This window comes from Pipistrellus hanaki (genome assembly GCF_964339955.1).
Source record: "Pipistrellus hanaki genome assembly, chromosome: 9".
NCBI classification, from domain to species: domain Eukaryota; kingdom Metazoa; phylum Chordata; class Mammalia; order Chiroptera; family Vespertilionidae; genus Pipistrellus; species Pipistrellus hanaki.
The window spans coordinates 9,179,929-9,293,757 of NC_140511.1; the positions used below are offsets into that span (position 1 = coordinate 9,179,929).

The 113,829-nt window shown below is 52.7% G+C and overlaps 5 protein-coding genes across 12 annotated transcripts; 2 read left to right on the forward strand and 3 right to left on the reverse strand.

Annotated features, from left to right (window-relative positions):
• Nucleotides 1-656: 656 nt before the first annotated feature.
• On the forward strand, nucleotides 657-26,681 carry BACE1 (beta-secretase 1). The gene is made up of 9 exons (XM_084895598.1): nucleotides 657-1,376; nucleotides 18,531-18,619; nucleotides 20,240-20,456; nucleotides 20,876-21,013; nucleotides 22,034-22,168; nucleotides 23,005-23,106; nucleotides 23,424-23,573; nucleotides 23,824-23,995; nucleotides 24,636-26,681. Exons 1-9 carry the CDS (start codon nucleotides 1,119-1,121, stop codon nucleotides 24,875-24,877), a joined length of 1,503 nt encoding a protein of 500 aa, XP_084751724.1. The 5' UTR covers nucleotides 657-1,118; the 3' UTR covers nucleotides 24,878-26,681.
• A 1,726-nt stretch (nucleotides 26,682-28,407) lies between these two features.
• On the reverse strand, nucleotides 28,408-63,768 carry RNF214 (ring finger protein 214). 4 transcript variants are annotated; one of them, XM_084895584.1, is made up of 15 exons: nucleotides 63,364-63,768; nucleotides 61,806-61,918; nucleotides 58,835-58,880; nucleotides 57,826-57,885; nucleotides 52,904-53,044; nucleotides 48,654-48,793; nucleotides 33,220-33,316; nucleotides 32,951-33,039; nucleotides 32,269-32,359; nucleotides 31,982-32,080; nucleotides 31,199-31,575; nucleotides 30,960-31,092; nucleotides 30,654-30,758; nucleotides 30,259-30,354; nucleotides 28,408-28,991 (listed from the first exon to the last, which is right to left on the reverse strand). In XM_084895584.1, exons 2-15 carry the CDS (start codon nucleotides 61,913-61,915, stop codon nucleotides 28,926-28,928), a joined length of 1,650 nt encoding a protein of 549 aa, XP_084751710.1. In that variant the 5' UTR covers nucleotides 61,916-61,918; nucleotides 63,364-63,768; the 3' UTR covers nucleotides 28,408-28,925. The 4 variants fall into 4 exon arrangements, with proteins under 4 accessions (XP_084751710.1, XP_084751708.1, XP_084751711.1 ...); XM_084895582.1 differs by having other exon boundaries at nucleotides 58,370-58,880; XM_084895585.1 differs by having other exon boundaries at nucleotides 61,806-62,140; nucleotides 63,269-63,768.
• A 122-nt stretch (nucleotides 63,769-63,890) lies between these two features.
• Nucleotides 63,891-92,513, forward strand: PCSK7 (proprotein convertase subtilisin/kexin type 7). 2 transcript variants are annotated; one of them, XM_084895572.1, is made up of 17 exons: nucleotides 63,891-64,015; nucleotides 65,548-65,674; nucleotides 66,135-66,614; nucleotides 68,613-68,747; nucleotides 69,524-69,689; nucleotides 70,832-70,922; nucleotides 71,744-71,798; nucleotides 72,201-72,339; nucleotides 73,895-73,995; nucleotides 76,432-76,599; nucleotides 77,008-77,115; nucleotides 77,972-78,074; nucleotides 89,895-90,051; nucleotides 90,476-90,570; nucleotides 90,755-90,848; nucleotides 90,991-91,108; nucleotides 91,349-92,513. In XM_084895572.1, exons 3-17 carry the CDS (start codon nucleotides 66,147-66,149, stop codon nucleotides 91,625-91,627), a joined length of 2,277 nt encoding a protein of 758 aa, XP_084751698.1. In that variant the 5' UTR covers nucleotides 63,891-64,015; nucleotides 65,548-65,674; nucleotides 66,135-66,146; the 3' UTR covers nucleotides 91,628-92,513. The 2 variants fall into 2 exon arrangements, with proteins under 2 accessions (XP_084751698.1, XP_084751699.1); XM_084895573.1 differs by having other exon boundaries at nucleotides 63,950-64,015; nucleotides 65,477-65,674.
• Nucleotides 75,827-111,732, reverse strand: SIDT2 (SID1 transmembrane family member 2). Of its 3 annotated transcripts, XR_014796011.1 has the most exons (28): nucleotides 111,111-111,732; nucleotides 109,633-109,754; nucleotides 109,207-109,371; nucleotides 109,081-109,126; nucleotides 108,663-108,764; nucleotides 108,485-108,568; nucleotides 107,713-107,812; nucleotides 107,480-107,545; nucleotides 106,607-106,700; nucleotides 106,259-106,311; nucleotides 105,558-105,629; nucleotides 105,348-105,419; nucleotides 105,152-105,214; nucleotides 104,356-104,474; nucleotides 103,962-104,035; nucleotides 103,814-103,880; nucleotides 103,347-103,420; nucleotides 103,140-103,263; nucleotides 102,867-102,984; nucleotides 102,399-102,535; nucleotides 101,973-102,081; nucleotides 101,761-101,837; nucleotides 101,588-101,634; nucleotides 101,278-101,383; nucleotides 100,776-100,886; nucleotides 99,367-99,480; nucleotides 98,309-99,292; nucleotides 75,827-75,857 (listed from the first exon to the last, which is right to left on the reverse strand). XR_014796011.1 is itself a non-coding variant. In XM_084895570.1 (27 exons), exons 1-27 carry the CDS (start codon nucleotides 111,291-111,293, stop codon nucleotides 99,230-99,232), a joined length of 2,562 nt encoding a protein of 853 aa, XP_084751696.1. In that variant the 5' UTR covers nucleotides 111,294-111,732; the 3' UTR covers nucleotides 98,084-99,229. The 3 variants fall into 3 exon arrangements, 2 of the variants coding, with proteins under 2 accessions (XP_084751696.1, XP_084751697.1); XM_084895570.1 differs by lacking the exon at nucleotides 75,827-75,857 and having other exon boundaries at nucleotides 98,084-99,292; XM_084895571.1 differs by lacking the exons at nucleotides 75,827-75,857; nucleotides 105,152-105,214 and having other exon boundaries at nucleotides 98,084-99,292; nucleotides 111,111-111,730.
• Nucleotides 92,796-96,534, reverse strand: TAGLN (transgelin). 2 transcript variants are annotated; one of them, XM_084895629.1, is made up of 5 exons: nucleotides 96,427-96,534; nucleotides 94,260-94,451; nucleotides 93,986-94,163; nucleotides 93,644-93,746; nucleotides 92,796-93,328 (listed from the first exon to the last, which is right to left on the reverse strand). In XM_084895629.1, the coding sequence occupies exons 2-5, from the start codon at nucleotides 94,437-94,439 to the stop codon at nucleotides 93,184-93,186; spliced, it is 606 nt and encodes a 201-aa protein (XP_084751755.1). In that variant the 5' UTR covers nucleotides 94,440-94,451; nucleotides 96,427-96,534; the 3' UTR covers nucleotides 92,796-93,183. The 2 variants fall into 2 exon arrangements, with proteins under 2 accessions (XP_084751755.1, XP_084751754.1); XM_084895628.1 differs by lacking the exon at nucleotides 96,427-96,534.
• Nucleotides 111,733-113,829: the final 2,097 nt, after the last annotated feature.

The window sequence follows — 113,829 nt, forward strand, 5'->3', positions numbered from 1 at the left end:
ACGGAATAATTTTTTAAAAGAAAAGAATAGAATAATTTACAGCCCAACCAACTACTTCACACCAGTTATTACCAATATGAGAAGCAAAATAATGAATAATGATGCTATCTACATGTTGATTTAATTACATTATTTCACTATGAATGAAGTTAAGCTTTTTTTCATGTTTATTGACCTTTTGAATTTCTTCTATTAATTACCTGTTTGCATCATTTATTCATATTTCTACCAGGTTGTTTGGGGGGGAGGTTATTGACCCCTTGTATTATAGCAATTCACTTTTTTGTCTCTCTATTGTGTGCCAAATGTTATCTTCTAGTCGGTGACTTCTGACTTTTCCCCGAGTGCTTTCTCTCCGAAGTTGTAGTACTGATAGCATCAGCCGCCACCTCATTCTGTGCGTGCCTCTGCCTTCATTCCGCAGGGCTGGGCAGAATGCCTGGCGCACAGTGGGTGCTTAATAAATGCAGGATGCAGGACTGACAGTGGGAGGTTGGTACCACTCTGTGGCAGTGGCTCCTCCCGCCCCGCCAAGGCCAAGGCCACCTTGCCCGCCAGGTGCTGCAGGGTGGACTCCAGCTCAGCAGAGGGCATCCCAGACCCCTCACCAGCCCCGGAAGCTGGCTGCTGCCCGGGAAGACTACACTTCCCAGCGATCCCACGGAACGGGAGACCTCGGCTTGACAGCCACCCCACAAGCCTCTCCGCCGCCCAGCCTGCCTGGGAGTGGGAGCCGGAGGATGGTGGCCTGAGCGGCGGCGCAGCTGCAGGAGCCCATGCCTCTCCCCGCCGCCGGCCTGCCGGGAGCCCCAGGACCCCAGCGCCGCCGACCGGCCATGCTCGCCCCCTCCAGCGCCCGCGGGGGGCCCAGGCCGGCCGCTCCCCGACCTGTGCGGAGGCTGCACGCCTCTGGCCAGATGTAGCCGGGATCCGTCTCCCCGTCGCGCTCTCTGCGATCGCTCCTGCTGGCCCACCGCGGGGCCGCCGGTCCCAGGCCCGCGGGAGCCCTATGCTGCACGGCTCCCTCCCCTGAGAGGCCGCCGGCACCCAGCGTGGGGGTCAGGCCTCCCGGACGGACGCGGGCCCGCGGGAGCCCCGAGGGCCCGGGCTGGGCCGCGATGGCCCCGGCGCTGCCCTGGCTCCTGCTGTGGGTGGGCTCCGCGGTGCTGCCCGCCCGCTGCGCCCAGCCCGGCATCCGGCTGCCTCTGCGGAGCGGGCTGGGGGGCGCCCCGCTGGGCCTGCGCCTGCCCCGGGACACCGAGGAGCCCGAGGAGCCCGGCCGGAGGGGCAGCTTCGTGGAGATGGTGGACAACCTGCGGGGCAAGTCCGGCCAGGGCTACTACGTGGAGATGACCGTGGGCAGCCCCCCGCAGACGGTAAGGTCGCCAGGCGCTCGCCCCTCCTCCAGCATGGGCAGCGGGGGCCGCTGGGGCAGCCTGCCGGACCCCGCGAATGTGGGCTGGGTGGTGTGGGCAGCAGTGACCCTCCCCAAAGACGTTCCTCTGCGACCACGGCGGCAGCTACGGTCACCTGTCCTTCCCAAAGCTCCCCTTTCCCTCTCAGGCCTCCCGGTGCCCTGGCCCCCCGCCCTCTCCTCACTCCCATCTCACACACCCCTCTTTGTAAAGATTTGGGGCAGAAATATTCTGTGCAGGCAGCCCGCCCCAGAGAAGGGTCCACACCACGGGGTCGCTGGGAACAGGTGTCAGCCTGGCCAAGCCGGAGTCCCGCGCCCACCACTCCAGACCTCGGTCACCGGACCCCATCGCCTCCTCTGGTGTTTGGGGTATCAGGCTCCGCACCATCGCTCCTGGCACCTGGAGGCCGGGGAATCCTGGTCCGAGTTGGATGAGGCCTTCCCCACGGTCTGGGCTGCCACGGGGGCGGCACAGCGTGAGGCCTGAGCTCCTCTGACCTCCAGCCAGCCCAGAAGCCCTAGACAGACAGACTCCGGCGTCCAGCCCTCCCTCCGCCGGTCCCTTCCCCCGCCGGCATCCACCCAGCCCCTCCCCCGCCCACACCTCCAAGCCTCCAGGGCTCAGGCCAGAGGGCACTAGGCTGAGCAGCAAAGGAACCAGAGCCCCTTATGAGGATGAGACTCCTTCCCGAGCTGGTAGCCGCTGGGGTTGCAGGGGGGGGTGCCTGGCAGCGATGGCGAAAATACCACCCACTCCCCCCGGCCGTCCCTCCTGACAATCTGTGGTCCCTCCAAAGTGGCTGGTGCAGGCTGCGCCCTCTGCACCCCCCGTGGGTGGGTGGGAGTGTGGGTGTGAGCAGCCTCGGGGGGGCTGTGGGGTCACATGTGCTGCCCTGTGGGTGGGTCTGGACACAAGTGGCAGGCTGGCTCTGTGTGTGCGGGTGTGTCACCTTGAACCTGAGCCGCCCCGCTCCCCTCCCCTCGATCTGCCATCTGCGGTTTCGTCCAGGAGGCCTGTCCTTGGGAGGGTCTGTGAAGGGGAGAGTCTGTGCGGAGGGAGCATCCCTCTGCAAGGCTCCACCTCCAGTGACCTGGTGGAGGCAGCCTCCTGGGCCCGCCCCCCCCCCCCCCCCCCCCCCCCCGCCGCCTGGCTGATCCAAGGCTCTGGTCTCCCAGCAAATTCCTCTTCTCTTCTGCCCACCCTTAGCACCCGGGAGCAGTCTTGAGTCAGTCCTCAGGGTAAGAACAGGGCCCAAGGCCAGGCCCCAGCTGCCTGGCCCACAGGACACTGGCTGTGGGCAGGGACCAGGGGATGTGGGGACCTGGCCACAGGACAGGGCTGGGACACCATTCGGGCTTCAGGGTCAGACAGCTTTTCCTCTCCTCCGTCCTCCGCTGCGTGGCTTGGGCAAACAGTCTGACCTCTCTGAGCCAGTCACCTCGCCTCTCACAGGGGTGCAGTGAGCTCTCCGCTGCCAGGTCACTGTGGGCATTAAATGGGTCCATGTAGGTGACAGCATCTAGAACAGTGCAGCTGGACACATAATTGACCTCTGGTCAGATAAAGTCATTTCCTCCCCATGTGTCTGGCCACTGCTGCCTCTTCTGTGCTGTGCAATGGAGCAGAAAACATGGTGTCCTGGCCGCAGTGCTCTGCATGCGGGGGACCACTTACCGTACTCCCTGGCCCCTGAGATGTCTCTACACCCCTCCAGCCCAGAAGCTGGCAGAGAGTAATTGTTCAATAAATGTCAATTCCTTCCTCCACATTTCTTTTTTTAAATAATTTTTTTTATTGATTTCAGAGAGGAAGGGAGAGAAAGAGAGAGAGAGAGAAACATCAATGATGAGAAAGAGTCATTGATTAGCTGCCTCCTGCACCCTCATACTGGGGATGGAGCTCACAGCCTGGGCATGTGCCCTGACCGGGAATGGAACCGGGACCTCCTGGTTCACGCCGGCGGGGCCCTCCCCCTGCCTAAGAGAAGGGGCAATGGGCTTCAAGTTCCACACCCGCCCAGGGGGCCAGTGCAGGGAGACCGCCGGGTGGATTGCCCCGTGGCTGCAAACCTGAGCCTGTGCCAGCGGCTCGGCTCTGCGGTGACTCTGATGCTTTCCCGGCAGCCTGCCTTCCTCCTCCTGGCGGGCTGCTGCAAGCACCACGTAAGAACACGCCTGGAGAGACTCTGAGCCAGTCAAAGCCAGCACTTCCTGCGTGCCGGCAATCAGCTGTGGGGCTCGGGGGCTGTTCCGCAGAGATGGCATGTATGTTTTCTTAGGGAGGTTAGTGTGCCGGGGAAGGAAAATGCTAGGGCGGTAATCCATAGCAGCGGTACCCACAGAGGCCCCTGCTGCCGGAACCTGTTGGAAATAAATGTACTCTCTCTGGCTCCACCGCAGACTTACTGAGTCAGATCTACTTCGCACAGAGCTGAAGCGGTGAAAGCAGGGAAGGCCTCCCAGAGGAGGTGGTGGTCAGCATGGTCTGAAGAATGAACAGGAGGGGGGTCGTTCTCAGCAGGGAGATGGCACCTGTCCCACCAATCAGGGACTGCACTCTCTTTGTATGTCCCCTCCTCCTCTCCCTGAGACTCGCTGAGACCAGAAGAGGCCACAGTAAATGACAGTGAGTTACGTGTGTCTGCTCTTCGGCATGTTTGCCAAGGAGACAGTGGAGGAACCAGCCCAGTTGCTGTTACAGGTTCAGGTAAATAAAATAGAGCCAAATTGCCAAAAGCCTTACAGGTCAAGCTTAAGCTTTGGACGTTGCTCTGCAGATATTTGTGTGGGGGAGTGATATAAAGAAAGCAACCTAGCAGGGAGAGACATCTCCATGTTAGATGGAATGGAACTGAGACGTGCAGGTCTGTCAAGAATGATTTCAAGATTCTGATTGGGCCCTGGCCAGTGTGGCTCAGTGGATAGAGTGCCAGCCTGAGGACCAAAGAGTCCTGGGTTTGATTCTGGTCAAGGACATGTACCTCAGTTGCAGGCTCCTCACTGGCCCGGGCCCTGGTCAGGGCGCATGAAAGAGGCAACCAATCAATGTGTTTCTGTCACATCGACTTTCTCTCTGTCTTTCCCTCTCTCTTCCACCCTCCCTAAAAATCAATGGAAAAATATTGATAAAAAAAAAGTAAAAGGTCTGATTGGGAGTGAGCTGGAGCAGAACAGACCTTTTGGGGGAGCAGTTAAGTTGGCAGAAGGGGATGGCTTAGCAGAGCTTGTACACAAAAAGCTGCTTGTACTTAGGGTTGCAGTTTATGTAAAGTGTTTCAAACATATTCTACTAGGTTATTTCGTTTTCCATATTCACAGCTTCGAGCAGAAGCAAGAACTCAAAGGGTAAACAGTTGGCAAGGTGGCAGGCCAGAAAGCGAAGACTGTCTCACCTGTTCTTCCTGCTACTCCCTGCCACCTATGTGTGTGTCTTCATGCTACTCCCTGCCACCTATGTGTGTGTCTTCCTGCTATTCCATGCCACCTATGTGTGTGTCTTCATGCTACTCCCTGCCACCTATGTGTGTGTCTTCATACTACTCCCTGCCACCTATGTGTGTGTCTTCCTGCTACTCCATGCCACCTATGTGTGTGTCTTCCTGCTACTCCATGCCACTTACGTGTGTGTTCCTGCTACTCCCTGCCACCTATGTGTGTGTGTTCTTCCTGCTACTCCATGCCATCTATTGGGTCGGCAACTAAGTAAGTGCGGATTTTTTAAAGAAAATCAAAGACAATTTTTTCATGGAACTAAATAACTTTATTCTGTAATGTATTGCCCATTTTGATCAATGACCTTTTGCCATCTTTCAGGCAGCATCATAATCCCACGTTCAAAAAACTTCTGGTTTTTATTAGCAAAAAACTGAATCAGGTACGATTTGACATCATCATCATTATTGAAATTTTTACCATTCAAGGAGTTTTGTAAAGATCGAAACAAAAAGTAATCAGATGGTGCAAGGTCAGGACTATATGGTGGATGTGGCAAAACATCCCAACCAAGCTCCATTAACTTTTGCCGAGTGACCAAAGATGTGTGTGGCCTTGCATTGTCATGATGGAATACAACACCTTTTCGATTTGTCAATTCGGGCCGCTTTTCTTCAACTGCATTGTTTAATTTCGTTAGTTGTTCAATGTAGACATCAGAATTGATCGTTCGGTTGGGTGGTAAGAGTTCAAAGTAGACAATTCCTTTGTAATCCCACCAAACTGATAACAAAACCTTCTTTTGATGAATATCAGCTTTTGATGTTGTTTGAGTTGGTTCACCTGGCCTGCTCCACGATCTTTTCCGCTTGATATTGTTGTAAACAACCCATTTTTCATCGCCAGTTATCAGTCGTTTTAAAAATGGATCATTTTCATTACGTTTCTTTAGCAAATCGCAGCTGCTAACGCGTTGCGTTAACTGTGATTCTTTAATTTCGTGAGGAACCCATGTATCGAGTTTTTGAACATAGCTAAGTTGTTTTAAGTGATTTTCAATGCATGTATGTGATACATGAAGCTTCTCTGCAATCTCACGTGTTGTACTGTGACAGTCCGAATTGATTATTGCTTTGATTAGGGCGTCATCAACTTCAACTGGACGACCAGAGCGTTTTTCATCTTTGAGTGAAAAATCACCAGAACGAAATTTGGCAAACCAATTTTGACACTGCCGTTCTTTTAAGACTTCGTCACCATAAACAGCACATAACTTTTTATGAGCTTGCAATGCGTTTTCCCTTTGCGGAAATAAAAAAGCAAAATATGACGAAAATGTTCCTTTTGATTTTCCATTTTTCAACGAACGCCAAACGAAAACTATAAAACAGATCAAAAAACTTTTTTTACTAATTAACAGCTGAATAGCCAACTATCAAATAACAAAATGTGTTTTACATTTGTACTACGTCTGCAAACTAAAAATTCAACTGAAGCCATATATGTGTGAAACCCGCAATTACTTAGCTGCCGACCCAATATATGTGTGTCTTCCTGCTACTCCATGCCACCTATGTGTGTGTCTTCATGCTACTCCCTGCCACCTATGTGTGTGTCTTCCTGCTACTCCCTGCCACCTATGTGTGTGTCTTCATGCTACTCCATGCCATCTATATGTGTGTCTTCCTGCTACTCCATACCACCTATGTGTGTGTCTTCATGCTACTCCATGCCATCTATATGTGTGTCTTCCTGCTACTCCATGCCACCTATGTGTGTGTCTTCATGCTACTCCATGCCATCTATATGTGTGTCTTCCTGCTGCTCCCTGCCACCTATGTGTGTCTTCCTGCTACTCCATGCCACCTATGTGTGTGTGTTCTTCCTGCTACTCCATGCCATCTATATGTGTGTCTTCCTGCTACTCCATGCCACCTATGTGTATGTCTTCCTGCTACTCCATGCCACCTATGTGTGTGTCTTCATGCTACTCCATACCACCTATGTGTGTGTCTTCATGCTACTCCATGCCACCTATGTGTGTGTCTTCCTTCTACTCCATACCACCTATGTGTGTGTTCCTGCTACTCCCTGCCACCTATATGTGTTTCTCCAGGAGAAGAACAGGTTTATCATGAACATCCCTCTGCCATTCCATATGATACCTGCTCTCACTTCCTCACTACACTTTCCCAAATGTGAAACTGTGTTTCCCTCATAAAACATCAGCCTCTTGAAAACAGTGTCATTTTGTGTGTGTGTGTGTGTTAATCCTCACCTGCGGATATTTTCCATTGATTTTAGGGAGAGTGGGAGAGAGGGGGAAAGACAGAGAGAAACCTCGATCTGGTTGCCTCCTGTATGAGCCCTGACCAGGGCCTGGGCCGGGGAGGAGCCTGCAACCAAGATACATGCCCTGACTGCAATGGAACCCAGGACCCTTAGGTCCACAGGCCAGTGCTCTATCCATTGAGCCAAACTGGCTAAGGCAAGAATAGTGTATTTTTAAATTTTTATCTGTTTTAGTGTCTTATTTTTCTTTACTATCTCCAACAGCACCAGGCTCAGAACATGCACCCAGAAACGTTGAGTGTGGGAATAAATAAGCTATAAGCATCTAAATAGAGCTGTTGATGGGCAACTGTAAGTGCAGAACTGGAGTTCTGGTGAAAATATTTTTAGTCTTTTTCCCAAATGAGAGTGCCATCTCATTATACGGTATAAGCGGCACTGTCCAAATGCAGGATAAGATTAGTTGATGGTTGAAATCTGGGGAGAGTCGATTCCTTTGAACAAATGTGTTGCGGGGCACCTGTGTGTGCAGAAGAGAAAAATAATGCCACAGCCACAGCACTCAGAGCCGCAGCCACAGCACCCAGAGCCGCACGGTGTGTGAGGCCCAGCATGTGCAACCTCAGCAGCACTGAGACCGGCTGCGTTTGGTGCGCACAGGGCAGTGAGTGTCACACAGGGCAGTGAGTGTCACACAGGGCATGAGTCTGGGGAGGGAAGCATCAGGGTGCCGGGAAGGCCCGCTGAAAGGGGGGGCTTTGACTTGGGGGAAGAGGAAGAAGCGGGGGAGCACCCTGAAGAGAGGCCCAGCTACACTAAGGAACAGGGAGCTCGATGCTGAGCGGCTCGGTGGAGCGTGGGTTCTAGTCCAGAGGCAGAGAGGCCTTGTGGATACACGGGAGAAGGGTGGTCGGGAGAGCTGGGGTTCCAGGAAAACACTTCAGTGTGGAGCAGTGGTTTCCAGCCTCTTCCTCTCATGGCACCCATAAGCCAATCGCTAAGCTTCTGTGGCAACCAAAAATATATTAATGGCTTTTGCTGATCTAACAAATAAAATAGGTATAATTTTGATTCATTCACAATGACGGCTTTGGCTGTGTTGGCTGCTGCCTTTTTTTTTTTTTTTTTGACAATTTAAGGGAAAGGAAGATAGCGCCTCTGACTAGATCATCGGATATTGCATGTTTGAAAATTTTTTGTGGTCCCGGTTGAAAATCGCTGGTGTAGAGGGTAGCTTGGACACCAGGGGTGGGGAACGTCTGGCCCACGGGTGGTATAAGGCCTGAGAAATCCTTTGGTCTGGCCCTGCCAAGGCATCAGGGGTGAACTGATTAAATGTCTGACCAAACACTGCCGGCTGATTTTTAAAATATATTTTTATTGATTTCAAAGAGGAAGGTTGAGGGAGAGAGAGAAACATAAGGATGAGAGAGAATCGTTGACCAGCTGACTCCTGCACACCCCCTGGGGATTGAGCCTGGAACCCAGGCATGTGCCCTTGACCAGAATTGAACCTGGGACCTTTCAGTCCACAGGCAGACGACCTATCCATTGAGCCAAACCAGCCAGAGCAAATTTTTAAGTTGATAACTCTGGATGGCCTTGAGTGATGTTGTAAATATCCAAATGGCCCTCGGCAGAGAAAAGGTTCCCCACCCTGGCAGAGCCTGGGAGGAGGATCAGCGTTAGAACAGAAGGGCCTGGAAGAGGTGGGGGGTGAGCACAGCCAGGAGGAGGGTCCTCAGAGCCGCATTCCCAGGTCGGTTCAGCCCAGGGTCTCTGCCGCTGGTGCTGAGGGGGAGAGAGACCGTCCCCTCCTTTCCGCCTCTGACTGCTGGTGTCGGGAGCACAGCAAAGGAGCAGCGCTTAACGCACAACATACTCTTCCACAGTGCGATGGCTAAACTCTGCGTTAGCTACGTACATGCCGGCTGGGGGACGAGGAGATGGAGGCTCAGAGAGGAGGGGCATGTGGACTGTACAAGGGCCACAGTGCGAGGAGGAGGTTGGGAGAAAGGCTGTATCTGCCCCCTCCATGGCCTGCTCCCACCTGCTCCCAACCCCCCGCTCCCAGCGCGTTCTGTTTTCATTGTGTTTACACAGTGGAATTCCAGGTCGTATATGTCTGTTTTAAGTTCTGATATTAAACAGATGGAAAGCCATTGAGTTCAACAAACCACCTTCCACTAGACAGTGCCGGCGGGACCCCAGAGCTATGGCTGCCCACAGCTGCGAGGCGGTGCCTGGGGTTGGCTCCCCGCTGGGCCCCTCTGGCTGCCATGCTTGTCCTCGGCCGCCCCAGGTCAGGAAAGAAGGAGTTTGGGGGAATAGGGGCCATTGTGAGAGACCATGCCCTCTCACTGAGGTTGGAGGTCAGGAGCCTCCAACAGAGCTGAGCAGAGTCCGGGTTGAAATCCAGGGAGAAGAACGGGGAAGCCGCTACCTGACAGCTCTGCGTTGGGAGCCTCCTCTCGGGGACCAGGCAGTGGGAGTTCTGGGCGGAGCCGGACCCTCCCCAGGCCTGAGCAGCCCGTGCTCGCCTGCACCCCGCGGGGCTGTGCAGTGGCTCCTGAGAGGGAGGTGCATGCTCAGAGGAGGAGGGGAGTCAGCAGTCCCAGGGCCTGACCTGGCAGCCAGGATGCCTAGGTTTTGTTTTTTGATTTTTTAAATATAGTTTCATTGATTTCAGAGAGGAGGGGAGAGGGGGAGAAAGACAGAAACATCAATGATGAGACAGAATCATGAACCGGCTGCCTCCTGCACACTTCCCACTGGGGATGGAGCCAGCAATCCGGGCACATGCCCTGACTGGGAATTGAACCCTTACTTCCTGTTCATAGGTCAACACTCAACCACTGAGCCACACTGACCAGGCAGGACTCCTAGGCCTTCTTAGATTCTGACAAAGCCACAGAGCAAATGGCTGAGCTCTGCCTCTCCACCCCAGCTGCTCCTTTCACCGGGCCTTCTAAGTGGCATGGCCTGAGGTTGACCCTGTCTGCTGTCCATGGAACCCCCTGCGTGCAGGCTGGTGCCTGGACCTTTTGCCAGGAGTCCGGGGAGTGACCCTGGCACATCCTGATGGCCCCAGCTGAGAAGGCAGGTGCTGGGCTTCGTTTTCCACTGAATACAGACCCAGAGAACAGGAAAGCCACTGCCACTGTGGGCGGGGCATGGAGAGACAACAGGAAGGACCTACTGTGTGACAGAGAGAAGCAGACAACCTAGCAGCCGTGATGCCTCACAGGCTGGGGTTTCCAGGTGGGTTTTATGGATGTTGAGGAACTAAAAAGACACCTCAAGAGCCACTGGGAATGGGATGGACACAGAGGAAGGTTTTTTAACCTCTCTTTGGTACACTGGGGTCCTGCATAAGCTTAGAAAGGCATTCTACTGCTTTAAAAAAGGTTACAAACCATTGTCTTAGGTCTGGTCCGTAAGACAGATTTGTATCCTTTTTAAATATTCATAGCCACCATCTGATGTGAATTGGGCTGGATTTGAGGCTGGGGAAATGGAGCATCCTGTCTAAAGGGGGAAGGTCCACGAGTAAGGTTTGGGGTGATGTAGCCAGCTTGAGATTCCTTAACACAACAACAAACACCTGGCTGGCATAGCTCAGTGGTTGAGCATCGATCTATGAACCAGGAGGTCACATTTCAATTCCTGGTCGGGACACATGCACAGGTTGGGGGCTCATTCCCTAGTGTAGGGCATGTAGCAGGCAGCAAATCAATGATTCTCTCTCATAATTGATGCTTCTGTCTCTTTCTCTCTCCCTTTCTGAAATCCTATATAGTAAAGAGGTAATATGCAAATTAACCATCACTCCAACACAATATGGCCACCCCCATGTGGACACAAGATGGCCACCACAAGATGGCCTGCAGGGGAGGGCAGTTAGGGGCAATTGGGCCAGCAGGGGAGTGCAGTTGGGAGAAACCAGGCCTGCAGAAGAGGACAGTTAGGGGGGCTAGGCCAGCAGGGGAGGGTAGTTAGGGGTGACCAGGCCAGCAGGGGAGGGCAGTTGGGGCAATCAGGCAGGCATGCGAGCGGTTGGGAGCCAGCAGTCCTGGATTATGAGAGGGATGCCTGACGGCCAAAATGGGCAGTTGGACATCCCTTGAGGGGTCCCAGATTGGACAGGGTGCAGGTTGGGCTGAGGGACACACATACCCCTGCATGAATTTTGTGCACCAGGCTTCTAGTCAATAATAAAAATATACATATATTTTTAAAATAGGCCCAGGTGGGGAGCCGGTAGCCTGCTTGCTCCCTGGTGTCAATCGCTAGCTTCAACCTGTGGAGCAAAGTGGAAACAGGGGTGGGTGTGGTGGGTGTCGTTGTCACAGTCACCCTACAGTCCCAGACTAAAATTGCAGCCTTGCCAAAACCGGTTTGGCTCAGTGGATAGAGCATCGGCCTGCGGACTGAAGGGTCCCAGGTTCGATTCCCGTCAAGGGCATGTACCTTGGTTGCAGGCACATCCCTGGTGGGGGTGTGTGCAAGAGGCAGCTGATTGATGATTCTCTCTCATCAATGTTTCCAACTCTCTATCCCTCCCTCTTCCTCTCTGTAAAAAAAAAAAAAAAATCAATAAAAAAATACATATTTTTTTTAATTGCAGCCCTGCAAAGACCCTGGGGCTGAGTTAACAGCAAGAATCTGTGGTGGCTCAGAGAACTGCAGGAAATGAGGCAATTACTACCAGTTAAAAAAAAAATTATGCCCTATCTGTGTTTGGCTCAGTGAATAAAGCATCAGCCTGTGGACTGAAAGGTTCCAGGTTCAATTCTGGTCAAGGCCATGTACCAGTTGCAGACTTTATCCCCAGCCCTGGTTGGGGCACATTCAGGAGGCAACCAGTCAATGTGTCTCTCTCACATCAATGTTTCTCTCTGTCTCTTCCCCTCCCTTTCACTGTCTCTAAAAATCAATGAAAAAATATCCTCAAGTGAGGATTAACAACAACATTGTGAGGGAGCACCTACTGAGGGCTAGGTAAGAATCCTATATAATAAAGAGCTAATATGCTAATTAGACTGAACAGCAGAATGAGCGGCCGGCCATCCTTCTGGACAACCATCCAGATGACCTTCCAGACAAAGCCAGGGCTGCGAGGGCCAGCCGTGGCTGTGAGGGGCTGCAGGGCCGAACCCTTGCACGAATTCGTGCACCAGGCTTCTAGTAGACAATAAGGATACAAATGCGCCCCACCCTTGAGCAGCTCACAGTGTTGGACATACAGGCTTTAGCTAAATGATTGGCATGTGATGAGTGACATTCAAAGAAGCAGCTTTTACTGAGGCCTGTAAGAGACAGAAGCTCATTTTGGCTAGGGGCATCAGGGCAAGACCCTTGGAGAAAGAATGTTTAAACTGTGACTTGAACTTTGAACTAAAGTTAGGCCAAACTGGAGCACATTTTTTTTTTAAATCAATCTTTATTGTTCATATTATTACAAAGGTTCCTCATTTCTTCCCCCCTCCACCAGGTTCCCACCCCACCCTCCGCCCCCTCCCCATCCCCTATTGTCCTCATCCATAGGTGTACAGTTTATGTTCAGTCTCTTCCTCCCTCCCTTTCCCTGTTAGTAAATCCCTTTTCAGATAGTAAATCAGTTACTTAGCATTTTCTCGTATCAATAATACCTCCACATGCCCAATGATACACTTCACACAAAAGACATTTCCAAATAGGTCAATCAGCCTCATCCAGGCCCCACCCAAGGCACTCACAGATCAACACCCCAGCGCTATACTAACTCAACACATCCAGATCTAAGCCTTCATCACTTGATTCAGTAGACCCTCAAGTTCCCGCAAAAGTTTCCAGCCATGTCTGAGAGGCAGCCATGGGGCAGGGGCAGGGGAGGAGCGAGCTGTTCCGGGCCTGGCTGCTCTGGGCTTGGCCTCTGTTGCTCTGGTTCGTTCCACAACCAGCTGCTCCGGGTCTGGTCACTGCCGCTCCCGACCTAGTTGCTCTGGACTTGGCTGCTGTTGCTCCCGGCCTGGCCACACCCGACCCAGTTGCTCTGGGCCCAGCTGCTCCGGGCCCTGCCGCTCCGGGGCTGGCCGCTCCCAGCCGGGAGCCGCTGCTCCAGGCCTGGCCTCACCAGACCCGGCTGCTCCGGGCCTGGCCGCTGGCAGCCGCTGCTCCGGGCCTAGCCACACCCAGCCTGGCAGCTGCTGCTCCAGGCCTGGCCGCACCAGACCCGTCTGCTCCGGGCCTGGCCGTGGAGCACATTTTAAGCAAAAGAAACAGCATATGTGAAGGTACAGAGGTAAGAGGTCCTTGAGCTTTTGAGAAACTTCACAAGAAGCATGGAGAGGAAGCGGGAAAGGGTCAAGATGTCCATTCGAGTTGATCTATGGTTGGCCTAGAGGCCCCCAAGGTCAAGGACCCCAGAACTTAATTCAGATAGTTTTGTATCAGTTACCTGGTGCTGTATAACAAACGACTCCAAAACTTGGCGGCTGATGCCAAAACCGGTTTGGCTCAGTGGATAGAGCGTCGGCCTGAGGACTAAAGGGTCCTAGGTTTGATTCCAGTCAAGGGCATGAGCATTGGTTGCGGGCACATCCCAGTAGGGGGTGTCAGGAGGCAGCTGGTCAATGTTCCTCCTCATCTATGTTTTTAGCTCTCTATCCCTCTCTTCCTCTCTGTAAAAAATCAATATAATATATATTTTTTTAAAAATTTGGCAGCTGGAGACCAAGGCCATTTTGTTTCTTGGGATCCTGTGGCTGAATTCAGCTGGCGGGTCAGCTGGGCTGGACTAAGCGGGCCTGCTGGACCTCTTTCTCCAGGAAGTCTTTCATCCTCAAGGAGGCCAGATCGAGCTCCTCTCTCCACTCACAGGGCAGCATTCCACAAGGGCGAACCCCCAGGCACGTATCCTACCCCTGCTCCCTCCTTCACCATGGCTTACTGGGCAAAACAAGCCATGTGGCCCAGCCCAGCGTCTGTGTCAGAGGGGATCCCACCAGGCGGGCAGCCCGGGGGTGAATCCTTACTGTAACAACCTACCGGACATTCCTTCTCCAAAGGAGAGGCTCGGGAGGGGGGGGGGGGGGGGGGGCGTGGTCAGACCAGTGCATCCTGGTCCTGGCTTTGGGGCTCTCGGTGTAACTGGTCAGGTCTCGGGTCAGGTCTCCGTTTCCTCCTCAGTCAGATGGAAGAAGGGCTTCCACTCTCAGTTTAGTGAAAAGGCTTGTTATCGGAGAGGATAAGAGCTCTTCTCTCATCCCCTCTCAAGCCCAGTCAGGAGGAAATAGACCAGGAGAATGTGGGTAAAGGCCCCTCCCCAGAGGCTTGCGAAGTGGTAAGACCTTGGGGTGGGCTGCCAAGGAAGGCTGTGGATCCTAGTAACAGATCTCCAGTTGGAAAGAGCGGCCCTCCAGCTAACGGACAGACGGCTCCTGGAGTCTCTTTTCACCCAGAAGTCTCTGAGCTCACGGTCTGCTAGCGTTGGGCCAAGGCAGCTGGGACTTGGAGAACAGACTTACCTGAACTCACCAGCTCGGGACCTCGCTCATCAGGCCAGGCTATTGCTGGGGTCCCCCGGGCCGCACCTGCAGAGGCGCCTTTCCCTGTGGGCTTGTTAGCACCTCCATGGAGCTGCCTTCCATACGCCCCAGGGGCACCCGTGTTTGTGAAGTAATTGGCACTGACCTGGCCCTGACCCCCAGGCCGCGGTCCCAGTGCATCCACAGGGAGGAGGGCCCCTGGCGGGCGCCTGGAGACTGACATCCTGTGTCAAACCCGGGCACCTGGTGAGTTAGAGCCACACCTACCACCTAAAAACTCCTCTCGTTTGGGAGTCCCCTGAGGGATGCCCTCCACACCCAAACAGAGGGCAGGGGAGCTCTGCCCATTCGTTTTCCTTTAGCCGCTTGTTAACTCCAGCAATCAGCATGGCCAGGCCCTGTGATGCCCACCTGGGACATACTGGGGACCCAGGATGGAGAGGGTCCATGTGAAACCCCTGCGCGAGTTCTAGGGAAGCATTCTAGCCAGACAGTATGGCCTGGTCTTTCTCCCTCAGGAAGTCTCTTTGGAGCTCAAGCTGAAGGGTCTTAGGAGGGGAGTCGACAGAGCTGGAGGGGGAGGGGAGAAAGGTCTGAGGCCCTGAAATGAGGTCAGAGTAGCAAGGAGCAGGGGGCTTGGCGAGTCCAGGACAAGCTACATGGATCCGTAGGCAGGACTGGCTCATGAAGGGCTTCCGAAGCGTTAGTGCTTTAAACTTTGCTTTTTTTGAGAAAAAAAATATACATGTCCTATTGATTTCAGAAAGGAAGGGAGAGGGAGAGAGAAAGAAACAGCAATGATGAGAGAGAGTTATCAATCAGCTGCCTCCTGCACGCCTCCTACTGGGGATTGAGCCCACAACCCTGGCATGTGCCCTGACCAGGAATCGAACCATGACCTCCTGGTTCATAGGTCGACGCTCACCCACTGAACCATGCCGGCCTGGCTGAACTTTTCCTTTAACAGCAAGGGAACCACGGACACGGAGGGCTAGCCGGGCAGAAGTGCGCTTGAAGAGATGCCTCTCCGGTGCACACGCAGACGGAGGTGCAGGAAGGCTGTGCTCTGAGCAGGCGTGTTCCGGGGTGAACCGAGGAGAGCGTGGCCTCGGTGGCAGGGGAGGTGGCAGCAGTGATAAGTGCGGAGACTGAGACAGCTGACTGCGCAGGACCGGCTGGGATGGCGAGGGGGAGCACGGCGTCAGGTGGCTCTGAAGCCGCTGGCTGAGGGAAGAGGTGGTTGGGGTGCCATTTGCTAATACGGGGAACACCAGGAGAACACCGATGTGCAGGCCCGCCAAGGTCAGCGGGGACACCCCACATTCCGGTGCCTCCGAGGCAGCTGATGTGTGCTTCTGGAGCTCTGAGGAGGGGGTGGGGAACCTAGGGTTATAAGCTGAGGGGAGAGAGAGAGAGAGAGAGAGAGAGAGAGAGAGAGAGAGAGAGAGAGAGAGAGAGAGAGAGAGAACTGCAGGGAGGAAGGGCCACAGGAAGCCTTGAGAAGCGAGCCCGCACAGCAGACAGCTCGGCGGGGTGGTGGAGGGGGAAGAGTGGGGGGCAGGCACGGGGTGCGTGTGGGGCGGGGTGACAAGCAGGAGAGGTCAGTGGTGCTGACTGTTCCCCAGAAGCTGGTTGGGACGCGTGTCCTGCATTCGGTGGCCTGAAGTCGTGGTGACTCCAGGCTGTTCGTGGTGGAGGAGGGGTGGCGGCCAGATCCCGTTTTAGAATGAGCGAGGAGGGGGTGGAGGTGGAAAACCAAGACAGCTTGGCTGGTGACTGTGGTTGTGAGGGGAGAGCGGAGAGGAGGGAGCTGGGGGCGGATGTGAGATTTAAATGATTTAATAAAACATACAGACTAAAGCATTTGTAAGTGCCAATAGGAAGACTCCGGATTCAGGGTGGGCCCTGAGACTGGGATAGTAATGGGGGTGGGGTTCTGAGGAGCAAGGAGGGAGCTGGCCCCACGCTACAGGAGGAGGGACAGCTGAGAGGACAGGAAGCTCGCAGGCACGGAGGCTGCTGGGGCAGGGGTGGAGGCCGGTTGCTGGGGCAGGGGTGGAGGCCCGGCTAGGGGCACAGAGGCTGGTTGCCCCTCCCCGCGCTGGCCTGGCCCCTGCCTTCCTGCTTCCTAGCAAGTGTGGGCTCAGTGCGAAGCTTCGCTGGCGATGCCTGAGGACCGGAGACCTTCTCCCGGGCAGGACCGCACTGTGAGGGCAGCCAGACGGCCCGCCGCGCATGGAGAGAAATTCGCCTGCTTGATACGGCCCCATGTTCTCATGCGGGTGGAGAGCGAGGCCACAGAGCAGGGGGGCCGGGCCTGGGGAGGGCGGGACCCCTTTGAGGTGAGGGGGAGACCCTCCTCAGACCAGGAGAGAGGCTGGGGGTGGCCTGCGGTGGGAGGGGCGCTCTGGGACGGCGGGGATGGAGCCCCGATAGAGCTCTGTGGTGTAGCATGTGGGCCCGTTTTCCTGGGTCAGCCAGGCGCACATCCCAGGCCACTGACCCCGCAGAGCCACGGGATCCTGGGCTGTGGAGCGCCTCTTTCTTGGGGCCCCGTGCAAGCAGGGTCCCTGCCACCTGCGGCCGCACTCACAGCGCTGGGAGCAGGGCCGGCAGGAGGGGCAGTGGGGGGAGGAGTGGCTTAGTCGCCATCTGGCTGACATCGCAGCTCTGAGCCCCAAGCTGTGTGGATCCTCTGGGAGCCCGGCGTCTGGAGCTGGTGCTGGGAGACCAGGGAGGGGGCAGGAGAAGCCGGGGGCGGGGGGGGGGGCAGAGGAAATGGGAGCCAGGCCGGGAGGGGGCCAGCAGGACCCCCAGCAGGGTCAGAGGCCCGGCGGCCAGTGCAGGGGCTCCCCCCAGGAGGCTGAGCAGGCTCGGCGGGGACCGGGTCAGAGGGCCACAGAGGCCCACGGAGAGCGGGAAGGAGCGGACAGAGGAGGCAGCCGGAGCCCAGGGAAGCGCAGGGACCTCCCGAGGGGGCAAGGTCAGAACCTGCACCAAACCCAAGGCAGCTGACTTCACGGGCTGAGGAGGGAGGTACAGAGAAAAGGGCCAGCGGTCAGGGCGGAGCCGAGGGGTGCACGTGGCATGTTGGCAAGAGGACTGGCTCCTCAGAGGACGTATTTCCGAGGCCAGGCCTGCCCTCTCTGCCCGCGAGGATACGGTGGACGTGCACCAGCTCTGGCGGCCGCCGCCGGCTGCAGCCAGGGAGTGACGGGGAGGCTGCCGAAGAAGGTAGGGGTCAGCAGGCCATCAAGGATGAGGGAGGGAGGGACAGGCAGAAGAGATGCCAGCAGGCCGCACAGCAAGGGACACCAGACACTGTCCGTGTTCACCAGCCCCACCAGGGCCCGCGGAGGTGGCTGAGCCTGGCTCCCGACTCCCACCGTTTCTGAGAGTGGTCAGGTCTGTGTCGCCTCTGTCAGGGGGGCCTCTGTGGAGCCGTGTCTAACACGCGCAGCCATCACGTGCACGGGAGGCCCCTCGCTCCCTTCGTTGGTGCCAGCTCGTAGGACAGCTGGCGGGGCCCAGCCAGGTGGCCCACAGGGACGCACTTCTTCGGAGAACCAGAGGGGAAGGAGGGGCAAGCTCTGAAGACAGAGCGGTCAGGGCAGCGTCGGGGAGGCAGGCCGAGGGGAGACAGGGACAGACAACACCCCCACATACACACACACACACACACACTGTGGCTCTAACGACACAGAAAATGCCATGATGCTCCGGGGAAGGCAGAGACACCCTGTCCCGTGGGGCTGCCGCCTGCCCGGCCTGCCTGGCGGACACTCCACTGAGGATGGCCATCCCGCAGGGGGCCGAGCGGGGAGTCAGCCCGTCAGTAACCGCCTCTCCCTCTCCCGCAGCTCAACATCCTGGTGGACACGGGCAGCAGCAACTTCGCCGTGGGGGCCGCACCCCACCCGTTCCTGCACCGCTACTACCAGAGGCAGCTGTGAGTCCGGGAGCCGGAGGGAGAGCTGCCCCCGGTGCAGGGCCGGGGGGTCCAAGAAAAAAGGATGCTGCGGGGAGAGAGGATCCTGGGATCCTTCCTGCCAGGGAAGGGGAGAGAAGGCGGCGTGAGCAGGACAGCGGAGTGGGTGTGGGTTTGAGGGGTGTGCGGTGGGAAAGGGTAGTGGAGAAGCAGCCAGGAAGCTCTTCGGGGTGGAGAGCAGGCAGCCTCCTGTGCGGGGGAATAAGCTCTGAGCAAGCCCAGGGTCCCCCTCTCTCCTGAGTGGGAGGCGGGGCCTCGCTCCACAGCCCCCATCTCGGTTTCAGGGCAACCCATCGAGTCGGGTGAGCAGGCTGCAGTGAGCTCGCTGCGGTGTTCTCGCAGGGGTCACTCTCGATGGCTTTGCACAGTTCACGGGAGTGGAGAGCGGCCTTCCAGAAACCCCACTGCCTGGACCAGTGTCAGGACTGGGCTGGACTGCCTCCTCCCCATCAGCCCGAGGGCCGGCGCTGGTGGGAGGGAGGGTCGCAGTGGGCTTTAAGAGAGGCCGAGAGGGATCGCAGAAGCAGGACATGGATGTCTGATGCATCTGTGAGCGAGCAGAGGCTTCAATCCCATTCGCCGACTCCCAGGAAGATGCCAAAGCCACCTCCCCACTGCGGCCTCCCCTCCACTCCCCTCTGGAGAAAGCCGTCAGGGCGCACGGCCTGAGGGTCAATGGAAGGGAACTCGTGTAGGTTCTCGTCCCAGGCCTGTCCTGTCCTCCATCACATTCACACACGCCCTGATCAGCGGTGCGGTTACATCCAGGTAGCGGTGTTGATGGGCATGTTCCGCATGTGTAGGGTGTGTGTAACCTCCATGCTGGGCTGAGATGCTGTGCCAACCCCTCCTCTGGACGAACTTGTTGCAGAGGCTCCAATCCACCCAGTGGCACTTGGTCTGCCACTCGGATGGCACTGCTGGGTCCCAAGGCAGCGGGGGAATCAATGGCTCCCTTTCTCTGGGAGCTGACGGAGCCGGGGAAGGTGGGGAGGAGATGCCACTAGCTGTCCCTGCAGCAGCAGCAAGTACAATACACAAAGCCGGACTGTTCTGCCCCGGGCTGAGCTCCACATCCAGCAGCGTGAGCCACGGGGACAGGAGGGCCCAGCAGTGAGAGCCACGGGGACGGGAGGGCCCAGCAGTGTGAGCCACAGAGACAGGAGAGCGGGCCCAGGAGTAGCTCTCTCATCTGTTCGCCAGGTCGCTTTACACCGTTCTGGGTGGTGGGTTCCCCTAGAGCACATGTGTCAAACACAAGGCCCGCGGGCCAAATCCAGCCCGCCAGGCCTTGCAATGTGGCCTGCACCGCGCTGTCATCACTGCACTCCGCTGTCAGTTTATGACATTGTCAGTTTATGACTGTTCAGTAAACCATTCGGCCCGCGATTTAGGCTGGATTTTAGATTTTGGCCCCTTCTCTGATTGAGTTCGACACCCCTACCCTAGAGTCTGGTGAGCAGCTGGAAGCATTTACCTAGAATGCCCCTGAGGTAAGCCAGGCGGCTGGGAGTTGCTCTGCTGCCGGAACCCTGTACAGCTGTGGTCACAACCCACAGAGCTTCGCCTCCGTTTTCACAGGTCCAGCACATACCGGGACCTCCGCAAGGGCGTGTATGTGCCCTACACCCAGGGCAAGTGGGAGGGGGAGCTGGGCACCGACCTGGTGAGCATCCCCCACGGCCCCAATGTCACTGTACGTGCCAACATTGCCGCCATCACGGAGTCAGACAAGTTCTTCATCAATGGCTCCAACTGGGAAGGCATCCTGGGGCTGGCCTATGCCGAGATCGCCAGGGTGAGTGGAACAGGCTGAGCTCTGGACAGCGTGCCGGCACACTGCTTATTCCCCAGGGCGGACTTGGGACGGGGAAGGGAGGGAACTAGCTGAGGAGGGGAGCATCTGTCTGAAGGGAGTGTGAATCGTATCCAGGTAGAAGGCAGAACTAGAGCATGAGACGTCGCCACTGGCACAGAGCAGACTACGATCTTTTCGAATAAGAGGCCCCTGAACCCTGCCTGATGGGCTCCTGGGGACCCCATAGATCTGTGGGCCCTCGGAACTTCCTGTTTGCATGGCGTGCCTGCTGCTAGCCCTCTCCACCCAACCCCAGTATCTCAAGACGTCTTTCCCGAGGAACATCCCATCTGGCCATCGCCGCCGGTGTCGGCCAGAAGCTGGCCCGTGAGAACCCCTCTCGTCTCTTTCCACCACAGCCCGACGACTCCCTGGAGCCCTTCTTTGACTCGCTGGTGAAGCAGACCCACGTGCCCAACCTCTTCTCCCTGCAGCTGTGCGGCGCCGGCTTCTCCCCCAACCAGTCGGAAGTGCTGGCCTCAGTTGGAGGGAGCATGGTGAGTAGGTCCTGGGGGAGAGAGGTCCTGGCACTGGCTAGAGATGGGTACCACCTGCCTCCCTTCCAGTCTTGGGCTCTGCTGCTTCGTATCTACATTCCCCACCCCACTCTCTGTCCATCCTGTCTTCCCGGCATTACTCAAGTTGCCTATGGTAAACCTGGAAAGAATCAGAGATGATTAGGTTTCGAAGGAAAGGGAAATAAAACCTATTGGAGTAAGATTATTCAGTCTGATAAGGCAGAGACATAAAAAAGTCTAAAAGGCAGAGATGTAAAAAAGTTTAAAAGTCTATTTATTAATTAGGACAACTGGTGAATGGTTTTTGAAGCAGAAAAAAATAAAATTTATAGAAGCAAATAATCATTCATTCAACACATACTGTGCCGGTTTAGGTTTAAATAACTTCATCTCAAGGGCTGATTCTGAAACAAATTATTAAAACTCCTAGAAAGCCTCTTCCCCTGAACACATTCTGTTTTGATGTTGCTTTTTCAATGTTTTTATTGATTTCAGAGAAAGGGAGAGGGAGATAGTAACATCAATGACGATGACAGAATCATCTGTTGGCTGCCTCTTGCACGCCCCCTACTGAGGATCTAGTTTAAAACCCCAGGCATGTGCCCTGGTTCTTAGATTGATGCTCTACCACTGAGCCACACTGCCGGGCATGAACACATTCTTTTTTCTTTTTTTATTCCAGAGAGGGAGAGATAGAAACATCAATGAGAATCACTGATTGGCTGGGATCGAGCTCGCAACCCGAGCATGTGGGCTGACTGGGATCGAACCTGGGACCTTCCAGTCCACAGTCAATGCTCTATCCACTGAGCCAAACCAGCCAGGGCCATGAACACATTCTTAATACATCTTAAACTATGTCACTCTGAGGCATGATTCCATTAGAAGTGGTCTGTGGAGGACCTTGCCACTCCCAGAAATTCCTGGTCCTTCGCTTGCTTTTAGGGTGACTTGCTGCCCTTCGTACTGGGACTCGGGTACCTGCCTTTTTCTCCCTAGATCATTGGGGGTATTGACCCCTCACTATACACGGGCAGCCTCTGGTACACACCCATCCGACGGGAGTGGTATTACGAGGTGATCATCGTGCGGGTGGAGATCAATGGACAGGACCTGAAAATGGACTGCAAGGAGGTAAGACAAGCAAGGGGGCCCCAGGGTGAGAACAGGGTGTGGTGGCACAGGGTGAGGTCAGACCCTGGGTTATGGGGCTGGAAGGACCTGCGGGAAGGCTGGGGGCTGAACCTCGAGTCAGGAGCACTGGGGCCACAGCAGGACCAGGACTCCGGGGCGGGGACTGGCAGGGCATTCAGACCGCCTGGCATGGACCGAGTGAGGGTAAAGGCGCCCAGCCCGTCAGGCCTGGTTTGTAAGGCAGTGCAATGTGATGTGAACTAGAGTCCAGCTCTGGGTTCTGGCCCTGCCCTTAGGAAGTTACTGCTGGGCTTTTCCTCTGCAGAAGAGGCAAGAACAGCGCCTGTGGATTGTGGCAAAGACAAAGTGAACAGGGTCCATCCCAGGAGAGGCCAGGAGACGGCAGCAAGGCATGGTCTTCCTCCTTTAGGCTCTCAGTGCGTGCTCGATTCAGATAGATATAAAAGGATTATGAAAAATTGAAACCACCATATGAGATACTTTTATTTTCAAGATTTGAAGACCATCTTTCCACCCAAGATAGTAAGAGTTAACATTTACTGGATGCTCCCTGTGGGCCAGGACCATTGTAAGCTCTTTGAATGTATTTATTTATTTAATCCATATAACTGTGAGGTAGGTACTGTTATTATCCTTCAAGATGGGGAAACTGAGCCACTGAAGTTAAGTAACTTGCCCAAAGATATACTCCTAAGAAGTGGCAAAGCCAGGATGCCAACCCAGGCAGCACCGCAGTCAGACTAACCCTCTGAGGCTGGCCAGGGCCTGGCATCGCAAGCAGCTCCTGAGCGCTCTAACCTCTCTTCTCCCCTCAGTACAACTATGATAAGAGTATCGTGGACAGCGGCACCACCAACCTCCGTTTGCCCAAGAAAGTGTTTGAAGCTGCGGTCAAATCCATCAAGGCCGCCTCCTCGGTCAGTGGGATGAGTCAGGGGTACAGAGGTGACTGGAGTCCGAGGGAGTCTGCTGAGTCACCTTCTCCAGGAGCCAAGTGTCCCCCTCAGAACCTTCTACTTAGACTCTTTTGTGGGTGTTTGCCGGTCACACAATCCCCCTTGTACCACGTGTTGGCCTCATTCTGCCCTCCTCTTCCTCCATTCTTGGGTTCTGATGGACCTTCCCATTTGGATAGTCCAAGAAAGGCAGACGAAGGCCAGTGGGTGTGAGCTGAGGATGGGAGGCGAAAGGGTGGCAGGGGCTGTCCTCACGGCCTCCCTCTCTGCCCTGGCAGACGGAGAAGTTCCCGGACGGCTTTTGGCTGGGGGAGCAGCTGGTGTGCTGGCAGGCGGGCACCACCCCCTGGAACATCTTCCCGGTCATATCACTCTACCTGATGAGCGAGGTCACCAACCAGTCCTTCCGCATCACCATTCTGCCACAGGTGCGTCCCTCCCAAGGCGCGGGCCTGGAGACAGCACGTCAGGGAGATGCTCAGGCCAGGCTTCCCAGAACTTGGAAGGCGTAGATGCGGGTCCAGGGGTGAAGGGCTCTTGGAAAAGCAAGCCCTCGGAGCTCAGGGCTGCCCATGGGAAGAGCGGCCTAAGGACACAGCCGCCTAGAAGGTGGGGCGGGGGGAAGGGTGTGAGGATGGAGCGAGAAGACACACTGACGCTTTGACTCCTTGTCCGCAGCAATACCTGCGGCCGGTGGAGGATGTGGCCACGTCCCAAGACGACTGCTACAAGTTCGCCGTCTCCCAGTCGTCCACGGGCACGGTGCTGGGAGCTGTGGTCATGGAGGGCTTCTACGTGGTCTTTGACCGGGCGAGAAAGCGGATCGGCTTTGCCGTCAGCGCTTGCCATGGTGAGTGCCAGGGTGCGGGCCAGGCTATCCACGTGCTCCCTGGTCCAAGCCCCGCCAGTCTGGGAGGAACAGCTGCCTCGAGCCAGAGTTAGCACTAAGCTTCCCCCTGCCTGGCGTGGTGACCCTGCCTGCTTGGGAGCCTCTGCTGGACGCCAGGGATAGCAAGAGCTGTCAGGCACCTGGAGGAGCTCAAGATCCAAGGGCAGCAGGCTGAGCCTACAGTGTCCTGCCGCCTGCCAGAGGGGAGCTTAAATGCCATTTCAGAATGTAGCAGGTGCCTGGCTGGTGTGCGCTCAATGGTTAGAGCACTGGCCCATACACCAAAGGGTCATAGGTTCAATTCCCAGTCCCAGTCAAGGCATGTGTGGGAGGCAGCCAATTGAGGTGTCTCTCACATTGATGTTTCTCCCTCCCTCCCCTTTCTCCTCTCTAAAAAAAAAAAAATGGAAAAAATATTGAGTGAGGATTAACAAAAAGGCCGCTGGGGCCTGGAGGAGCCTGGAGGAGCCGTGCCTCCACCTGGCACTGCTTTCTCCAGCCTCCTCGGGCCCATTCAAGGCCGGTCGGGAAGTCCTTTTTCTTGCCTAATCCAAACTGCGGTGTGACACTGACCTGCCTGCCCACCTTTCCCTCTCTCCAGTGCACGACGAGTTCCGGACGGCGGCGGTGGAAGGGCCGTTTGTCACCCTGGACATGATGGACTGTGGCTACAACATCCCACAGACAGACGAGTCAACCCTCATGACCATAGCCTACGTCATGGCCGCCATCTGCGCCCTCTTCATGCTGCCACTCTGCCTCATGGTGTGCCAGTGGCGCTGCCTCCGCTGCCTGCGCCACCAGCATGATGACTTTGCTGACGACATCTCCCTGCTGAAGTGAGGAGGCCCATGAGCAGAGGACAGAGCGTCTCCTGGACCATCTGGGTGGTTGGTTCAACTTGGTCACCAAGAGCGATGGCACCTGTGGCCAGAGCGCCTCAGGACCCTTACCCACCCACCGATGCCTCTGCTTGGCAGAGGAGGAGGAGCTGGCAAGGTGGGCTGCAGGGACTGCACTGCAGGAAACAGGACAGGGAAGACACGCTCTGGTGGCAGGAAGATGTCACCTCAAACTTGACTGAGAAATTCTGCTGCTTGAAACTTCAGCCCTGATCTTTGCCTACCATCCCTTCCAACCCTCCACCCAAAGCATTCCTCTTCCCTTAGTTCCAGAGTGGGGGCATTCCACCAGTCACCCCTGGGTGTCCGCAGGGCCCAGCCTTGCTTGCCTGCTGGCCCAAGGCAGTAGGAGCAAATGCAGTTAGCTTTGCTTTAGAGATAAGAATTGTATCAATGAGCTTAACATTGGTGCAAAGACTGCCTCTTGAATTAAACAAAAAATAACCTATTTGTACAAATGGTTGGGAGAGGAAGAGAGTGAAGACAGGGGACACTGGGATCGAAGCCAGGAGGTAGAAAGGCCACCGCCAGCTCCCATTTTAGACTCCACCTCCAAGCAGCACCCTTTCGTACACAGGTGTTGCTTCCCAGAGTTTTCTCCGCTGTGGGTGCAGCCTATCCAAAGGGAGGTGGGAAGAAGGGCTTATTTGCCAAAAAGCTCTTTTAGCTCTTAAATTCATGTCCACTATGACGTTCCATCTAACAATGAAAGTCTACCTTATTGACTCCACTGTCTCTCCCTGGACGCTGTGCTCTATAAACGCTCAATAGCCGAGTAACATCCCAGCCCTCCCACCCCCGGCTCCTCGGGGAAAGCAATGGGAACAGTAACCGCGCGGGGCTGGCCTCGTCTTCCGGGCACCTCTTCACTCCCCCCCCAAGCCCAAGACCTCGGAGCTCTGCAGCTGAGGTGCTAAGAATGGACAGAACTCTCCTCCCTAACAATCCTGGAAAGCAGAATCCTACGATTCCTCTCACAGGCTCAGGGGCGATGCCCTTCGCCCGCCTGGAGTGCTTCCTGTTCAGCTGTCAGATCTTTACATACGCAGAGCCGTTCCATTGCCTCCCCACCCGAGGTCTCAGCCGCCACCTACCTGGCTAAGGCACCCCCAGTGGCACAAGTACTGGAGCCAGAGTGTTAGAACACAGGGCCCGCTGCCTACAGCACGTCACCTTCAGGGTCCAGCTGCCTGGAGACAGGACGGGGCCTCGGCTTCCTGCCTTCCTTTTCCACAAGAGCCCCACGATGCACCCATCCTTCTCTCCTGTCCTGCTCTCCACTCCCCACTCCTAACAGTTCTGGGTACCAGGTTAGTTCTCGCGCTAAGTACTGGGGACGAACCTCATTTCCTATCCGTTCTAATACCGTCAACTGTGGCACCAGTGTTGGTGGAAAGAGCAGATTTTCCCGGTGTACCACAGGACCTCAATCCTCTGCGGTCTGCACTCTGCTTCCAGGCGAGGGGGGCTGAGTGTGAATTACCTGAGGGAGAGGGACCACAGGAGGGCTCTGGAACCCTGGCTTCAGCCAGCTGCCACAAGCCATACAATAAATCAAGAACACCGAGTCGTAGTTTTTACCCGGACTCTCATTCCCCTGCACCTGGTGCTGCTTGGCTGACGGGAACACCCAGAACCACAGACTGACAGGAAGACTGGAGACTGTCCGCTTCCAGCTCGGAACTTACTGTGTAAATAAACTTCCAGAATTGTTATCGTGAAATAAAAGGCTGCCTTCTGCTTTATGCTTTCTACCCATGCTGGGGGGAAAAGGCTTTCCCCCAGCTCTGCCCAGGGCATACAAGTTAGCCCTTCATCAGTAAGCCCACTGTCCTCCTTTCCTTTCAGAGAAAACATGGGCTCTCTTTTAAGAGTAACTTCCTTCCTATTCTGGAACTACAAACTAAGTATAAAAAGAACTTTTTTGACAACAGCTTCTTGCTTGTAAAAATATGTATTCTATATCTCTATTTTTAAATCTACTCCAGAACAATGACTGTTCCATCTCTCCTCACTGCGCTGGGCCTTTCCCGTTGGTGTGCATGGCTTTAGCACTGCGGGCCAACGGACGAGGGAGAACGAGGCTGGCCCAGACTCAGGCTGCTTTCTGGCTGGCCCTAAGAAGAGAGCGTGATGCGGCCCCAGGCCATGCACACCTCTCCCCACACTGTCCTCCAGCTACAGATGGCTTTCCAGGGTTTCTACCAGGAAGCAGTTAAGCCCCTAACTCCCTCCTCTGGCTTCAAAGATTTGTGGGAAAGAAACAGGATATTCTTTATACCCCCTGAAAAACACTGCAGGTGTTGAGGGGAGATAACAAGATGAAAATGACAACCCCCCCCCCCCCCCCCACACACACACACACACAAAGGGAAAAAACAAAGGAGCTAGTCTTCCATTGGCACCTTCCCTTACCAACAGCTACAGCACCGGAGACATGCAAGTCCCATCAGCCAAGGAAAGCAGGTTATCTGACCTCTGCAGAGGGGCGTATCAGGCCCTCTCAGTGACCTACAAGATGCCCAGGAGCTCTTGGGAACTCTAGCTCCTCACACTAATGCAGGTTAACAAACCGGGGCAGTCAGAGAAGAGAGAGTATGCCATGAGCAGGAATGGGGAGGAGAGAACTTAGATGGATGTGCAAGGAGAGGGCTCTGCCCGCCTAGTGCACTGCTGCGAGCATTTCCAGGACCCAGAGTGAAAAACATTCAATTGTTGGTGATCTAATAATCTCCTTCCCCTTGGGCTATTTTTAAACAATTAACACTTAGTTTTTAGTTGTTTAATTCCAAAGAGAAGAGTGATGAAGCCACTTCTGATAAGAGTAAAGATAAGAGAATATGAAAGCTCTAACAGAGATCCAGGGTTTCGGGGTGCAAGCCAGAAAAGCTCAGTGGCAAAGGGGAACACTGATCAGGTTCCGGGTGGCTACCCAGAGAACACATGACTATTCAACCTCAAACCCACCTCCCTTCCCAGCCCTGGGGTCTCCATCTTCCCCGGGGCAGGACACGTGTCCCCCATAGCTTTCTTGCTTCAAAAATTAAAGCCCAGCATCCCAAGATCACTCTGAAAATACTTTTGCACAGACATCCCTCCTCAACCGTGCCTGCCTGGAGCTCATCCGAGGTTATCAAACAACTTGGCCGTGAACGACTGCCTTAACCTTCAGAGGGAGGGTCAGCCAGACGGGAAGACCAGAAGGAAGGGAAGAGGGAGGCCTTTGTAAGGCTGGAGGGGTGGCTTCCAGAGAAGACCTTAGATTGTGCTAGTTTCTGAAGAGACAACTGTTGAGGAAATGGGGTGAACAGAAGCTTGTGAGGGTGTGGGTACTGGGACCTGGTTGTGTGGTTACTCTTGGGCTGTGAATTTTGCTGTTGTAGAACAGAATATTCGGTAAAGCTAAAGCCTATGTACAAAACATAAGCATTAACACAGTAAAATGCTCAATGAAAACACAAACTATTAGGGTTACATTTTTTTCCTCAATCAGTCTCATTTCATCCATTTGGAGAGAGTTGCTAGGACACCAAGGCTTCCAAAGGCTTTCAGTAATCAAGGCATCCAGCCAGACAGAGGGCGAGCACCAGGTTCAAATCTGCACACAGAACCTTAGGAAAATGGACTAGTGGTTGAGCCAAGTCAAAGCAGGATAGCCTTGGAGCCACAGCAGCTTCCCACTGGTTTTTATATTTGAAGACAGCCTTAGGCAGGAATATCATAATTTCAAGACCAAACTAAATATCATTTTAGCTACCATCTGCATCCCCCTCAAGGAATTGCAAGCTGAGGGGGACAGACCATTTTTGCATAATATACACACTTTCATTTACGAACATTGAATACAGACTTTCTATACACACATTACCTATATAATAAAAATGTACATGGCATGAGTATACGTCACTGTATAAATATAGAGTTTTAGAAATCTTGAACCCGCGCTTCCTGTTCACATCAGCTTCTCTTCTTCCTCCCAATCAGGTCCATCATTTAGGAGTTGGGCAAAAGGGACAAGTGTCATTTGTGTTGGTCTGGGCCCAGAATTTGATACACTGGAAATAAAGAAAGACATACCTCAAGTTTATCTGGAAAGATGGAGGGAGGAAGGAAGGAAGGGAGGAAAGGAGCGCTATTATAGTTCAATGGGTGTAAGGAATATCTACTAAATCACCCCCAAAGAATCTTCAGAGGTGGACCTGTTCTTTCATAGGAAACATTAACAACCTGCTAATAACAGTGTGCAGCTGCTTTTTGTTGAATATCCAGGCTTGCTCCTTCTAATGATCCATTCAGGCTTAGATGAATTTCCATCTGCTAAAATCTTATTCAGGATTTTCCCTTACCAAGAACTTAGATGTAAATTCAGTTCCACCTACTGTTAAAACTCAATGAACAAAATATAGTAAAAAAAGAAATCATCCCTGCTGCTGAGGGACTTAACTCTGCTTGGTAACAAAGTGATGGGAATGACTGTCAGTGTGGAAAGATAATCTTTAATAGACTTCAATTCTGTTAGTGGAGTTACTGATCTCATACCCAGGCTCTCTATTCCATTTCTCTCATCTAAGCAGTCTCCTTTCAATGCTATATTTGAAACAACAGTTAGATACGTATATCTTACTGTCAGTTTCTCAAATAAGTGACCTATCAGTGCTCTGGTGTGAACTGCTTATCAAGTCTCCAAAGGCAGTGTTTCCCAAACTTCTCTCATGATGAGAATCACCTGGTGGAGTTGTTAAAATACAGATTCCTGAATCCCAACTAAGAAGTGCTAAACTAGAATTTTTGGGAACGTATAGGTAAAATTGTATACTTAACTAGAGCTCACTAAGTTAAGTATAGGTAAAATTGTATACTTAACTAGTACTCACTAAGTTAAATATACAATTTTACCTATATGTTCCCAAAAATTCTAGTTTAGCACTTCTTAGTTGGGATTCAGGAATCTGTAGTTTAACAACTCCACCAGGTGATTCTCATCATGAGAGAAGTTTGGGAAACACTGTCCTAAAGGAGCTGGAAGATCCCAGCTGCAGTATTCTGAATTCTGCTGATATTTAAGACACAAGTTACTAAAAATCTTATGTTTAGATGTTTTGGTTTGATTTTGTTAACCCCCACCTGAGGATATTTCTACACACCCAGACCCCAGGGGGAATGGGGGTTGAAGCCATGAACTGAGGCTCTAACCAATTAGCACACTGGCCAGGGCAATATGTTTAGATATTAATGCTGAGCATCAACACTAAAATATGCAAGAGAAATTCTCAGTTGTCAGTAAATAAAGAGTTGGAAATGGGAAAGGAGTGTATCACCCACCTCCTTATGCAACACGTGGGAACATGCCATTGGATGCAGCTCGCTGGGCTGGACCAGCTTCTGGCACATGAGACACAGCTTACAGGTGGCTGGAGCCTGCAGAACAGAGGAGAGATGGCCAAAGGTAAGACAATAAGAAAGCTCTGGGTCTCCTTGCCTTTCATGCCCATGACTCCACCTGGTGTTTCCATTCAGTGAAAAAATTTTACACCAGAAGAAGTAAAAGTTCAAATACAGATTCTTGCCAAAAGTACTTACATTTTCCCAGTTGGGGCTGCCAACAACCCGGCTGTTGAGATAATGGTTTCCTCCTACACTCCATCTGTAAACCTGCCCCTCCTGCTGACATCGCTCCCCACCTTCCCATCCTAGTTTTCGAAGAAAATGAGTCTTACATGTGAAGACCTTCCAGGATATGACACTTGTGCAGAAGGCAAGAACATTGGGGTATTGATTTGGGCCAATGGAGCAGGGAACAAGGCCCGGATCCGACCGAGTGGCTGCGGGCAGAAACATTGTGAGAGTCTGAGTCACAGGGCATGGGACTAAAGGAAATCACTTAGCTCCCAGTCCAGCAGAGGAAGAAAGCAGACTAGGCACTGCTGGCTGCAGCAATGCTTCCCTCCCCAAGTTTTTCTGAAAACTGCCTCTTCCTCAGCCTCTCAGCAGGTCTGCGTTCTCCCCCCAGGACCTTGTCTTACCTGAGTGCTTGCTGCCACTCGCTCACGTTCTGCCAATCGTGCAGCTACCAACTGGATCAGTTCCTCCATGGTCAGGCCTGCCATGGTGGTACGGGCCGTCTTGATTTGCTGAAGAATGTTGGTCATCTGGGCCCTAAAAAAGAGGGAAATATTTATGTATACTCATGAGGAAAATCCATAAAACCTCTCCTGTAGCCCCTCTGACAATTTTTTAAAAATTAGTCCTTAAAGACACTTACTTATTGCATTGTGGGAACCGAGCCAGCAGTTTTTCCAGGATCTTCTCTAGTTTGTCTACTGGTTGGGGCCGGGGAGTTTCAGTAGAAGCCTTAACACCGCCCAAGCCTGGGGGAGGCGGGATGGAGGCGGCAGGGGGCATGTGTGGACCATGGGAGCCAACAAGGGAACCCAAGCCAGGGCTATTTCTCCCATGGGAGCCAGGAAGGGGTGGGGAAGGCTGGCTGGGCTGGGAAAGGGCAGGGTTCAGGATTGGGAAAGACAAGGAACGGGGATCTGCACTGGGCATAACCATGGGCATTGTGACCTGCCCAATGGAGAAGGGCATCCGAGGAACCAAAGAGGGATTGGGCTGAAACACCTGAAGCATGAAGTCTGTCTGCAGAGGGGAAGAGGTGGAGGACGCAAGAGAAAGGAAGAAATCAATGAGCAACTCTTACACCAAATAAAACCAACAATAACCAGTAATAATATTAAAACAAGCCAAAACTGGTTTGGCTCAGTGGTAGAGTGTCGGTCTGCGGACTGAAGGGTCCCAGGTTTGATTCTGGTCAGAGGCATGTACATTGGTTGTGGGCGCATCCCTGGTAGGGGGTATGCAGGAGGCAGCTAATCAATGATTCTCTCTCATCGATGTTTCCAGCTCTTTATCCCTGTCCCTTCCTCTCTGTAAAAAAATCAATAAAATATATATATAAAAAGAAAACAGTATCTTCTTAAAAAAAACAAGTGAAGGACTCTGGTTTTGTCACAGAAAGCCTGACTACCAAAACCTGCATTCTTACCTCGGACGGGGGCGGAGGCAGAGTGGGAGTAGGGATCTGAGGAAGGCTGCTCAGCTTGGCCCCGTTCCGCACCAGCTGGATGTGACTGTTAAACTGGTCCTAGAAAGGAGAAAAGGAAGGCATGATCCGAGCTGAGTGAGCCTCCCTAGAAACACACCCACATCCCGTCTGAAGGACACAGAGGGAATGGTAGATAAGCTCTCAGTGGGGAAGCCAAGTTCCCTGCCCATCATCAGTGTTTAAGCAAAGTCTAACTCAAACTCAGTGATCCCCATCACTGCACTTACCCGGACATTCTTTTTCATCATCCGGACTCCATTTAGTCTTGTCTCCCACTCCTGTTTGGAACGAACTGTGTCTAGTGTTGGGGGAGTTGACCTTTCAAGAAACCAACAGGAATTTACAGAATTAAAGAAAACCTAACCCTCAGCACTCTGAGATAGCCTTAAAAAAATGGCCAATGGACCTGGAGAGGAGAGGTCGAACCAGATGTAAGAGAAGGCCAAGGATCTAGGTCGTGTGCCTCACTTTATCTCCAGCATCTTTTAAGCCAAGTATTGGAGAAAGAGAACCAACCACTGAGCCAGGGGTCTTATCTGCCTGAAAAGGCCACAGGGTTCTCCAGATTCCATGGCAAGAAGAGAAATGACGACATAAGAAACGAGTCTCCAAGGATATTTGATTTGCTTCCATAGCATAAAAGAAAATGTGAAATAACACAATAGAAAACACAAAATGGTAAGACTGCAGAGAGGAAGAATTAGAGAATGCAGAAGTTAGAATACAGGAAGAGAAATCACAGAACAATTACTACTGCACAGACAGAGATGACCTTGAAATTCCTGTGATGATACAGTAAGTGCCAGACTAGCTGGCCTAGGGTTTCAACCCTAAAGAAAAGAAAAGAAAACAAAACAAAACCCACAACACTGCAGGACCATTAACATTCTAGAATGGGACAATACCTACTTGAGGTAAGTAAGGTGCAGCTCTGCCTCTTTTTCAGCTTCTTCTAGCTTCAACACCAGCAGTTCTTTCCGACTCTCTAGTGATAAGACCTAGGAAAACACACACACATACTTGATTAATTTTACATATACAGAGCTTAGTTAACAAAATAAATACTTAGTGGCTATATGGTGTAATATTTATATGGTTTAGTGGTTAATACTATTATCAAAAGGATAAATCACCTAGAAGCCAAAAATCAAAGCCTTCAATATAGCAACTCTTCTCACCTCTGCCTTCCAGGCCCGTTCTGTCTCTTCCATAATGTTCTGATTTATTTCACCATCCTGATTCTTGAGTCTATCCAGTTCCATTTCCCACACCTCTCTGGAAGATAAGAAATGAAGAACAAGACTAAGGGGAGAAAGACAGCAAGGCAAAGTAAAATCCAAAATTAGTCTGCCAAGTATGTTACAGGAAGTTTTATTCTAAGTAATAACTATAGATATAGACAAATAATGTTTAAAGTGGTTGCATAAAGGCAAGTAAAATCTGAACCTTAAAATGTTCATATCTCCACTTGCTAAAATAGGGTTACCCAGACCAGGAAAAAGAGTGTCCTTGGAACTAAAACCCACTGCAGGTAAAATGTCCTTCTATGATCAAGAAGGGCTCAAAATCATTATGGCCTCCGACTTATTTCCAACTTATCTGAAGAATGCAGGACAAAAAACAGGCATTCATTTAATACTAATCTCTAAGTCACTACTAAGCACACTTACTGGGTTACTGATGTTACTAGTCTCTTAGCTGTAGTGAACATTCTTCAAAAGGAAGAAACCTTCTCTGTAGACTTCAGGCCTTCACATTCCCATCGGTTTCCTCTCTGACACTCCCACCTCTAGGTGTAATATCGACACTGATTAGGATGACCGCTGCCTGTCTAGTACTGAGGGATTTCCCAGGATGGGGGGCAGACTATAAATGCCAACGATAGGACAGAGCCAGCAAAAGAAATTCCTTATATTACACTTGACTGTAATAAGCTTTATGGCTGAAAGGAACAGGATTATCCAGATTAGTTGACAGAATATTAAAAAGTTTAAATTATTTTAAAAAGATGAAAAGGTTGAAAAGAGCTACATCTTTAAAACGTTCCCAGTTTTCTTCAGTGAGAGGAACAGTTTTCTTCACTCCTTCTGTGTTCTTAGAAGCCTTACATATTAAATTGCTGCAGTCTCTTCTTTCGCTTGACCCAATGCTCCACACACCCTGTGCTCTGCGTGTGTGTCACACATATGCACACACCTTGGTGCAGTCTTGATCCCCAGGCCTGTTTGGGGCTTGTGTGGGAGGCAAACAATTGGCATGTCTCTCTCACATTGCTATCTATCTCTCCCTTTCTCTCTCTCTCTCTCTCTCTCTTTCTCTCTCTCTCTCTCTCCCCCACCCCCCATCCCTTCCACTCTTTCTAAAAATCAATGGGAAAAGATCCTACAGTGAAGATTAACAACAAAAACAAAAAAGAATATAACATAAAAGTTTTAACTCTTCTATTTATTGGTGGTATAAACCTAGATAAGTTAATCTTCTTAGGCCTCAGTTTCATCTGAGAAATAAGTAGTACCTATATCACAGGATTCATGGGAGAGTTCCCTAAGAAAACACACATAAAGAATTTAATAAAGTGCCTAAAACATGGGATGTATCCAAAAAACATTATTTTTAAAGTATTCTTAACTCAATTTCTCACAATTACACTACTAACAAAGAACCATTATTATACTGCTTTCCAGTCTTTTCAAATAGGTACTTATATAAATACTGGAGGCCCGGTGCATGAATCCATGCTCTGGTGGGGACTCTCAGCCTATGCCCTCCCTTAATCCGGGATCCCTTGGGAAATGTTGGGACTGTCAGGAACAGCAGTTTGACATCCCCCAAGTGATGTAGTAGTGTGCAAAGCAGAGCCTGAGCCCGGGCCAGGCGCTGCACCGTTTCCACTCACCCCTGAGCCGCTACGCCTGCGCCACCACCGCAGCTTGGCAGCACTACCATGGAGGGGAGAGGTTCGCACTGCCACAGCTGCACTTGCCAGCTGAGAGCCCACCAACTGGCGCCTGTTGGTCAGCTGAGAGGTGCTCCCACTGTGGGAATGCACTGACCACCAGGCGGCAGCTCCTGCATTAAGCATCTGCCCCCTAATGGTCAGTGCACATCATAGAGACGGGACAAACAATCAACAAGTCAAACAATCGACCGGTTGTTTAGGGTTTTATATATATACTGAGGCCCGATGCATGAAGATTCGTGCAAGAATAGGCCTTCGCTCTGGCTGGAGTGACCTTTCCTCCTTTGCTCCAGCCCTGCCACCTTCCTGTAGCTCCCTCCACTACCCCCCAACCCCACCATAGTAGGCATCCCGCTCTGCCTTAGCTGCCACCATCTTTGTTGCGTCAATTTGCATATTCCCTCCTTACTGGCTGTGGGCGCCACCATCTTTGCTGTGGAGTGATGGTCAATTTGCACATTCCATTTTTATTTTATATACCGTATTTTTTGGACCATAAGACGCACCGGACCATAAGACGCACCAGTTTTTAGAGAAGGGAAATGAAGAAAAAAAGATTCCGAAACAAATAGTGTCCTAAAATATTTTATGTGCATTAAAACCCAACATCACAGTCATAAACACATGTAATCAACCCTGTAAAGTAAACAATAGCATTTAGAACCATTTTAGAGCCGGGCAAGCACACAGAGACCACACAGAGCCGGGCAAGTAAAAAAACTTTTTTTTTACAGTATATGTGTAGGCTATATTTGGACCATAAGACGCAGGGACTTTTCCCCCCCACTTCTGGGGGGAAAAAAGTGAGTCTTATGGTCCGAAAAATACGGTATATATGGACTAGAGGCCTGGTGCATTCATGCACCGGTGGGGTTCCTCAACCTGGCCTGCACCCTCTCACAATCCGGGACCCCTCAGGAAATGTTGGACTGCCAGTTTCAGCCAGGAGCCTGTGGGCCTGCATTGAATGTCTGCCCCCTGGTGGTCAATGCGCATCATAGCAACCAGTCAAACGTTTGACAAGTCGCTTAGGGTTTTATATTATCCTATATAATAAAAGCTATTATGCAAATCAACCAAACAGTGGAATGACCGGTAGCTATGATGCTCACTGACCACCAGGGGGCAGACACTCAATGCAGGAGCTGCCCTGGTGGTCAGTGCGCTCCCACTGGGGGAGTGTTGCTCAGCCAGAAGCTCTGAGCTGGGCTCACAGCTGGCAAGTGGTGGTAGGAGAGGCTCCACCTCTGCGGCAATGCTAAGGATGCCCGACTGCCGGCTTAGGCCCACTGCCCACCAGCTGGACATCTTCCGAGGGCTCCCGGACTGTGAGAGGGCACAGGCTTGGCTGAGGGACACCCCCCCTGGAGTGCCTCTAGTAGATAAATAAGTCCATTATATGTTTCTCAAAGACTGCAATATTTATTTTACTCTTTCAGCCTCATGTATTTTTCTGTATCATTAAGTATTCTTCAAAAACATCTTCCTTCAGAGAAACTAAAATAAATGTAGTATACACTTGTTCCACCACAAGTGCTGGTGAAAATCAGATGATTTTATTTATCTTTAAATATATATTTATTGATTTGAGAGAGGAAGGGAGAGGGAGAGGTAGACAGAAACATCAATGATGAGAAAGAATCATTGATTGGCTGCCTCCTACATGCCCCCTACTGGAGATCGAGCCCATAATCCAGGCATGTGCTATTGGCTGGAATTGAACCCAGGGACCCTTAAGTCCCCAGGCCGACTACCCACTGAGCCAAACAAGCTAGGGCAAAATCAGGTGATTTAAAAGAGAGAAGCAGATGATAAGTGTTATGTGATATTCTCAGTAGTCAGAGAGAAAACTAAAATTTACGACATCAAATTTTAGCCCCAAATACCTTCCTTTCAGAATACATTACTCCCTAGGCAAAGCAAAAGGGACTGTTGGGTAACTTAATACTATATAGGAGTTAGCTGTCCTGAATATGGAGTAGGTTATGAAATCCTTTTCTCTGAAACTAATACAAATCAATATAGAATGAATGAGATCAGACATAAAGCAGAAAACATTTATCCTGGGATGAACTGTAAGTTTATTTTTCATGAGGCTAGAATTCTTCTTTGATCCAATTTAATTCAACAACATTTACTGAGCAGTGTAGTGATAGGCATTCTGCTAAAACCTTGGGTATAAGGTACCCAGTCCCTGCCCCCAAGAAGCTCACAATCTAGTAGTTTTCTGGGTTAACGAAAGAAAGAAACAAGAAAATTCGGGACAGAACAAATAGCATGTGCTAAGGCCAAATCAGTGAGAGCGCACCAAGCTAAGGAAGCAGGCATTGGGTATATAAGTCCAACATTTGGTGTAGTCTGGCTGGGGAAACAAATGACAGTGTCACTAGCACAGAGACAGCAGTAAAAACCTAGGTATGAAAGAAATAATTTAGAATAGCAGTTTGCAAAACATGGCTCATAGTGCCTAACACCCCTTGAGGGCCTGGTCTATGAAGCAATAACTAATTTCATAATTAAAATTAACATTATTTACCTTCTTCTCATCCTTCTGTGAGTCTAATGGAGTTTTCCTGAGACCATAAGACAAGTGATATTATCATCTCTGCCAGCTAATGAAATATATGCTTTTGTGTTCTTATGTTTTCTAGCATTTTCTAAGATAAGTTTTGAGTATAATTTAATCTGTCAATTTTTTCTTTCTCAATTTTTCTATTGTACTCTTCCTAGCAATTTTTAGCAATACTTGCTATAATCTTTATAATCTCATATTGTCCAATAAAACATTGCTTTAAAACTTCAAAGTTCTTCATGTATCTTGGTAGAAACAAATATTTTTTGTTACTTTGCTTTGCAATAATATCTAAACATTTTTTAAAGCCTAGCCAGTATGGCTGAGTTGGTCAAGCGCTGACCTATAACCTGGAGGTTTGCTGGTTCGATTCCCAGTAAGGGCACATGCCCGAATTGGAGGCTTGATCCTAAGTGTGGGGCATGCAGGAGGTAACCGATCAATTATTCTCTCTCATCACTGATGTTTCTATTACTATCTCTCTCTCTCTTCTTCTCCCTTTCTCTCTGAAATCTATCAAAAATATATTTTAAAAAAAGATTTTGCTGCAAATCTGAAGAATGTAGTTAAGATCTCATCTGTGGAATTTGTAATTTTGCTTTACAAATAAATCTATGAGCCTGACTAGACTTGCTATTTTGTTTATATTCATCTAGTGTTGGCACCAACTCATCACCAAAGATGATGTTGTGTGTGAATTCTTGGCAACAGACACAAGTGATGCTCACATAATACAAGTTGAATAACTTTTGAATCTCATGGTTTATCCTAGAACCACTATGCTGATCCTTACAGTGCAATATAGTATAAAAACTATAGTGGATAAAAAATACTGGCACAGGAGGGGGGTGGTTAGAGATCAACCAAAGGACTTGTATGCATGAATATTAGCATAACCAATGAGCAAAGACACTGGGGCGGTGGGGGCTTGTCCTTGGGGTGGGAGTGGTGGGGGAAGGGGTTCAATGAGAGGGGTAAAAGAGACATATGTAATACTTTAAACAATTAAAAAAAAAAAAAAGGGAAATGAAAAGCATACAGATTGAAAACCAAGAAATAAAAACTTTAAAAGTATTCACACAACAAGATTGTCCATGTATACAACCTGAAATAAATATACAGATAAACTCTCAGAAATAGTAAATAAATTTAGATGAAAGGTCAATCTACAAAAATAAATAAATAGGCACCATACAAAATCAGGCATCAAATTATATCACCAACTACTGTATTCTTTTTACTGGCACATATTTGCAGTTGGGGGTGGGGGGACATTACAAACAATGTTTATTCAATCTCAATCCTTAAGTAAACATCATTTTAATGTCCTGATCTGATGAAATACTACATGCCAAAGTGTTTATCTCAAGAAAAACACTTGAGAAAATCTAAGCTGTGAGCTGAACTAACCTCTTTTTTCATGGAGATACTATTTTACTTTACAGGACAATTGATATATAAATTATGGATATTTGAACTTGAGAATTTGGTAGACATATTCTTGAAAATAAATGAATAAGTCTTGTTATTTCAAAGAAAACTGACAATATTGCCAATAATAAAGTTAATGCTTTCAAGCAAAACTTAGAATTTTAAAAATCTGTGCCAGCCAATTGGAGCTTGAAGGCTTCAAAGTACTTATAAAGACTATTCTGATAACATCAATAGTGATAGAAACCAGTGATTTTCAACCAGAATGCCACAAGAATTTTTAAACATGTAATACCTATTTAATTAGGGACACTGATCTCTTTTCCCTTAGACTGTCAAAGGAAAAAAAAAGACAACATCCAACACAATAGCTGTTCTATGTTAAATCAAAATTATACCTATTTTTTGTCAGGTCAGCAAAAAGTATATTTTTTTGGTGTGCTGCAGAATTTTAGTTATTAGTTTGAGATGACAATCGCTGATATAAACTAATGTGATTCTTAAACTACATATTATAAAATAAAATGTGTCAGCACTTGGAAGATCTGAGTAACTCCGAACCAATGTTTCCTAAATTATCAATGCACTGTGTTACCAAATCAACGCTGGGACCCACCTGTAACCCCAGAATTGGTAGAAAGATGATCTAAAGCTGAAGATATCCAAGGTTCAACAGATGTAGAAAATAAGCCTCTGAGAGCTTCCTTTATCTGACTAAAACAGCAACTTCAGAGAAATAAGGCTATTATAAATTTCTCTTAGAGCATTTTTACTCTGAGGAGAGAATGCAAATAAAAACTACCTCAGATCCCTTCTCCAGGGGAGTTTTATGACCCTAAAAGAGACAGACTATTTGTCTTTCCACAAAGTCCCATAAGTACTCTCTCTCGTACTTCTTTTATTTTTTTAATATATTTTATTGATTTTTACAGAGAGGAAGGGAGAGGGATTGAGTTAGAAACATCAATGAGAGAGAATCATGGATCAGCTGCCTCTTGCACATTCCCCACTGGGTACATGCCCTTGACCGGCAGGTACATGCCCTTGACCGGAATCGAACCTGGGACCCTTCAGTCTGCAGACCAACGCTCTATCCACTGAGCCAAACTGGTTGGGGCTCTCTTGTACTTCTAAGAAGTCATTTATTTTACCCTAATTGCCTTTCTCACCTCTCCCCTTCCTTTTAAGATGGTATAAAGCCCCAAATGCACGTGGGAGGTATTTCATGAGCTAATCATTACTGAGTTCACGTAGCACATGTACACTGTGAGTTTTCCCCCTCCTATTATCCTGCCTTTTGTCAGTTTAATTCACAGCCTCGGATGTTGAACCTAATAAAGGTAAAAGATTTTCCTCTCCTGCATAACATACTTAAAAGATCCATTCCAGGCCGAAACCGGTTTGGCTCAGTGGATAGAGCGTCGGCCTGCGGACTGAAAGGTCCCAGGTTCGATTCCGGTCAAGGGCATATACTTTGGTTGCGGGCACAACCCCAGTGGGAGGTGTGCACGAGGCAGCTGATCAATGATTCTCTCTCATCGATGTTTCTAACTCTCTATCCCTCTCTCTTCCTCTCTGTAAAAAATCAATAAAATATATTTTTTTAAAAATCCATTCCAAGTACAAGGCAAGCAAATGGACTCTAATGTAACAGTACAAAAAGTTCACTGGTGTGGTTTCAGAATATTCAATGCAATTAACCTTTAAGAAACTAACATCTGTCAAGTTCTGGGGAACTATCAAAAAAGAATAGCCACAATTACCCAAAAGGCTGTTAAAATACTCTTCGCTCCACCTCAGAGCCAACCGTCAGCTGCCTGCAGCCTAACACCAGAGAACCCCTGCCTCCAGCCACGCTGGTAGGGTAGGGTGCCCCAGGGACATTTCAAGGTCCCCACCACCACCACCACCACCACCACCAACTCAGCTTTCGGCTGCCCTCATCTACCGCCATGGGAATGATCCGTCTCCAGAGAAGCCGCTGCCTTCGCCTGTGCCGCTGCCCACCTCGCAGATCCTCCTCTTAGGCCTAGCCATGAGGCTCGCTTGACCTTCTTGGAAAACCTGTTACCTCTGCTTCGGGTCATGGCCCGTGCGCCTCCACCCATGCTTCCTGTGCCTCCGGCTGTGGTGTGAGGCCCACCTCCCAAGTGCACCAGAATTACCTTGCCAACTGCGAGACTGCTATCAACCACCAGATCCGCTTGGAGCTGCACACCTCCTACATGTATCTATCTGTCCACTGTCTTCTGTTTCGACTGTCGGGACCAGGCCTTGAAGCACTTCGCTACCTTCTTGAGGCAGTAGAGGGAGGAGACAGTCGAGAGAGGAGTGGAAGCAAGCCCAGACATGGATGAGGCTGCAGAACCAGCGAGGGGGGCGGATCCACCTGTGAGATATCAGGAGGCCTGACCGCAACCAATGGGAGAGCGGCCTGAAAGCCACGGAAAGCGCCTGGCACGTGGCGAGGATGGCGAAGCAAAGCCTGCTCAATCCGCGCCAGCTGGCCACCACCAAGAACGGTGCCCACCTGCACGATTTCCTGGCGCATCACTGCCTGCCCAGGAGGTGAAGTTCATCTACAACTTGGGAGTCAGTATCAGCGAACTGTGCTGGCTGGGAGCCCCACATCCAGCCCGGAGAGTCCCTAGACACACTCGCTCTCCGTGCCAGCGAGAACTGCGCCGGACCGCCCCCCCGAAGCCATGGAGCGACTTCCCCTGGTCACGGGGCCCAGCACGCATGTTGCCATATTGCTCTTGCAAAATGTTCAAGTTTTACCATTTCTTCAGATAGAGTTACTGGTTCTTAAATTTAAAAAATAAATGAAATAAAATACTCTTCGCTTTTCTAACTACAGATCTGTGTTTATCACCAGATTTTCTTCATATAATTTAACCAAAAGAACATACTACAATAGATTAAAATAGGGGTGTCGAACTCAATCAGAGAAGGGGCCAAAATCTAAAATCCAGCCTAAATCGCGGGCCGAATGGTTTACTGAACAGTCATAAACTGACAATGTCATAAACTGACAGCGGAGTGCAGTGATGACAGCGCGGTGCGGGCCACATTGCAAGGCCTGGCGGGCTGGATTTGGCCGGCGGGCCTTGTGTTTGACACATGTGGATTAAATGGTAAAAGGAGACAAGAGAATTAAGCTTCTTCCATTAAAGATGCTTACAAATGTAAATGATGTCATTCTACAAACTGCTTTGGGTTAGAAAAAGATTTCTTAGGACACAAACTGTGTGAACTACACAAGATAAAAAGGTAAACTGAACTTATAAAAAATTTAAACTCTTGCACTTCAAAAGACAGTGGCACAAATGCACAGGCAAGTCACAGATTAGGAGAAAGTATTTGCAAATGCCCATCTGATAAAAAGATTATTAAGTAATAAAATACTCAAGAAAACAACATGTTTTTGTTTTTTTCAAATGGGTAAAATACTTGGATACTTCATAAAAGTATGACAAATGGCACCATGTTCTGCTGCTCAGTGGTTAGAGCACCGGCCTTCAGACCAAACACTGAGTCTCAGGTTTGATTCAGTCAAGGACACACACCTGGACTGCAGGTTTAATTCCCACTCCGGCTGGGGCTTGTGTGGGAGGCAAACAAATGTGTCTCTCTCACGTGGATCCCTCTCTCTCTCCCTCTCCCTCTCCCTCCTTCCTTTCCTCTCTCCTTCTTCCCTTCATTCCCCTCGTTCTAAAAATCAAAGGAAAAAATATCCTTGGGTGAGGATTAACAACAAAACAAGTGGCAGCTAAGCACATGAAAAGATACTCCTCATCATGAAAAGATGCTCCATATCAACAGTCATCACGAAAATTCAAATCAAACCATAGTACAATTTAACATGTATTAGAATAGCTAACACTAAGAAGACTGATAATACCAAGTACTGGTGATGGTATAGAATAACTGCAATACTTATACATTGCTAATGGGAATACAAAATAGTATAGCAAGCAACTCTGAAAAAAAGCTTGGCAATTTCTTATAAAGTTCAGCAAATATAGCCCAGCATTTCTATTCCTAAGCATTCATTTATCCAAGAGAAAACATATCCACATAAAAACTTGTACTTGAATACTAGGAGCAGCTTTATAATAGACAAAAAAATGGAAACAAAAATAGTGAGTAAGCACACACACTAATTTGGTGTGATTTTATAATGGACTACTACATAGTAATCAATAATAAATTACCGCCGATGTATGCAACAGCATGATGAATCACAAAAGTTTTATCCTAAACACCACAAAAGGCTATTTATTGTATAATTCTGTTTACATGAAGTTTCAGAAAAGGCAAAACTATAGTGAGAGAAACCAGATCAGTTCGCCAATGGCTGAAGGTGGAAGAGGCAATGGACGCCAGAGTCATGAAAGAATTCTGTAGGAAAGTGGAATTATTTTTCACCATAATTGGGGTGGTAGTTACATGACCATATTTGTCAAAACTCGTTTAAAATGGGTGAATTTTATCATATATAACCTATCTCCATAAAACTGAGTTAAAAAAAATTGTCCTGACCAATGTGGCTCAGTTGATTGGATTCCTCCTGCACACCAAAAGGTTGCTGCTTCGATTCCCAGTCAGGGCACACACCTCGGCTATAGGATCGGACCCCAGTTGGAGTGTGTATGAAGAAGCAACTGATCAATGTTCTTTTCTCTCTCTGTGTCTCTCTCTCCCTTACTCCATTCCTCCACTCCCTTCCTTCTTCTCTCTCTGTGCCTTATTTTTAAAAATGTTTTTATTTTATTCTTTTATTTTTATTTTAGAGAAAGAGGAAGGGAGAGGGAGAAACACTGATGAGAGAAAAACATTGACTGGCTGATGCCTGCACACTCCCTACTAGAGATCGAGCCTAAAACCTGGGCACATGCCCTGACTGGGAATTTAATCAGTAAACTCTCAGTGCATGGGACAACACTTAACCAACTGAGCCACACCAGCCAGGGCTCTTTCTCTGTTCAAAATCAAAATAATTTACAACCTCTAAACCTGCTCCACTTCCAATGTTCACCATCCCAGGCACCCCAGGCATCTCACTGGCAATGCCCCTTTCTCTAACAATCAGCACATCTCACCCACGCTGCCTCAGAAAAGCCCTCTTTGGTTCCTTTGCCACAGATCAGGTCCTCACTTTACATCTTGCTGAAACTCTATCTTCCTGATTCAAATTTATCTGCAATTTGGCCCATCTAAGGTGTAAAACCAGACGTGCCCCCTAAAAACTAAATCTGGAGAGGCCCACTTCCAATAAGGGCAGGGTTGCTCTGAACACACCAACATCCTGCAGATCAAAAACTATAAATTCTAAACGTAATGTAAAGAAGTATCTATTTGAAGGCACTGCAGGACACACAAGAACCAGGCAAAAACTGGAGAAAATCTAGCACTTGGAAGTAGTAAATATCACAGTAGTTTCCTGTTTTGTTTTTTTAATGATTATTTGTCGAAGGGCAAATCCCAGCCAGTTCTATACTGATGGCTAAAATTGAGATAGAAACCTTGCAGGGTTACTATCTCAAAAATAAATTAAAAAAAGAGAGTTACCATAAAATTGGGAGCTACAAAAAGCCTCAATAAGAAAATAAGAAACCTTGCCGAAACCGGTTTGGCTCAGCGGACTGAAAGGTCCCGGGTTCGATTCCGGTCAAGGGAATGTACCTTGGTTGCGAGCACATCCCAGGTAGGGGGTGTGCAAGAGGCAGCTGGTCGATGTCTCTCTCCCTTCCTCTCTGTAAAAAATCAATAAAATATATTAAAAAAGTAAAAAGAAAATAAAAAACCAGGAAAAACCAAGATGATAGCATAGGTAAACACCTGAATTTGCTGCCTCACACAACTACTTACTCTAACTTTTCCCTGTCTACCTACTAGTGCTACCCCCAATATCTTGCAAACATGTTTATTTCTTGCCTCCCCACTGATACCATTTGAGTTTGGGCCACCATTACTCTAACCCCGGTCCTGACAGACTGGTCTTCTAAAGGGTACCCTGTACTATCCCAATCACTTCCCAACTGTCAAAGTCATAGACCTAAAATGCAAATCTCATCCCTTGTTACCCTTCCCACCTTAAAATCCTTCAAAATCTCCATCACCCAAACCCTCTACCAAGTAAGTCTTTTATGATCTGGCTTCTAACTACTTTGGCAGCTCATTCCTCTCCACCTCACATCTGTTGCTACCTCCTTAGGGCCCCCTACCTGCAATGTCTTTCTCCGATTCTTTGCCTGGCCAACTCCCACCACTGCAAATGTTTCTTTCAAAGTTTCAAACCAACAGAAAAACTAATAGAATAGTACAATGAACAAAGATGCCCCTTTTCTAGAGTTAGCAGTTATTACACTTTTTTGCCACATTTATTTTATCTCTCTCTCTGATTCACCTGAAAGTTAGACATCATGAAATTTAAACCCTAAAACCTTAGCAAGTACAACTTTCTACATCACAAATACCATAATCACATTAAAAATATTTAGCATTATAGTATAACCTAAACAGGGGTCTTCAAACTACGGCCCATGGGCCACATGCGGCCCGCAGAGGAGTCTGATCCGGCCCGCCAGGTTTTTTGGGCAGTGAGCGCAGCCGAGGTGTTACAGTAGGAATTAGTAGTTCATATAGTCCGGCCCTCCAGCTCTCTGAGGGACTGTGATCTGGCCCCCACTTTAAAAAGTTTGAGGACCCCTGATATGTAACCTATATTCAAATTTTCCCAATTATTCCAAAATGTCCTTTATAGTTTCTTTAACGCAGGATCAAACCAAGGATGATACATTGCACTTGCTGGTCTTATTTCCCCTTTAAGACTTAATTTTGGAATAATTTCCCTTGGAAAGTCCTCTCTGACTCCCCCTTCTCAATCCGGTTACATGCTTCCTTATTATGCTATTACCATTATGTGATTTTGTAATTATCCATTTATTTACCTATTTCCCCTATTAACCAATAAGCTCCTTGAGGGCTTTTGCTTCTCCAGCCCCATACTGTCTGACTTACAGTAGATATTCAATAAAAGTTAGCCAAATTCATGAAAGAGCTACAAATGGCAAATATGTCTATTATAGACTTAATTGTGCCCCCTACAAGTTTGTATGTTGAAGCCTAATCCCCGATGTGACTGCATTTGAAAACAGGGTGTTTAAGGAGGTAATTAAAATCAAATAACATCATTAGGAAGGGGTTATAATCCAATAGGACTTGGTGTCTTTATAGGAAGAAGCAAGACACCAGGAGTGTGCGTGCAGAGAAAAGGCCATGTGAGAACACAAGAAGGAAGTTGGGTCTGCTAACCAAGAAGAGAGGTCTCACCAGAATCCAACCTTGCCAGCATCTTGACATTGGACTTCAAGCCTCAGGAACTATGAGAAAATAAGTTTCTGCTGTTTAAGCCATCCAGTCTATGGTACTCGATTATGGGAGCCTGAGCATACTAATACAATGGCCAAAATCTTTGTGCCCACAATTCCTATGTTTAATAAATGCTAAATAAAACCTATATCCCAATGCTAGAACAAAGATACACGCAAAAGACTTCTTCCCCTACTTCTGAAAAAATGAACCCCAAATTCAACAGAATGACAGAGAGTATGACATAACATAAAAAAACCCAATTGCATCCTTGAGACTATAAGCAGCAAACTGTTAGTTACCAATCGCCATTTGTAGCTATCCAATCAGATGGTAAAGAAGAGAGATGTGTAGTGTATGGAGCACACACCAAAAGGAAATCTTTCATGGAGCTTAGTTCAAAATTACAGACTCACCTTCCCACCTCTGCCGTTTAAGATACCTGCTGCTAAGTTGCTTACAGGTGCCTACACAGAGACTATGAAGACGATGGCACAGGCCATGTTGTTGGACAGTGGTGGTAGCTGTTTGGATTGACAAAGAAGCCTCGAACAGAGTTCTGCTTGTAATACATTTTCATAATAGCGGGCATATGGATCATCATGAACCCATCTTCTAATCATTATCACTAGATTCTCAACAGGACAACTAATTGGTCTTTAGGCCCTCTTCTATAAACATTCTTTCTCATGTTGACCTTTCACAATTATCATCTTTTATGCTTGGAAAATGATTTAGCAATAAGCTTGCTACTTTTCACTTAGCTCTTTCACACATTAGCAAACCAAGATTTCCTTGATAAACAAAAATACATTTTAGTAGAATTTAAATAAAGTCATCATGGTATTCACAGCTATTCTGATTTCCAAACAGCTCAAGCTAAGAAACCTGAAAGACAGAAAATGTGATCAAAACCTATGCCCATCTTCCTCTTGCTATAGTACCTAGAAGAGGACACAGATCCACTACACAATTCTTTCCAAATAACTTAGAGTGTAACTATTAGAAATTTACTTTTGAATATCACAAATATAATCAAAGTATTCTCATAGACTGAACCTTTAAAAAATCAGGTTATAAAGCAAGTAAAATAAATTGTAGATGCCTATCAAAATATTAATCAAACGGGACCCAACAATCAGCAGCTATTATTTCAAGTATTAATGAATCTCTGAAAGTTCCTTTATTACCTCTAACATAGGGTGTTGGAAAAGTTAAAACTCATTAGAGGATTTTTATTTGTGTACTTGTATTTAAAATAAAAATTAGACTGAAAGAAACTAGAAATACAAATAGGAATGGCCCCTTACGCACATACACAAAGGGTTTTTATTCTTAACTAGTGGCCCAGTGTACGAAATTCCTGCACAGGGGGTGAGGGGTGGGGGGTTGTCCCTCAGCCCGGCCTGCACCCTCTTCAATCTAGGACCCCTCAGGGGACATCCATCTTGAAATCCAGGATGCTGGTTCCTAACTGTTTACCTACCTGCCTGCCTGATCGTCCTTAACCACTCTGCCTGCTGGCCTGCTTGCACCCAACTGCCTCCCCAACTGGTCTTCTTGCCCCCAACTGCCCTCCTTGATGGCCTGCTTGCCCCGAACTGCCCCCATTGCCAGCCTGCCCGCCCCCAACTTCCCTTCCCCCCACCCCACCAGCCTGCTCACCCCCAACTGGCCCCCATGCTGGACTGATTGCCCTTAAACCCCCCACAGCCAGATTGCTTGCCCCCAACTGGCCCCCCCTGCTGGACTGCTTGCCTCTAACTGCCCCCTTCACCAGCCTGATCACCCCCAAATGCCCTCCCCTCCTGGCCTGATCGTCCTTATATGCCTCTACCTTGGCCCTGCCACCATGGCTTTGTCCAGAAGGTATCCCGGTCTAATTAGTATATCACCCTTTTATTAGTAAAGATAGAGGCCTGGTGCACGGGTGGGGGCCAGGCGGTCTGCTCTGAAGGGGGTCACAGATCAGGGTGGGGGTCCCCTTGGGGGGTGGGACCGGCCTGGGCAAGGGGCCTGGGGTGGTTTGCAGGCCAGCCATGCCCCCATTGGGGTGGGGGACCCCGCTGGGGGATGTGGCCAGCCAGGGTGAGAGGATAAAAGCCGTTTTCAGGCTGGCCACATACCCTTCGAGGTGGGAGTCCCCATTGGGGGGCATGGCCTTCCTGGGTGAGGGGCTGAGGGCCATTTGGAGTCCCCTGGCTTTGTCAGGAAGGTTTCCCGATCTAATTAGCATGTTACTTCTTATTAGTATAGAAGATAACATCATTTACCTTCTGCCCTTCTCACAAAGTTTCTCAATTTCAGCTTTCAGATCCTGCTCCTTCTGCAAAAACTCTTTCTTTTCTTTCTCTATCTTCTTCTTTGTTTCTTCTCGCTTTATCGTTACATCCTGGATAGCTTTTAATATCTCCTGAGTCCCACATAATTACAGTCACATACAAACAAAGAAGGAAAAAAATTAGTTCTTTTGGTCTGAAAGTTATTTTCAAATATCACAATTTAACATATTGAATTTAATAAACTAAAATTAAATTGAAGCCTTAACTGGTTTGGCTCAGTGGATAGAGCGTCGGCCTGTGGACTGCAGGGTCCCAGGTTTGATTCCGGTCAAGGGCATGTACCTTGGTTGCCGGCACATCCCCAGTAGGGAGTGTGTAGGAGGCAGCTGATGGATGTTTCTCTCTCATCGATGTTTCTAACTCTCTATCCCTCTCCCTTACTCTCTATAATAAAAATAAATAAATTGAATTGAAGGAAGTTGGCTGATGAGTGGCTCCTAAAGCCAGTATTTAGATGTAAGGAAGACAGTTACAATAAAGTAGATTTCAATTCAAGAGTAGAAAGAATTTCTAACTGTTCAAAAACTTGAACAGCAATAAGCTCTCCATTACTGATGTTCAAATAAAGGCTAAATGAACCAGTCAAGAATGCTGAGAAAGGTATTCTTGCACAGAGTGGGAATTTGTTATTTTTAACAAATATGGTCTTGTTTTGTTTTGTTATGGTTCTATTTTATTACATGTGAGGTTATTTTTTTTCTATTTAATAAATATAAATAAGTGTGTATATATATATATATATATAGATAGATAGATATAGATATAGATACATTAACATGAAGTTAAATTATAAAAAAGTGAAAAAGTTGAAAGATATTGTAAATACCACATGATCTCACTCATATGTAGGATATAATGATCAACATAATTTGATGAACAAAAATAGAGCCAGGAGGTAGGGGGGTTAAAGAACAACCAAAGGACTTGTATGCATGCATATTAGCATAACCAATGGACACAGACACTGGGGCAGTGGAGGCTTACTCAGGGTGGGAATGGTGGGGGGGGGGGTCAATTGGGGGAAAAGGAGACATATGTGAAACTTTAGACAAAAAAAAAAAAAAAAAATTTAAGATGGACCACCACACAAAAAAAGTGATAAAGTTAAGTCACTCCCTAATTCACACCAATTCCATCCACAACGTAATCAATGCATTGTTTTGTGCTTTCATATTTTTCTCCATTCTCAAACAAACACATGTATACTTATGTATCTCACTGTTTTTTTGTGTGTTTTCTTAAATGAGGTTGTTTTATATATGTTATTCTGTATCCTGCTTTCTTTTTCATTTGAAATGAAGATAATGTCAATAAACATAGATCTAACTCAAAATAGCTGCAAATGATATAATGTGCATATATGCAATTTGAACATTCTCTGTCAAGAGCCCATCAGGTTGAAACCAGCTTTTTTTTGTAACTATAAGAGTGTGATAAACACTCTAGATGTGCACACTTTCAAACAGAAACTTCTATTTCTCATAAAACTGAGATTGCTAGGTCACAGTATATGTACATTTTAAATTTTAACCAATAATTCCTAATAACATCTCCCAAAAGGTTATAACAATTCATATTCCTACTAATGTCTGAAAAAGAGTTCATTTTTCCTCACACCTGACAACTTATTTCATTTTGCCAATCCCTTGGTGGAGGAGGAATGGTAACTAATTATAATAAGCGTTTCCCTAACTCCCATTCTTTCTTTCTTTTTTTTTTTTTTTTTCTAATATGTTTTTATTGATTTCAGAGAGGAAGGGAGAGGGAGAAAAAGAGAGAAACATCAATGACAAGAGAGAACCATTGACCAGCTGCCTCTTGCATGCCCTATGTTGGGGATCCAGCCCGCAACCCTGACATGTACAGTGACCAGGAATCCAACTGTGACCTCCTGGTCCATAGGTTGACACTCAAGCACTGAGCTACACCCATAGGGCCCTAACTCCCATTCTTTATTGTTTTTACTGCCTCCTCCAACGATAATAACTATTTGATGAAGGCAGAGACTATGTTTGGCTCACCACTTCAGAGCCTAGATTGGGAACTCAAAAAATAGTTGCTGAGTAAATGAATGAGTACCAGTGAGGCGGAGCTTCTTTTCATAAACTTATTACCTATTTGCTTTTCCTCATCCTAATCCCTGGAACTTGTTACCTTCCATGGGAAAATAAACTATAGATGTGGCATGGGAAGAATCTTCAGATAGGAAGGTAATCCTGGATTATCTGGGTAGGCCAATCTAATCACAACATGGGTCTTTAAAAGGAAGAACCTGCCCTGGCCATTGTGCGCACTGGTTGGACACCAAAGGGTCACAGTTTCATTTTTGCTCAAGGGAAGGTACCTCAGTTACAGGGTGCTAATAACTTGATTTTCACCTGGTGATGCCCATGTTGGTCTTCTGACCTATAAATTAAGCCACTAACTCATGATAATTTGTTACAGCAGCAATAGAGAACTAATATAATAACCCTCCCTGGTTTTCTGCAGATTATGTGACTTTTACCATGAATTTACCTGAATCTCAGAATGTCATGGATATTAAATCCTTCATCAGATGTAATACAAATATTTTCTCTTAGCCTAACATTGATCTTTTTTACTTTTTGTGTCCTTCACTGTATTAAAAGTTTTAAATTACATGTAATTAAGTGTTTTGTGGCTTCTGGGTTTTCTGCCTGGCTTAAAATGATCTCTTGCAACTTGAGATTTTATATATTTTTATACACACACACACACACACACACACACACACACACACTCGTGACTTGGTGCACAAATTCATGCACATTCAAAGGAATTAGAAGAAATATTTTAATATCACTATATGCCCTTTCTCTATAATAGAAGTGTCAACCAAATTCACAACTGACAATGACAGAAACACACGCATCCAATTGGCGCTAGCAAGGGCTTTATATGTGTCTCAACTTAGCCTTTTATAGATATAGAATAAACTTGTTTAATTAGAGCTGCTTTCTAATTTAGCTAAAATTTTTCCAGCCCAGTGAAGTACCCCAACTTCTCTTTCAGGTAATTTTCAGCAACACAGCAGTAAATATCAACACAAAGTAGATTATTATTGTAGATCACACAGGGAGAACAATGGGTAAAATATTTAACTGCAGCAGTGTTTGACTATATTCTGCTCAGTGAAAAAACCTGGTCATTTTCAGAGTCCACCCATTTGTTACTTCTTTTCAATCAGGTCAAGTTTCTAAGCTTTCTAAATCTCCATTTCCCGGCTAATGGAAAGAAAATAGGATTTCACCGAGTCTCCTATCTAGCAATTGAAGATACAAATAGCCCTGGCTGGTGTGACTCAGTTGTTTGAAGCATCACCTGTACCTACTCCAGGACTACTGTGAGGATCAAATGAGATGAGGCATGGAAAAACAATTCACAGACATTTGGTTACAGTGTGAAATGTTTCCACCTGGCTATAAAGCAAGTTGTGTTCCTGGCTGAAGAAACTGCAAGGAGGCTAGTCGACTCTAGGGAGGGGAGGCCAGGCATTGGTACATGAAATCATTACCTGGACGGATATTTAGCATATTAGCCATATATATATATATATATATATATATATATATATATATTCCTAAATTTTTTTCTAATTTGGAAGGTTTTTCACTTTTTATATGTGGATTTTTAATCCACCTACAATTGTATTTTTAAATATGTGATATGAGTCTAATCAAATTATTTCCTAAACAGACCGTCAATATGCCAACAAACTATATTAAGTAAATAATCCTTTTCTCTCTGAACTAAAACAGAAGTGAGAGTTTTAAAAAATATATTTTATTGATTTTTTACAGAGAGAAAGGGAGAGAGATAGAGAGCTAGAAACGTCGATGAGAGAGAAACATCGACTAGCTGCCTCTTGCGCACCCCCTACTGGGGATGTGCCCGCAACCAACGTACATGCCCTTGAATGGAATCGAACCTGGGACCTTTCAGTCCGCAGAACAACGCTCTACCGCTGAGCCAAACCAGTTTCGGCAGAAGTGAGAGTTTTAACAAGATGTCCTCAAAGGTTATTTTTATCCTTAAAATTTTATGATAACCATTAAAAAAGTAAATACTACTTTTCTATTTCTATTAACTTGGAAACAAAATTAAAGTTTGATTAGGGACTATAGCTTTACTCATTGACAATTTTAACATAAACAGAAAACCTGGTGGTTCTTCATTTCTTCTTCTCTCCTTTGCTGAAGTTGCTTGAGTTGCACTTGGAGCTGATTCTCCACTTGCCTCTGCTTGTCCAGGACCTCCTGGTAACGTTCCTTCAACAGGGTTCTCTCTGTCATCATTTTATCCTATTGGTAACAACAGAAGAAAAGTGTAATTCCCCAATCTAATTGCAGGAAACACTCACCAGACACCTGCTCAAGGCACTGTGTGGAGCTCTAGTGTCCAAAACTGCAGCCACTAGCCATGTGTGGCTGTGTTAACCTAAACTAATTAAAATAAAATTTTTTAAAATCCAGCCCCTCAGTCACCTCGCCACATTCCAAGTGCTCAGAGGGGCACATGACTGGTGGCTACCATGTTAGTCAGCACACAGAATATTTCCACCATCACAGGGAGTTCTAACACAGGAGTTGGCAATCCATGGCCTGTGGACCAAACCCAGTCATTGCCTGTTTTTGTAGATAAAAGTTTTATAGAAACACACCATCATCAATGGCTTAAAAGCTGATTTCACACTACAATGGCAAAGTGGAATGTTAGAACAGAGCACATACATGAAGCCTAAGACATTTATCATCTGACTCTTTAGATCAGGGGTCTTCAAACTACGGCCCGCGGGCCACATGCGGCCCGCAGAGGAGTCTGATCCGGCCCGCCAGGTTTTTTGGGCAGTGAGCGCAGCCGAGGTGTTACAGTAGGAATTAGTAGTTCATATAGTCCGGCCCTCCAGCTCTCTGAGGGACCGTGATCTGGCCCCCACTTTAAAAAGTTTGAGGACCCCTGCTTGCCAAGCCCTGCTCTAGGAAATAAGAGGAAGGAGGCACTTTATCATCCTTGAAGAATGGGCAAAAACAAAGAACATGTCACCTACCAAAATGCATACAGAAACAGGATTTTTACATCATTAGCTCTGAAAACTTACAAACTCACAAAGAGGTCTAGGGAACTTGGGATTCAGACTGAGCAAACCAGCAAGCTCTCATATAAAGTAGGGAGCAGAAGCAAGGACCACAGTTCAGCTCTGCCTCCTTCAAATCAGTAAATCAAGAAAAGTGGTTACCTTTCAAGGGGCACTAAAACTTAAAGAGGATCAATTTAAAACTCAGCGGTATAAGGTAGTGGGCAATTGCCATAAACACATGAAAAGAATAGCAAATAAAACTGGAGCCCAGTATCTTGAATTGCAACTAAGTTTTATACCTGAAAACATATTTTTTTAAATTAATTTCAGAGGGAAGGGAGAGGGAGAAATATCGATAGAAACATCGATACTGAGAATCATTGATTGGCTGCCTCCTGCATGCTCCCTACTGGGGGTTGAGCCTGCAACCCAGGCCTGTGTCCTTGACCAGAACTGAACCAGGAACCCTTCAGTGTGCAGGCCAATGCTCTAGCCACTGAGCCAAACCAGCTAGGGCCCACTGCCTTTTTTAAAGAAAAATACAACCAAATAAAACACAACTCTGGGCCTCTTTTGGCCCAATTGCCTGCCAGTGTCCACCCTGTTCAGATTAATACTAAAGTGTATTTAAAACTTTAGTTGGCCCATGAAATTGCTATACGGTCATCCAAACCCCACATCAAACTATGGGGACAAAGCAATACTCTATGTAAGTAAACTGATTACATAAGTGCTCCATAAACGATGACTTCCCCCCTCTCTAAGGTTCTCTTCTACACAGCACATCTCCACGAGGCCTCTAGTCTCTGGGATCTTTTCGCTGCCCGTTATTAATAACTCCTGGGTTGCTACTCTCCAGTTAAAAGTTTTCATTGGCATCATCTGATTAATGCATTCCAATAACTTTTTATTCCCATTTGCCCCTCAAGTACTTCAACATGCTCCACATATTCACTCTTATCTGTTAATACAAGTACTTTTCCTTTCTCCACTCAATTAGCTCATCTTCCCCAAAGGCCTCTATCTAACCCCAGGGTGCTTTCCTAGCATTATCCTTCCTCTTGAAAAATATACACTAGCTATGCATTCACTAAAGGGGTGGAAGTTTTTGCCACAAAATCAAGAGGACCTAATAGTTTAGCAGAGATAAATGTGAAGTTCTCTTAATTTCAAAAACTAATTACCTAGGAATAAAATGGGCAGATACAACTATATAATACATGAGACTTAATGGCATTTGACTGAAAGCTCAACACTGTGACAAGACTGCCAAAATAAACCAACAGCTTAAGAAACAGTGACTAACATGAGAGTTAGAGAACGGGAGGCCCATTGTATTGTGAACTAATTATAGTCTGTCTGGATTATTACATTTTGTTCTCAGGATCACATTTCAAAAGAAACACTGATAAGGTGGAACATGTCTAGGTGAAAGGTAACCAGAGTGATGAAAGGACTGAAAACATATATTTTTTTAAAAATGTTAAAAACATCTGGAGAACGTTTCACCTGAAAACTTCAGATCTGAGAGCTAAGAGGAAGAAGCAGGGGAAAACCTTCAAAAGTAAGTAAGGCGATTGGACAACTTCTCATGGTGGCAGCAACTGGTGGGCACTGAAGAGTGGTGACTGAGCTTCAAGCCTGGTGGTGTGTGCCGCCTCCGCATGGCTCCACCCCCCAGCCCCTGCACCCTGATGCAGTGCCAGCCCCGACTGGGGACGATGGCGGAGTATGTTCTGGGCCACAGCATGCTCTGGAGTTCCTTGGACCAAGTGTTCTCTGCCTTCTGGCAGTGGTATCCGAATCCCTACAGCAAACATGTCCTGCGGAAGACACAGTGCACAGGGAGGTGACCCCTGCCCCAGAGACTCCTGCTGGGCCAACCGACTATTTCCTGCCAACACTGCTCCCTCGGTGTATGCCCTGGAAGATCCTTCTGTGGACCCGCAGAACCAGAGCAAGACCACCTTCCCCTGAACATCAGCCACACCGGCCGGTGGTGCTGGAGGAACACGGTGGCGACTGTGTGAACTGATGACAGAGCTGGACTGGCATCCGCCGGGGAGGCTGGTCTCCTCTAGCTGACCTGGCATTTCCAGAGCTGTCCAGGAATCTGGTCTCTCCTGGTTCAAAAGCAATGTGACCAAGATTCTGAGGACATCTTGGCCAAGCTGCAAGGTAAGGCTCCTTCCAAAAGCCTTGTGAGACAGCCAAGGAAGCCGAGGAGGGGGCAGAGAACGGTACTGGCAGCACAAAGAGGCCCAGGACCTCGCCAGCAAGGCAGTCACGAAGATGCAGCAGCAGCAATAGCTTGCGTAGACAGCTGGCCCCAGTGCGGCAGCATGCCAGACCACTCGCCTGTACTCCACCTGCCCTCCTCCCTCTCCTGTTATTAAAAGCCAACTTCCAGCCCTAACTGGTTTGGCTCAGTGGACAGAGCATCGGCCTGCAGACTGAAGGGTCCCAAGTTCAATTCCGGTCAAGGGCATGTACCTTGGTTGCGGGCACATACCCTGTAGGGAGTGTGCAGGAGTCAGCTGATCAATGTTTCTAATTCTCTATCCCTCTCTCTTCCTCTCTGTAAAAAAATCAAAAAATTTATATATTTTTTAAAAAGTCAACTTCCAGTCCCATCTACTTTTTTTTTTTTTTGGGGGGGGGGGGATTGTTAGGGGGGTGTCTGTTTGGCATCTATAGTGTACCAGACATGTTACCCATGTCTGGGCTGGGCCCACTTCTTTCTTTTTAAAATATATTTTTATTGATTTCAGAGAGGGAGAGGGAGATAGAAACATCAATGGTGGGAGATAATCATTGATTGGCTGCCTCCTGTAGGTTCCCTCCTGGGGATTGAAGCTGCAACCCAAGCATGTGTCCTGACCAGGAATCTTGGTCCATAGGTCGATGCTCAATCAGAGCCACACCAGCTGGGCTGGGCCCACTTCTTTCAGCATCAGGTAGCTGAGGGCCAAGGGAGCAGAGAAGTGCCATGACTTGCCCAGGGTCACAGTGTGCAGGCAAAGTGGTCCTAAACACTAGACCATAAGCTCCATGAGGGCAGGGACCTTAATTTTGTTCTCTGCTGTGTCCCAAGTACCTGGAACAAGATCTAGCAAATAGCTCTTGAATTCAATCCTCCTTGGCTTCCTTGGCTGTCTCACAAGGCTTTTGGAAGGAGCCTCACCTTGCAGCTTGGCCAAGATGTCCTCAGAATCTTGGTCACATTGCTTTTGAACCAGGAGACCAGATTCCTGGACAGCTCTGGAAATGCCAGGTCAGCTAGAGGAGACCAGCCTCCCCGGCGGATGCCAGTCCAGCTCTGTCATCAGTTCACACAGTCGCCACCGTGTTCCTCCAGCACCACCGGCCGGGGAAGGTGGTCATGCTCGGGTTCTGCGGGTCCACGGGAGAACCTTCCAGGGCCTACACCGAGGGAGCGCACTTCCCCCTCGAAAAAAATACGTAGGGTTAACAAGCAAAAGAGGATTTAGATTTACTCTACATAACTCAAGGAAAAATTACAAGTTTTAGAGGTTCTGTCCTTATCCCAGAATGAGATACCACTTTAAGAGCTATTTTAAAAATGCAACATGCCCTAACCGGTTTGGCTCAGTGGATAGAGCATTGGCCTGCGGACTGAAGAGTCCCGGGTTCGATTCCAGTCAAGGGCACATGCCTGGGTTGCAGGCTCCATCCCCAGTGGGGGGGAGGGTGTGCAGGAGGTAGCCGATCAATGATTCTCTCTCATCATTGATGTTTCTATCTCTCTCTCCTGCTCCCTTCCTCTCTGAAATCAATAAAAACGTATTTTAAAAAATAAAAATGCAACAGACTGCTTTGTGAACAGTAAGCTTCCTATCTCTGGAAGTGATCAAGTAGAAGTTAGCTAACTAACGTCGGGAATTTTATAAAGGTGACTCCTGCATCTTTTCTGACTGAGATCACATGACTGGATATTCTGCATTAATACTTTCATATATCAACAATGACAGTTCAAAGACTTACCAGATTCTTTTCAATATCTTGATCTGTGTTTACCTCTGACTCTGCTGTCTTAAAGTCAGTCTACAAAGACAGAAACAGCATATTCAGAACTGGTCAGTGGCATTTGAAAAGGGAGAACTGCTCTCATACTTTCACCTAAAATCTGTGCAACGAAGAGGCCAACATGTTGGCTGCACAGCAAGAGCAGCACTGCTGCTCTGGTAGTGGATGCTGACATGCACCCTGCAGGAAGCACTTAGCCCCCAGGACGCCCAGATGCAGAGGCTACACTCATCATTACTCAGCGAGAGACATTACGTGGAGCCTGTCAGGTTCCTAGTCACCACAATTAGGCAATGGCTCCTGGCTTTACTATTTCTTGGACACCAGGATGAAGCCATCACATAGCACCAAAGGAAATAGTATGCAGCTGCCAATAAAAAAATTTTAAAAAAAGATAAACAGTAGTCTCCACCAACCATGAAGAAATATCTCTTTCCTAAAAATAAATAAATAAATTAAAAAGCCCAAATTCCATTGTAATAGTAGAAACTTGATACTTGACCTGTACAGCAATGTTCTGAGAAAGCTTCAGGGAAGAGCTATCCTGATCATCATCCTGATCCACTCTGACTCCTTCAACCCCATTTGCTGGAGGTACTACAGGTCGGAAATCCAAGCCTGTGTCCCTGCTCCCTTCCTTTAGGATGGAGGCTTGTGGGGACTTCTCTTCAGGACAACTCCCGGAGGCATGTTGCTTTGCATGGCCCCCTGCCTTAAGAGACCGAGTGACAGGATGGAGGCTCTCCCCGAGGCACGGATTCCCCTCCTCTCCTGCTGTGCTGGCCACGTCCTTCAAATCAGACTGAGACCCAGCGCCAGAAAGACCAAGGTCTGTGGCTATCAAGTTCTCTCCTAAAACCGCCTGGTGCGCTGCTGAGGTGTCACCTGCTGACGAACCAGGATTCTGCTCTGGTTGTTCCAAATGGACATTTCTGTTATTCTCCTTGGTTACCGTTTGGCTACTTACACTTGACGGAGGTGAGTTCTTGTGCTTCTGTGCAGGGTCTTTGGGGCTGCCAAAACACAAGACAAAAAGTTTCTCTCTTCACCCAGTCTTAAAGAGGGTGAAATACACAATACTTCTAACACAATCACTAAGAGAACAAAACTGGACTATATAAACCCCTCAAGTTATCAAAATGAAAAGGAATTTCCTTTCTACCCAGAGATTTTATCCCACATGCAGGGAGCACAGCTTGGTGGTTAAGAACCTGGATTCTGGCCCCAGCTGGTGTGGCTCAGTTGGTTGCCAGTTCAATTCCCAGTCAGGGCACATGCCCAGGTTTTGGGCTTGATCCCCACCCAGTAGGGGGCATGCAGGAGGCAGTCGATCAATGTTTTTCTCTCACATTGATGTTTCTCTCACTCTCCCTCTCTCTCAAGTCTATAAAAGTATGTATTTTTTTTTTTTTAAAAAAGAACCTAGATTCTAGAGACAGTCTCCAGTTATTGATGACACAAAAGTGACTGAAAATCCAAAAATCTTTGAGGGACAAGTTGAATAACTTTCAGAGGAAATAGCCTAATGCTAGTTAGAATATTTCATTTAGTTACATGTATTAATTTAGTTACATATATTTTAATAAAATATCAATTTAGTAAGTTTTTATTCCACTCTCACGTTTCACAAAAGTAATTTTCATTCAAACTCATTATACAGATCTCTGACCAGAACCACTTTTTAGGTTCTTAGAGTTTTCCAGAGCAGAGTTTTCTTCAAGTTGTGTGAGATACAAACACTTTTGAATCCAAAACTGAAGCTGTCAATAGAAATTTTATCCCAGACAAGTACATACATGTACAACACTGGGAGAGTTGTTTTATTGTTTATCACAGACTTAACATATTGTGTTTTTTTTGTTATTGTTTGTTAATCCCACCCAAGAATATTCTTTCCATTGACTTTCAGAGAGAGAGGAAGGGAGGGAAGAAGAGAGGGATGGAAGGAGAGAGATGGGTTGCCTCCTGCATACACCCGGACCAGGGCCAGGGATCGAACCTGCAACCCAAGTATTTGTCCTTGACCGGATACCGAACCTGCCACCCTTTGGTGCGTGTACTGGCCCACACACTAAGCACTGAGCAACACCAACCAGGGCAACATATTGGTTTTTAAAGAGATCTTTAAAACCTATTTACAGTGATATCCAACATTCACAACTATAAGTTTTTCATTCAGGAATAATGACTAAATCTGTGTTAAATTTCTTTTTTAAAAAAACTGGCTTTGTCAACTGATGTCCTCAAGCACCGCACACTAGAGTGAGGAATCGGCTCACTATCCTTGCTTTCCTTAACAGTACTTGTTGTTCAAAATAAAACAACTGGGAGAGCATCTTGCATTATGAAAATCTATGAATGCTCCGAGCTGATTCCGTGCTGGGAGTTAACCGAGGGACGAGGGGGCACCTAATTATAAATCTGGGCATGTGCTGTTAGTAGCTGTTTGACTCTGGGCAAATTACTTCATTTTTAAAATGCTACCTACATATTACAATTATTGTGAAGATTACATGAGACAATGTTTCTTAAGTGTTTAGTACAGTGCCTGGCACATAGTAAACACTCAATAAACTTTAACTGGTAATATCATTACTAGCAGTATGTGGCTGATTTTATTTATAAAATGAATATCCAAGTTTATGATTAGGCTTACTTAACATTTGCCCCATTACCCATTCACTAGCAAACTTCTGTTCATTTAAACAAATATTTGCATGGTACTCTGGAACCAGACAAGCCTGGGTTCAAACCCTGACTCCAACGTAGCTTGGTAACCTAGGGCAAGTTACTAACCTCTGCGTCTCAGTTTCCTCACCTGTAAATGGGAATAATATTAGCACCTACCTCCTGGTATTGTTGGGAGGATTAAATGTGTTAATATAGTACAGTATTATATATTGTGTTAAGTCCTATGTACTCTAGAAAAGAGCTAAAATAGACTATACAGTCAAATTAATGCAACCCTATACATACACTGTGCCACGCAAAGTGACATAGAAGGTTGGGTAATCATAATCCCGTCCCTCAAGAGTTCACATGGAAGGCAAAATCTATAATAAAAGCGTATTATGCTAATTAAATCAGATGTCCTTTCAGATGACCTTTTGGATGGACGAAACCGGGGCTTCGAAGGAAGCACGGGTCTCAGGTGCCTGCTGGTGGCCTGAGGGAAGCCTGGGTCCTGGGTGCCAGAGGGAAGCCAGCGCCAGCAGCCAGGGGAAGGAAGGCCTATTCTTGCATGTATTTCATGCATTGGGCCTCTAGTATATACATAAAGCAGTAAGCCACATTACCAAAGCTATCTATAGACACAGATATATAATATAAACACAAACACATAATTAACTCTCTCTCTATATATATACACACACACATATATGTACCTGTGAGTATATATGTTATATAGAAGATGTACATGTGAATATACATATGTATAATATACAAACACATACTTAAGTGAGCATATAATCCATGTAGGATAGAATGAGGATATACTCTCACTTTTGGATGAGTTTGACCACCTGTATTCTGTCAACAAATATTCTCATGTCTGCTGAGCGTCAGACACTGTTAGAAATACAAACATAGCCGAAACCGGTTTGGCTCAATGGATAGAGCGTCGGCTTGGGGACTGAAGGGTCCCGGGTTCGATTCCGGTCAAGGGCATGTACCTTGGTTGCGGGCACATCTCTCATTGATGTCTCTAACTCTCTACCTCTCTCCCTTCCTCTCTGTACAAAATCAATAAAATATATTTAAAAAAAAAAAGAAAGAAAGAAATACAAACATAGATCAGCTAGTCCTTACCTTTAAAAAACTTAATCTAGCACAGTGCTACTAGAGCCAAAAAGAGGAAAGACCAGCTACACTTCTGTAAGAGGCCCTTACCCAACCCCCCCCAAAAAAATCTTCCCAGTCAAGAGCCCCTACCTTACCTTAGACCATCTAGCAGACCTTCTTCTGATTTGGAAGCACAGGGACTAGAGGAGGATTCCGGAGGATTGGGGGCATTGGCCACACCAGCTACCTCGGACGCTGCCATCATGCTCTGTACACCCAGAAACAAATGACAGGCTACTGGCTTCACGTTTTAAAAATAATGTTCTTCCGCCCTCAGAATGTCCACACAACAGTTTTCCGGGGAAAGGACCAAAGTTGGCTCCGGGAGAAACACCTGAGTGTTTATTCTGCAGCACTGGTATTAAAGCCGCCGTAGGCAAACGGGTCCCAGCCGATCAATCCTCAGGAGCCACCATATTTATGTAAATACCTAGGAGGGTGTGCAAAGCTCTTCACTTTTGGCAGAAATGCAGTCATTTAGAACATCAAACTAGAGCCAGGGAGAATCTTTCAAATGGCCCACACACCCACCTTGCCTAATACCATTTACAAAGGATGCAATTTTTGGCCTGGTATCAACAATACCGTTTAAAATAATTTTATTGCTGTTAATTAAAAGCATTCTCCATTAATATGAGAAGTTTTAAGGAAAAGCAATGTTGTATTGGGCAACCCAAGTATCTTTTACTGTCAGCGCGCTCCCCAGGGAGGGGTACCGGGGTAAGTCTGATAACCACTGACCGATGACAGGTCCTTCCAAGTTACTAACTACGGGGTTGCAAGAGGGTGGGAACCGGGGTTACCCCAGCAGGACAACGAGCTGAAAACGGGGAAAACCAAGGAATGGGAACCGGAACAGATGACATTCTTTGATCAAAAGGTCATCTTTTATGTTGCAAGACAAACTCATGGCCTTCTATGGGGAAATAATATAGGGGGGAGAGGGGTATGTAACATAGGGTTAGTTTAAATTAGTTGATTTTAATAGTTATCACAGGTACACCCCAAAACCTACAAGAGCCCATAGGGCAATCATGGAGACCGCTGTGTCAACCCTTCAGTCACAAGCCAGAGATCCCCGGGCCTCAGTTTCCCCATTATACTAAGGTTCTAGGAGAAAATGGGCCCCCAAATCGCCATTACTGCACCCTCAGGTGCAAGCCTCCTGCCCCAGCACAGCCCGGGGGCCGTAACCGAACCACCGGGCAAGGGTCCTGCCTGCACGGCCGCGCAGCAGAGCCCGTGCGGGGGGCGCCTGGGGCGGGGGCGCACGGCGGGCTGCAGGATGTGCCGAGGGACGCCCGCCCCGCAGCCCGGGGCCACACCGCCGAGGCGGCCACGGCGGGAGCGCCGGGTCCTCGGGGCGGACGCGAAGGAACAATGGGTGGAAGCAGCGCCGGGGGGCCACCGCCGCCCTCCAACCCGCTACGCGGGCGGCTACCGCGGGCACGGCGCCTCCGCACCCTCCCCTCGGCCCGCACCCCGCGGGCAGCCCCGCCACTCTCCTAGGCCGGGACCCCCGCTCGCAGCTCCCGGCGCCTCCACGCCCCCCACTCACCTCCCGCCCCCGCGTCGCACCCGGGCCCGCGCGCCGACCCGCACCCACTTGGGCTCCGCGCCCCCGGGAAGGGACGGGGGAGGGAAGGGACGCACCTGAGCGGGCGGAGCGGGGGAGGGGCGGCCGGGCCTCGGGGGAGGGCCGAGCGCTGGCGGCGGCGCACCTCCCACTTCCGGCGGCGCGAGAGGAGGGGGCGGGGCGCGGCCGCAGGAGGAGAGGCGCGGGGGCCCGGCCGCCCCCGACGGCGCCCCTGGCGGCCAGAGTCGGCACTGCCGAGGGGACGCGGTCTTGCGGGAGCCCCTCAGCCACGGGCGGACTCGCAGGGACGCAGGGATGCGAGGAGGAAGAAGATGCTGTCGCGAGAAGGAAGGAGACGCGTGGAGGGAGCCGCTCTAGGAGGAACTCAGGGGCTGGGGGGACCGCGGCCGTCTGAGGAGAGGAACGATGTGCTTGCGACCGAGATGCCTTTTCCAGAGGACATTGTGGGGAAGACGACGCCTTCGGGGAGGTCCCCTGGGAGATGCCCGGGGGCTGGAGGCGGCGGGGCCCCGCGAGGAGGCGGCCGCGGCGCGCGCTGCTCCCGGGAGAGGCCCGAGGGTCGGGTCGCCCCCCCCCCCCCCCCCCGCGCCGCCGGCTGCGGCCGCGCGCGCTGATTGGCTGCGGCGCCGGGCGGAAGTGACGCCGCTGTCAGGGGCTCGGGCGCCCGGGAAGCCGCGAGTTTCCGCGGGGAGGCGGCGGGCCGCGCCGGTGAGTTGGGGCTCTGTCGGGACGGAGCTAGGAAGTTGGTGGCCCGGAGCGGGTATCGGGGTCCGAGGGCGGGGGCGCTGCACAGAGCGCCTCTAGTCCGGCGGGAGCGCCCGGGGCCCGGGCCCGGACCCTGGAGCCCGGATCGCGCGGTCCCCGTAAGGAGAGGCGCCGTGGCGGGGCGCGGGGTCCCGGGCGCGGAGCTGTGCGGGAGCCTCTGGGGAGCAGGACCTGGATTAGTGACCTGGACTACTTAACTGATTTAAACTAACCCAGGACCTGGACCTCCTCTCCCGCGGCACCTGGGCGCTGTCGGGGTGCGCCTGCAGTGGAGGAGGCGAAGACCTGCTCTCGGGGTCCTCACGGTTCCTTTCCGGGGAGCCTGGGGGGAGGGCTCCGGCCGGAGGGAAGGAGAGTGGTCAGCTTTCTCTTCTCCGGAGCCTGCACCCCGAGGCGGAAGGAGCCTGCCTAGGTGTGTCCCTGCCTGGCTGAGGGACAAGGTTTTGTTTTCCTTAATGGGTGTGCACACTGGCCAGGCCCCGGGCAGCTCGGGACCGCGGGAGCTGCTGCAAGGCGGGACTGTGAGGAGAAAGTGGCTGGGAACCGCAGAGGAGCAGAGAGGAGAAGGAATACAGAACTTCAGAGGGAGGTGTTAGATGGCCAGAGTTCCCTTCTCCCTTTGGGAAAGCACCCACTTTCTGTAATGTTTTGAGTCAGACCCATTTGGCATCCGTGTGAGGACTCCGCTTTGCCTCAGCGTCCCACCAGCGGGGCAGGGGCTTCTCCCAGGGCCCAGCCACGCACAGATGCACCCTTGCTGGGCACCATTCACCTGTTCCTGTCTCACCCGTTAGTTCCAATCTGGCCCTTCTGCCAAACTAGGGATGTTATTCCCGGGTTTGAAGCCTGAGACTCCCCTTCCAAGCCTACCTGCTGAGCTAGTGACCAAGGGCAGCGCTGCCCTGCTGCGCGCCAGTGATTTCCCCTCTCCTGGTGGCCCCCTTCCCCTGATGCCTGTTCAGCTGCGTTTGCGTTCTCAGGTTTTCCCCATTTCCCCTGCCTCCTGCCCACTCTCACTTCCCCTGGCATCCTTCAGATACGGAGTCAGGAAGTTAGCTACCACCTTCTAGGGAGCATTGCTGCCTACTTTTTTTTTTTTTTTTTTTTTTTTAATGCCTCCTGCAAGCCCCCTCTTGGGGATTGAGCCTGAAATGTGGGCATGTGCCCGGTCAGGGACCACACTCAACCAGCTGAACCACACCAGTCAGTTGTGGAGTTTTGGTAATAGTTCAAGCCTCTTCTGGGCTTCTGGAAGGAAAGAAGAGAGTGTGGTACAATGTTAGGACAAGAAGTAGAGTTTCTGGTTTTGTGCTGATTTGGCCTTCCTGTCTGGGTTCTGTCCCAGTCTATGCCTTGAGGTCCCTGGAAGTGACTCTTGGTGACTGGCAGTGTCTTTGGTTGCAGGTCCTGGAGTTCAGGGTGAGCGTCTGTTTGCTCCCCTGAGTTTGGGAGGATACCGTTTCTTTTCTTCTCAGGGTCCATCCGCAGGTCTCCACTCTGTGCCGAGTCAGCAGAAGTGAAAGTGATGCGTTTTCTCCGGCTGCACAAAATGAGCGAGAAGTGGTTAGCCAGACCCGGAGCTCAGCCTCGTGCAGACCCCAGGTGGGAATGGGGCTCCCTGCGGGGAGTTAGCCCTGAGGGCAGCTGGCCTAGAGTCAGCTGGGGAAGATTCTCATCCTCTCCCTGTAAGGGAGGAGGATCTCTGCTAAAGAGCAGTCCTGATTCTGCCAGTCATTTGTGGGAGTGGTGTGACCTTTGAGCCCTTTTGATGGCAGACTGGCAAGAGCAGCCTGGTGCCTGTTACACTGACCCGCTGCTAGTGAGACTGGGGTTGGTCCATTGCACCAGGGAGGTGCTCCCTGCGCTTGGTACTGGCCCATACGCCACCTGGCGCTGTCCCTGGTGGTCAGAGATGAATTTGAATACAAAGAGGGAATCACATGTTCCTCGTTAAAAGGAGCGGATTGGGGTTTCCCGTTGTACCCTGATGGCTCTGTCCCCCTCTGAGATCCCGCAGTTCTCGGATGCTCTCTTACCTCCCATGTCCTTTCTCTGTCTGCAGCCTACTGTTCTGATGCAGAAGGGGAGGCAGAAAGTGCCACATTTGGATGCCCCCCTGGGCTTGCCCACCTGCCTCTGGCTGGAATTAGCTGGACTCTTCTTACTGGTTCCCTGGGTCATGGGCCTGCCAAGGACCGGTGGGCCTGAGGCCCTGAGCCCAGGGGGGCTGAGTTGGGCTGTGCATCTGGACAACCTGGAGGGCAAGGGGCAGGAGGAGACCGCAGAGCAAAAGGCAGACGCCTTGGCCCGGGCAGCAGGACTGGTGAATGCTGGGCGCATCGGGGAGCTCCAGGGGCACTACCTCTTTGTCCACCCAGCTGGGCCCCAGTCAGACCAGCAGGCAGAGGCCATCCGGCAGCAGGCAGAGGCCGTGTTAGCCGGACATGAAGCTGTGCACTGGCACTCAGAGCAGAAACTGCTAAAGCGAGCCAAGCGCAGCGTCCACTTCAATGACCCCAAATACCCACAGCAGTGGCACCTGGTAAGTCCAGCCCTACAGTTTTCAGCTCCAGATGGGTAGATTCTGGATATCTAATTCTCTTTTTAAGATATTAATTAATTACTTTATTTTATTGATTTGAGAGAGAAGTATCAGTATGTTGTTCCACTTATTTATGCATTTGTTGGTTGACTCTTGTATGTGCCCTGACCAGGGATCTAACCCGCCACCTTGATTTATCTGGACGACACTCTAACCAACAGCTCCCCTACCAGGCTATCCAGTTCTTTACGAACTCTGGCTGTATTGCTCTCCAGCTGCCTGCAGAGACATTCCTGTGGGCTTTGGGGGTGTTTCTTCCTCGGGCTCCATCTTCCCTGTGCTCATCTCTGGAGAGCCCCTGGGCTACTGTGGTCAGGGCCTGGGTGCTGGGCCAGGCTGCCTGGGCTCAGGTGCCAGCTCTGCCACTTACTATCATGTGCCTTTGGGCAAGCTGCCTCACCTCTCTGTGCCTCAGTTTCCTTCTCTATAAATGGGAGATTTATTTTATTTTTGGGAGATTTTAAAAGTACCTCTTGTAGAGGTAGTAAGGATAAATGAATTAACATGTGAGTCCCTAATACATGATAAACACTTTACAGTGTAAACTACTAACATAATATAATCTGCATATATAAAAACCTAAGCGACAGAATGACCAGAACAACCTGCCAGTAGCTATGACATGCACTGATCCAGACCTTGCTGCTGGGGCCCATCAGCCCCAAATCTGGTTCACCTGCACCCCAGACCCAGACAGGAGGGAAGAGGGAACCCAATTCCTTACAAAATCGGCCATTTAGCTTGCTGCTGGGTCCAACCTCCCACGGTCCCTCCACCACCACCACCACCCCCCCACCCATCAGCCCCAATCACCGGCCAGGCTGAGAGACCCCACCCATGCACAAATTCATGCACTGGGCCTCTAGTATTATCATAATATATATTATGGAGCATAATAATTGTATTAGCCAACCGTAAGCCTAGCCACCATTTCATCTACTTTTTTATATTTTATTGATTTTTTACAGAGAGGAAGGGAGAGGGAGAGAGAGTTAGAAACGTCGATGAGAGAGAAACATCGACTAGCCACCTCCTGCACACCCCCCACCGGGGATGTGCCTGCAGACAATGTACATGCCCTTGACCAGAATCGAACCTGGGACCCTTCAGTCCGCAGACCGACGCTCTACCACTGAGCCAAACCAGCTTCAGCTATTTTTTAAAATCTTATTGTTGAGCATAGACCGGTTTGGCTTAGTGGATAGAGCGTCAGCCTGCGGACTGAAGGGTCCCAGGTTCGATTCCGGTCAAGGGCATGTACATTGGCTGCAGGCACATCCCCGGTGGGGGGTGTGCAAGAGGCAGCTGGTCCATGTTTCTCTCTCATCGATGTTTCTAGCTCTCTATCCTCTCCCTTCCCTGTAAAAAAATCAATAAAATATATTTTTAAAAAAATAAATGAATCTTTATTGTTGAAAGTATCACATATTTCCCCCACTGACCCTTTTTAGCCCGCCCCATCCCCCACCCTACCATTTCATCTTTATTGCCCATGAATGCTGCCACCTTTTCCTGTTGACCTAGGTTGTGGCAAAGCTCTCACTTGTCCCTCCTTGACTCCGCCCCCACCTGGACCTATTGCTACACAAACTCTGGCGATTTTTTTTTTTTTTTTTACAGAGAGAAAGAGAGAGGGATAGAGAGTTAGAAACATCGATGAGAGAGAATCATCTATCAGCTGCCTCTTGCAAACCCCCTACTGGGGATGTGCCTGCAACTAAGGTACATGCCCTTGACCGGAATTGAACCTGGGACCTTACACTCCGCAGGCCGACGCTCTATCCACTGAGCCAAACCAGTTTTGGCCTGTCTGGCTCTTTGATGGCAGCCAGGAGGAGAGAGGGGCCGCTAGCTTTACTGTGCATCGCTGTGAGCTGTGCTATCTGTCCCTGGATTCCCAAGGCCCTGACACAGCTCCTGGCCCTGTCTGTCCTGCAGAATAACCGGCGGAGCCCCGGCAGGGACATCAACGTGACAGGTGTGTGGGAACGCAACGTGACGGGGCGAGGGGTGACTGTGGTGGTCGTGGATGACGGAGTGGAACACACCATCCAGGATATTGCACCCAACTATGTGAGTGGCCCTGGGGTGACCCCTCCCACCCCCATTTCTCACCTTCATATTGCCTCAAGCTTGTCCCCTTTCTTAGAGGTCTAAGAGCCAAACAGAAGGGCCTGGTGGATGGTGTCCTCTTCTGCTTCCCCAGCCAGCATTCCAGAAGGCAGTAAGACATGGAGTGGCTCTATCTCAGTAAGGGAGCGGGTCCCCGGTGATACTCACCGGGTCCTGTCGCACTCCCTGCCCTGGGGAGAGGAGTAGAGCCCTAGGCAACTGCCCTCTGCACACCGTTCTGAGCACCTTCCCCTCTAACGCCTGGCCTTTGGGCAGCCCCACATTGTTTCTATCCCAGGTTTCCACGTGGTGGAGCAGTTTTCTGGACACATTTTTATAATAGACAAGAGAGAAGTTTCCTAAGAACGGTGGCACTTCTCAGTTTTGCCCTGGGGTCCTGCCTCATGTAGCCCAGTGTTTCCCCAAACTTTTGACATAGGTGTACCCCTTCTATAAATTTCATAACGCTGAGTACCCCTCGTACTCATGAGAACGTAGAATTAGGCGCAGCTAAGCACGGTGCAGTGCATATCCCCGCCAAACTCCAGTGCAACGCGTACCCCCACCAAACTCTTCCCGTACCCCTGGGGGTACGCGTACCACACTTTGGGAAACACTGTATGTGGTTTTCAGACAGAGATGGTCTTGGAGCCCAAACTCCCTCTCTCCCTGAGCTCTAAGATCTGACCTCTTAGAACCAGTGAGTGACCACATGTTGCCCCCACACAATGTTTCAGAGCCCTGAGGGCAGCTATGACCTCAACTCTAATGACCCTGACCCCATGCCCCATCCGGATGCGGAGAATGGCAACCATCATGGCACTCGATGTGCGGGAGAGATTGCTGCGGTGCCTAACAACAGCTTCTGCGCAGTGGGAGTGGCATATGGGAGTCGCATAGCAGGTACCTTCCGGTGCAGCCTCAGTCCGTCTCCCCTGTGATAGCAGTCTTCATTCCCCACCCCAGCCCCTGGCTGTGTACTACCTTGTCTGACCCTCAACACTCACAGCATAGAACAAAGGGTAAGCTCATAATAAAGGTCTATGGGACGAATCAGTTCACGGTGTTTTTTTCAATGCAGTGGTGTTTTAGGCATGCATTCAGCAGCAAGCCCCACTACATAAAACAGCTAAAAGTGAGAATGCTCTTGATGCGGATGGAGACCATCCTGCTCAGTTGCCTCTTTCCTTTTTCTGATCTTGGTTGTACCCCAACTCATTTCAGATACCTCCTTTACTTATGTGTGCTACACTTGTATTTGCAATTTACCAAACACCGTCTCATCTGCCCTTCCTCCTTGACCCCACATGTCTATGGAGGCTCCTCACCCAGCTCCCCAGCTCTCAGCTCCAGGTTTTTTTTGATGGTCACTGTCTGCTCTCCATCCTTTCAAGAGGTCTGGGAATCCCTGGCCTCCACTTGGGGGTGGTTCTGTGGCTCCTTTGCCTCTCAGGCTTTGTCCATCAAGCTCAAGGTGAAGGGAATGAATGGGGAAGCCCTCCCCATGATTCCTCCTAAATGCTTAGAAAGAACCAAATGTTAGACTAAGTTGGGTGTATTCCTCCTATACTCCAGCAGAGGGCAGCAGCCCTCTGTAAATGAGGCTACACGGAGAGCCAGAAGCCTTCAGGGTCCAAATCCCTTCTGAAAGCCCCTTAGGTCCCTACATGGTCACAGGACGTGGCCACCGCTCTAGAGGATGAAATTAGGCATACATGGGAGTAGTTGATGGTAACTAGTACCTTTTATTGAGCGCCTTCTATGTGTCAAGCAGCACACCCGTGTTTCACATGATTAAGGATGCAAATAGGGAAACTTGGTTACCTACATTCTACATGCCTTTCCCACCAGATCCCATGATCCTTAAAGTCTAAGATTTAGCATTATATTTTGAAAAGTATTTCAGGGTAGGTACATACACATGGTATAAAGAACACAAACATACTTAGGGGAAAAAGTAAATCTCCACATCTGGCTTCCCGCCCTCTAGATCCCCATCTCGGGACAGGCATTCTTGAGGAGCTAATGTGGCCTTTGCTGCCTAGGTATCCGGTTACTAGATGGACCCCTGACAGACAGCATGGAGGCTGTGGCGTTCAACAAGCACTATCAGATCAATGACATCTACAGTTGCAGGTGAGTCAGAGTCAGGCACAGGTGAGAGGGCCAGAGGCTTGGACACCTGAGACTAGTTCTCCAGCAGAACAAGAGGAGCTGACTCAGGCAGCTCCAGCAAGCTCTGCTCCCTGGGTTCAGCTTATCAGCCCATTGCCCTCCTTTCTCCAGGTGCCCAGCCACTGGGTTCTTAGTCATAAGCCTCATGTCATCCCAGTCATCAGGTTGCCACATGAGGAGTGCAACAGCTTTTTAATGAGCTCATCGGCCTCTGGGAGCAAAGTGGGCTTTCCTCTCCCTCCGCCAAGCTGAGTGCCAGCGCCAGTCCACTGGCCCTGCACACAAGCACACCTGCAGCTTCGGGTTGTGGTTGTGTTGGGGTCAGGTGAGATTAAGGAGAAACAGATTGGGCTGCCCCCGTGGCAGTGATGGCACCTCGCCAGTACCTCCATTGAATCCATGACATCCGCAGTCATTTCCTCTTGGAGAAGGAATGGAGAGTCCTTGTGGGTGCTCCTCCCTCAGGCCTAGTCATAGATCCCAAATCCGGACAGGTGCCCCCTGTCCCTGGCCACCAACATGTCCGTCTCCTGCTTCCTGGACCTGAGGAAGGGTTTTAGGAGCAGGTTAAAGCTGTCTTACACTGGGAGCGTTTCTAAGGAAAAGAGCTCTCTTCCACTTTGAGGGCTGAACCTTCAACCCTTCTGACCTTTCATCATGGGAGGCCTGACCTGGAACCTTGAGAGGAGAGCGGGAGCCCAGGCAGGGATGGCCGGCCGAGCCTGGGGGCCTGGGAGGGGCCACAGCCTGGCTCCTGCCCTCCCTCTGGTGTTTCTCCACAGCTGGGGCCCAGACGATGATGGGAAGACAGTGGATGGCCCTCATCAGCTTGGCAAGGTACCTGACCTGCAGGAAGCCTGGAGGAGACCCAGGCACACCCTCCCTTCAGTGGCAGAGGACACTGCAGGTCACTCCCTCACCCACCCGTCTTCAGAGCCAGGCTGTGCCATCTGACCCGGCACCTCCTTTCGGGGACAGGAGGGTGGATGGGGGCACAGGTTCTGAGAGGAAGGGAACAGGCTCCCATTGGCTCCCTATTCTGGCCTCCCCACTCTGATGAGCAGAGTGCATCCATCAGCATCGGCTTAACTACCAGCTTCCTCCCGTCCTTGTGCCACCTTGACCCTCTCTACCTGGCCCGGCCGCTGGGCTGTGCTCCTTTCTAGAAGTGGGGACGGGCATTTGTAAGGAGGGCAGAAGTCAGTCTCCCAGCTGATTCCCAGCGTTCTTGCTCCTCAGGCCGCCTTGCAGCACGGGGTGATGGCGGGCCGCCAGGGCTTCGGGAGCATCTTTGTGGTGGCGAGTGGCAATGGGGGCCAGCACAACGACAACTGCAACTATGACGGCTACGCCAACTCTATCTACACGGTCACCATAGGTAGTCCCCGTGCTTCCGTGTGCATGTGTGCGTGCGCGCGCGCGTGTGTGTGTGTGTGTGTGTGTGTGTGCGCGCGTGTGTGTGTGTGCGTGCGTGCGTGTGTGTGTGTGCGCGCGCCTGTGATGAGGACCGTATCCTGGTGAGTGTGTCACTCTGTGCTGACGGACTGTATCCTGGTGAGTGTGTCAGTCGGGGGTGAGGGACTGTATCCTGGTGAGTGTGTCACTCTGTGCTGAGGGACTGTATCCTGGTGAGTGTGGCACTCTGTGGTGAGGGACTGTATCCTGGTGAGTGTGTCAGTCTGTGGTGAGAGACTGTATGCTGGTGTGTCACTGTGCTGAGGGACTGTATCCTGTGAGTGTGTCAGTCTGTGCTGAGGGACTGTATCCTGGTGTGTCACTCTGGTGAGGGACTGTATCCTGGTGTGTCACTGTGTGGTGAGGGACTGTATCCTGGTGAGTGTGTCACTCTGAGGTGAGGGACTGTATCCTGGTGAGTGGGTCACTCTGAGGTGAGGGACTGTATCCTGGTGAGTGTGTCACTCTGAGGTGAGGGACTGTATCCTGGTGAGTGTATCAGTCTGTGGTGAGGGACTGTATCCTGGTGAGTGTGGCACTCTGTGGTGAGGGACTGTATCCTGGTGAGTGTGGCACTCTGTGGTGAGGGGATTGTACCTGATGAGTGTGTCAGTCTGTGCTGAGGGACTGTATCCTGGTGAGTGTGTCACTCTGTGGTGAGGGGATTGTATCTGGTGAGTGTGTCACTCTGTGGTGAGGGACTGTAACCTGGTGAGTGTGTCACTCTGTGGTGAGGGGGTTGTACCTGGTGAGTGTATCACTCTGGTGAGGGACTGTATCCTGGTGAGTGTGTCACTCTGTGGTGAGGGGCTTGGTGTGTGTGTGTGTCTCACCTGTAAGGAGAATGTGTCTTGGGCAGCCCCATCCTCTGTGTGTCTGAGGGTGAGCAGGACCTTCCCTGGGGGTCAGAGAGTGCGAGGGTCTCACGCTGCTCTCGCGGCTTCTTTGGAGTCTCCACGCCTGACAGGCTTTCCGCCGGCCTGTGGCAGTAATCTGCCGCCCGCACCCACCACGCTGGTTAGGCTTCTGTCTGCCGTCTTCCCATGGCCCTCCTGCCTCCTGCCCTCTTCCTGCGCTCCCACCACGGCATTGCCCAGTGGTGCTTCTGTTCTCCCCGGCTTACGCCCTGACTTTAGACTTCTGGAGATCAGACTGTCCTTTCCCACATGGCCCTCCCCGTCATGTGTGTGTGACTCTCCGTTGACACTGAAGGCTAAGGAGAGGAGTGTGTGCGTGCCTGAGGATGCGGAGGTGGGGTGCCCCCGCTGGTGCCCTGGGGCGAGCCTCCTGGGAGAACGGTGTTCAGGGCACAGAACACCCTCAGCCACTTGACGGGGCCTGTTCAAGTGAGGAGTGTGGCACTCGAGGCCCTTGGGCCACTGAATCATTTTCAAACCCAGGGCCACCGCCAGCTGGTAACTCAAAGGTACCTGCTGTTACCGGCTTTCCTCTCAGCTCCCATCCCTGCCCTCCCCCAGGTGCCGTGGATGAGGACGGACGGATGCCGTTCTACGCAGAGGAGTGTGCGTCCATGCTGGCGGTCACCTTCAGCGGTGGGGACAAGATGCTCAGGAGCATTGTGAGTGCCCGCCTGCACTCCTGGCCCATAACCCTGCGCCCCATCCTGTGCTCAGCCGCATCTTCCCTCGCAAACCCTCGGCGGGGGGGGGGGGGGGGGGGGGGGGGGGTGCGCGCTGTGCTGGGGCTCGGGATAATCTGGGAAATGGTTTTTATCTCTAAAATGTTAATGTACAGGTTAATTTTATGTACTCTTAGAGGACTGCTAAGTGTCACATTGATGACAGAATTCTTTGTAGTGCCTTTCTTGGGTAGGATTTGGGCTTTGGCTGCTTTTTGTGGGCTTACAAATCCGTCCTGTTATTTTCCAGCCCTTATGTAAACCCTTTGCGTTCTGGTGTTTACTCACTTCTGGGCCCCTTGGCTCTCAGGAGCCAGCAGTGGTTGTGTTTCTGGGACGGGCAGGATAAGGAGTCGGGACTGTCTGTTGGCTCAAGAGAGAGCTCTTCCCTGGGGCCTGGCACTGGGGCCACGGCAGACGCGAACTTGGAGCGAGCGAGAGAGCGGAGCCGTGAGCTCTGGGAGCCTTCACAGGCTGCAGGCCTGGTGCCTGTGCCTGGCTGGCCCAGCTGTATCCCAGGTCTTCATGCCAAGTCTCTGGCCATCCTCCCAGAGCTCCCCGGCCTCTGCCCAGGAGGGCCTGGAGGGAATAAGGGGAAGGGCCTGCCTGGCGGAGCTGGCCGGCAGCCAGGGTATCAGATTCCCTGGCCCGGTGGGAGGTCTCCTGCCTCGCCAGAATCCGTTTCCAAAACTGAAGTTTTGTTTTGCCAGTAAATGACTCTGGTTAACACAGTGTTCCAAGGCTCTGGGTCAGTTGGCCCCCCCACTTCGTGCCCTGGGGAGAGGAGAAGAGGGAGTGGACTGAAGAGGAGAGAAGAAAGGCTTTGCTCCGAAGGCGGGGGTCTGGGTGCCCGGCATTCCCCCACCGGCCAGACGGGGCTTGGAACAGGAGCAGGAACATACTGTGCTCTTGGTGCCCTGGCAGAACTCTCCAGAACCGCTCATCCCGGCACTCCCCCTCCCCCCAGGAACCAGTAGAGCTCCCAGGCATCGTCGTCAGTCTGTTCTGTCCTGAGGGGTGTGACTTGGGTCCTCCTAACAGCTCCACATCAGAACTGTAGCTCATCCAGAGGGAAGAGAGTGTGTTTCCCGAGTTTCCATCTTTGGGATGTCTTTGCCTTGGAAGGCTCCCATTGCCGGTTTCTGGTTGGTGAGCAGCATGGCGAAGCTGTCTTCCTTGAGGCAGGGTGTGGAGGCACAAGCCACCACCACTCGGCTGCCGGGGCACCTCCCTGGCCTTCCCTCTGGCTGCCTGTAGCTCCTGCCACCACAGCAAGTTCCCAGACCTCAGCCACACGCCAGACTGTGAGGCTGCTTCCTTAACAGGAAACGATGCGTCTGCTCCTGGCACAGCGGGCCGGCTCCCACTCATTGAGGACAGCTTGGGAGTTTCTTCCTTCCTTCTGGGCGCGCGCTGTCTGGGTAAAAATTACACCTCCTGGTAGCTGCGCTCATAGCTGGGAGGGAAGCAGTGAGTACAGTGCTGAGAAAGGGCAGCTCCTGGCAGAAGCTGGGCCCTGGTATCTGGCCCAGAAGAGAGGGTTGGAAGAAGAAAACTCTCTGGTCTTGTGCTAAACCCATTGTGCCGCATCTCGGAGACTCTCAGGGTCTCCTCAGTTCACCCCTGTGTGGTTCCAGGGTCCATTATAGCAGAGGAAGAGCTTGAGGCCAGACAGATGCCATCTGTCCCCCACAGGCAACTCTCCCCTCCCCACGCCCTCGCCCACCTCCCGCTCGCACCAGAGGGGGAGAGGGGGACTCCTAAAAGCCGCCCTGAGGCACCGGGCCAGAGCAGCGAGGCAGCTTGTCCTGTCAGCTTCCACCAGCCAGGCAGGCAGCATAGACGCTGGCCCCATCCCGAGCCCGTGGGTGGCAGGGACGACCTCTCTCCCTGGGAACACACGCGCTTTGTTTGCACTGATGTCACTGCAGCTCCTTATCGCCAAGCCGCCAAGTTGGACTTCCTTGAATGGTGCCGTCACTGTTGTCCCAGCTCCAGCCGGCCCGGGAGCTCCTGCCCACTTCCTCTGTCTGGCATGGCTGTGGGGTCTGGAGGCTTGGGAGTGGGGTTGGGATGGGGAATTTGGGGTTGGATCATTGGAGCCGCAGGCATCAGCACACTGTCCCCAGCACTAGGCCTCACATGGCTCCCCCTCCTTCCCTTACAACCAGCCCTCCTAAGTACCTCTTCAATTCCATTTGCCCCTCTCAGCTCTCCTGAGATTCCTTGTGAGGCCCAGAGCTGAGGCTCTCCTTCGTCTCTGACCTTCTAGCAGCCTCCCGCTGGTCAGAGACAAAGGATGGGCCAGTCTGTACCCTGCCCTCCACAGTGCCGTGAGCGCAGTCTAACCCAGTGCCCTCCTGTCCCACTGCCCAGGTGACCACTGACTGGGACCTTCAGAAGGGCACAGGCTGCACTGAGGGCCACACGGGCACCTCAGCTGCAGCCCCCCTGGCAGCCGGCATGATAGCCCTCATGCTGCAGGTGCGGCCCTGCCTTACCTGGCGTGATGTCCAGCACATCATTGTCTTCACAGCCGCTCAGGTGAGATGCCACCAGGCAAACATGTGAACTGGCCCAGCCGACCCCCGAGTTCTCGCTCGAGGACTTCCAGGTTCCAGGTGTTAGGTGCCAATGCCTTTCGGGAGTGCATGGGTATAGAACAAGGGTGGGGAGTCCGTCACCAGAGACCTCACCTCATTGTGCCTATTTCTGATGATGCCATTTTACTTGCAGAGGAGAGCTCTGGCCAGGCTTCCTTGCTGGAGCCTGGCTCCCTCTCTGGAAGCCGGCCTTTGAGGTGGTGACACCAGGGGGCAGCTTTCCTTGGGGAACCCATAACCAGTGGCTTTAGTGGGAGAGTCTGGGTTGGAGCAGCAGCAGGGAGGCCGGAGATGGGTTGCTGAGATCACTTTGGGAATCCAGGAGACTAACCGGGACCTCTGCCCTCAGTACGAGGATCGCCATGCAGACTGGATCACCAATGAGGCAGGCTTCAGCCATAGCCACCAGCACGGATTTGGCCTGCTCAAGGCTTGGAGACTCGTTAACGCAGCCAAGGTGAACAGGTGTCGGCAGGGCAGGGAGCCACATGGGATGACCAAGGGAGGGGCTGGCTGCCTAACCAGGCGTAGGGAACCTTCTCTCTGCCCAGGGCCATGTGGATATTTAAAATATCATTCCTGGTCTATACAAAATTATCACTTAAAATAGCCTGCTGCTTTGGCTCAGGGGAAAGAGAGTTGGCCTGTGAGGTCCCAGGTTCCATTCCGGTCAAGAGCACATGCCCAGGTTGTGGGCTTGATACCCAGTGGGAGGTGTGCAGGAGGCAGTTGATCAATGATTCTCTCTCATCATTGATGTTTCTCTCTCTCTCCCTTCCTCTCTGAAATAAAAAGTGTATATTTTTAAAAAAATTAGCCTACTATACTTGATCAAATATTTAATTGCCTTACCCCTAATGCCTTGGCAGGGCCCAACAAAGTGGTATCATGGGCCTTATACGGCCCGCAGGCCAGATGTTCGCCACCCTGGACACCGTTGTCTGGCACTTTGTAAGGGCTGAATAAATGTCCATTCATTTATGTACCCTCATCCCAGCTGACACTCATTTTACAAATGAGGAAGCAGGCTCAGCATGTTCATTGAAGTTTCCAGAGCATTTGCAGGGAGTGCTGGGACTTGGTACCCCTTGGGACACAGTGCTCTGGTTCTCATCTCCCACCTGGACACCCCTTTCCTCTGGTTTTGGATTCGGTGCCATAGGGAGCACTCCCTGATGTCGCAGGAGCCTCAGGAATGGGAGAAGGTGATGAGGACAGGAAAAAGAGAGAGAGCTGGGCCCTGACGATCGGTGGATGAGAGAGAAAAGGAGTCCAGTCTTGTTCATCCACCATCTCCCCTTTTCCTTTAACAGATCTGGACATCTGTCCCTTACTTAGCTTCCTACGTCAGCCCTGTGTTAAAAGAGAACAAGGCTATCCCACTGTCCCCCCACTCCCTGGAGGTACTGTGGAATGGTAAGTAGTCCCCAGAAAGGGGGGTTATCTTGGGGCAGGGCGAGGGGGAACGCACCCTCCCTGGGCTCTACCCCTTCCTTCAGGAGCTGAGCTGCAGCCAAACCTGTGGCGTGTCCATGGCCATTTTAGGGCATGTTGCTGCTTCTGAGAGGCTGCCCGGGCCCAGCAAGGCCTTCCTCCCAGCCGCTGGGAGAGGAAAGGAGCTGCTGAGCCCTGATGAGAGAGGCTGTGGGGAGCGGGGTTGGGCCTGCAGATGAGGCATGAGTTGAAAGATGTTCTTTGCATTTCAAGCTGAGAACTTGCCAGACAGTCCTCGTCATCCCCGTGGCCTTTGGATGAAGTGAAGGAGTTGAGATTGTTTGCTTTCTCAACCTTGGCTAATACAGAGAGAGTCGCAGGGGCCTGCTGGGGTGACAGGAGACGGGGTCTCCCCGGGCTGTGGTTGCCCTCTGACCCGCCTCTTTCTCACCGTCCCAGGGCTGTAAGTCAGTGGTTGGTGTTGAGCACAGAGATTGGGCACCTCCCAGGAGAGTGTCTGCACTTTCCCAGAGTTCCCATGTGACGTCCCCTGCTCCAGCTCCTCGGGGACTTCCTGTCCCTTGAGGAATTGGGCAGTTATTGGCTATTTTCTGTGAAGATTGAAGCATGTCATGTGCTGTGCCCAAACTTGAACTCCGAACTCGCAGGAAGTGATCCACCCAGAGCAACTCTGAGAGGATGAGCAGCCGAGGGAGCTCATTAAGGAGGGCCAGGCAGCGTCCCGCAGGGGAAGGCGTCCAGTCTCCCTGACCATGTACGTCAGTGGTGCCTGGTTCCCTCTAGGCCAGTGGTCGACAAACTCATTAGTCAACAGAGCCAAATAACAGTACGACGATTGAAATTTCTTTTGAGAGCCAAATTTTTTAAACTTAAACTCCTTCTAACGCCACTTCTTCAAAATAGACTTGCCCAGGCCGTGGTATTTTGTGGAAGAGCCACACTCAAGGGGCCACAGAGCGGCATGTGACTTGCGAGCCACAGCTTGCCGACCATGGCTCTAGGTGGAAGGAAGTCCGTGAGTGCTGTTCCCTGCATGTCTCCTAAAAGGGACCTTGGAACGGGCACGAGGTGTCAGCCAGGATGGGCAGTTCGGGAGCAGTCCCAGGAACACAGCTCTGGGGAACCCAGGCTTTGTCTTGGACACTCGTGTGTCTTGGAGATGGTGTGCCCTTAACTCCTGCCCCAGGACTGCTCCCTGTCACTCAGGTAGCACAGTAACCACAGTCACGCTGTCAGGTGAGGAGGGTCAGGGTCCTTTCCAGCTGTGTCATCCTCTGCTCCCACTCCCCTGGGCCGTGGCCCAGCATGTCTGACAAGCTCCCTCAGGTATAGACGCACCTGGCTACTGCTTGTCTGTCGTTAGGGAGCACGAGAAAGACCAGGTTGTCATGGGCAGAGGAGACTGGAGGTGGGGCAGTGGAGAGAGGACGAAGCTGAAGCATGCAGACCCTGGAACTTGGGCTGGTGGAGCCTGTCTTCAGCGCGGAGGCGCCAGCAGGATTTGGCTAGTGTCTGAGCTCTGCAGGTATCGCCCCTCTGTGGGGATCGAATAGCCCTGAGGAGACAACAGAAGGCACACGTCTGTGTGTCCTTGGAGGCGGAAGGAAGTATGTCCAGTTAATAGAACGTTGAGCAAGTCAGTCCTAGACCAGGAAGGTTTTCCCCTGAGCCCCACTGAGGTCTTTCCACCCAGACCCGGTGATTCCGTGTGAGGGCTGGAGAGGGACTTGTGGTGCAGGGAGCTGAGCAGGACAAGGCAGAGGGCGGGGAAACGCCTTGAAGACCCTGGAGCAGTGGTGGCATGGTCTCTGTGTGAGCACCGAGGCCCCAGGAGGCTATCAAACACTTGATATGTGGCTAGTGAGACTGAAGAACAACTTTATTATAATTAAATTCAAGTAGCCATGTGGCTAGTGGCTAACATATTGGGCAGTGCAGCTTTAGAGCAAGACAGGTTTTTATTCTTCCCGTTGGCAGGAGGACACAGGGAAGGGATGGGGGCCTGGTTCCTTTAGATCGGATTTCTTTGAGCTCTCCACCAGAAAGGAGAGAGAGTGGGGTTCAGAGGGATTGTCTACAACACAAGAGAATGTGTACTTATAGAAGGCTCCTGAACACCACTTGCACTTTTCTTTTGATCCTTATTGGCAGCCTGAGTGTGTGGTTAGCCCTCTGCCTAGGCAGGGAATCTTGTTCTTCCCTTCTCCGCCTCCTCCCTCTCCAGCCAGCCACCCTCTCCACGGATCCCTCCTCCTGCCTTCATACATCCTCGCTCACCTGTCAGGAAACACAGTAAAGTCCCCGCCACCTTCAGCCTGTCACATTTTCAGAGGAATCATCTAAAGCCATTGCTGCTTGTGCCACACCCTCTCTTGACCGCTGACGCTTCGATTCATCACTCACTTTACTTCATCTTCTCCTGGTCAGACCCCAGGGCTGGCTCAGAGCTCATCCTTCGACCTATTGCTGTGACCCTATCAGTGAGGCCCTTGTGGCAGCCTCTTTGCGCCCCCAGTGTCCATGACCTCCTTGCTCCATGGCCTCTCCTCGGAGCTCTGCCTGGGGTACTTGTTTTCTTGTTTGCTCGTCCCATTCCCAGCGCTTCTGAGCTCACCCCAGGTTCCTGGTCCTCTTCGTGACAAGGCAATGGCTCAGGACTTCAGCTGCCATCGCTCGCACAGGAGTCCTAGCGCGAATCTCTTCTGATCTCTTACCAGGCAGGACAGGCATCTTCACAGCTTCCCTAAGAGCCTGGGCAAAGAAACCCCTGGGGTCTTCTGGTCAGAGGGTAAGAATTAAAAAGACCCTTACTTACCAAAGGCCAAATAATAACATGATGATCCACTAAGACTTGAGTACTTTTTTATGTGCCAAGCACTGTTCTAAGTATTAACTCATTTATTTATTTATTTATTTATTTATTTATTTATTTATTTTAAGTATTAGCTCATTTAAAGTATTAACTCATTTAATTCTAGTGTTCTCACATACATGGCCACCATCCCTGTATGGACCAATAAGAACCACCCAGTCCCTGGACCAATAAGAACCACCCAGTCCCTGTATGGACCAGTAAGAACCACCCACTGCCTGTATGGACCAATAAGAACCAACCACTGCCTGTATGGACCAATAAGAACCACCCAGTCCCTGTATGGACCAATAAGAAATGCCATTTTGGCCTGGCCTGTATGAGTTAGTGGTTGAGCATCGACCTATGAACCAGGAGATCACGGTTCAATTCCCAGTCAGGGCACATACCCAGGTTGCAGGCTTGATCCCCAGTGTGGAGCATGCAGGAGGCAGCTGATCGATTATTCTCTCTCATTGATGTTTCTATCTCCCTCTCTGAAATCAATGTGTGTGTGTGTGTGTGTGTGTATATATATATATATATATATATATATATATATATGTATGTATAATTTTTTTTTAAGTGCCACTGTGTGCACATGCTCAAGACAAGCACTCACAGGATTCTTTGCATCCCTTTCCTTTCATTTCATGATGCTGTCGTTTACCATTGACAGCCCTCTGCGCTCATGCTCTCCAGCTATACTATGGCTGTTTCCTTCATTTTTCCATTCCTGGGTCACTGTGTGCTGTCGGCTATTCCACCAGTACGTGACATGAGCACGAACAAAATTGCTGGTTTCCTTATCACCTCTAGAAAGCCAGTCTGCTTTTCAAATTTCTCCCATTGTTCTTGCCATTTCTGTTCCCAAGCCTCCCAAACTTAAGACTCAGGAGTTTTCAGTCCCTCTCTGTCCCCTGCCTCTCCTCAGGTCTTCACCTGTCCTCTCCTGCAATTTAACCTTTCATTTATTTCCCTGAAATGTCCTTAATTGGTTCATTCACTCTACAAATAAGTGTGATCTTCCTCATCCCAGGCACGGTATGACATTTCTGTGACTCAGAGGTAAAACATGATTCCTGCCTCAGAGAGCTCCCAGCCTGGGAGGGGAGTCCGTGCGGTGGGGGTGTCAGAGGCACCACAGTCAAGATGACAAGGTCAGGGTACAAGCTAGCTGGGAGAAGAGGTGGTGAAGGGACGGCGGGCAGCGGGGGTAACACGTGCCATGTCGATGGGAGTCTGAGGGGAGCATTGGAGATAAATTGTCACCAGTCAATGTTATCAGTAAAGGAGAAGAGCAGTCAGAGAGACGCCAAGACCTTAGCTTTTAGAGGTGCTGTTAACTCCTTACTGATGACATGATATGAGGCTGATGGAGTCCATTAAAAGGATTGGGAAGGGGAAGCAGTGGGGATCACCGATGAAATAAGATTAGCCAGATAGTCATAATAAGCTTGGTTGGGTATTGAGATCATGTGTTCTACTTTTATATATGTTTGAAGTTTCCTATAATGAAAATTTATATGTCAACATATATATTTCTGTAAATATTTCATATATTTTTCAGTATATAAATCAGATGATTTCTAGGTTTTTAGCTTGGGCAACTGGTAAGATGGTGATGCCAGCAAATGATATTAAGGATGCAGGAGGAAGAACAGATCCCAGCAAGGGCGGTGGAGTGGGAAGCCCAGAAGGGAGGTTTGGCTCCGCTATGTTTTAGGCTCCTCGGTGTCATCTAAAGGCTATACCCAGGAAGCAATGGAGTAAATAAGTGTGCAGGTGATGATTTTCGAGTCACCAGCATGAAAAGGGAAGAAAAAAGTCAGGGAAGAGAGATTCCCAGGTTGGCGAGTAGATGAAGGGTAAAAAAGGACCCAGGCGCCCCTGAGGAGGACAGCTGCCAGGAGATGGCCTGGGAGGGAGCCAGTATTACAGGCACGAGGACAGGGGTGCTGAGGGCGTGGGCAGGGCGGAAGGTGTCTGGCTCATCAGCGAGGCCGCGAGGATGTGCTGACTGAGTGCAGTGCGCTCAGAAGGGCAGGAGCGAGACCGAAGCCGGTGGAATAATTAATGGGACAGGAGATTTCTGGTTAAAGATGGCAAATTGAACACATGCTTTTATCTCTGCTTTCTCCCAAAACCTCACCAAAATAAGAATAAAGGAATAAAAATGGCATAAGCACAAGGACAAAGAGAATGAGAGAGGAGACCACAGCAAATGAGCTATTCATCACATTTTTGGAAGATGGAAGTGAATGGAGAAGTGAGCAGGGCTAAGAAAATCGTGTAGAAAAATACCCGCAAGGGCGATGCTAAGAAACAAGCCCTTCACATCACAGAACCCCAAAGGCACAGGAAGGACTTGGAGGCCCCGTGCACTGCAGAGGACAGAGATGAGGTATGAGACTAAAAACAGGGATCAGTTAAGAGGAAGACTCCCAGGGGTACTCCCATCCTTAGCCTCTTCCTTATCTAGGCAGGAGTTGGGAAGTTCATTCTCCACAGCCAGGGACCCAGCGGCCCAGGGATGGTGAGAGCCAGGAAGTGCACAGAGGGAGAGGAGCCCCGGGGGGGGAAATTGGTTAGCTCGCGGTCCTTACACAGAGAGGCAAACCCTTCCCAGCCAGCAGCTGCTCAGATCCGAGAGCACTGGCAGCCAGGAGGCTGAAAACTTCCTCTCTGGAAGAATGGGAGGATCTCCCTAGCTGGTTTAGCTCTGGATAGAATGTCAGCCTGTGGACCAAAGTCCCTGGTTTGATTCCGGTCAAGGGCACGTACCTTGGTTACAACTTCCTCCCCGGCCCAGGCCCTGGTCAGGGCACGTGTAGGAGGCAACCAATGGATGTTTCTCTCTGTTTTTCCCTCTCTCTTCCACTCTCCCTAAGAATCAATGGAAAAATAACCTCAGGTGAGGATTTACACACACACACACACACAAAAGAAAAATGGAATGATCCCTTATCAAAAGACACACAGATACTAATATGTGGGCCCTTCCATGAAACAGTCCTGTCCCGGTCCAGGTCACTTTAAGGAAGCCCACTGAGTGGAAAGCTCACCCATGGTTAGAGCTTCCGCCTAAGTGCTCCAGATACCTCCCAAATTTTGAGGAAAAATTTTCCAATCGATAAACCCAGGCTAACTAATAACCATGTTGAAAGGCAGGATAAGGAAGGGTGTTCTCAGACGTGTAAGTCTCGTGCTCCGTTGGTCTGAAGGCGGTAGGAGATGCACTCCTCGGCAGTGAAGAGGAACCAGGAGAAGAAAAGGTTAGGAAGGAAGAAAAGCAAGCAAGGGAGGGCCGGGTGGAGAGAGAGGGATGGTGCAGAGAGGAAGCGAAGCCGAGTGGGAGGCAGAGGAAGGTCCCAGCCCAACAGCCGTGCAGCAGGTGGAAACGGGGCAGAAGGTTCCAGAGAGAGACCTCCAGTGGGAAATGGTACTGAGGAGCCTCTGACTGTTCATTTGAAGAATAGTATCCAGAGGAGCTAAATGGTTCTTTTATGAAGTTTGGCAAGAAGTAGCGGTAGGGACATGAATTTAAGTTCATCAAAAACGGGTCAGTTATTCACTCTAGAGGGGAAAACAGCAAATTAGTCAGACAGTGACATGTCATCATTGTACATACTTGACTCAATTCATATATTTGTAAGGCCGTTGTATGGCAAACAAAATATTCATCTAACCAAAAGCTGTGATGTAATTACTTTGAGAAGGCAAGGTAGGGAGAAGACATGGGCTTGAAGTTAAGTCCTTATGTGCTGTAATTGAAAGTCAACAATCAATGCCTTTATTGATAAACCATGAAGTAGCCATACATGCTTATTACTTAGAAACATGAAGGTAGATCCCAGAAGAAAACGACTAAAGGCAATAAAAGGTGTTTGCTCCTGGGGAGTGGAGGACAGAGGTGGCGAGGAGCCGTAGGGAGCTCCCTTTCACATCATGAGCACTCCAGACCCAGTCTTGCCTCTGCCGTGGCTACTCTAGGTTCCATATAAACATGGGAAGGCAGAATCTGCTTTGGGTTTGTGCCAGCCTAATTCCAGAGATACAGAAATGTTACTCCCATGCAGCTGTTTTCTTGACCCACTTCGGTGTGTGACAAATGTCACATCTGTGCGTGGGTGGAGAGAGCAGAGCGCCTGAAGAATGGATCCTCTGTGGAGAACACATCCGAACAGCCACGTGGGCTTCCTCCTCACGGTGGCAGAACACTGTGGCCTTCTGTGACAGTATGCCCTATCCATGAAAAAAGAAATAAGTAAGAAAATATCACAGCTGTGGTTACAAACACAGTAATACACTGTGGTGACTACTTTACCGTATGTAGCCATTTTCTTAGCCCAGTATAGCCTTATCCCACTCACCTTTCATGTGCTGTTATTGCAAGTACATATTCCTATGTACACTGTATACAAATTGTATGTAATTATTTCTTTTCATTTAATACATTTTTATTGATTTCAGAGAGAAGGGGACAGGGAGAAAGAGATAGAAACATCAATGATGAGAGAGAATCATTGATCAGCTGCCTCCTGCACGCCCCCTACTGGGGTTCAAGCCCACAACCCGGGCCTGTGCCCTGACTGGGAATTGAACGGTCACCTCCTGGTTCATAGGTTGACTTTCAACCTGAGAGGCACACCAGCTGGGCTATCATTGCTTTTTAAATCGGTTAAAGAGAAGGATATACTATTCGCTTAAACTATCTTCTGTAAGACACAATTACACTTACTGGTGCTTTCTTTTTTTCTTTGGATTTGAATTGCCAACTGGGACCATTTCCTTTCAGCTTAAAGAACTTATTTAGTATTTCTTACAAGGCGGGTCTGTTGGCAACAAGTTCTCTCAGACCTTGTTTGTCCAGAAGTATCTATTTTGCACTTGTCTTTGAAGAATAACTGCTGGATTGTAGGACTCTTGGTTGACAGCACTGCCTGTGAGAGTGGCTAGATCTTTCATTTATTAGAAATAGACTTTAAAGTAGCCATTATAAACATGTAATAGATAAGAGAAATCATGATTAAGTAAGTAAAGAAATATTTGAGCCCTGGTCAGCTTTGCCCAGTGGTTAGAGTATTGGCCATTGGACCAAAGAGCTGTGGGTTTGTTAAAATATACATTTTATTGATTTTTACAAAGAGGAAGGGAGAGGGATAGAGAGTTAGAAACATCGATGAGTGAGAACCATCATCAGCTGCCTCCTGCACACCCCACACTGGGAATGTACCCACAACCAAGGTACATGCCCTTGACTGGAATCGAATCTGGGACCCTTTAGTCCACAGGCCGATGCTCTATCCCCTGAGCCAAACCGGTTAGGGCAGGGCTGTGGGTTTGATTCCTGGTTAAGGGCACATACCTAGGTTGCAGGTTCAATCCCCAGCCCTGGTCAGGGCATGTGTAGGAGGCAACCAATTGATATGTGTCTCTCACATTGATGTCTCTCTCTCCTCTCTCTCTCTTTCCCCCTCCTTTTCACTCTCTCTAAAAATCAAGGGAGCCAAAACCAGTTTGGCTCAGTGAATAGAGCTTCAGCCTGTGGACGACTGAAAGGTCCGGTTTGATTCTGGTCAGGGGCATGTACCTTGGTTGTGGGTACAGAGGCAGCTGGTCGATGTTTCTCTCATCGATATTTCTAGCTCTCTATCTCTCTCCCTTCCTCTCTGTAAAAAAATAAATAAATAAATAATAAAAAATATATTTAAAATATATATATATATATATATTTTTTTTTTTTTAAATCAAGGGAAAAAATATCAGGTGAGGATTAACAAAAGAAAAATGGAAAGATTTTGTATCAAATAGAAAATATCAATAAAAACAGAAATTATTAAAAACAAACTAAGTAGAAATTCTGAAGTTGAAAAGTATGACTAGCTGGGACCGGTTTGGCTCAGTGGATAGAGCGTCGGCCTGTGGACTGAAAGGTCCCGGGTTTGATTCCGGTCAAGGGCATGTACCTTAGTTGCGAGCACATCCCCTGTAGGGGGTGTGCCAGAGGCAGCTTATCGATGATTCTCTCTCATCGATGTTTCTAACTCTCTATCCCTCTCTCTTCCTCTCTGTGAAAAATCAATAAAATATATGAAAAAAAGAAAAAAGTATGACTAAAACATTCACTAGAGAGATTTGATAGCAGATATGAATTGGCAGAATAAGAATAAGAGAACTTGGCCAAAACCAGTTTGGCTCAGTGGATAGAGCGTCGGTCTGCGGACTGAAGGGTCTCAGGTTTGATTTGATGAGAGAGAAACATCCATCGGCTGCCTCCTGCACACCCCCTACTGGGATGTACCCACAACCAAGGTACATGCCCTTGACTGGTATCAAATCTGGGACCCTTCAGTCCGCAGGCCGATGCTCTATCCACTGAGCCAAACTGTTAGGGCCATGTATACTCTTTTAATAGGAAAAAAAAAATGGCAAGGATGAATGGAAGGGTAAGAAGTAGACATAGTGAATATAGACATCCTTTTAAAAGGTTTTAATAGCAAAGAAAATGAATAATATCTAATACTTCTATATTCTAATTACTTTATGTATATTAACTAATTTATCAACTCTATGAGTAGGTACTGTTACTACCCCCATTTTACAGGTAAGGAAACTAATCCAATTCTCACAGTTAGTAAATGGCAGAGCTGAGATTTAAACTCAGGCTGGACGGCTCAAGTCCAAATTTTTTTTCCCTTTTAAAAATAATGTGTTTTTATTCATTTTTGGAGAGGGAGAAAAAGATAGAAACATCAAGAGAGAAACATCAGCATCAATGGGCTACCTCCTGCACACCCCCTGCAGGGGATCGAGCCACAACCCGGGCATGTGCCCTGACTGGGAATCACCCATGACTTCCTGGTGCATAGGTCAATGCTCAACCATTGAGCCACACCAGCCAGGCCAGAGTCCAAGCTCTTAACAGTAGATGGAAGGAAGTGAAGAGTCGAGAAAGGGTTTATTAGTTTTTGTTTTTCATTTGTAGTAGCAAAGACATAAGCCAGGAAAACGGGTAATTGGGTTGATCTGGTTTGGATTTCTGCCAGAAAGCTACTGTGAGTGGTGAAGCCGGCGGAGGGAGCTGGGAGCGTACAGCATGCTGGAGAGGTGCTGTGGTCCCTCTGTGGGAGCAGCGAGCTGGATGGGTTTCCTGAGGAGCAGACAGTGAGGGGTCTGAGGGAGTGGGAAGGAGGACGGGCACGCTGCTTTCCGAGGAGGGGGCATCGGCTTTGAAGCGGTTACAGATGGAACTGAAGAAAAGTCACACAGAAGTCCCCGTGGAGGTCTGCCAGCATGTTACCAAGAGCTGTGGGAGCTTTTGTTTGTTCTTTCGTTTTTGCTCAACTACTTTTCTCATTTGTCTTCGATTAATTTGTGTTGCTTATATAGTAAGAGCCACGATGAAAGTTACCAAAGCATTAGAATGAGGGGGGCCCAGGTAACGACAAGGCCCAGTGCTGACATGGGATGGAGAGGTCTGTGGAGCCGAGGAGGGAAAGAAACACGAAGTATGGCGCCAAGCAGGCAGTCCCACGCACACGGGGTCCCAGTGGGTAGCGGGTGCACTCTGCGGGAAGGCAGCGAGGGGCCAGCAGCAGGTTGGGAAGCGCAGACAGTGGCGTCCCGGGAGGCTCAGCCTCCTTTCTCCTCTCCCTTCGCCAGTCGTAGATCTCCCTGCTCACTCCGCCTTCAGCTGGCCTGTCACCCACTCCCACCCCTCCTGCCGGCGCTGTAAGAGGCACCTTCCTTATGCACACCCACCCCTTCATTCTTCTTTCAGTAACCTGTAAAGCTCTTGCTTTTAGAGTAAGTTCTGAAAGCCCTTCTCGTCTTGGGCCCGTTGCCCACCTCAGCGCCTCGGTGCGTCTGTGAACAAGCGTTCGCCTTGCCTGAGGACACGCCGGTCGGGAAGTGCTTTAGAAAGACTCTCCCTCATGCTCTCCAGTGAGTCTTCACTTCAGTGGCTTGTTCTTTAAAAAAAAAAAAACTTTATTTTAAAACAGTTTTAGATTGTAGGAGGTTGCAAAGAAGTGTTCCGGGGAATTCCAGTTACCCTTTTACCCTTTTCCATATGATAATGTCTTAAATAATTAGAGTACACTGTCAAAACCAGGAAAATGACATTGGTACAGTCCACAGAGCTTCTAGCTTATCTGGATTTCACCAGTTAGACATGCACTCGTGTGTGTGTGTGTGTGTGTGTGTAAGCACCAATACCACAACCGCAGTCCGAGCAGCCCATCCTCACACACGCCCTCAGTCAGCCACCTGGCCGCACTGTCCCCCTGGCCTGCCCATGATGCCTGGTCTCCATCTCTGTTATGTTACACATCAACATTATAGAGATGAAATCACACACGTATCCTAATTTTGTTTTTTATTCAGCATAATTTCCTTTGAAGTTTATTTTCTTAAGTAGTTTTTTTTAATCCTTTATGGAACAACCGTTTCTACCTCTGCCTTTGCATATGCCATTTTCCCTTCCAGAATACCCTCTAGCACTCTGCATTCATTTCCTTCTCTGTGTGCCTGAACCCACCCCCTCGTCTGGGTCCTGGTATCAGTTGTGTGTGCCTCCCGCCCTAGCATTCCACTGGCCGGTGGAGGGCAGAGACCATGTCCGACTTACCTGTGTCTTCTCAGCATCTGGTGCGGGCCCTGAGCTGTAGGCAGTCCTGGGGGAATTGGGTGTCGGATACATGAACTGGTGAAGTCCTCCGTTTGGTTCTTGTACCGGGTCTTCTATGTGTTGTATGTTGTCTCCCCAACTAGCCTCCAGAGTGTAAAGGGCCTCACAGCCGCCACTGCCTCCCCTCGATGTGCGCACAGGCCCCGGAGGTGCCATGGTGCCCTGTGAGGCATGTGTGTGTGGGGATAAAGTGGGTGTAGGTGTCTGTGGGGCTGGTGCTCAGCCTGAACCCCTTCAGTCAGCAGGACGGACCTGGCGATGTCGGGGCTGCAGACCTTGGAGCACGTGGCAGTGACGGTCTCCATCACGCACCCGCGACGGGGCAGCTTGGAGCTGCGGCTCTTTTGCCCGAGCGGCATGATGTCCCTCATCGGCGCGCCCCGCAGCATGGACTCGTACGTACCCCCGCCCTCTGCGCCTCTGCAGCGCGGCCTCTTCGGGAGGGAGGCCTGGCCCGGGCGCAGGCCTGGCCCATGGCGACCTTGGCGGCTGGCAGTGGGCCATGATGGGTTTCACATGATGCTTACGGTGCTGACACAGCACTCACACACGTGTGCACCAGTCCTTACGAGGACCGTGCAGTCACCTGTGCGGCCTCGTGTTACAAATGAGGAGACCGGTTGGAGCTGTGAGCGCCCGAGAAGGCAGCCCTAACCCCAGCCGTCAGCCCGCCTGTGTTTGCCCACCTCTGCCTGTTCCGCCACAGCACACGGACATGAGTCCCCCGACTCAGGGGCAGGGGACCGGCGTGGCACCTGCCACCGTGAGAAAGGGTGGGTCTCTGCGCGCCTCCAGGTTTTCCACTCTGTTCTTCCCCAGGGACCCCAACGGCTTTGAGGACTGGACCTTCTCCACCGTGCGCTGCTGGGGGGAGAGAGCGCGAGGGTCCTACAGACTCGTGGTCAGGGATGTAGGTGAGCCTGCCCCTCCCCTCAGCCCTGCCTTCCATGGCTGCCGTCTGGTCCCTCCGCATCAGAGTCCCACAGGAGTGGTCCCGTGTGGGCAGACCAGGAAGTAGGCCCCGTCCCTAGGGCCAAGCCCTGCACATGGCAGGAGCTCTGCTGTCTGGCTCACGGCCCCCCTCGCTTGCTGCCCTAGGAGATGAGACGCTCCCGGCCGGCACCCTCCGCCAGTGGCGGCTGACCCTGTATGGCTCTGCGTGGAGTCCGGGGGACATCAGAGACAGACAGAGGTAGGTACAGAGGGAAAGGGGCTGCTCAGGCCTCCACCTCCCTGGGAACCCATCCTGCGTCCTCCTGCTCCAGCTCGGCGGGGAGGACGGGGCGGGCAGGTGGGACCAGGTTCAGCCGGGCAGCCTGTCTCCTTCTCCGCAGACTCTTAGAAGACGCCATGAGTGGAAAGTACCTGCATGACGGCTTCTCTCTGCCCTGCCCTCCTGGGCTCAAAATTCCTGAGGAAGTCGCTTACCCCATCACCCCGAACACCCTCAAGGTGCTGAAGCTCACCCTCACCCTGGAGGCGGATGGGGGGGGGGGGGCAGGGCTTGGTGGGATGGGCAAGGTGGTGGGAAGACAGGGTCGCCCCTGCCACTGGCACTTCTTACGTAGGTAGGTGATGGTCCGGGCGGGAGAGGCAGCCCCTCGTGGAAGAGACTCTGAGCTCGGCGCTCTGGGCTGGGAAAGGCGCAGGCCTCGGGGAGCTGCCCCTAACCTCGGTGTGGCGTTCCCCCAGACGCTGGTGCTGGTCGGCTGTTTCGCCGCCTTCTGGACTGTGTACTACGTGCTGGAAGTCTACTTGAGCCAGAGGGATGTGGCCTCTCCCCCGGTTTGTCAGAGACCCTGCCACTGGCTCCCAAGAAGCCGAAAAGCCAGGGAGGAGGGAGCAGAACTGGAGTCAGTGCCACTTTGCAGCAGCAAGGACCCTGTGGGAGTGGAGGCGGAGGCCACAGGCCCGGCCGCTGCGGCTGCCCCGGCCCCAGGCCTGCGGGGCAGGGAGGAGCAGGTGTGCTGACGGCCAGCATTCAGCCTGGCACGGGCTCTTCCTCCTCGGCAGGGAGCGTAGCAGCTGCTCCCAAGTCCCAGGAACCCTGGGAGCAGGCACCCCTGATCCGCACGTCCGTCTGTCCGCAGCCCAGAGGCTCCGGAGCACCTCTGACCGCTCAGGGCGGGCCAGGCTTTCAGAGGGGATGCGCGGGGGAGCGGTGCAGAGAACAGGGAGGCAGCAGCACAGGACCTCCCTGAACCCACAGCTTCGGGTGAGAATGACTCGGATGGGATGGCCCGTCCCTTGCGGGCAGGCCTCCGTCCTCATTTTCCCTGGCCAGTGGTGCGGCCTCGGACCCTCACCCGCCCAGAGCCAGAAGAGTGTCCCCACGGAGAATCCCTGGACTCAATTGGGAAGAAGGCGCAGAGGTGGGGACTGGAAGGGCCCGGATATCCTGTGCTTCTCAGGACCCAGGACCCGGAGCCAGCACTGTCCTCACCTTCCTGCCTAAGCCTTGGACCTTGGACATCTGGGTGTGGCTGTGGTCCCTCCGCCCAGTACGCTGCCCTCAAGCCATTGCCTCAGTCTCCCTAATCAGAAGCCACTCTGAACCCTGGACTCCCTCACCATCCCCACCTTTCAGCCGAGGGGTCAGGATGATGCTCCTGGCCAAGCCAGGGAGGGCCTGGCCAGGCTGCTGCTTCCCAGGGGAGTCTGCGCAGGACTGGGAGGGTGTGGCCACTGCACCCACCCAGCCGCCCTGTCCTCCCAAAGTGCTCAGGGAACGGCCTCCCCGCCCAGGGCAGCTGTCTGCTGGCAGCTCTGATGCCCCTTCTTGGCTCCCCCTCTTCTGAGCTGGTTGGTTGGTTGACTCAATTTTTTTTAACACTTAAGACTTGATTTTCTCCTTTCACAGCAGCTTCTGTTGAATTTTTTCTGCGCAGCTTTTCCACAATAAAAACTTCCACAGAATTCTGCCACCCCTCCCATCTCCTTCTCTGCTGAGTAAGTTGCCAATAGTTCCTCCCCATCAGTCCCTGAGATCCACTCCTCCCCCACGGCCTGGTCCCCTGAGAATCGCACCGGGACCTGACTGGGAGGGGTTCTTCCGAGGACGCTGGCCAGAGCTCACAGATGCCCTGTTTCCCAGAACCACACAGAAGTGACGAGCGTAAATCAAACTGCCAGCCAGGCCTGAGAAAAGACTGATGTATATTTTCACCTTGAATTTCAACCCCCAAAATATTCCAGCAAACTTGGGGGGAGGTTGGGCTGGGTCTCCCTCAATGGGCACCTGGCAAGGGGGCCGGTGGGTTTGTCCCAGCCCCAGCCCAGCCCCCTGTGCCGCCCAGGCTGGGGGAGGCGGTGGAGAAGGCGGGAGCGGGGAGGGCGGGAGCAGTGCTTCAGAGGAGGAATCGGGCTCAGGGGCGGGCGAGGCGCCCAAGCGCAGTCCCCTGTGCTCAGTGACGGAGCTCGGAGCCTGGAAGCTGGCCGGGGCGGAGGAACTCGGGGTGCGGGAGGTGGGTGAGGAAGGAAGGCTGAGGCCGACGAGCGGGGAGCCAGGCTGGGGGCTGGCTGGCCCTCTAGCTGATGATCTGCCGAGGCCGCCCGTAGCCCGTCATGCCGGCCTGGGAGGCCCCTCTGTTGCTGCCCATTTGCAGGCCAATGACGTGCTTGCCCTCCTGCAGCTGGCTCTCTGTGAACTCCCGCTTGTGCTCCTGGGCTTTCCTAGAGAAGGGACCGGGTGACCACTCGCCAGGCCTGCTTGCTGGTTGTTCTGCCACTTCCTGGCCTGGTCCCTCTCCCTCCTTGACTCCCCGCCACCCCCCCCCAGCCACCCCTCCCTCCTTTAGCTAGCTTGGCCCTCAGGCTAGGGAGGCTGGTTGCACCCGAGGTTAGGAAGGGAGGAGTCAATATTAGGGACCCAGTTCCGCCCCTTAGACCTCATCCCTTCCTGTCTATCTGCTTCCCCAAATCACTCACCATCGGGCAGCCCAGGCTGCCCCCTTCTCACGCGGAGACCGCACTGGGGGGAGCACTTACTTCATGAACCAGTTGGGGTCTCCGCGGTAGTGCCCGTCGTTCTTGGTCACGGCCAGGCTGCCCAGGGCCATCAGGGTCCTCTGCACGGCTGCCATGTCTTTGCCTGTGGGAAGGGCAGGCGGACACACTTCAGGGCCGTGGAAGCGGGACTCTCGAGGCGGCCGCCCCACCTCAGAAAGAGCCAGCCGGGGGCCAGGGCGCGGCAGAACCGCCGAGGCCCCGGGGCCCCTGGTGTGCGCCCCTGTGAGTGTGCTGCGGTCTCCCCACTCCTGCTTCCATCACAACTGGTCCCTGCCTGGGCCAGCCGGCCGCACCAGCTCCTCCACCCTCTGTTCTCCGTACCTTCAAAGAGGTCCACCGTCTGGAACATGTCCGTCTTGGTGACGCCGTAGTCCTCGGCTGCCTTCAGGAACTGAGCCACCTGCTCCATCTGCTTAAAGACCATGGAGGGAGGGTTCTCGGGCACCTTCACTGGCTTGGCGCCGTCGGGGTGCAGGCTGTTCACCAGCTTGCTCAGGATCTGCCGGGCAGAGACGCACTTGGCACTTGGCTCGGGGTGCCGGCCCCATGACACTCACAGAGTGGCTCAGCCCGACCCTCCCCGGGTGCCACTCACCACGCCATTCTTCAGCCAGACCTGGAAGCCCAGGCGGCCGCGGTCGGGGCGGCCCACGTCCGGGCCGCACTGCGCCACGATCCACTCCACCAGCCGCTCCTCCAGCTCCTCGTCGTACTTCTTCTCGATCTTGGATTGCACCTCGCGGCTCATGCCGTAGGAGGGTCCCTTGTTGGCCATGTTTGGGGAGAGCTTAGCACGGGCAGAGAAGGGAGAGGGCAGGTCAGAGCCGCTGTGCTCTCCCCGGGCAGCAGGTCCAGCTCGGTGCCCCATCACCTAGGTCCTAGAGTCTAGGGCAGTGTTTCCCAAACTTCTCTCATGATGAGAATCACCTGGTGGAGTTGTTAAAACACAGATTCCTGAATCCCAACTAAGAAGTGCTAAACTAGAATTTTTGGGAACATATAGGTAAAATTGTATACTTAACTAGTGCTCTAAGACAGATTTTATATACAGAGCACTAAGTTAGGTATGCAATTTTACCCCAGAGGTTAGGAAGGTGCCCAGAGTCCATCTAAGGAGGTGCCGTGCCCTGGCCTCAGGGAGGTCAGAGGTTGAGGAGGAGGGAGCGGCCTGAGGAATGACTGGTCAGCCGCACGCCGTCTCCGCCCCTTCCCCCAGGCCCACGGGGTCCGCGGAAGGCAGTGCCCTCTCGGAAACCAGCGGGAGAGCGTGCGGCGGAGGGCACATCTTCCTTCTGCATGGGCAACGCCCTTCTCCCGGTGTCCTGATATGGACGTGAGGGCCGGGCCACTGGGGACGGTTCTCTCAGCACCTCCCCTTCCCGCCCCCCCCCCCCTCAGTGATGCCAAAGAACCCAAGGCAGAGAGCTCTGCACTGGGCCACAACAGCAAGCCCCCCCTTCCCCAAAGTATTCTGTGTCCCCCTGCTCCCTCATCACCCAGGGCCTCCTGGGCAAAGCCCTGTGGTCCAAACCACCATTGGCAAGGACAGGGATCCCAGCTCAGCCTGCTCCCTCCTCCCTCCTCCCTCCTCCCTCCTCTCCGCTTCACCCCCATCCCAGGCCCGGCTGCCTCCCTATGGTCCAGGCTGTCTTCCATGCCCTGCCCTCTTTATAAAAAAAACCCACAAAATGTTCTTATTAATTTTTAGAGAGAGGGGAAGGGAGAGGGAGAGAGAAACATTGGTTGCCTCCTGCATGCCCCCTACTGGGGACCAAGCCCTCAGCCCAGGCCTCGCCCTGCCCCGAAGCCTGCGAGGAGCTGCCAGTGCAGAGCTCCGGGAAGCCTGGTAGACCTGCCCAGCCTCGCTGGCCGCCGCTGGGAGGGGGGGAGACCCCGCACCCGGGGCGGCCGGACAAAGGCTCCTGGGCAGCGGGCGGCGCCCCTGCCCTTCGGCTTCTGCCAGCCTCCCCTCCCCAGGGGGAGTGCATAGTCCACTGCAAAGGGCTGGGCGTCTTCCAGCAGGAACCTGGAAAGGCTCGCAAACCAGGGCCCCTCTTCCGAGGAAAACGCAGCTCAGAGGTGTGAGCCCTGTGCCCCCGGGACAGGGGACAGGAGAGGAGGCTCATCTCAGTCCTGGGGGCAGAAGAGCCAGCTCAACTTCATCCAGAGGGGTGCCCAGGGCCCAGCCCGCCAGCCCGAGGAGCCACCCCAGGTCCCCATCCCCAGTCCCCATCCCCGGCAGTGCGGGCCCCACCCTCTGCCTGTCCGGAGGTGCCCTCTCTCTCAGTGTCTGGAAGGAGCTATGTACCCAGAAAGTCAGCCCTCACCTCTGCCTGCACCCTGCACCCTGCACCCTCCTGACCGGGGCTTTGCGCCCATCCCACTGCCATGGGGCTCTTCAGGCTGCACGGCCCCAGCCCCAGGACCCCCAAGGGTCATTGCTCCCCAGCACCAGTGACTCACCTCCTCACCTTCCTCTCCCGCATCCCCCTTCCCCCCCACCACACACACACACACACACACACACACACACACAGCAGAGCCGACCACCCCTCCACCCGCTCAGTCTCTGCTCCCTCCTCGCCAGTCAGGCCTCCTGAGCACTTCAGTGAGCCAGGCTGCCCAGTGAGCAGCGTGGCTCGGACCCCTCCCGCCCATCGCCAGGACCACCTTCCCACCCGGAGGGGAGGCTCGGCTGCACGGCCCAGGGCAGGCTCCCCGGCTGGGGAGCAGCCACACCCCAGCCCGGACAGACCACTCACTGGGCTCCGCAGCGCAGGGAGGACTCGCTCTGTCTGGGCTCGGACAGACAGGACGGGGCGCTGGCTGGGTGAGGGGTTTAAAGGCCTGCTGGGCGGTGATGTCAGCCTCCGCCCCCGCCCCCGCCCCCGCCTCCCTGCTGGAGGAACCGGCTCCATCCCCACCCGGCCTCCCGGTGACTCGCAGAGGCTCCATATTTGGGGAAAGACACCAAGTCGGAGCATTCTGCCAGGCGCGAGCATTCCCCGCGTGCCTGGGAGACGGAGCGGCGGGCGGGGTGGGGCTGGGGCACCAGCGGGAAAGGCCTTTTATGGACAGGACCACGGAGGCTTCCCCGCGGGACAGGGCAGACCTAGGCCGATCCGTCTGCACTGCGCCCTGCCCTGCCCGAGTGTGAAGGGAGGAGGAACTTCAAGAGGGAGAGGAAAGGGGCCAGGGGAGCAGGGGCGGAAAGACCAGCCCCTCTTCTCCTGGGCTTTAGCTCTGGTGGGAGTTAGGAACTAACCTTCCTGAGGACTGACTACATGCCCGATGCTTGGCAAAGGCATTGAGAGTGTAATTGTCAGCACCATTTACAGATGAGGAAGCTGAGGTCAGAGGGCATCTCACCCAAGGCCACACGGTGAGTGGAGTGCAGAAGCCAGGCATCCAGCTGACCAGCCGCCCGCCCTGTGGGAGCAGGAGAGACTGCCAGCCTCCCCCCCTTCAGCCGCACCCCCTGCTCGAGCTGAGGGCGTTCTGCGGGGTGGGCCTGGGTCCTGTTCTTCAGGGTTCAGAGCAGCTGCTACCTGGCCCCATCCAGAGGGTCGCTAAGGCCAGAGGGCTGAGACCCAGCGCTGGGGCAGGAGGCTCAGGGGTGCAGGTGCCTCCTTCCGTCCCTGCTGATCCAGGAAGGAAACCATGCAGATCGCGCTTGTCCCTGGCTTCAGGGGTCTCGGGAAGGATAGAGGGAGGGAAGAGACTTTGGAGGACTCTCGGCTGACCTCTGAGGCAATGCCCCACCCCCTCCCTAGGGCACCTGCTGAAAGGGGCGAAGCCTGCACCTCACTCTGCAGGCACACTGAGCACCAGCAGAGGGCGGCGGCCAGCCCGCCGCCAGCCAAAGGCAGCAGCTCCATCCCTGCCCCGGCCCCTGGCGGGGCAGAGCGATAGTGCCGCCCAGTGGTGTCTGTGGGAAGGAGCTGGGGATTTGCTTGTCCCGAATTCACGTCACTCAACCTCCCAGGTCATTTCAAAACCCTTCTTCTGGGAGCAAGTCTGCCCTCCATGCCCCTTACCCACCAGCCATCAATCTGTTCCCCAGCACCACCCAGCCTGACCACATGCCAGTCTCTAAGGCCAGGCCCCGCAGCACTGCCTGCAGCCATGGGGCTGGTGGTGGGCGGGAGGCAGGCGGGCACAGGTTGCTGTGGTTTGCCAGGAAGGGTGGGTATCTCAGGTGAGAGTGTGGCGAAGGTTGTTCACTCCCCTACGCCCTGCCCAGCACAGTGCCTGGCATGGAGCAGGCCCCCCGCCAACATTTACTGCGTTCACGCCACTCCTCAGGAGAGAACAGAGCCAGGAACCGTGCCCATGGCCCGGACCGGCACTGGAGAACGAAGGCCATGGCCCGTCCCTCTCTCAGCATCTACACCCAGAAAGCGGAGCAAACGGTCCGAGAACTGTGTCTAGTTTCTTTAATCGAATGCAGACTCATTCATAGAAAACCAATGCAACCACAGCGTGGAGACAGACAGTCCACGGAGCTCTGGAGAGACCCCGGCCCACTCCCCCAGCCCAGGGCAGGCTGCGCACACGCGCTGGGGAGAATGAACATTCCCATCGCAAGGCAGGGCCGGGCCCGGCTCCCCAGCCCTGGCGTCTGCGCCGGAGCAGGGAGGGCACCCAGAGCTGGGTTTGGTCAGTGTAAACTCCAAGGTGTCTTACGACGTGTGTGACAAAGGACTTGGCCGACGACTGGACGGAAACGAGCCCAGAGGGACACGGCGAGGGGCAGAGGGCAGGCCGTGGCCCTTCCCGAGCCCCCTCCACGATAGGCACTGGGTCCTGCGAGGCTGCAGGAGGCAGGTGGGCTGGGCGCCTCGTGCCCCCCTCCTTGGCCCCGGCCCCCTTGGGCAATGTCAATGGCACTAATGCCCCCAGCGGGGGCCTGGCAGGACGGGGGCCCAGCCAGGAAAAGGACGACGAGTTGCTTTTTCTTTCCAAACCTGGTGCTCACATCCGTCTGGGGCTGATGGGACAGGACGTGACCTCCGAATCCAGGCCTCAGGCAAAGGCAGTTCTCACATGAGCTGGCCCTCACTGCCCAAGAGCCGCCAGGGCCCTTGGCAGGACTTAGCACCATAAGCCTGGCACCAGCTGGCCAGTCCCCAAAATCCTACGCCCCGTCCATCTGGCCGACCAGAGTGGGCAGTGATGGCAGCGAGGTACAACCCCGAAGAGCCGTGGGCCCTGGTACAGGCCAGAGTCAGGCTGACTGAGGAGCGAGCGGAGGCTTGGGCCCCAGGCTGGGAGCAGGAGGACAGGTGGATCGGAGGCGTGAGATGGGGAGGGCGACATTCCCCCTTTCCTCAGAGGAACAGACAAGAGCCAAGGACAGGGCCTTGGAAGGTGCCAACACTGATGAGAAAGCAGCAATTTGGCCAACATCTGGGGTTCCAGGGCAGGCCTCCTCCCCGGCAGGGGCAGCTGCAAGGCTCAAGGCCAGCCTGTGACTGTCCGGGCCAGGCCGGGCCGGCCCGGGGTCCCGCAGCCACTGCCCGGGGCAGGGACCGAGGGGCGCGGCCCGGCGTGGAGCGGGCCCGGCTAGAAGACGTAGATCTTGTCCCGCTGCACAGTGTCCAGGTCGTCGTCCAGTGTCAGCAACACCTGGGAGGCAGCCGAGTCAGGCACAGGATGGGCGCCCGCACCCTCCTCCCCCCGCGACCAGGGAGGCCCCGTACCAGGAAGGACCCGAACATGGCGATGGAGGAGAGGAAGTGCCAGATGTCGTGGTCATCAAAGAAGTCGAGGAGGATGCAGTCCCGGTTGTGCTCCCTCGACTCGGCCGGCGTTTTCTGGGCACGAAGAGGGAGCGCTTGTGCCAACGTTCCCTGCACCCCCTTCCACCCCCCGCACCCCCTCCTTCCCTCCGCGCCCCCTTCCACCCCCCGCGCCCCCTCCTACCCCCCCGCACCCCCTTCCACCCCCCGCGCCCCCTCCTTCCCTCCGCGCCCCCGCCCACCCCCCGCGCCCCCTCCTACCCCCCCTGCACCCCCTCCTACCCCCCCGCACCCCCTCCTACCCCCCCGCACGCCCCCTCCCACCCCCCCCGCGCCCCCTCCCACCCCCCCCGCGCCCCCTCCCACCCACCCCCGCGCCCCCTCCCACCCCCCCCCGCGCCCCCTCCCACCCCCCGCGCCCCCTCCCACCCCCCCGCGCCCCCTCCCACCCCCCCGCGCCCCCTCTACCCCCGCGCCCCCTCCCACCCCCCGCGCCCCCGCCCACCCCCCCCACCCCCTCCCACCCCCCGCACCCCCTCCCACCCCCCCCACACCCCCTCCCCGGGGAACAGTGCTTTCTCCCCACCTGCCCTCCCCTCATCTCCCATACCTCAGACCCGGCTTCCTTACAAATGCCTCCTCTTCTGCCCCTCCTCCCCTCCCCCCCCCCCCCCCCCCCGCCCTCCTCCCTCAGATTCTCCTCCCGGGGTCTGGGAGCAGAGGGGGAGAGCTGGAGGCTCCGCCAGCTCCTTTTCTCCCCACAGCCCCGCCCAGGTGACAGCCCTGTCCGCAGCCACAGCGCGTGCACTCAGGCCTGTCACTTCTTTCCCGCCGACACCAGCTGGGCCTCAGGGTGCCTGGGCTCAGGCCACAGGGAGGACCGAGGGCCCCGCCCCGCCCTGGAGAGCCAGTGCTCACCGACTCCCGTGCCTCCCACCTAGTTCTGCCTCTGATCACACAGGCCACAGCGCCTGGGACACAGGCCTCCCCAGCCCCAGGGTCTTGGACGCCAAGAGCAAACCTGCCCCTTCCAGGCAGTTTTCCTGGACCCTCACTCCTGGGCCTGTCCTCTGCCCTCCGTGCCTCCCTGCCAGGAGCCGCAGCCCCTCCCTGAACTAGACGATCAAGCTCCTCGCCTGGAAGGCAGAGCCCAAACCAGACTGGACTCTGGTTATAGGACTGAAACCCGCCCAGGGCAGGTGCCCGCAGGCAGAGGACAGCCGCTCCCCACTGGCATCCTCACAGGCACAGGGGACCCCAGCCCTCGCAGGCTCCCGGCGGGACTGAACAGGAAGCTGCTGGGAGTGAGTGCGGCGGCGGGCGGCGCGGGAGGAGCCTGTGGGTGCCTCCCGCCCGCAGGGGCCGCTCACCTGCCAGGTGCTGAGTCCCTGGAAGAAGAAGAAGAGCGCGAAGCCCCAGACCACGGAGGTGCAGACGATGCAGAGCAGGGGGATGAGCTTGATTCTCTCCCCACTCCGGAGCTGGGGGGGGGGGGAGAGCAGCCTGAGGGCACGCCTCACCCCTCTCCTGGCGCCTCACACCATCACCTCCTCCAGGTGCCCAGCTCAGCCTGCCCCACACGAGCAGTTGGGGTCCTCACCGCCAACGGCCACCCTGCTGGGCCTCCCTGTGCCCAGGACCCGTGCGGGCGGAGCCCTGGCCAGGCGCCCTCCGTGCGGGGCCCTGCCTCCGCACCCTCCGCACTGACGTGCTAGCTGCCTGGGCCTCTCCTGGAACATGGACGGCGCTCAGCAAGCGGCCCTCCGACACAGACGGTGCCCGGGGACACGTGCAAGAGCGTCAGCCCCTCCGCAAACCTCGCTGCTCAGCCAGGCGGGAGGAGGCCCTCCGTGCCCCCAGGCGGAGCCTCACCTTCATGATGATGTAGAAGGCAAAGTAGAGGAGCAGGTTGCAGATGCCGATGGCCAGCAGGTAGGAGGCAAAATCGTTGGGGCGCATGATGAGTCCGTAGGCAGCCCTGCCAGAGGGAGGGAGCTGGTGAGGAGGGATGGCCAGGCGAGCAGGGCCTGCCCTCAATCCTACTCCGTGGCTCACACTAACCCGGGGCTGGCTTGGCGGCCTACAGAGGATCTAGAACCCCAGTGCCCACACCCCTCGTCAGCCCCCTTCCTCACACCCCCAGGGCTCAGCCGCCCACCCGCCAGACAGCCGCCAGACTCACAGCGACCAGTTGATGATGTTGCCCATGACCAGCAGCACCATGCGGTCCTAGAGGGAAGCAGAGCCGGGCTGAGCGGGGAGAAGGCCCAGGTCGGAACCCCACCCTGGGCCTCGGCTTCCCTCCTCCCGCTCCGGAGGGCAGAGGGCGGGGGAAGGCTGGGAGGCGGTGGGTACCACGTAGAGGGGCCCGCTGCACTGCCGGATGCAGTCCGTGTAGAGCACGTGGAGGATGCGGCGGCAGATCCCCGAGTCTGCAAGAGAGAAGGTGGCTGCTTTCCCGGCCCGGCTGCGCCCCCGAGGAGGCCACTGCTGGGCGAGGCCTCTAATTCCTCACCCGGGAGTCCTCAGGCCCCAGGGAGAGGGCAGACCCAGGCCACAGCCCTCACCCAGCTTCCAGCGGCCCATGTAGTAGAGCTGGATGCTGAGGAGCAGGGTGGCTAGGATGTGGATGACGGAGAAGACGATCCAGAAGGCCGTGTTCCCTTTGCCGAAGACCTGCCGGTGCCGAGGGCAGGGCTGAGGGAGCGAAGGAGGCTGCGCCCAGCCCACCTCCCTCCAGAGGTGGTGGGGAGACGGAGGGGAGGTGCAGGGCCCTCTGGGGGCCAGGGAAGGGGCACGCTCTGCTGCGGGAGGTGGAGAGGATGAAGAGGTGGAGGGGAGAAGGGGGGGCAGGAGGGGAGGAAAGGGAAGGAGGGGGGAAGGGTCAGGAGGGGAGGGAGGGAAAGAGGGAAGGAGGGAAGGTAGGGGAAGGAGGGCAGCACGGGGAGGGGGAGAGAGTGCGTGTGCAGGCACACAGCCGGTTCAGGCCTCACCACGCCCAGCACCGAGAAGAAGATGACCACGGCCAGGCACGCGTACGCGCTGTAGGCGCTGGCGTTGATGTCCGGGTGCCGCTTCTGGTAGAGCTTGAGCATGCAGAGCCCGGCGATCATGTACATGAATGACGTGTCTGGGGGACGTGGCCGTGAGCTGCAGCACCGCCACCGAGCTCCACAAGGACCCCGGCCCCACACCAGAGCGCGCCCACCCCACCCGGGGCCACGGAGCCAGCTGGTGGCGGGCTGGCGCTGGCCCTCCGGGCCCTCCACCGTCCCCTCCCCACGCCCCGGCTCCCACTGGCTGCCAACCAGTCTGACTTCCCGTCAGGGCCACATCACAGCGATGTCCACGCTCTGGAGGAAGGGCCAGAACCAATGACGGGCCTACGCTGCTCCCTGGGGACCTGGGTGACAGGACGGTGGGACACGGGCAGGTCCCTGCTCTGGCTCAGCCCCACTCACCAAACTGGAAGTTGGTATAGTTGGGGCAGACGTGGTAGCAGGCGCTCAGCAGGCCCTCCATCATGAGGGCCGTGCCCATGGCATAGAACAGGCCGAAGTGTTTGGGGATCCCACACTCCTGGTGGGGAGGGGAGGAGGGAAGGAGAAAGGTGAGGCAGGAGGGCGTGTGCATAAGGAGAGGGTGGCGGGCGGCGGGGAGAGGGGGGGTGGGTGGCGGGCAACGGGGAGGCGGCGGTGGGCGGCGGGGAGGGGGCGGCCAGGCCGGGCGCTCACCAGCGCGTAGAGGTCATTGCGCAGCAGGGCCCGGTTGTGGTTGATCTCCCGCTGCAGGATGATGAGCAGGAAGAGCAGCCCCAGCATGATGTAGCCCAGGTTGCTGAGGATGTTGTTGAAGGCGCTGGGAGGGCACAGACACAGGCCTCAGCCCTCCCGTCCAGGCAGGCCCACCGCCGGGGAAGGGGCCTCCCAGCCCATCCCCACCTGAGGTTGCCCAGCGGGTGGGCGCAGAGGAAGTTGTAGTAGCAGATGTCCTGGTTCCCGGTGACATTCACCACCTGCAGGCGGGGAGGGAGGATGCCAAGCTCAGCCCATGCCCTGGGGAGGAAGAGCCAGGCGCCAGCAGGGGCCGCCCTACCCCCTCTGCCACAGACAGGAAGTGCCCCCATGCCAGCAGGTATGTGCACAGGCACCCCCGACAGCTCCGGGGCTGACCCTGGGTGTGCCGGTGACTGAATTCTGACTGAAGAAAGGGAAAGGGAAGGGAGTGCATTCCACCAATCCTGCAAAGCCTGCGGGGTGGGGAGGGCGCCATCCCAGCCTGGGACTGTGCTGCCCCCACTGCGCAGATGAATACACGGATGCTCAGGGAGGCTCAGGGAATGGCTCACGGTCCCCCAGCCCCGCGACCTCAGCCGTGCTTGCTCCGGCGGGGGAGCCAGCCTGCTCACCGTCTGGTAGGTGATCACCAGCTGCACCACCGGGAGCGCATAGAAGACGGCGATGGTGGCGATGTTCCTGAGAGGGAGACGCGGTGAGGCGAGGGCCCGAGGCCACGCAGCCCACGTGATGGGAAGCCATTCCCCCGCCCCCACTCACCAGAAGTAGATCTGGTACTTCTTCCGCAGAACACGTTTGTCCTTGCGCGCCAGGTCGGCCACACAGAGGTATTGCTGGGGAGAAGCTGGAGTGAGCCCCTCGCACCAGGGAGCGGGCCCGACACCGATGGGGAGGGTTCTGGGCCGCCCGCTGCTGCTGGCCCAGCAGCCCAGAGAGCTGGTGTCAAGTCAGACCCTGTCCCGCCCCAGGGGGAGACCTCCTGGGCTGCACGGAACAGGGCCGCCAGACCCTGGTGTGAATGACAGCTTGGAGCGAATGACTGACAGACCCTGGTGTGAATGACAGCTTGGAGCGAATGATTGACAGACCCTGGTGTGAATGACAGACCCTGGTGCCAATGACTAAGAGACCCTGGTACCAATGACTAATAGACCTTGGTGCGAATGACATTCTTGTCCGATTCGATGTCAGTCAGCGTGTCATAATCTTCCTCCTCCACGGAGCTCATGGAGTCCAGCCGCGGCCGCGTGCCCACGGGGTCCAGGGGGCGGTCTGGGGAGAGCAGGCAGGAGGGGTTCCCCGTGGGCACGGAGCTTGGGGTCCATCCCCACCCACCTGGGCAACTGTCACAATTTCTAGGCAGAGGGAAGAGGCAAACGGGGCTCAGAGCCCCGGCGGGCCCAGGCCTCGGTGGGACCACATACTCCTAAGTCCTTGGGGAGCCAGCGTGGGCTCTGCAGGGGCCACAATCTAGGGACACGCCAGCCTGCCCCTTGCGGAGTGGAGGCTCCCAGCCCCAGCCCCAAGCAGCAGGACTGAATCTGGCAGAAGTCATGCTGATTAGAAGGCGCCGCTGAGTGGGTTCTGAGGAGGCACTGGGTGAAGACCATGGGCCGAGGGTGCGAGGCTGCTTCAGCCTGTCCTGTGCCCCCGAAGCTCCCTCCCGTGGCCCTGCCAGACCAAGGCCCCGAGGCCAGGACCTGCGCCCCTGCCGAAGCCCTAGCCCAGGCCAGGGAGCCCGGGTGCTGGCACAGGTGACAGCAAACAGGACCTGTGGCCGGGGAGGGATGTCAGCCCCAGGCCTGCTCGTCCCAGAACACACAGAGCAGGCGAGCAGGGCATTAGAGGCGGCCATGCGCAAAGCTGCTTCCCGGCCCCGCCTGCCTGTGATTGGCAGAGCAGCTGGCAGAGCTGATTGGCAGAGCAGCTCCTCCCCTCCCCACATCTACCCATGGCAATGCACAGCTGCCGCATCTGGCCAAAGGGAAGGCGCCGCTTGAACTGGTCGTGCCCTTCAAAGGAAAGGGAGAGTTACCAGGGAAGTGGAGCCCAGGAGGCAAGGCCGAGGGGGGGAGACAGCGTCTGGCAGAGAGGCGACCGCCCACCGACAGGTGTCCAGGAGCTGCCGCCGCCCGGCCCACTCACCCTGGTAAGTGTAGGAGAGGTCCGCAGTGTCCATGCTGTCAACCAGACCCTCCGTGGACCCGGAACAGTTCTCTGCAGAACAGGAACTGGTGAGGACAGGCCTCAGGGAGGGCGGTGCTGGGCTCTGAGGCCACCCCCACGTGCCCCGCGGAGGTGGCACCTCGGGGGACGGTGGGCGTGGCCAGCACAGTTGCTGGCACTGACACATACCGAAGGAGCCATAGTTGTAACCATCGTAAGAGGAGCTGCCAGGGAAGGGGTCAGCCAGGACCCGAGGGTGACCTGCAATGAGACATCAAGGTCCCCTTAGCCCTGGGCGCAGAGGCCGAACGCCACGGAGAACAGAGAAGAGACACAGGAGCCACGGCAGCAGCAAGAACAAGCAGCGATCCCAGCAAACAGTCACTCTCACCCCCACCCCTTCCTCCCATGTGTCCCCAGTGGCCACCTGGCCCCCCCGCCCCCCATGAGGGAGAGGTGCCAAGGATCAGATGTGTCTGAACCGCCAGCAGCAGGGATGGACAGCACGCCTGCCAGGACCCCAGCCCCCTGTGCGCCCGTCCCACTCTGGGCTCCGCCCCGCTGCTTACCAAGGAGGGAAGCTGAGAGGGAAGTCCCAAGCAGGAGGGAGGACAGAGAGAGAGGAATGGCAGAAAGGAAGAGAGAACGAAGGGTTAATAATCCCCGACACGCGAGCCCGTGTCTGTGGCAGACCGCGTGCCGCTGGCCCACGAGCACGGTCAGGTGGCAGCCTTCAGACAAGCGTGGCAGGGACGGCAGGCGTGTCCCAGCCCCCGGCAGTGCCACTCCCAACCTGAATATCCGGAAGCCCGCAGACAGCCGCCTCTGGCCCTGAGGGAGCCACCCCCCCCCCAAACACACAGCACCCGCCTCCCACCCGGCCCTGGTACCGCTTTCCGGGCAGGCTCGGTCCGCCGCCAGCAGCAGGGCCTTCTTCCTCTGCCTGCAGGACAGAACCCAGAGGCAACCCCGGGCAGGACAGGGTCCCTCCACTCCCACCCATGGCCCTGATCCTACGGTTCTTCCAGGCTGGGAAGCAGGTGGGGTCTCCTGCTTGGGAAGGCTGAGGCAGGGGCTGGTTCCCAGAGGAGAGGCCCCTGACCACAGACCTAACAGGCTGCTTTCTTCCACCCTGGGGACGGCGTGGAAGCTTGCCCGGGGCTGGCTCAGACCCTGCCAGGCCGTCTGCCCACAACCCGCCCCGTGGCCGAGAGAGGCGGCCGGCAGGTCCTCGTTACCTCCAGTTCTCCCAGCAGGCCAGGAGCACGGTGAGCAGGTAGAAGGAGAGGAAGATGCCCAGGCAGAAGAGCATCCCAGCCACGTAGGCCTCAGCTGTGGGAAGGAAGCAGGACGCCGAGCACATCCATCACGGCGCCCAGGCCCAGCGAACTCTCACCACTTCTCCCCTCAAACGCTCCCCGACTCCGCCACACCCGCCTGGGCTCCTGCCTGCGCCCGCAGCTCCCTCTGCAGGAACTCTCCCAGCTGCTTCTTCCTCACATCTCCCCGGGGACTGAGCCTTCAACACACTAGGAATCGCCTCTGTCCTGCCCACAGTGACCTCGCAGCTGCGGCTCCCGCCCTCTAGGAGGCGCCCCCGGGGATGCAGCTGGAGCACCTGGCACTCAGATGTGCTCCACAAATATTTGCTGGATAAAGAATCCGCATAGGAGAGGCAGCGTCTTCCCTCCACCTCACCCTCCTGCTTTCACCGCCCACTTTCTCGTTACAAAGGCCCATTCCTCGCTCAGTAAATATTTATTGAGCAAGACTGAGAGGCCGGCACTTCCTACCCACTGCACTAACCTTCACAACTCAGTGCGATCACAGGGACAGACCCTTTTACCCCTGCCACAGAGGCAGGGAAACTGAGGCCCAAAGAGCTGACCCTGCTGCCAAGCGGCACAGAGAAAACCAGACTCAGCACGTTGCTTTTTAGGATGGACTTTGCACCAACTTTTATTGGGACTCACCTGGGGCCCTCCCATCACGAAGCCTACCCAGAACCCGGACCCTTCCCCTGGCGGCCTGGCTGAGCAGCCTCATGCTCTTCCTCCCGGGCTGAGAGGAGGAGCCGAAGGCCAGGCCAAACCCCAGCCACCCACACTCACATGTGACTGCTTGAGACACCAGCACGGACAGGGTTTTCTGGCGGTACCCCTGATCAACCGGTTCATCTGGAAGTAAAATGTCAAACTGGCAAACTAAGAGTTGCCTGAAGCTTGGCTAGAGCGGGTGGGACCAGCCCCGGGGGAGTCTGGGCTCCCACGCCCAAAGTCAGCCACACCCCCCTCTGCTCCCAGGAAGGGCCAAGCCCTCCCGCCAGCCAGGCCGGGACAGTCACCTTCCACAAAGGGGTAGTAGGGCAGGGAGCCCCCGCAGGCCTGGTCCTCCGTCTTCACCACCACCACCACGTAGAAGCTGTTACTGGGGAAGTCTTTGCGCTGCAGGATGGCGACGATGACATCACCACCACCGTCATGAGATCATCAATGTCATCATCAGCACATCCTTCTCTGACATTCCTACTTTGGGCCGGAAATTATGCTAACCTCTCCTTATCTGTTATTTTACTCAATCCTCCGTAAGGTCCTAACGAGACAGTATCCTCACATCGCTGCTGACAGGCTCGCAAGTTAGCTCAGGGTCACGCTGCCAGTAAGTGGTAGAGCCTCAATTATCTGACTCCAAAGCCTGAGCCCAAGGCCGGGTGAGCAAGTGTGTGTCCCCAACACGGAGCCCAGGAGAGCCCCACTGCAGGCTGGGTGTCAGCAGGGGAAGTGGCGGGCCACACTGCCTCCGGCAGCTATGGGACTGATTGTCACCACGCGTGGCGCCCCTCCCTGTGCCAGCGTCGGTTCCGCCCTCGCCAAGTGCAGGCACAAAGCCCCAGCGAGGCCCTTTCCTCTCCTTACTGCCACCACAGTGAATGAAGTGGCCATGACAGCCTCTTTCCTGTCCCAGAGGCAGCTGGGATTCTGCTTAGACTCCAAGTCTCAGGGACCAGTGGGCCGAGACTCAGTCTTGTGGGTAAGGGAGGATGGGGCAAGGGGAGAGGAGCAGGGGTCTGAGAGCCAATCCCCAGGCTCCTCCTGCCGGCCCATGTGCGTCCCTACCTGCACGGTGATGGCGGCCTTCTTGGTCATGGTCTGGTACATGCCGATGAAGGCCACGTTGTTGTCCAGGTCATAGACAGGGCACTGCGGAGGGGGCAGCAGATGCAGAGGCCTGGGCCGTGCCCCCTCTCGGCAGCAGCCCTCCACCACAGGGGAGTGTACAGCACAGGGCGCTTACCAGGACATCCTGGATAGAGATGACCGAGCAGGGGAAGGCCTTGTTCGAGGTCACCTTGACAATCACCGAGTCTACTCCCTCCGGAAACTCATACTTGAAGTACTGAGGGCAGAGGGAGGGCACCGGGTGAGCCGTCTCAGGAGGACGCGCCATGTGGGAGGCCTTGACTGGACACCCTCCTGCTGATTCAGCTGCTCCCTCTGGACGGGGCCCGAGAAGCAGGCGGGAAGGAGGACACAGACCCCCGTCTCCGCACTTGCCGTACCGCCTCGGCCTCCCGTTACCACCTTGGGGCCAAAGCCTCTGCTTCCAGGCTCTCTAGGGCGAGTCCAGCCAACGTGAAACTCCCCGAAGACCACCCGCCACTCCCACACCCCCTTCCCATTTATTCCCTCCGGGCCAGTCAGCCGGGGCCTACCTGAGGCTGCGCTGCTGTTGTATTGAAGCTAAAGAGCTCCCCGGTCCTGCAGGCAGAGAAGACCCCAAGGTCACCCTGAGGCTGAGGAAGGCGGCCGCCCCACAATCCCCTGCTCGCCCTGCAGACCTGAGCACGAAGTCGTCCATTCGGCTGACCTGGAGCTGGTACCTGGTGTTGACGGGCGACAGGGTGGACACATCCACGTAGAAGAACTGCACCTCAGACTCGTTCTTGGTGGGGGGCTGACACAGCGTTCGCTCCACCTTCTGGTAGAGGTACTTGCGCTGATACCTGTGACCCAAAGCGGAGTCGGGACCTGACTGCAGAGGAGCACGGCCCCATTCCTCCCCGCTGGTTCCCACCGCCCTGCCCTTGCCCGCTCCAGGCCGACAGGCGCTGGTGGTTGGCTTGGCCTCATGCCACTGACCAGCCTCCTGGTCTGGGACGGAGAAGAGAAACAGAGGGGCTCCTGGGTGGTCGGAGGCCCCAGAGAGGGACTTGGGTGAGGCTCTAGGCGAGGCTTTCCCTCCCGGACCCCCAGCTGCTACTCACAGCCCTCGCAGGATGAGGGGCACCTGGAAGGACACCACGGCCTCCTTCTGGCGGACCACGAACAGCAACGGAGCCGCTGTCTGCTTGTTGAGGACGTTCACGGACACACGCACACCTTCCGTCTGCAGTGAGACGGTGAGGCCTCAGCGAAGCCGTGGGCACCACCGCTGCCCCAGAGACCAGCCCTGCCCTCCCTCCTGGCTGTTCCTTCCCATCCCGGTCAGGCTGGGGAGCTCGCCAAGCCCCTTCTTGTGCCCCCTGTCTACAGGGCTTAGAGGCTGTGAAGAGGCAAGCTCCTGGACGGCAGGTCCCAGCCTGCGCAGGACCTCAGCAACCGCAGGGCCTCCCTTCCCACCAGGAAACACCATGAGATCTTGGGCACCTCTGGGCATCCCATTCCTGCCCATACTCATGGGATGCTACACATGTGTGCGCCCCCGCATACACGTACATACACACACACACACACACACACACACGCGAGCAAAAAATGCTTCTCAACTTTCTTCCTCATGAGCCAGAAGCTCCAACTCAACAACTAATCAGCAGCTGGGGGCCGGTGAGCACACAGGGACTGCTGAAAACCAAGAAAGCGAAACTCTGTCCCGGCTCAGACCAAGGGGCGGGGTTGGGGGAAGTCCCTTCCCATCTCTGAGCCTCAGCTGCCTCCTCTATAAAATGGAGACACACTCACGCTGGGCGCTACAAAGGATGTAAGACAGCGCGAATTTAAGGGGAAATATAAAACTAAGTAAATCCTGTGGGTCTTGTCCCTGGACCGCTGAAGCCCAAGCCCTAGGCGGCCTTCTCAGGGGGCCCGAGGCCACACCTCGGAGGGTAACCCAGGCCTGGGGGCAGATCCCAGCCTGTCACAGCAACCAAATGCCTCCCCATCCTGAAAACAACTCAGGCTCCCACATGCTCAACGCCACTGCTCCCAGTGAATGCGTCACGGGAGAGGGCCGGGCAGGAGACCACACAGCCAGGCAGCAAGTCTCCAAATTTCAGCTCTAACTTCCCAGCCCCAGCCAGGCCCCAGCCCCGCTGGGGCAGAAAGGAAAGTGAAGTCAGGCTGAGCTTTTTCCCACAGCAGACAAGCCCTCTCTCCTCCTCCCGCCGAGGAGCTGCCTGCACTCCACCTGGCCAGCTGGTCCCGCGGCTGCAGGAGGCTGGGGTCCCAGCAGCCAGGCCGCCTGGGCAGCACCTTTCAGCGGGAGCCGGTCTCACCGGGACCTCAGGCCCAGCCCCAGCAAGCCGCTCTTCGCTCCGCACCGACCCCGGGGCCACCAGGTGCCGGCTGCGGGGCAGGGGGCCTCCCGCTCAGACCGCCCCTGGGGAGGAGGTCAGCGGGGAGCTGGGGACCAGACAACTTCAGAGCCCGGCCGGCGGGAGCTTGCTGGTGGGAGAAACCCGGGCCGCCGGGCTCGGGCTGCGGGGCGGGGAGGGGGTCCGCCGGGCGGCGGTCGGGCGGCCCTCACCCGGTTGCGGGTCACCGTGTGGTTGAAGGTGTAGATGTTGACCAGCTCGCTGTTGACTTCGTCCGCGTAGAGGTGCTCAAACTCGGCGTCCTTCTGCGACACGTTCTTGGGCCCCAGCAGCCCCAGGTGGCCGCGGACCGAGGCCGCCAGGAGCGCCAGGAGGGGCAGGCGCAGGGCGAACATGGCCCCGGCAGGGCGGCGGCGGCCGGCGGCAGCACTCCTCGGGGGCAGGTCGCGGCTCCGGCCGCAGCCTCCACCATCGCCCCAGGACCAGAACTTTAACCCCGGCTGAGATTAGGAAACGTCCCTCCCGGACCGCCGCGGTGCTGCCCGGGCACCGGCGGGCGGGGCGGGAGCGGGGAGGGGCCGGGCCGCGGGAGGCCGGGGCGCGAGGGGCTGAGCGCGGCTCCGAGACCCCGCGGCGCCCGCCGGGAGAGCGAGGGCCGGGCGGTTGCCGGGAGCCCGGAGACGCCGGACGGAGGCGGAGGGCGGGAGCCGGCGGCGGGTGGCCGCGAGGGGAGGAGGCCGGGCGGGGGTGGTAGTCACCGGCCGCCGCGCCGGCCGGAGAGTGGCCCGGAGTGCGGGCCCTTTAAGGCCAGGCGGGCCCCGCGGCGCCGCGCCCGGAACTAGGGACGGCGTGCGGCGCCGCGAAGCGGTAAACAGCCGGGCTGGCGGCCGGCCGGTGACGTCAGGGGAAACTGACACAGATTTAAAGGGCCAGGTTCCGGATTGCGCCTTAAAGGGGCCGCAGAACTCCAGCTGGAAGCCCTCGGTTGATTCCTTTGCCGCTACAGCCTCTTCTTACGCTCTCCTGCCCTTCACCTTGGATAGATCTCCAAGTGTTGGAGTCTTGTTAACAGTTCTTTTTGCTCAAACTTCGGAATGGGATTCCTTACTCCCAGGCCCGCTGCCATGACCACTAACGTCGTCCACCCCTGGACCATTTTCCCTCCTGGAATCTTACTAAGAAGTCGGACTTAGGAAACAGGACGGTCGCCTTGGCGGCAGAGGGAGGGGTAATGGAGACAGACTGCAGGAGGGGCCCGGTGCAACCTGACCTCCCACGCAGCGGCCTCACAGTTTGGGAGACGCCTTATGCCCACGGGCTTTCTCTTCACGGAGGCAGCTACAAAGCTGTAAATTGGTGAAAACTTTTCTACAAAATATTTTGGCTTGTGTTTCAAGGAGCTTAAAGAGCTTTAAACGCTTTGACCCAGCAATTCCATTTCTGGGATTCTTTAGTAAGGAAATAGGCAGCTACCCTTATCCTAGTGCTATTTATAATATAAATATAAAGCATAAAAGAAACACCTTAAATGTCTATAATGCGGGAGTGGTTAAATGCACTATTATCATGAAGCCATCGAAAATGATGTGTAAGATTTTGACATGTAAGTAAATAATTCACAATATAATACTATATAAACAGTGGTTTCCAAATACATAGGCATAGAAAGACATTGGAAAAAATGCATAAAATTTAGCAGTGATTATCTTTGAATAGAAAAGTACTCCTCCCCAAGAAAAATTAGAACAGTAACTGGCACATTGTAGGCGTCCATTCAATATTCAGTGCAGAAATATTGGTCATAAGGTAAAATAGTCCGCATTGGAACAATGCCCAGCTAGTTAGGCAGAGTAAGGCTGCTGGAATCTTGAATGAGAGAACTCTGACAAACCACTGGCCCAGGTGGCTTCACCAGGATGTCTGACAACTTCAGAGGTGGCCACAGTCCATTTATTTTCCTTCAGACAGATGAAGTGGGAGAATTAACACTGGCCCTACCCAGAAGCAGCTGCAGGGGCTGAAGAACCTTAGAAAGTCAGACGCCTGGCCAACCCCTCATTCTACAGGTATGCAGGGGAAAGCCTAGACAAGGACAGCTGTGAGCCACTCACTAGCCCCGAATCCTGAGGCTTGGTCCAGCACCCTTCCCAACACATCGAGGCAGACCTGAATTGGTGGGCACTCAGAGTAACAAGAGGCTCAGTGGATAGAGCATCAGCCTGCGGACTGATAGGTCCCGGGTTCGATTCCGGTCAAGGGCATGTGCCTTGGTTGTGGGCACATCCCCAGTGGGGGGTGTGCAGGAGGCAGCTGATCGATGATTCTCTCTCATCGATGTTTCTGGCTCTCTGTCCCTCTCTCTTCCTCTCTGTAAAACATCAATAAAATATATATATATATATATATATTTTTTTTTTAAAGGCATCCTAAGGAGCCCTCCATGCAGCCAGCAGCCCAGTTTGGAGAGTCAGTGTAAGATTTCCACATCCCAACTAGACTCCACTTTCTCCTTCACGTGCCCCTCCTCTAAGGAACTCTAAGAAAGACGCACCCTTAGCCTGATGTAACCTAGCTTGTCTGTGATGTGCCTGGAACTTCCTGGGAGCTGAGAACAGTCTGCTATAGGATGGCTGGTGCTGTGACCACACTGAATAAGCCAGACTGTGGGTGGGGAACCTGGGAGAAGCATTCCAAGTCTCTCAGGCATTCTAACTCAATGTGCCCCTAGGCTTGTTTATATGGCAAATCCAGACACTACTTAGTTTTGAATCCGTTTCTGGGGGTGGAGCCCATGCAACTGTATTTTTAGCAGGCACCAGAAGTTTGCTATGTACAGTGAATTCTGAGAACCGCTGCTGTGGGGCCAAACGATCGTGAAATATCACTATTTCTGTTTGTCCCCTTTCTCCTGGCAGTGTCTTGGGAGAAGTC

Bases quoted from the DNA above. Each gene is read 5' to 3' on its own strand.
- BACE1 (XM_084895598.1), top strand. From the start codon at position 1,119: ATGGCCCCGGCGCTGCCCTGGCTCCTGCTGTGGGTGGGCTCCGCGGTG. The intron at 20,457-20,875 runs GTGAGTGGAACA...TTTCCACCACAG, and splicing joins CCTATGCCGAGATCGCCAGG to CCCGACGACTCCCTGGAGCC. The intron at 23,996-24,635 runs GTGAGTGCCAGG...CCCTCTCTCCAG, and splicing joins TGCCGTCAGCGCTTGCCATG to TGCACGACGAGTTCCGGACG.
- RNF214 (XM_084895582.1), bottom strand. From the start codon at position 61,915: ATGATGGCAGCGTCCGAGGTAGCTGGTGTGGCCAATGCCCCCAATCCT. The intron at 53,045-57,825 runs GTAAGTCTTTGA...TGTTACCAATAG, and splicing joins AAGATATTGAAAAGAATCTG to GATAAAATGATGACAGAGAG. The intron at 31,093-31,198 runs GTAAGTGTCTTT...CCTCTTTTTTAG, and splicing joins CGGTTCCCACAATGCAATAA to GGCCCAGATGACCAACATTC.
- PCSK7 (XM_084895572.1), top strand. From the start codon at position 66,147: ATGCAGAAGGGGAGGCAGAAAGTGCCACATTTGGATGCCCCCCTGGGC. The intron at 77,116-77,971 runs GTGAACAGGTGT...TTCCTTTAACAG, and splicing joins GACTCGTTAACGCAGCCAAG to ATCTGGACATCTGTCCCTTA. The intron at 90,571-90,754 runs GTGAGCCTGCCC...TTGCTGCCCTAG, and splicing joins ACTCGTGGTCAGGGATGTAG to GAGATGAGACGCTCCCGGCC.
- TAGLN (XM_084895629.1), bottom strand. From the start codon at position 94,439: ATGGCCAACAAGGGACCCTCCTACGGCATGAGCCGCGAGGTGCAATCC. The intron at 94,164-94,259 runs GTGAGTGGCACC...TCTGCCCGGCAG, and splicing joins TCTGGCTGAAGAATGGCGTG to ATCCTGAGCAAGCTGGTGAA. The intron at 93,329-93,643 runs GTAAGTGCTCCC...TCCCTTCTCTAG, and splicing joins GACCCCAACTGGTTCATGAA to GAAAGCCCAGGAGCACAAGC.
- SIDT2 (XM_084895570.1), bottom strand. From the start codon at position 111,293: ATGTTCGCCCTGCGCCTGCCCCTCCTGGCGCTCCTGGCGGCCTCGGTC. The intron at 104,036-104,355 runs GTCTATTAGTCA...GCTTCTCCCCAG, and splicing joins AGAATGTCATTCGCACCAAG to CAATACCTCTGTGTGGCCGA. The intron at 99,481-100,775 runs GTGAGCGGCCCC...CTTCGTGCCCAG, and splicing joins AGGGACTCAGCACCTGGCAG to AAAACGCCGGCCGAGTCGAG.